Source organism: Neoarius graeffei, chromosome 1, assembly GCF_027579695.1.
Source record: "Neoarius graeffei isolate fNeoGra1 chromosome 1, fNeoGra1.pri, whole genome shotgun sequence".
NCBI lineage: Eukaryota > Metazoa > Chordata > Actinopteri > Siluriformes > Ariidae > Neoarius > Neoarius graeffei.
Window position 1 is genome coordinate 20442923 of NC_083569.1, and position 144179 is coordinate 20587101.

General features: G+C 42.6%; 1 protein-coding gene and 13 non-coding genes across 14 annotated transcripts; 7 read left to right on the forward strand and 7 right to left on the reverse strand.

Moving 5' to 3' along the window:
* Window positions 1-12445: 12445 nt before the first annotated feature.
* Window positions 12446-14540, reverse strand: LOC132886880 (uncharacterized). The gene is made up of 2 exons (XM_060922069.1): window positions 14333-14540; window positions 12446-14058 (listed from the first exon to the last, which is right to left on the reverse strand). The coding sequence occupies exons 1-2, from the start codon at window positions 14523-14525 to the stop codon at window positions 12572-12574; spliced, it is 1680 nt and encodes a 559-aa protein (XP_060778052.1). The 5' UTR covers window positions 14526-14540; the 3' UTR covers window positions 12446-12571.
* A 25926-nt stretch (window positions 14541-40466) lies between these two features.
* On the forward strand, window positions 40467-40583 carry LOC132896540 (U5 spliceosomal RNA). Its single transcript, XR_009656079.1, has one exon. It is a non-coding gene; the product is annotated as a U5 spliceosomal RNA (small nuclear RNA).
* A 155-nt stretch (window positions 40584-40738) lies between these two features.
* On the forward strand, window positions 40739-40931 carry LOC132897753 (U2 spliceosomal RNA). Its single transcript, XR_009656372.1, has one exon. It is a non-coding gene; the product is annotated as a U2 spliceosomal RNA (small nuclear RNA).
* A 1906-nt stretch (window positions 40932-42837) lies between these two features.
* On the forward strand, window positions 42838-42909 carry trnam-cau (transfer RNA methionine (anticodon CAU)). The gene has a single exon. It is a non-coding gene; the product is annotated as a tRNA-Met (tRNA).
* Window positions 42910-46963: 4054 nt separating this feature from the next.
* On the forward strand, window positions 46964-47036 carry trnav-uac (transfer RNA valine (anticodon UAC)). The gene has a single exon. It is a non-coding gene; the product is annotated as a tRNA-Val (tRNA).
* Window positions 47037-51152: 4116 nt separating this feature from the next.
* On the reverse strand, window positions 51153-51343 carry LOC132897960 (U2 spliceosomal RNA). Its single transcript, XR_009656418.1, has one exon. It is a non-coding gene; the product is annotated as a U2 spliceosomal RNA (small nuclear RNA).
* An 11678-nt stretch (window positions 51344-63021) lies between these two features.
* On the forward strand, window positions 63022-63094 carry trnaf-gaa (transfer RNA phenylalanine (anticodon GAA)). The gene has a single exon. It is a non-coding gene; the product is annotated as a tRNA-Phe (tRNA).
* Window positions 63095-66126: 3032 nt separating this feature from the next.
* On the reverse strand, window positions 66127-66198 carry trnap-ugg (transfer RNA proline (anticodon UGG)). Its single transcript has one exon. It is a non-coding gene; the product is annotated as a tRNA-Pro (tRNA).
* Window positions 66199-88515: 22317 nt separating this feature from the next.
* Window positions 88516-88588, forward strand: trnaf-gaa (transfer RNA phenylalanine (anticodon GAA)). Its single transcript has one exon. It is a non-coding gene; the product is annotated as a tRNA-Phe (tRNA).
* Window positions 88589-96571: 7983 nt separating this feature from the next.
* On the reverse strand, window positions 96572-96653 carry trnas-gcu (transfer RNA serine (anticodon GCU)). Its single transcript has one exon. It is a non-coding gene; the product is annotated as a tRNA-Ser (tRNA).
* Window positions 96654-106691: 10038 nt separating this feature from the next.
* trnas-uga (transfer RNA serine (anticodon UGA)) lies at window positions 106692-106773 on the reverse strand. Its single transcript has one exon. It is a non-coding gene; the product is annotated as a tRNA-Ser (tRNA).
* A 130-nt stretch (window positions 106774-106903) lies between these two features.
* Window positions 106904-106986, reverse strand: trnal-caa (transfer RNA leucine (anticodon CAA)). The gene has a single exon. It is a non-coding gene; the product is annotated as a tRNA-Leu (tRNA).
* A 1022-nt stretch (window positions 106987-108008) lies between these two features.
* On the reverse strand, window positions 108009-108090 carry trnas-uga (transfer RNA serine (anticodon UGA)). The gene has a single exon. It is a non-coding gene; the product is annotated as a tRNA-Ser (tRNA).
* Window positions 108091-126330: 18240 nt separating this feature from the next.
* trnap-agg (transfer RNA proline (anticodon AGG)) lies at window positions 126331-126402 on the forward strand. The gene has a single exon. It is a non-coding gene; the product is annotated as a tRNA-Pro (tRNA).
* The last annotated feature ends 17777 nt before the right edge of the window (window positions 126403-144179 follow it).

Sequence of the window (144179 nt, forward strand, 5' to 3'; positions counted from 1 at the left end):
TACACCCTGGACAAGTCACCAGGTCATCACAGGGCTGACACATAGACACAGACAACCATTCACACTCACATTCACACCTACGGTCAATTTAGAGTCACCAGTTAACCTAACCTGCATGTCTTTGGACTGTGGGGGAAACCAGAGCACCCGGAGGAAACCCACGTGGACACAGGGAGAACATGCAAACTCCACACAGAAAGGCCCTCGCCGGCCACGGGGCTCGAACCCGGACCTTCTTGCTGTGAGGTGACAGCGCTAACCACTACACCACCGTGCCACCCGATGCCGCAAGTCATGTAAGGAATATATATAAAACACTTGAAAAGTGGTTAAAATACTTCACATTACAACATTACTTTTAAAAATATCCTTAGTAGATATTTTATTAGATATCTTTTGTATGACAAAACAAATGAAAAGAATCATTCCATTCTTACTACAGCTGTTTGCATCCCCAACTGTTTCAGAGGAGGCTGGCAGCTGGACTAAGAGCTCACTAGATCTGGCAGATTCAGCAATTATAATTATATTGGCACACTCTACTTTCAGTCACTTTACTGCTTCATGCATCTTATTTTGGCTGAGGAACCCAGTGGTTTTAAACCTTGGCTCAAGCATGGTGGCCGTTGTTATTACACTAGGTGACTCCATTGTAGACAGATTTTCCCTTACACATTGTACCAGGTTATAACCCAGCTGCTTTGCTGCATCATTACCACCTACCATGGCCTTTAATGCTGAATGATGTCGAAAAATATTGTTAAATGTTTATATTAATTACTTTTTACTAATTAATTAACTACATTACTAAATACACACCTTCCTAGCAGGGAGAACACAAGTGGGTTCCAATATGTGCATGAGCTCCCTAAAGCCCACGTCTTCCACCATTCACAATGGCTGAGTGTCTTTAAGAATCATATTAACCTGCAGGGGTTAACACTGTTACCTCAAGCAAGAAGGTTCTGGGTTCAAACCTCACAGCTGATGGGGCCTTTCTGTGTGGAGTTTGCATGTTCTCTCCATGTCTGTGTGGGTTTCCTCTGCGTGCTTCAGTTTCCTCCACAGTTCAAAGACATACAGATTAGGTAAAATACCCAGCCACTGGGGTTGTACAAGCCAGTGCCTACTTAGTGCTGATCCCAAACCTGGATAGATTGGGGATGGTTGTATCAGGAAGGGCATCCGGTGTAAAACCTATTGGCATTTTTTTTCACTCAGGGTACACATTTCTGTTCCAAAATGGTAATTTTTTGAAAGTTTAGTTTTCAGATTTTATTCAGTGTATTTTGTTTCCACATATCTTAATATTACAGTGTGAAAATTTCATGAGGTATCCTCATCTGATTCAGAAGATATGGCCTGTTGATCAAGACCACTGTTTCAGTGAATTGGTGGGGGCTACGGAGACTACACCAGTGTATATTTTTTTCCACAGAATAAAAAAAGAAAGATTTAAAGGTATAACTAGATATATTTTATTGGAAATATTATGAAATACAATTTGTATGGCAATGAGCACAGAATCAAATGTATTTTCTAATGAAGAAACGCCTAACGAAGAATTGGGGGCTACAGAGACTACATTTCTCAATTAAACCACTACTCAGTGCAATTCCTTCAAGTCTGTAATGACTAAAGGCATTTTTATACCTTTACTTCTCATGGTAATTATAAAAACATGATGGGAAATTCTTTAACCCTGATTAAACCCAGAGTTTAGAGAGGGCTACGGAGACTACACTGCTTTTTCCATTATCCCAGTGAACATTTTCAATGAACGCTGAAAGGTGTCGGTGCCTTACAGTCAACAATTTTTTTCTGTGCATTATTCCTACATATATAGAGACTGAAACAACCAAAATGGATACCATTAAAAGAATCAGTGATTGAATTTTTGGGTTCCTTTTTGAGAACACTGACGTGATTTGGCATAACGACGGACACATTATTAAAGAACTGCAAAATTTTTGCCAGGTGATAAATGACTCCTTTATATGCATATATTAAATTAAGCAGAGATACTACATTATCATTTCATATCAATCGTATAGCACAAAATGCACTAGAAATGTGGGATTCTGTATGATGTTATATAGTTCAATGTACAGTGGAACAGTATAACATGCCAAAACAGCCCTAAAATGGACCAAAAAGGCATAAAAAACTGAAAGAATCAACATGGAAACAAAATTTAAAAAGTGTTCTTTGTGGTGATCCGATGACACTAATGTAAAAATATAAGTTTAATACAAGAAACTTGACATATCTTTTTTTTTTTAAAATACACCTGCATAACATCTTATTTCTCCAAATGTGTACCCTGAGTGAAAAAATGCCGTATGCCAAATTAAATGTGTGGAACAGATCCGCTGTGTCGACCCTTAATGGGAGCAGGTGAAAGAAGATGATTAACCAAGACCTCATCTATCATTGGTTTTCTGGAATCTATAACACAAAGATGATATCTTTCAGTTAAACAGAGTTTGATTTTGATGACACACTTGAAACAGAAAAAAGATTCTTACTTTTGCTTGTGCCTGGTCTGTTGGCAGGCGGCTCATTCTCATGAAAAGCTCTATAATGCCTCAGCACTGATGATGTCTCATCTCATTATCTCTAGCCGCTTTATCCTGTTCTACAGGGTCGCAGGCAAGCTGGAGCCTATCCCAGCTGACTACGGGCGAAAGGCGGGGTACACCCTGGACAAGTCGCCAGATCATCACAGGGCTGACACATAGACACAGACAACCATTCACACTCACATTCACACCTACGGTCAATTTAGAGTCACTAGTTAACCTAACCTGCATGTCTTTGGACTGTGGGGGAAACCGGAGCACCCGGAGGAAACCCACGCAGACACGGGGAGAACATGCAAACTCCGCACAGAAAGGCCCTCGCCGGCCACGGGGCTCGAACCCAGGACCTTCTTGCTGTGAAGCGACAGCGCTAACCACTACACCACCGTGCCGCCTACCTTCAACCATGAATATGCAATATGAATATAATTGTGCATGATGATGATAAAATCTTCTAATAAAATATAACCATAAGACCTTATTGGGAGGAACCATTTCAAAATGTTCCCACATCGGTGAATATTTCCTCTTGTGCACAGGATCCATTTTAGAATAAAGACAAGAAAAGAAATAAAGAAAAAAATGTTTTTAAAGTGTGTGTGTGTGGGGGGGGGGGGGGGGGTGAGAACATTACCACTACTACAGTCAGTGCACTAATATTATTTGATAACACAATCACTATTACTTAATAATACAAACTGCAAATGTTGGTTTGATATACAGTATAACATTTTCCAAAAAAAGTTTGAAAGAAAAGAAATATTCTCTCCGATATTCTCTCCAACCCACAAAGTGGCGGCTCTTTTGCCCGCTTTTATCCGGGAATCGACTCTCAGGGTGAAACTCTGACGGGAACCAAACAAACCGAGGCCTCGTTTTTCATTGGTTACGTAGTTTTCTTCCATATGAGCCACGCCTCAAGGCGGGGCTTCATTTGCCACGCCCCCTTATACTCGGCACGCGCTTCAGAGCCTTGGCTTCAGACGGCCATCACTATCGACCAATAATAGCTGATTACTGTCTGTCTGTATTTTGTCTCATCTCATCTCATTATCTCCAGCCGCTTTATCCTTCTACAGGGTCGCAGGCAAGCTGGAGCCTATCCCAGCTGACTACGGGCGAAAGGCAGGGTACACCCTGGACAAGTCGCCAGGTCATCACAGGGCTGACAGACACAAACAAGCATTCACACTCACATTCACACCTACGGTCAATTTAGAGTCACCAGTTAACCTAACCTGCATGTCTTTGGACTGTGGGGGAAACCGGAGCACCCGGAGGAAACCCACGCGGACACGGGGAGAACATGCAAACTCCGCACAGAAAGAACCTCGCCGGCCATGGGGCTCGAACCCAGGACCTTCTTGCTGTGAGGCGACAGCGCTAACCACTACACCACCGTGCCGCCTCTGTATTTTGTCACAGCATTAAATCATAATGTATTTTGTGTGTGCGAGCAGTTTAAGGACAGTTCCCCCATTTCCCCCCGATGAAGCGATCAGCCAGGATGTGTTTCTATCTGACACTTAAAGACATTGATTTGAATTAAAAAGTCTGCAAAGGGAATAAATCTGAATTAATAGTACAGATCTTTGCACAGATAACGAGAAAAGGTGTCATGAAATAAACTTGAAACTTGAATTCAGTTACAGGTGTTTACATTTTTCCTAAACCTTTGTTTGTTAAAATTGCATTTTATATACTCTATGTTAATATATTTTTTTAAACCTTTATTCGTCACATGCACACTTCAAGCACAGTGAAATTCATCCTCTGCATTTAACCCATCTGAAGCAGTGAACACACACCCAGTGAGCAGCCCAGAGCGCACAAGGAGCAGTCAGGGGTTTGGTACCTTGCTCAAGGGCACCCCACGTCAACCTAACTGCATGTCTTTGGATTGTGGGGGAAACCAGAGCACCCAGACAGAGGGAGAACATGCAAACTCCACACAGAAAGGCCCTCGCCAGCCATGAACCCAAAACCTTCTTGCTGTGAGGTGACCGTGCTAACCACTACACCACCCAAAAGAGCAGACATGCAACGAGGGTGGGATTTGAACCTAAGCATGCAGAGCACAATGGATTAGTAGTCCATCACCTTAACCTCTCAGCCACATTTATGTGTGTGTTTATTTATTTTGTATGATGCAATGATCTTTGGTGTGTTAACTCTGTCAACATCAAAACTCAGACTCATTAAAATATTTGTTGGAACATTATTGCTGTATATTTATTTAATAAGCCTGTTAAGAAAATGTGAAAACTACATATTCACAAATAAATCCATCTAAAATGCTCATCTGAAGTCTGACTGAAAATGAAATTATAATTATTTAAAACCAATTGCGGGTGGCACAGTGGTGTAGTGGTTAGTGCTGTCGCCTCACAGCAAGAAGGTCCGCGTTCGAGCCCCATGGCCGACGAGGGCTTTTCTGTGCGGAGTTTGCATGTTGTTCACGTGAGTTTCCTCCGGGTGCTCTGGTTTCCCCCAAAGACATGCAGGTTAGGTTAACTGGTGACTCTAAATTGACCGTAGGTCTGTGTCTATGTGTCAGCCCTGTGATGACCTGGCGACTTGTCCAGGGTGTACCCCGCCTTTCGCCCGTAGTCAGCTGGGATAGGCTCCAGCTTGCCTGCGACCCTGTAGAACAGGATAAAGTGGCTAGAGATGATGAGATGAGATGAAACCAATTGCAGTAAATTTTGTGCTCCTTTTCCTGATCAGAGGCTAATTATAGGATTGGATCAAAACACAGTAAATGAATTATTACATAATGCTGGTTTGGGCCATAAACCTGTGTTTTGTACAAATCTTTTATTTCACTCCTTTTGAAGAAAAGTCCAACTTTATTCACGGATAATAATCCACGAACCACAACAACATGCATTTGAAACCAATCGCAGTAAATTCTGTGCTGCTTTTCCTGATGGTAGAATAATTATTGGACTCGGACTGATGGGTTCGGAACCAAACAAAACCGCTTCCTCATAAAGCAACGCGGTGGAACAGAAAGACTTCACCGGACAATCAGGCAGCACTTTCCTCATGAATATTCATGATTTCCCCGCCTACCTCACGAAAATTGAAAGATGCATTCAGAATTTGGAATGTTTGTGTTTAAATCTTTAGAATTTTTCCGCCCAGAAAAACATTCATTTGTAGAAGCGGCGAGATCAGGATCCCACCAGCGACTCTGACACAGCGGTTATTCCCACAGCACCGCTGGGTTTATTCCCGCACCGGCAGGAATGAACTTCAGGAGCGAAGCGCCTCAGCCCGGGTGGAGCGGACTGACTGAGCCCTGGAACGGTGAGGTTTCTCAGTTTCAGTGCTTTAAACACCTCATTATTACAAAAAGGGTCAAAAATAGCAGTGAACAGGCGGAAACGCTCTCAGGAATAGAGTTCACAGCGTTCAGACGGTTTTTGCTCAAAGCGACCTGTTCCTTATTGTTTGGCGAATTGGTTTATATCCATGATAATGAGCCTAAAGTTAGCGGCTAGTCAGAAAAGTTGGATCCAGTTGCTAAGCTAATTAGCTGTTAGCATTAGCACATTACTGTGTGAGTATTAAAGCTAACGGATACAAACACTGCAGATAAATTCAAAAAGAAAATGAACTGAGTAAATTAGCCTAAGGAACCTAAATGAAAGAAGGACAGTGAGGGATGAAAATAAAAAGAGGATGTTATTGTTCTAGTTTGGTCAGTAGTTATTTTCATTTCCCTCAGGCTAAACACAAATGACAGTGTCGATCATCTCCACACATCACACCCACTTGCACAAATTGACAGAATGGGCATGATTGTCTGTTTTAACTACATGATTTTACTTTAAATTTAGTCCAAGTATATTGATAATTACTCTGAAATCAGGGTTGGTCATATTTCGCGATCAATGGCTCATTTTCCTTTAGGGCCCGAGAAGCGGAGGTGCAGGCTGAGGGCCTGAGGTTCTGCAGCTCCAGTGGCACATGCATCTTTGGCTCAGGCCTCATACTTGTGAAAAATCAAAAACGTGCATAGTGCATGGGTTTGGGTGTGACTGAGGAGCTCCATATCACCCTCAATGCAGGCAATGGGCTGATGTCTGAGTGTGTTTATTTCTGTCATTGCCACAGAATTTGTTCGATCTCCATGGTTTTTGGTGGGGACATTATCATCACCATGACAGACATATTTCACACTGGCTTATATTTGCTCCACTCAACAGGAAGTCAGCTGTTTTGAAAGTTTTGCATTAAAAACAAAAATTCGTACAGTATGTACTCTTTCAAACTCCTTGGATTCCCTTGAAATTTGGCTGGTATAAACTCCAAATACGTGAAAATAAATTGCGAAGGTATAGTGAATATGGCATGGTTTTAAAAAAAAAAAAGCTCATTGAGTGTGACGAAAGGGTGAAAAATTAAACTACGCTCAAATTACGTTTTGTGTTTCCTGTGTACTACAAAGTTCACAGTTTCCGAAACGATGTCCATTTAACTCATGAAGCACTAGTTTTGCTGTGAGGCAGGCAAATATCTTTCACAAAGAGGATAGACCTTGATGGGCGAAGCTAAAAAACATATAGGAACTTGGAAAGTGTAACACTCCTGACACGTGTCACTTCCTCATTGTGTACTGAGAAAAAGCACATCCAACAACATATCCTGGTACAGACTGCATGTCCTTCAGGTAAACTACATAGCCAAGTCCCCAGAATGCAAAGCGCATGCACAGTAGGGCAATAAGTAATTTTACTGTCATACTCCTGACAGTTTTGAAGTGCTTTAAAAAGCTTTCAGCCCACCGCCACTGTGTTAACGACATAAATTGTGAGAAGAAAAAATATAGAATTGAGAAAACGGTCACAGGTTTAGTATTTAGGCTAATTTTCAAGCAACAATGATGCTGTACTTGGTAAAAAAAAAGACAAATTAGTCAAATTTGTTCCAAGTCAACACATTCAGTGCCAGCTGGTGTAACAACAAGGTTATCAACAACATCTGCAAAACACCTGTCACTCTAAGGCCCTGTCCACACGGCAACGGATTCAGGTGACTCTGATACAATTGCTTATCGTTTAGGCCTGGCATCCACACGGCACCGGCGTTTTGGGTGCCCAAAACGCAATCTTTTTGAGAACGGGTTCCAGAGTGGAAAGATCTGGCAACGTTGCCGTTGCGAAGTCGTCTGGATGAGTAGAATGGATTTGTTTACGATGACGTCACAACCACATGACCGTCAGTGCTTCACGCCGGGTAGAAGTGTAACGAACTCGATGCGAGTTGTCAACAAATCCTATAACTTGGTTCATGAAACGCGCTTACAAAATATTTTCACTGTGAATATTTATTGTGTAATGGTGCAAAGTGAGAGAGAGAGAGAGAGAGACTCTGCCCTTAGGGCAGAGTCAATCCCGCCAGCAAAAATAGGTAAAAAAAGGGGGGAACTCACCTCTTCAGATGTGGGTTTAAGTCCTACAATACATTCCTCAAAAAGGGCGTAAAAGAGCAAATTAATCCATCAACATGTATCATTCAATTTATTCCGGACCATTAAAGACGCCGCCTTCCGCGTAGAATCATACGTCATCCTCGCCGCCATATTGGACAGGTCAAAGCGGAGAATAAAGATTCATGTGCTCATAGGCGGTCTTTCCATTAGGCAAAGTCGGGCAATTGCCCTGAGCCTCGTCCAATCAGGGGCCTCGTCGTCGCGTTACGGTATTCCTGTTTTCCTGCATGCTATACATCATAATTTACTATGTAATAATTCATTGTGATTATACATATTTTCCACTCAACATGAACCACATTTGCTACGAAAATAATAAAAGCAATAAAGCATGATTCACGTGTAATCCTACAGCTAGATTCACAAGCAAAACTACCAGTATGTGACGTGATGTCACAGCTATCTGGCTTCGCTCTTTCTCAGAGCCGTAGTGTCTGAAGTAACCTAGGCAACAACGCGAACGGGCTGAAGACATGCACCAGCACCATCTAGCTCTAGCTGCAGAGCCCTCGTACAATGTTTTGTTAAAGTAAAATCAGAATGAAACGATTTCTAAGTGGCATTGAGAAAAGGAAGAGGAAAAAGGATAGCGAACAGTTTGTTGAAAAGCTACCGAAATTAACAACCTTCTTCCACACAAGTTCTTCCACCACCCATGAGACTGATAGATGGGCACATCGACAGCAGCGCACATAGACAGACAGGCAGACACACACACTCTCCTCTACTGACACACACACAGCTTATATTCAGTGATCTTTATTGGGGTTTTTTCAATCATTTCCATGTGTTCACAATAAATATTGTTCGTCAGTACGTATGATTCATCATCTCATTATTATTATTACAGATGCATGGGTTGGGGTTGAGGGGGGCCTCCAAATTGTCCTTTGCCCAGAGTCTCAGATTTCCTAAAACTGCCCCTGCATGTGCTGCATTTAACTGTACCAACAGGTTTACCGTCCAAACGAGATCATATAGGATTACCTTTCACAGGTGAGAAACAACAAATTAATTCCATCAACGTGTAGCATTCAATTTATTCCGGACCATTAAAGACGCCGCCTTCCGCGTAGAATCATACGTCATCCTCGCCGCCATATTGGATAGGTCAAAGCGGAGAATAAAGATTAGCTGCGTTTAACTGTACCAACAGGTTTGCCGTCCAAACGAGATCACATGGGATTACCTTTCACAGGTGAGACTGGAAAAATACTTTTCATTGTATTTGGTCATTATAATGTAATTTTACGAACAGATTTTCCTGACTTTGTGGCATCTTAGGTCACTCAGCACCCCATTAACATCCAAATGACTCGAAAATGGTCTGAATCATTTGTGCATCGTTTGTGCACGTTTGTGCAGGCAAAATGAGCATTTGTGCACAAACCGTCTTTAAGATATTTCACTTTTAAGAGGTTGTGACCTTAGGTCACTCAGCACCCCATTAACATCCAAATGACTCGAAAATGGTCTGAATCGTTTGTGCATCGTTTGTGCACATTTGTGCAGGCAAAATTAACGTTTGTGCACAAACCGTTTTGATGTTATTTAACTTTTAATTTTTTGAAAGTAGGTCACGCAGCACCCCATTAACATCCAAATGACTCGAAAATGGTCTGAATCATTTGTGCATCGTTTGGGCACGTTTGTGCAGGGAGGACTTGTCAAGGCATTCACGACCTTCCCTGATCTGAAGTCCTACATCAATCAGTGCTTTGGAGTGCTGCAGGGAAAAGAGTCCAACACACTTCCCCCATGTTACATTAGAGTGGATGTTGCCCACTGTGTGAAATTGATCAGCCGATGAGAGTGCCTCCGCAAAAAGAGTAACCGTGTGAGGGAGTTCTACTTGAGGGCTATGGGCCAGCTCGTCCAGATCACATCTCTTGATGAGGCTAGACAGCTGATTAGTCAAATTGCTGTTGTTGCACTCAGTGAATCTGAGGGAATGGATGAGCAAGGTATGCCTGTCAGTTCAGAAACCTGTAAGCTGGCCATCAAAGATCTCATTGCCAAAGGTTCATCGGCTGAGGAGAAGGAGACCAAGGATCCAATGGCAAGTGGAGAGGATGAGAAGATGAGTCAAATGAAGGAGTGCCAAACTGATGCTCAGAGGTGGGCATCGGAAATATGTGAGGAAAGCCGGTGTTTGGCATCGAGTGATGGTGACCGGGACAACTTGCACTTTCTCCCTGACCTTGTTCCTCACCTGATCCGAATGGCAGCTTATCTGCCACTTTGGACTGCAGTCATGGTTCCACACTTTAAAAGTGTCCACATAACAGCCAGTTCAGCAAATGTTGAGGCTGAATTTAAAAACTTGAAGAAAGGCCTCTTCAAGCATGACAACAAGCCTCTTCGTGTGGACCGCTTTGTGCGACGCCATCTGGATCACATTGAAGGTCAGATGAAGTTGTCTTCGGCCAACATGAAGATAGAGCTGTCAGATGAGGACTCTGAGGAGACGGAAGAGCAGGAGGAACCAGTGGAGAACTGGAGAGGTCTGGTTGCCTCAACAAAAAAAAGAACATCATACTTAACACCATGTCCTGAATGGCAACATATGGATCTCACCACGAAACAAAAGAAAACACAAATTGGGCTTTTGAGAAATGGCAACCACTTTGCCAGTCATGCAGTTAACACTGGAAAGGCACAGCTGTCTGTGGTCAACACTTGTGCTTTTGACTCCTTTTTACAGTGCCTCTGCTGTGCCTACTGTGACAGTCCAAGATTCAGCAGATATGTACAGGGGACCAATCACCCTGTACTGGATCTTGTTGAAGATGTTCTCTCATGATTCACTGAAGTCTGGGGCACACCAAATTAATGCAGCATGTAATGTGTCTCGAATCGTAACAGACACAATGAAAGATGTTGACACGCTGACCTTCACCACTAGCTGCTCTTCTCCTACCTGCCCGCGCAATGATTCAAGGAGCTTACCACTTGTTCCTGTGAATTTCAAAACTTTGGGCAGAAGGGATCTCCAGGCAGCAATTGAAGATGGCCTCCATCTCCACCCCGTAGAGTGCCATCAGCCAGTCGATAATGATGAAGCCGACTCCTCATCTGATGTGCAAAGGTGTGATGGTGTGGTCACACACACCTATGCCAGTGGAGAAATCCTTTTTGTGGAGTTGGGAACAACGCAGCACATTATGCTAAATCAATTCCCAGTAAACATCATGCTGCAACAGGATCAGTTCACACTCAGGGGCATTGTTGCTTTTCAGCCAGGGACAAGAAAAAAAGGTCTTGGACATTATGTGACCTAAAGTCACCAACCTCTTAAAAGTGAAATATCTTAAAGACGGTTTGTGCACAAACGCTCATTTTGCCTGCACAAACGATGCACAAACGATTCAGACCATTTTCGAGTCATTTGGATGTTAATGGGGTGCTGAGTGACCTAAAGTCACCAACCTCTTAACCAGAGCTGTCTCTGTGCTATGATGAGATCTAAATCCTGACTGATACATTTCATGGATGTTATTCCTATGTAAATATAAGCATAACTGCTGTAACACAGCTTTTTCAAGGATCTTGGAGATAAAGGGGAGGTTTGATATTGGCCGATAATTGGACAGCTGACAGGGATCAAGGTCAGGGTTTTTTTTTTTAATCAGGGGTTTGATAACTGCTAGTTTAAAGGATTTGGGTACATAGTCAATCGTAAGAGAAGAATTTATTATTTTTAGAAGCGGTTCAATTACTTCAGGTATTATCTATTTGAATAGACATGTACGGTAGGTAAAGGATCTAGTACACAAGTTGAGGCTTTTGATGCCAAGATTAATGAAAGTAATTCAGTTTCTTTTAGGAGAGTAAAACATTCTAATTGATGATCTGATACAGTTATATTGTTAACTACAGGGTCACTTACATTGTCTGACCTTAAATTAGTAGTTTGATTTTTTTTGTCAGATGTTCTCAATTTTGTCATAGAAGTCCCAGAGAGGGGCCATTTGGCCTTTTTACCTAGAAAACCCACAAGAGGGCCAATTGGCCCCAAGTCCACCCTGTGGACACTCATTTTGTTATGGAAATATTGTGGACACTCATTTTGTTATGGAAATGTGGCTGTTAGTGGCACACGGCCGGAGCCACTTGAACTTGTGTGGGGGAGGGGACACACCTTACAGCTTAGGAGGTTCTTTTGAGAGCAAGCTTTAGTTCTGAGATGGATAAATACCTCAGTGAACATAGCCATAAAGACACTGGACTGAGCTGTATGCAGTGGAAAGGATCAACAGGAAGGAAGGGATCAACACACTGACATTTATTCTTAAAAAAAAACAAAAAAACCAAAACATATTTACAAAGAATGAAAAAGCAACTTTTTTCCCAGTTTTGGTGTGGAGGGTTGTTGCAGAAGTAATTGTTATTTTTGTGTGCTAAAAATAGTAAAAAAAAAAAAAAGAAACCCAAGCATATTTACAAAGAATGAAAAACCATGCATTATGAGTGAAATACATTAGAGCAGTCACTCACAATCCTGGCACTGCCATTGCTCCTTTCGGCATTTCCCACATGTATATCGGTAGCAGTCAACACAGCGTACAGTTGCATGATTGTCCTTACATTTAATTTTAGCCTGACACTTGGCTCTTTTTCCTAGTTGTGGTGTGGAGGGTTGTTGCCGAAATAATTGTTCCTTTTGGGCCTTTTTCATACCCACGTGGGAGTGAGCCAACTCTCTTGCAAGCTCCAGCAAGAAATCCACCCGTCTCTCCTGCCTCCCGGTGCATAATTGATAGAGCACATGTGCATTCAGTGCTGCCATATCTATCATGTTATAGAACACTGCTACTGGCCAGCGCCGTGTTCCTGCGCAGACAGTGTACTCCCGCACCATCTGGTCCATGACATCGACGCCGCACTTTGTTGTGTTGTAGAGTGTGATGGTGTTAGGCTTCTTTTTGGTGGTATCCTGTGTCTGAATCATGCTGTGCATGCTGCTGAGAACATATACAGTCTTCTTCCGCTTGGGCGCATACACCGTCAGTGTGGCACCAGTGGTTGAAAATACTTGGGTGGTAAATTCATTGCGGTGCATCTGTCTAGTTGACAGTGGAATTTCTTGGCGAATCTTGTTGACTGTGCCGAGGATGGTTGTATTCCGGCTAAGTAGTCGTTTTGCAAGTGACAGTGATGTAAAGAAATTGTCCGTGGTAACATTTCTGCCCTTGTCCAGGAATGGTTCCATCAGCCTCATGACTACACTCTCAGACACTCTCTCCCCACGAGGCCGAGTGGGGTCCTTGCCAAGACATGGGAGGATGTTGCAGACGTATTTGGTTTTCAAGTCACACGCCACCCAAAACTTGATCCCAAACTTGTCTGGTTTAGATGCAATGTACTGTAGGAAACAGCAGCGAGTCTTGGACGGGAAAAGTTGTTCGTCGATGGTGATGTGTCGACCAGGGATGTAGGATGTGATGCAGTTGGTGACAAACAATCCCCATATGTTCGAAATTGCAGCAAACTTATCGGTCTGTGCTCGCTCGCTGCGGGTGTCTCTGTCATCAAAGCGCAGGTGATGCATGATGTTTTGGAAACGCCCTCGGGACATGGTTTCGATGATCTGTGGGCTTCCCAGGTTTTTCGACCAGCAGTCACGCAGTGATGGCACCCTGATGATTCCCCGCATAATGGTGATGGAAATAAATGCCATTAGTTCAGGGAGGCCCATGAACCAATCCACATGCTCCGTTTGCTTTGCATGTTGAACTGTACATTCTTGAATGATACCAAGCATGTCCAGAGTGATCAAACACAGGAAGCTCTGAAGACGACTTGTGATTGACCTCCTGGCCTTAGCTGTTGGCTCTCCATCTGCGTTGTATGGCAATGGCGGGGTGAAATGTGGACCCGTTCCCACCTGTTCTTCATGCCATACTGTGCCGTCTTTCGCAGTCTCTGTCACATCAGTCCCCAGCCGAGCTCTCTTTTTTGGTTGGGGAGCAGTCTCTTCATATGTAGTGTGAAAAAAATGTAATTATGAGCAATGGGAAAGTCAAATGATATCACAAATGCAAGCATAGAAGCTAATAATAATAATCCCAGAACATCTCAAATAGGTTGGCTAAGGTGCAGACACCTCAGGAGAAGTAGAATCAAACAAAACTGACGGCAGTCTGCACTCAGAAACAAAATGGAGGCTCTATTCACATGGTGCTATATTTTCCAACTTCCTCACTGAAATGAAATGTAAAATAGGAAATAATATGAAATGAAATCTTACCTGAAGACGACTGAGACAGCTCGGAGTCTGAATCCACCTGAAGGTTGATGTCTTCTCCATCCGAGTCGCAAGGGTTTGCTCCATCCAGGATCATTTCCAATGCCTGTTGAATGTTGAATCTCTGCATCTTCGTTCCTTGGAGAGGAGCTTCTTTCACCACAAAATTCTTGAGGGAACTGAAGCGATAGTGCATGTGCACTGAGGTATTTATCCATCAAACAATTGTCTGGTTGCAGTCACATGAGTCGTTATGGTCACATGGGACATTCACATGTTCACATTTTAGAATAGAATGTGTTTTTATTCCTCATTCTCATTCCTCATTCTAACAGTCTCATTACCATAACAAAATGAGTGATTAGTGTATTAGGGAAAAGCGGTCGGGCCAAATGGCCCCTATGTGGGTCTTCTAGGTAGACAGAAAAATGCTGGGACTTCTGGTGTTAAAAGTGAAATATCTTAAAGACGGTTTGTGCACAAACGCTCATTTTGCCTGCACAAACGATGCACAAACGATTCAGACCATTTTCGAGTCATTTGGATGTTAATGGGTTGCTGCGTGACCTAATTTCAAAAAATTAAGTTAAATTACATAAAAACGGTTTGTGCACAAACATTAGTTTTGCCTGCACAAACGATGCACAAACGATTCAGACCATTTTCGAGTCATTTGGATGTTAATGGGGTGCTGAGTGACCTAAGGACACAACCTCTTAAAAGTGAAATATCTTAAAGACGGTTTGTGCACAAAGGCTCATTTTGCCTGCACAAACGTGCACAAACGATGCACAAACAATTCAGACCATTTTCGAGTCATTTGGATGTTAATGGGGTGCTGCGTGACCTACTTTCAAAAAATTAAAAGTTAAATAACATCAAAACGGTTTGTGCACAAACGTTAATTTTGCCTGCACAAACGTGCACAAACGATGCACAAACGATTCAGACCATTTTCGAGTCATTTGGATGTTAATGGGGTGCTGAGTGACCTAAGGACACAACCTCTTAAAAGTGAAATATCTTAAAGACGGTTTGTGCACAAACGCTCATTTTGCCTGCACAATCGTGCACAAACGATGCACAAACGAATGAAAAGGTTTTTATTCAAAATTTCAACATATGGGGTGCCAACTTCACACAGGTGGCTGGCGAGGGTCTTTCTGTGCGGAGTTTGCATGTTCTCCCCGTGTCCGCGTGGGTTTCCTCCGGGTGCTCCGGTTTCCCCCACAGTCCAAAGACATGCAGGTTAGGTTAACTGGTGACTCTAAGGCTACGTTTACACTAGACCGTATCTGTCTCGTTTTCTTCGCGGATGCACTGTCCGTTTACATTAACCCCCCTGAAAAAGCGGGGAAACGGGAATCCGCCAGCGTCCACGTATTCAATCCAGATCGTGTCTGGTCCGGTGCTGTGTAAACATTGAGAATACGCGAATACGCTGTGCTGAGCTCTAGCTGGCGTCTCATTGGACAACGTCACTGTGACATCCACCTTCCTGATTCGCTGGCGTTGGTCATGTGACGCGACTGCTGAAAAACGGCGCAGACTTCCGCCTTGTATCACCTTTCATTAAAGAGTATAAAAGTATGAAAATACTGCAAATACTGATGCAAATACTGCCCATTGTGTAGTTATGATTGTCTTTAGGCTTTCCATCCTTCCACTTGCAAGTAGTAAGTGATATGCGCTGGGATCACACACACAGCGGCTCAGTCCCGAATCGTGGCTTGTTCACTTCACTCGCGCGCTCTGTGAGCTGCGCAGGGCCGGAGTGCACACCCTCCAGAGGGCACTCGCTGTTCAGGGCGGAGTGATTTGGAGCGCAGGATGCCTGCGGAGCCGAGCGTATCCGCGTATTGGTGTTGCTGTGTGCACGGCTAACGGTTTTAGTGTAAACGCGAATCGTTTTAAGAACGTTAATCTGATGATCCGCTGATTCGACGTAATGTAAACGTAGCCTAAATTGACCGTGAGTGTGAATGGTTGTCTGTGTCTATGTGTCAGCCCTGTGATGACCTGGCGACTTGTCCAGGGTGTACCCCGCCTTTCGCCCGTAGTCAGCTGGGATAGGCTCCAGCTTGCCTGCAACCCTGTAGAAGGATAAAGCGGCTAGAGATAATGAGATGAATTTTAAGGCTTCATGTTTATTTTGGAACAATAATTAGAACAATTTTTACAATAGAACTGCAGTCCTGTGTTTTTTGCACCTTCGGATGTGTGTGTGTGTGGGGGGCCCAATATAATGGTAGGGGAAACACTGCATTTTTTACAAAAATGAGCCTTTGTTTTTTTTTAATTGGCCATATCTCAAATGAGGACATAATGGCAGTCAATCAATTTGCTTGAGATGCAACATGAAATCAGATGCGAACTCAGAAGGGTCTTCATTGTCAGGACACGGTTCCTTTGAGATCCATTAAATTTGGTATGAGCATGTCTCATCATTCTGGAAATTTATGTACCCTCACTCCAAAAAGGGGTACTGGTTTATTGACCACTGTCCGAAACACTCTTTTTCTCAGCAGCCACAAATCATAACCACTTGGTACCAAATTTCAGCTTGGGGTTCTATACTGTTTTCAGCTCTGTCCCACGTCAACTTCCTTTTTACCGATTGAGTGTATTTACAAAGCATGTAGCGTGGATTTACAAAATTTTCATAACACTTTAATCAGCAACTACAAATCACAACTGCTTGATATTTGGTACTGAGCTTCAGCTTGGAGTTCTATACCATGTATGCCATTTTCACATCTGTCGCATGTCAACTTCCTGTTTACCAACTTAATGTATTTATAAAATGTATAGCATGGATTTTGACGCTATTTCAAGAAGCAAAATGCTTTTTCAAAATTACAGTTTACCAGGATGCTATTTGAAATACTTGGGTTAAACACTGCCCTTTACTTATTTGTTTCAGGGTTAATTATTTGTTGAAGTCAACATTCATAATAAGTGTCCTATTCCTTCAATTGCTTGCATTCTGATATAAGTGGGAGCGGGGGGATACGTAAGTAACTCACAGTTGATCTTGTTAACATTGGATGGAGTGACTCTGCCCAACAGGAAGTCATCCATTTTGGAATTTGTGTATTTTTCACATATTTTTTAGTCTTTTTTGACCTCCTTTAGAGTTCATTGGATTTCCTTGAAACTTGGTTGGAATAAACTTCACACATATGTAATGATGAATTGCAAAGGAATAGTTGAGATCTCAAACAAAGACACAGTAGTGGTAGATTGATTTGCATGAGGTGCCAATCCAAAAGAAGTAGACGACATTGCTTGGTTTGATCAGCCTCAAATTGTGAGCATTTTCACTTGGAACATGTAGCAGTGTTCAAATGTATCATGTTTCACAATTACTATTTTACATTTTGCATGTTCATATGTCTTGTAAATATTTTTGCCTCCTAAATTCACTGGGACAGCAGTGCTGACAATGTTTTCCTGCCTTGAAATCTACCTTGTTGGCACTTTTGCCCACTGTGAGCAAGTTAGATTTAATGATGATTTGAAAGACTGTTGGACCTGCTGGAGCAATTTTCCCTCAACCTTCACAAAGTGGATTTAAATGTAGTGGAACCAGGGTTCCCCCTGGCACTCATCATGTTCCTCACTGACGAACATAGTCCATCAGTGATGAAGAGAATATCACTAGCAGTCATCACTGTGATGAATGTATTCATCATCATTATCGTATTTCATCTTTTCTAGAAATCTCTCTACAAATCCCTCCGTTTGCTGAAATCCAACCCCAGTGAAGAGACGGCGGGAAGCCAGAGTGTAAACAATGAGCACGTGCTTGTGACCAATAAAAATCGACAACACATAATGGCCAAATAAGCTCCAAGCTTTTGACCAATCGCAGTGCGTCTTTATCGGTCTGGTGTGGTGATGTAATTATCTCTGCGTGAACCAAACGAAGGCACAGTCTAATCTGAGAAAGTTTTTTGTGTGGGCTTCTGCAAGCACTGAAGAATATTTAAGGACTGAAACAGCCATGAGGGAGGCACACTCGGAGCCCCTGCCATCCCCTAGCACATTGGACAGTGTCAGTAATAGAGGAGTCAAAAAATGCCAAAGTGAAATTGCTGTCAGCCGCAGCAAGGAGCTACTGGAAGGAGCTACATTTTGCGGCGGCATGGCATGTTGAGTTCCCCTGGGCTAACATATGATGAAAAAATGCCTGTGTTCAGCTTGTAAATCGACAGAAAATTTTAATTCTTTCACTGTTGGTTGTTCCAAGAGTCTTCTTGATGCTGTTCAATTGTAAATCAAGTTTTCTGTTGAAGTAAAAGCTAAGAGTCCTAATACCGCTTCTGAATAATTCCATGCTAAAATAATGTGAAGTAAGCACAAACTAAAGAGGTTTATTTTAGCTTGATGGTGCACAGGGTGCCCAAAATCAAGTCTTTCTTATTAGAGGCTGGAGTGGAGCCCAAATGTTATATGTAATGGAGAGGCCTGTACAAATATTTGAACTGTGTCAGTTTGGTTGGTATAAACCTGTATTAAGTCTACTTTGATAAGTTGGTAAGAATATTTATTTGACTTTATTTTTCAAGGAAAAAAAGTGGAGAATTTATTTTTTCCAGAACCCAAGGGGAACCCTGCATAACTTTGGGAAGGGGAATTTAAAGGCAGAGGAATGTCTATAGACCCTTTTCAGTCACGTGACCTTCGTAAACGCGACCGCCATTTTGGACATGTAGTGGACTTTGGCTCGAATCAGTTTGAATGCGAGGAAGGCGACAAACGAAAAACATAAAAGAAAAAGGAGCGAGATGCAGAAAACACCTTCACTATCCAGCGACACAGGGCATTTACAGGGCGAGCAGAGGGAGAGGTATTTGCAAAAATTGAGGTTAGCAGGCTTAGAGAACGACGTTTACCTGCTTCCACCAGGACTGTTCACTGACGTACGGAAGTACACGAAGCCCTCGTCTTTACCTGACTTCGGGCCACATGATCTGTATACCTATGTCATTAAAAACCCATCGCCATACACATACACGCCAACGTCCGAGGTTCCGGAGCGCACTCCGGCTTGCTCCAGGAGTGCTCCGGCCGAGGTTCCGGAGCGCGCTCCGGCTTGCTCCAGGAGTGCTCCGGCCAAGGTTCCGGAGCACACTCCGGCTTGCTCCAGGAGTGCTCTGGCCGAGGTTACGGAGCGCGCTCCGGCTTGCTCCGGAGCAAGCCGGAGCGCGCTGCTTAATTTGAGGGCAACCTCGGCCGGAGTGTGTTCCGGAACCTCGGCCGGAGCACTCCGGGAGCAAGCCGGCGCGCGCTGCTTAATTTGAGGGCAACCTCGGCCGGAGCACTCCGGGAGCAAGCTGGCGCGCGCTGTTTAATTTGAGGGAGAGCAAGCCGGCGCACGCTCCGGAACCTCGGACGTTGGCTCTGGCAGCTATTTACACTGGATCCGGTGTAAATAGCTGCTGGATCATAATTACAGTAAACTAGTAAATACAGTAAAGAAAAACTTGAGACTGAAAGGTTTTAACAGTCATCCAAATGACTGAACGTAAACATTGCTACAGTAACATACCAGCTACTTGCTGACATTAGCTAGTCAACAATAGCTACTACAGAAGAACAGAGAGGTTACAATGGGTTATTTTAGCCTATTTGGTTACACACTCGCCGCCACAGAATGTTAACAGCAATGTAATGCCTTTTCTGGCTAATTTTATTCGTCTTACCTCCAACAAAGTGGTCACTACACAAGCGTTGGTATGCCGAGGGCTGCCAATCTGTTAATGGCCGCTATCCATCTTCTCCGTCGGGATCCGATAAAATGATAAACCTTGCCTTGTTTGTTGATGGTTACTACATCCAGGTGCACAACAATATAGTGGCATGATGGAAGTCTTGCTGAAAGTAAAAACTTTCTTTGCTGCCGTTCCTCAATGTTGGCTGTGGTAAACTACTGGTAGTACACGTCCAAAATGGCGGCCGCGTTTGTCGTGACGTCACGTGAAAAGGGTCCATAGCAAGATTTGGCACAAGGTCTGTTGTGGCACATGGTTAGCTCAAGATTCTCGGTGACCTATTCAAGCTTCAGCAAACATTTTCCCCGCAGGACTGATGGCCTTTTGTCAACTTTGAATTTTCACATGGCACATGAAGCACGGCACTACCTTTTCACATCGACTATTGTGCCGCATTTTTGCCTGGAGTGTGGCACTGTATCTTTTGCTTTTAGCAAAGCTCAAAAGTGGAGCTCAAAACTGGAGCAGATAAGATGTCATGAGTTTCAGCTTGGAACAATCAGTTTTAGAACTTGCAAATGTGGAAGCAAGGTGGTGCATGTTGCATGTTTCGCAGCTACGGTTTTCTATTTTCCACTTTTATAATTGTTATAAATAGTCATTTTTGCCTCCTAAAATTGTTGTGACAGCAGTGCTGACAGGCTGGTTTTGCCCCCTTTACATCCAGTTTTAGGAAGTTAGATTTTACTGCGGTTGAAAGACTGTTGTACTTGCAAGGATGTGTATTGTAGAAATGTTAATGTGGACAGAAATAAACCATTCAGCGAATGGTTTAAGAGAGATTCTAATTTCTCTAACTTAATGTTAGTTTGTGTGATAGTTTGTTAGAAAAGTCCAAGAGTTTACTTCAAGTTTATTAAAAGTTAAATAGTTACTCTGAGAAGGAATATCAGCAAAGCTAAGGTTAGCTGGCCGGCTAGTTAGCATGGTTAATGTCACTAAATTATTGCTTTTCAGTGTTCAGGGTTTTTTGTGTTTTTTATTGGGTTGCAAAACAGTGAATAGACACTCTGGGAAACAACAAACGTGTTAAAACAGATAAAATGTTTCAACAACATGTGTTGTTCCACTCTTGGACTTTTCTAACAAACTATCACACAAACTAACATTAAGTTAGAGAAATTAGAATCTCTCTTAAACCATTCGCTGAATGGCTTATTTCTGTCCACATTAACATTTCTACAATACACATCCTTGCAAGTACAACAGTCTTTCAACCGCAGTAAAATCTAACTTCCTTGTAACTTCCCAGTAAAATCTAACTACACCAATGAGTTGCTCATTGGTGTAGTTCAGCAAACTGCTGTACAACTAATAGGAGAGAAAACTGTATAAATACACTTGGTGTAAAGGATGTTTCGAGTGAGGATTTCCTGCTGGACAAAACAGACGCTCCATTATAAAAAGAAAGGTTTCTGATTCATTTGACGAGATGTGCATCACTGTCTTTTTATGTCCCTGTATACAGGAAAGACGTTTCCTTCCAGCGAGCTTTACAACAGCACAGGGGAGAGAGAGAAAGAAGATGAAGACCTCAAGCCTCATCAGCATGAGGAAGATGCTGATGGGTGTGAGGTGTTTTTAAGGACCCTATCACCTTTAGGGAACAGGATTGAATCCCCTTTGATGGCCCCCTCCCCTTTATGGACCCCTACAAGGACCCCATCCCCCTTACGGAACCAGTCCCCATTTGGGACACTGTCCCCCTTATGGAACCTGTCCCCTTATGGGAACCGGACCCCATCTCCTTCAAGGACCCTGACCCCTTTGAGGCATCCAACCCCTGGCTGTACCCTGACCCCTTTGAGGACCCCAACCCCTAGCTGTACCCCGAACCCTGACTGTACCTTGAACCCTTTGAGAACCCTGACCCCTGACTGTACTCTGAACCCTTTGAGGACCCGACCCCCGGCTGTACACTGGACCCTTTGAGGACCCTAACCCCCAGCTGTACCCCAACCCCTGACTGGAACCCGGCCCCTTGCTGTACCCTGAACCCTTTAAGGACTCCAACCCCTGGCTGGAGCCCGACCCCCTGCTGTATCCTGAACCCTTTGGGGACCCTGAACCCTTTGGGGACCTCGACCCCTGGTTGGAACCCGACCCTCTGCTGTTCCTGGACCCCTTTGGGGATCCCGACCCCCTGCTGTATCCCGACCCCCTGCTGTATCCCAACCCCTTGCTGTATGCGGACCCCTTTGAGGAGCCCGGCCCCCTGCTGTATCCCGACCCCTTTGAGGACCCCAACCCCCCACTGTACCCCGACCCCTGTATGGATCCCATCTCCTTTGAGGACCCCGGCCCCTTTGATGACCCTGTTCCCTTCAAGGATCCATCTATGATCCCTGTAGACTGTATTCCTGTCCCTCACCAGGGGATAAGGAGGAGGAGGGACGATGAAGATGACAGTGAAGAAGCCACTCCTCATAGAAGGCAGCGTTTGAATCCCAATGAAGAGCCTGAGGTTATAGCACTTACAGCAATTATTAAAAAAAGTTTGTAAGTTTCTATTTCTATTTCTTGTTAAAAATGCAGGTGTTTTACTGTAGGATGTTATGGATTTATGCTTTAGTATAATGAATATAAATTCATAGTAATCAAATTAATACATGATATTCTTTAAGTATCATATATTTTCTATATTCATGTAAATATGTGAATATATTAGGTTGTTAAGGTTAATAAAATTTTATGAAAGTTAATACGTTTAAAATTAAGGAATAACACATGACCGACAACTGATGCAAAATTATTCTACAAAAGTTGTGCACACCCCTACCACCCTTCAGTCTAGTGTGTGTTATTTCACTTATACCACAGCAATTTGACAAGGACAGCAATGTTGACTGTATTAACGATACATTGCACGTTTTATCAATGGCTTTCTGAAACGTAAAAGAAACTCTCATTCAAACTGAAACTCTGTTTAGAAGTGTTAAATTTATGTCACAGCAATGATTGTTAGAATGATTTTGTTCAACAAACATCCATTTATTAATAGTCTCAGATTATGTCCACCATTTATATCTGCCCTGTTTATGAGCTGTTGCTGTAGAAATAATATTCGAACGAGCATGTTAATATTAACCTATTATTACAGCTAGAACTACCTGTGATAAATTATACTAAAATAATGCAAACCTTTATCCAATCGGATTCGAGTATTCACTGGAAAAGTATAAATCGTATAAAGTGTAATAATATAAATGTATAGGTTATGATTAGCCTAGTAAACTAGACCCACCCGCCTAGCGGCCAAAAATATTTTTGCCTACGAGTGGGTCTAGCCTCGCACCATATCAACAAAACACCCCGGGCATCAAATCGTGCCCGCCAATCACAACGCAAGGTTTTTGTTTGGATTCTTTGGGCGGGCTTTTGCAGGAGTGACGACAAGGCTGTGCGACGCTGGAGAAAGCACAACAGGAAAGATGGCTACGGCTAGTGAACAGCGCTCGTTTGACTCTGCTTTGGAATCAGTTTTAGAAGAATTAGACTTGGAGTTTTTGTTGAAACATGAGCAAGAAGAGGCTCTCCGCTCATTCCTTTTCAAGAAGGACGTTTTCGCTGTTTTGCCGACCAGCTATGGCAAAAGTCTGATCTACCAGCTGGCTCCGCTGGTAGCCAAAAGGATGGGGCTAGTTCGTGCAGTACGAAGAATTAATAAACAGCTTTGAAACATTACTTTTTGATTGTTTCTTATTTTCCCGTTATTTTAAATTTAAGGGAAATTATTTCACCAAACACCACTAAATAAAAACTCTCAAAAACAGTTTAAGCAAACCCTTGAAAAACACTTGAAAAAAAATGAGTGTATGTTAAGTATGTGGTACAGACTCCAAACTTGTGGTCATTATCTCCAAACTTCTTCATATCTAGAACCTGTTTATTAATTAATACGCATTTTGAAAATTTATTTATTTCAAGGCCTCCCCCACTGCTTTCTGTCGCTCTGACTACGTCACAGTCACTGTTGTGCTGATTGGTCAGAGCGTTGGCCTATACGCACAGAGACAGTTTGAAAGACAACGGGTTGTTCCTACCCACACCCTTCGGAAATGTCTACGACCGAGACCAGACTAAATATTCACATTTAGTCTGGCTTGCTAGGTTATGATAGGATTTTTAAAAATCTTTTTGTTGAACACTCTTTTCTCAAGTGTCTTTTCTTATACAGTAACACACAATAAGCTTTTCTCACTGGTTTCATTACATTATATTACAGGCATTTATCCAGAGCGATGTACAGCAGGACCCTGACATACCACATGATATAAGACACAGCAGTGGGCAGCCTGGGGAGCAGCTGGGGGTCAAGTGCCTTGCTCAAGGGCACTTCAGCCATTCCTACTGGTCCAGGGAATCAAACTAGTGACCTTTTGGTCCCAAAGCTGCTTCTCTAATCTTCAGTCCAGAGGAAAATTTGGTTTCTCATTTGTATCCCTTCTGTTGCTCAGGAGACAAAATGCTGATTCTCTTTTAAGGATCATTTAAGTATTACTTTTGTCACAGTTCTTTTTCCTAATTTTGCCTTAGGAGAAATAAAAGAAGCAAAAGATGAGACATAGCAATGAGACAAGTAGGAGTCACAAAAGAGATATTAGGGTTTTTAATTTTGGGGGGGGGGTTTTTTCACCTTTATTGGATAGGACAGTGTAGAGACAGGATCGGGAAATGACCTCAGGTCGGAATCGAACCCAGGTCCCCAGTATAGCGCCTTAGTTGACTGAGCCACATCTAAGACTATTTTATTAGTTGACTAATTTCAACTTTCGTGAGAAATAACACGAACGTCTGCATCATGCAGGATTTGCGGGCGGGAGCGGGACAAAATATGGCAGGCGCGGGCGGGACTGAAAATCATAATTCTTTGCGGGAGCGGGACTGCACAATGCGGGAGCGGGACTGAAAATTCTGTCCCGCGCAGACCTCTAATCTGAGTATTGTTTAAGCCTTTGTTGAGATCTCTTTTGTAAATCAAAAAAGGACTAAACTGAGATGACTAGAATGAGAATGGTTCAAGATTGTGTAGAGACCTCTTTTACAAAACTGACGGAGCCTAATCTGAGACTCACCAAATAGATCTGAAATGAGAATTGTGTGAGTTTACAGAGAGAGCTCTCTGGTGGATCAGCCTGAGTAAAGTATGAGATGTATAAATTGGTCAACACTGAGCATTATTTAAAACATTGTTGAGAACTCATTTGTAGATTAAAAGGAGTCTACAATGTGATAACTTAACTCTTTTGCTCCAGAGACAAACCTGAGAAGCAGGAGACAAAAGCAATAATCTCATTTTAATATCACTATGATCTCATTATTGTATAGGAGAAACAATTGAGAAAGAGAAGAGATCTCATTTTAAAATTTCCTTTCCTCTGGGAGGCCATGGCTTCCCTCAGCATAAAATAAACTTTATAACTGAAAGTCTGTCTATAAATGTTTGTCTGCTAACAAAAATGTCACATTTAATGATTATCTGTGAAACAAAGTCATTCTGATAATTACAGTGGAGAAGAAATTCTCCTTCAGCTGAAACCTTGTGGTCAGGAGGAATTCTACTGGTTTCTCCTCACAAGCAAATACACTCCAGCCAACAGTCTGAACCTGTTAAATATATAGAATCTGGTGCTGTCATGCTAAATAAATTAAATAAATAACAGGTGAATCTCAAGGTGCAGTTTTGCTGTTTAGAGGTCAGAGTTCATTTCCTCAAGTGAGTGCAGCAAATTGTCCAGTTTATTAGTTTACAGGTGAAACTTACAAATGAATACACCATGAGGAAGAAACGGAGTTCAGGATGGTTTAAATAACCAGTTTCCACTTCCCTTCTGCAACATTTCCTAATTTACCAAAATGTTTTGTATATCTAGATTTTGTTGTTGTTGTACAACTGATATCAAAGGCCAGACTTTTGCTGTAAATTAACAGCCAAACCTTTTACATGAACAAATTAACAGCAAACTGTTTGCTTTTATTATATTGCCATGAAATATGTGATGTTACTTTCCATTAAAGATAATTGTACAGTGTAATTTATGGTAAAATGCAGGCAGCTGTGGTTAAATTATTTCCTACAATCAAATGAATTCCCTCTATGGGTAAGGAGGGACGAACAGCAATTGTTACCTCGCCATTCACAAAACCAAAATACAACTCAATTTTGTGCAATGGCACAGGGAAAAACTGTAAACCAATACCTCTAATCAATACGAAATTACCTGTATCAGATGGCAAAACAGACTGACAAATAAAGCTTTCTGATGCCCCTGTGTCACGAAGAATTTTTACAGGAACATGAGAAGAGCCACCAACCAGTGAAACAAACCCCTCCATAACAAATGGCACATAATCTGCTAGACTAGATGTAACCAACTCAGATGCATCACACTACACAGCTACTGTGTGATCAACTGGCGTTGTACACTGAGCACTGATACACATTTTCACTGGAACATTTTTGGAGTTACCCTTTGATCGTACAGCAGGAGTAGAGGAAGCACAGAGGCCAACTTTGCCTCTGTCATTCTTTATTTTATCCAATAGAACGGGGCAATTTGCCTTCCAGTGGTTTTTACCAAAACAATAATTGCAATCTTTTTTAGGATCAAACCCAAAAGGTTTGAAATGCACGGAATTGGTGTTGGAATTAACAGAAGTATTCGTGCTACCACTGCCAGGACGACGGTCCTTGCAAGTGTCAAAACCCAAACTAGAAACACGCGATGGAATTTTGTGAGTGAGCAAGAAATTATCGGCAAGGACAGCAGCATCAGATGGTGTCTTAACCTTCTGTTCGTTAAGATAAGTGGCTACACGATCAGGCAGTGTGTTTTTAAACTGCTCCAATACCAAAAGGTCACAAAGCTTTTCAAAAGTATTAACGCTTTCGGCTGTAAGCCAACGTTGGAAGTAACTGGTTAAATCCCTGACCCATTCTGCATACGTTTGCTTGACAGTTTTTTCCATGAACGAAAACGCTGTCTGTACGCTTCAGGAATCAACTCATAACACTTTAACACAGCCGCTTTCACAGTTTTGTGCACCTTTCGTTCCGAAGAAGGTAGAGCCACAAATGCCTGCTGTCCGTGACCAATTAAAGATGTCTGTAACAATAAAGTTTTCTCCTCATCACTCCAGTGCTGCTCAAATGCAATATTTTCAAACAATGAGAAAAAGACATCTGGGTCCCGCTCGTTAAACTTAGGCAGGAACTTTACCATATTGGCCAAGCTGTTGGAAGTTGGTGTAGAGCTGCCGAGGTTCCCCTCAGCTGCCAGCTGGAATTTAGCGGCTCAAACTCGCGTTGCTGCTCTGCATTTTTGAGTTTATGCATCTCCAACTCGCGTTCCCTGTCCTTTTCTTGCATTTCTAATTTGCTGCATTTTCGGTTTGTGTTGCAATTTTAACAACTCCACTTGCTGCTCATATGACAGCGAGGTCACTGTCTGTGAGTGCGCAGCTGGCAAAGTTGGCTTCGCATCAAGGCCCAATTCCACTTTCTGCCCGCGGTCCCTCCCGCCCCTCGGCAGGCAACACCTGCTTCTTAGGGCGTATTCACACCTATGTTGTTTGGTCCGGACCAAACGAACCAAATTTCCCTTGGTCCGGACCTTTTGGGTTGGTCTGAATACAAACCACCGAACTCTGGTCCAGACCAAACAAGCAGACCAAGACCGAGCTGCAAGGTTGGACTCGGTCCGGACCAAAGGAACCCTGGTGCGGACCTTTTGGAGGTGTGAAATCAGACCGGACCTAATCTGACAGTTTTGCTTTTTTGTACCTTGGGAGCTTCCGTCGTTTGTCGAGCATTATGGGAAACAGAGTCTTGACACTCCACCGCAAAGTGCAAACACTGTTTCGGTTGTCAAGGGAACCTTACAACAGCCGTTCAGTCATTCAGACCAGTGGTAGGCTAGACTACAGAGTACAAAAAATGAGTAGGGGGCAAACGTGGGCCGAAGAAGAAACGCGTACCCTTGTAGATATATGGGCAGATGTCCACATATCTGAGCTTTTGGAGAGAACACACAAAAATGCCGACGTGTTTGCTGTATTCAGTGAGAAAATGAAGGAGAAGGGGTTCACGCGCTCCCCAGAACAATGTCGGCTAAAAGTGAAGAAACTCCGTTAGACCTACATTAAAATCAAGGACATTCTTTCAAAAAGTGGCGGTACTAGCGACGCAAAAAAAGAAATTCATCTATTACGATGGATAAGGCGAATATCCCGACACATACCTCCTCTGTCTTGCGTGAAGAGCCAGAACTGTCACAACATGATGTGCGCTCATCAGCGCTATCCTCCGTAGCCACCTTGCCCTTTGAAGTCGTCGTTGATAAATTACTTGTACAACAGCATAGTAATCGCACAATTGTGAAAACTGGAAAAAACATATAGCTCTGATGACATTAAAAAGAATAACAGCACGGAAAGCCTACATGACTACTTTTGAACTTAACACTTTGTGCACGTGTCGTCTCTGACCAATAGCTGAACGACCTCAGGGCGCGTGGCTTTGTTGACAGATTTTGGTCCGCTTACTAAAATGTACAGTGTGAAAGCGAACCGCACCAAAATGAAAAAAAAAAACATTTGGTTCAGACCAAAGCAAGTGAACTATCGAACTATCCTGGTCTGAATACACCCTTAATCAACATCCCCTGAATAAAAAAAAATAAGTCCTCTTTTAATGCGGTCTTCGGCAACGCTATATCAATTTCATAGTGGTCAGCAACACTATATAATTGATCCTTGGTGAGCATGAGGAACAATGCCTCCGAAGGAGCTTTAAAAAACGCTTCAAGATTACTCATCCTGCTACAACAAATCCAAGCCACCAATACAATATTCAAACTGGCCACAAATAGGCACCAGCGCGTGCCACCGAACAAATACTAACCATGGCTCAAACAAACAAAACACTTCCTCAAACAATTACCAAACAAATCCGATAACCAAACACAATCAAATCCAAATTATTTTGGTAAAGTGGAATGCCACTCGCGCTACGAGACAGCAGCGGAGATTCCCCCTAAACATTCACCCCCCACTAAACTGACCTGTCTTCACACTGGGCCCCAGAGCAAGGATCATTTACTCACCAATACCATTGGACCCATACTGTCCCGACAGATGCCAATTCAGCTGGATTTCCCAGGCAGTGCCCTCACCCAAGCTTCAGTGACACAGCAGCCTAAACCCAACGCAGCGCGTTCTGATTGGGGAAAATGCAGCTCCGCGATCTGCCACCCCGCAGCGCAAGCACAAACACACTGCCACTCCAAACAATCAAAATAATAGGCCAAAAGGCTCCAAATTTCCAAAACAATATTCCAAAAAGTATTATCAAAATGAGGAAGTTTACCAAAACAACTACAATATTTAACCCCGAACCTTCCAAACGATGTGAAACTCCCCACAAACAAACACAGGAAGTTTACATTACCAAAACGCCAAAATCCAATTCACTATCAAAGGTTTGGACGAGCCCCCATATGTCGTGCCTACTTGGCTCAAAATAAGCACAACATAAAGGGAGTCCACACCGTTGTTCGGGTTAAATAGTATTTTCGTTAAACCTAATTAAGAAATAAGAAATAATAAGCATTTAGAGGAAAATAATAAAGCGCTGGTTGGCCCATGCAGGGCCTCCATGGCACAAAGCAAGAGTTACCCAAACCAAAAGCCCCGATAGCCAACTCGCGAACACTGAATGGCCATGTATTTGAACTATCCTGGCTGTCTAGACCAGGTGTTACAGTAGACCCGGACAAGTTCAAGTTCAATACATGCGGAAGGAGTGAGCACTCTCAGCAAGGCAAAGCCGGGCGTGACAGTATGTGCTCTAATTGCCATACCAGTGAGCCTGGCACTTTGGACAGGTTAGCCATAGAGATTCTCTGAAGAAAGCAAAAGTAACATGAACCTGCTTTCCTCCACACATCTCATGCAACCATCTCAAACGTTGAGCAGGATCATGCAGACATGAAAAGTCAAAACTTTGAAAGATATAATGAAATTCTAGTAGCACATAAGCACTTTTGTGTGGGTCGTCTGGCTTTGTCTGGTATGAGTTTCGCTTCGCTTGTGAGAGATCCAAGGTTGAAATCCTGGATAAGCCCAGGGTTGACCTTAAATTGTTCACCTGTTAGAAAAAAAAATTAAAGGAATGCTGGCTGCATCGTTCTTAAAGTGCTGGTCTCATGAAAATTGCATCATAAAATCTCTGGCTTTCTGTGTGTGATATGCTCAAATAGGCTGCAAAGTTATAGGGCCTGTAGTGCAATGGATAATGTGTCTGACTACGGATCAGAAGATTCTAGGTTTGACTCCCGGCTGGCTCGAAAATTTTAAAGGGTGGCACGGTGGTGTAGTGGTTCGCACTGTTGCCTCACAGCGAGAAGGTTCTGGGTTCAGTGGTTGGTGGGGGCCTTTCTGTGTGGATCATGTTCTCCCCATGTCTACGTGGGTTTCCTCGAGGTGCTCTGGTTTCCCCCACAGTCCAAAGACATGCAGTTAGGTTAACGTGGGGTGGCCTTGGGCTGAAGTGCCCTTGAGCAAGGTACCTAACCCCTGACTGCTCCCCGGGTGCTCTGGTGTGGCTGCCCACTGCTCCGGGCGTGTTTGCGTGTGTTCACTGCTTCAGATGGGTTAAATGCAGAGGATGAATTTCACTGTGCTTGAAGTGTGCATGTGACAAATAAAGGTTTCTTCTTCTAAGTTAGCGTATAAATAAAAAATTGGTTCAAAAATAAATTTTTGCATATGAATTCTGCTCCAAAAATCACTAAAAGCTTGTCTGCCATTATTAGATCGCAGCGATTTACAGGTTAGCGGTGCTGCATGCGTGACGTCATGTGCACCAATGCCTTTTTTTGTGTCCACATGGACTCTATACTATTCTCTGCAGTGGCGTCCATTCTTGAAACCAATTCTTTTGAAAGAGACAAAAAGGCTCTTCAAATTCATCCTCAATCTTTGGTTGGTTGTCTGAGGATGATTTAGAACCTATAGCCACGGAGAAAGAGGGGGACAAATATACAAGCCAAGTTGCTCGTGAAGAAGAAGAGCAACAGGGGGGCAGCCAAGATGGTGTCAGTGTAATATGTGATTTGTGGAGCTCTGCAACATGATGAACAAAACCTAATGTGCTGAATTGCTAAATATGCTTAAGGGCTGATTAGAATGAACCTAATTGATAAACTAAATAGCGACTACAAGGACCTCGCGCAGAAACAATTTTTTAATCCTTGTTTTCTTTCATTTAATTCACTGTTATCCAGCTAGCGCCTTGAGTTAACCATTCAGTGAACCTGTGAACTAAAGGAGAAGTGAACATAACACTATACAAACTAAACCAACAGGAGTTGGTAAGCATACTTGCTATTTTTTCAGGTTATCCATCAATATGGAAACAGAGGATGATAGCTGCGCTGTAATGCATTTCTATGCCAGAAAGTCTCTGAGTGAAAAGTTTGAACCAGATGCTTTACAAGATGGAATGGAACAGTGTTTGGTGCCACTACCAGAAACTCCGAAACCACGACCAGCCAAAAAGTCAAAGACACGTGCCAGTGACGAGGATTATAAAGAGGCTGTGCCCATCTTGCTTTTGCTAAAAATAATGGAAAGAATTGAAAAGATGCAAGAAGAATCTCTCAAATGGCTGCAGTCACTTGAGGCAATGGTTAAAGATAATACAAATTCCATTAAAAGTGTCACCGACGTCCTTGATTCTATGGGGAAACAGGTAGAAGACGTGACAAATAAAGTCATCGCCTTACAAAGTAAAGTCCACATCTTAGAAAAAGAGAACAGTGTCCTCAGAAACAATAGAGTGACCAGGATGCCTATAAAAGAAGATGGAATCTACGAGTGTCTGGCATTCCGGAGCAAGCAGGTGAGAATGTGAAGACTATCATCGTTGACATTTTCAAACACGTCTCCCTGGACATCGTGGACCAGCTGGCTTACTCAGTGGACATTGCTCACAGATTAGGTCCCTGCTCTGCTGAGGTGCGCTCCAGCCGTTGCATCATAGTTCAATTCCTGTCATGAGCACACAGGGACATTGGCAGTGGCATTTCCAAAACCCAAGGGTAGTCCTGAGATCACTGAAATATGCACAACTCACAGCAAACCCAAGGAAGTGTGCAATTTGGTGGGTGGAAGTACAGTATCTGGGCTTTCACTTGGGTCATGGGCAGGTGCGTCCCTAAATTGATAAGAGTGCAGCGATTGTGGCCTGCCCAAGACTCAAGACCAAAAAGGGGGTGAGGCAGTTCCTGGGGCTGGCTGGCTATTACAGGAGGTTTTTCCTAGTTTTTTGGAGGTTACCAGCCTGCTGACTGAGCTCACTAAAAAGGGAGCACTAGAGCTCAGCGAGTGAACAGAGCAACTGTGCAATGGTGGACGGAGCCATGCAAACAGGCTTTTTCACAAATTGAAATATTGTTTCTCCAAGACCCTCGGTGTAAACATAAATACACAAACAAAACAAGCATTAATTTAAAAAAAAAGCACACACATACAATACCACACAAACAGAAATAGTGCAAATTGTATTAGTGCAAATGGTAATAGTAACAGTGCAAAATGGCTAAGGATATGGGAGTATCTGCAATATGCAAATCATGATCCATTTACAGGATGAGTCATGAGCAGATGTTGAGGTGAGGAAGTGTCATAAAGTGACAAGTGCTTTATTACTTGACAATACTACAGATGAATTGGAGTAACAGACTGAGTTATTTGGAGATAAGGGAGAGAGAGAGAGAATTCAGCATCCTGACAGCATGGTATATAAAGCTGCTCGCCAGTCTGGTGGAGCTAGCTTGGAGGCTCTGGTACCTTTTTCCAGAAGGCAGGGGACTGAAGAAGGTGTGTGAAGGGTTGTACGTGGCTGCCTGCATCACTGTCCCAGTCTGTAATGTCAAAACAGTTCTGAAGTGCAGAAGTAGCACCTCTGGCTGCACATGCATCTCTTTCAGAACTGATTTGGTCACTTTCACCCTTGGCCTGTCTGCTGGCTTTAGCATAACTGTGATGTGGTCAGAGATTCCGAGGTGAGGGACGGGGGCAGCCTTGTATGCTCCTTTGGTGTTAGTGAAATCAATGTCCAGTGTATTATTTCCTCTTGTCGGGAAATCAACATGTTTGTGTAGCTTGGGTAAAACAGACTTTGGATTGGCAGAGTTAAAATCCCCAGCAAGAATAAGAAATCTATCTGGGTGGGCTGGCTCTTGCTCACTGATAGCTTGGTACAGTTCACTTAGTGCTGCCTCTCTGTTGCTGTTATTAGTGCTGGGTGGAATGTATACAGTTACTAACAAAATAGCTGTAAATTCCATCAGCAGGTAAAAAGTTCAGCACTTCATGATCATAAACTCCACCAGAGCTGAACAGTGTTTAGAAACCACTATCATATCCCGACACTGAGCATTGCTTGGTCTTACCTCCCACTCCCCAGGCTCCGTCAGCTATGTGGCACATTAGCCAGTCTAGCTGTATGGCGGAGTCCGGGATGATGTTATTTTGCCATGTTTCTGTGAAAATACAAACGCATTTTCTCATGTCGCACTGGGTGGCTCTCAGAAGGTGTACATGGTCCATCTTATTGTCTATGGAATGAACATTGGCGAATATGATGGATGGTACTGCCGGTCTATTCGGATGAGCTGCTAGCCTCGCCCGTGTCCCTCTGCACTTTCCCCTTTCCTGCTTCCTCTCACAATGCCTGCAGTGCCCCCTCTCCTGATAGGAAACAGTACTTGAAGTCAGTGATGTTGTGATCTGGCAGAGTCGGCTGAGGCTCTAGAGATTTTGTTCTTGTGCTGCTTGTCAAGCTGTGTTCACTTGTTCTGCCAATATTCACCAGAAACTGGCGACTGTATTTGTGTCTTAACATATACAAACATGTAGACATAGATGAAGAAACATTTCAAAACACCATGTTATTGGGTTTGCGAGGGGCTGCTGCATCCGTACATGCCGCCATCTTGAAACCATCTAATAACCATTAGATAAACCAACTTTTTTTTTGAGTGTGTTGCAGGTATTAAATTCTGAGTTTGTTTATTTTTACAGAATACAATTAAGTTGGTCAGTAAAATTATTGAAAGTCTCTTCTTTGTCCTTTTGTCAGTTAAATAAAGGTTCACATGAATTAACACATCACAGATATTTGTGTTAATTGCTTTTTGGAAAATATCTAAACTTTTCTGGAAATGGGGTTAGTATTAGTCCATATGGAGATTATAACTAGGGGGCGTGTCACTCTGTGTAATCATCTGACAAGGCTGTTCCTGATTCGCTGAGTGAATCTACAGCGCTGGGCTCATTCAGTTTGCTCAAAGCCTCATTTTATATCATTGTTTGTTTTTCTTTTCTTCTTCTTTATGATGGTGCTGTTGTACTTGGCTTCACAAAAGTCCAAAATAGTAATCTTTAAAACATTTGTTAACCAAAATAAGACAATGTAGAAGCCAAAAAATGAAATATTATACTGATTTTTTTTTTCTTTGAAAGACAGGAGGGCTTAGTCCTGCTAGTCCACAAGCTGCCGCTGGTGATTATACAGTTGAAGATTAGTGGGGAAAAAATTCTCCTCGTCTTTCTCTAAATCTTCAACTGTCCAGTTTCAGTGAGTCTATTGCCATTGTTTCCTCAGATTCCGGTTCTTGGCTGACAGGACTGGAACTTGATGTGGTCTTCTGCTGTTGTAGCTCATCCAACTTAATGTTCGATGTGTTGTGCATTTTGAGATGGTTTTCTGCTCCCCATGATTGTAAAATTTGGTTATTTGAATTGTCAGAGTCTAACACTTTGGCAGCTTGTGTAATTTCTAACAGCTGGAATACAGATATCAGATTTCTGTATGTTGTATATATCAGATACTCACTGTGAATGTCTGAAATTCCTCGTGGTGTTTGCTATTCAGTGGGGCATAGTGGTGTTTTCTCTGTTTCAGATTAGGTCAGGAAAAAGTGCAGACATTCTCTTTTCATTTAATGTTTTGGTTTATGATTGTGCTGTTACTCACCTGAAAGCTTTTAGTACCAGCAGCTTGTTTCATTTCCCAATATATAACCAGAAAAAAATAGATATATGGTGTTTGTTCTAATTAATGTCTATTATGACCCTGTAAATATTGTTGAAATCATGTATGTTGTTTGACATGTCACCTGATATCAACAGCAAATATGCTCTGAGTAATGTAAAAACCCTGCCCCAATATGGTGGTGTGACTAACTGCCTCCTAAAGACATTTTACAGGGCCATGATACGTCATTAATTCTCTGTATATACTGAAATACTGCATGAATGGATGTAGATATAACATGTCTGCATAACTCTAAATAATTTACATTTAAATCAGGTAATGTGGTTTCTTCACTGGTGTGGATGTTCATGCAGTGTTGGTTCACCCTTACACCCTTACACACACACGAAGACAAAACATAAACATCGCAACACTATAAGACATTCCCACAAATGTTTTCATTCTGACGAAGTGACTGAGCGAATAAACTGACATGTGAACAACTCTCACGTGTTCCCTTGTCTGTGTTCGAGCTGTTGATTCGTCTACCTCGGGCCCGAGGGAAAGGCATTCACGAAGGAATCCAGGGTCTCTTTCTGGGCGAACCCAACAGTAGTGGACCCTGAGTGACGACTCTGTGCAGCTAGCAGACATTCGGTTTAGCCTGTTCGTCTGCTCCCTGGCCTTGGCTCTGGATTGTCAGAAATTAACTAGGCCTGTTCTGAGACTATGACCTATGCTGCAGAAAATGAGAGCAGCACCTTCCCGAGTGGGATGGATACCGTCCCGCCCTAACAGGCCAGCAGTGCCCTCAAAATTAGCCCAATTATCTATAAAGCCCACACTGTTTTCAGAGCACCACCTGGACAGCCAGCAGTTCAGCGACCATAACCTGCTGTAAGCTACATTGCCACGCCACATTGGGATGGGGCCAGAGCATACTACAGCATCGGACATCGCCTTCGCTAATTTAAACACCTCTACAAAGTTACTCTTAGTAACCTCAGACTGACGAAGGCGTATATCATTAGCTCCTGCATGGATAACTATCTTTGAGAACCTGTGCTTGCCTAGGACCCTAAGATTACCTGCTATGTCCGGCGCCCTGGCTCCCGGTATACACCTGACTAAAGCTGCTGGTGCCCCTAAAGGCTGAGCTAATTTCACGTGCCGTATGATAGAGTCCCCTATAACCAGAGCTCTTTCAGGTTTCTCAGTGGGTGCATCACTAAGGAGAGCAAACCTGTTCGACACGTGACGCGGAGTGGAGTGGTGCTCCCGTGGGCGAGCCTCAGCGGTAGCTTTGGCTCTACGCTTATGCTGCCGAGCCATCGCCCATTCGCCCCACTGTAAGGGCTCTAATGCCGGAGTTGGGGGATTGCTAACTCCACCTAGGGCGTCCAGACTTTCCCTAACAGAAACTACACTGTTCTCATGCTCACTAACCTGCTCTAAAGCCTGGACACGCGCTTCTAGCACTGTAATCTTCTCCGTCAGAGAGCTAACTAATCTGCACTTATCACAAGTAAAGCTAATAGAGCTATCGCTAGTGACGGAGGAAGAATGACTGAACATCCTGCACTCAGCACACTGAACAGGCTGAAGGTGTGCCATGATGAAAAGATTCATGTACCTTAAATGAAGATCTGTTGATATTAAAGCAGATCAGATGTGGATGGCCTCCGCTTGTGGTCTTTACACAGGAGGAGAGAAAAAGAAAGCTCATGTGGATGAAATGCCGAAAGGAGAAGAGAGAGGTTGTTGAGAGAGTTTAATGTGTTTCCAGGCAGTATTTGATGGAAGATGGATATGATGTGTTAATAGTAGCTGAAGATACAGTATTAATTGAACAGCGTACATTTTGATCATGTTGTGAGAGAATCTCTTTCAGAGTCTATAAATACAGAAAAAGTTTTGTGTAGCTTCCAGTAGTCTGAATGACCATGCTGCTCCACAATGTGAGTGGTAAGATGGCAGTCAGATGGTTTCACTCCAAACAGCGCTCTAAACATGATTTAGCGAGGCTAGTGGAGCTCGTGGCCACATTGCTTCTAAATTGTTGTTAACAACCCTAAAGATGCCGAGTGTCAAGCATTTGGGTGTAAAATAAACCTGATCACTGATCATTTTATGTGACATGCTTTTGTTTTTATTCACGGAGAAATGAGATCTTTGTAGACGGCAAGAATCACACTGCGATGACAACAGGATTGTTTACTAGTATCTGTGTCAGTACTGAACATGTGTTATCGAGCTGAGTAGATTTAAGAAGAAGAAGAAGCCTTTATTTGTTACACGTACACTCAAGCACAGAGTGAAGCACACAGTGAAATTTCTCCTGTGCATTTAACCCATCTGAAGCAGTGAACACACACAAGTGAGCATTGAGAACACAAACATACCCACAGCAGTGGCCAGCTATGCTACAGCACCCAAAGAGCAGTTGGGGGTAAGGGTGAAACGTTAAAAAAATGTTAGGAACATGTAACGTCACCTTGTTAACATGCATACCAAGTTTCAAATCTGGATCATGAATAGTTTTAGATATATGGTCCAGAAACGAACATTGCTCTGAGAAACTAAGTCAAAATCAATTTTTTATGTAAAAATTTGAAAAATACTTTTTTCAAAAATCCAAAAGGCACCAGTTCACATGTTGCTTGATGTGTCTGACTACACTATAACACTGGCCACTAGGCGGTGTGTCTCATCTCATCATCTCTAGCCACTTTATCCTTCTACAGGGTCACAGGCAAGCTGGAGCCTATCCCAGCTGACTACGGGCGAAAGGCGGGGTACACCCTGGACAAGTCACCAGGTCATCACAGGGCTGACACATAGACACAGACAACCATTCACACTCACGGTCAATCTAGAGTCACCAGTTAACCTAACCTGCATGTCTTTGGACTGTGGGGGAAACCGGAGCACCCAGCAGAAACAGAGAGAACATGCAAACTCCGCACAGAAAGGCCCTCGCCAGCCACGGGGCTCGAACCCGGATCTTCTTGCTGTGACACGACAGCACTAACCACTACACCACCGTGCCGCCTAGGCAGTGTGTATGACTGGTAATTACTGACACTGGCTACTAGGCGGGGGCAGCACAGTGGTGTAGTGGTTAGCGCTGTCACCTCACAGCAACAAGGTCCTGGCTTTGAGCCCAGCGGCCGACGCGGGCCTTTCTGTGTGGAGTTTGCATGCTGTCCTCATGTCTGCCTGGGTTTCCTTTGGGTGCTCTGGTTTCCCCCACAGTCCAAAGGCATGCAGGTTAGGTTAATTGGTGGCTCTAAATTGACCATAGGTGTGAATGGTTGTTTGTGTCTATGTGTGAGCCCTGCAATGACCTGGTGACTTGTCCAGGGTGTACCCCGCCTCTCACCCATAGTCAGCTGGGATAGACTCCAGCTTGCCTGCGACCCTGTAGAACAGGATAAAGTGGCTAGAGATAATGAGATGAGATGAGATCTCAGCAATTGTGAAATCGAATTTGTAAATAAAATCACTGCCCTGACTCTACTCATCAGGCCAGAGCTATTCTCTTTCTGTGTCTGTTTTGAACAACATAAGGAAACAGTAATGTAACTATAATGGTAAAGAAATAAAACAAAAGAGGCTGGCTATGATATAAGAAAATTCTACAACCCAGAAACAGATGGGAGCTCTGCTTTTAGGCAGTGCCTCAATCTATATACAGAGGCTCCAACTCTCCCGCCGTGGGCGGGAGATCTCCCGCTTTAGGGAACATTTAGAAAATCCTCCCGACCTCCCGCTGACAACATAAAAATCTCCCACCCGCCCTTACTACACATGATTAATTAAAAAAATATATAACTTGATACGTTTATGTTGACGAAAATTAATAGTTGACTTTCTGCTTTTCGTGTGTCTGACATTGTATGGATGGACTCAAGTGTGTACCCCGTGGTATATGCCAATTCCCCGGTCAGTGCACTGATCGGTGTAACGGGGGGATTGGAGTGAATGCCGGAGGCATGCGCATGCAGATCAAGCGTGCATATGAATGGAGCGAAATTTGGATAACCCTATATCTGACAAGGTTAGATCACCAGACCAGACGTTAGATTCTAACGAACTTGTCTGACTTTTTTTGTCTGATTTTTACTAACTTAGACTTAGAAATAGAATATTATTAGAAGAACATCATCAGAGGGTCTACCATTGGCAATTTATAATAGTCATATTTGACATTAACATTGACTTTAGGCATATTAAAATTTGGTCTATAGTCACTGGATTTATCTAGATCTGTTACTATTAATAAGATTTAATTGACACGAAATGTGGTGAATCATTCATATACATATGCTCAAGGGCACTTCAGCCCAAAGCCACCCCATGTTAACCCAACTACATGTCTTTGAACTGTGGGGTTAACCAGAGCTGACACAGGGAGAACATGCAAACTCCACACAGAAAGGCCCCCACCAGCCGCTGGGCTCAAACCCAGAACCTTCTTGCTGTGAGGCAACAGTGTGAACCACTACATCCCCCTGCTGCCCAAGTTAATACATTTTTAAAGTCTCCCCGTCAGGAAATTGAACCCCTGTCTTTTGCGTGACAGGCAGAGATACTGTCCACTATACTAACGAGGATGACACAATAACCCTCATTTATCAATCTAACGTAGAAACCAGAGCAGATCAAAGTGTAGAAATCACCGTATGACAGGGTTCACGTGTGATTCATGAAACATTTGTATCTTGCCAATCACAGCATAAGAATGATTGGGCATTGATAAATGTGGGTGAAAACCAATGTCATTTAAATATCACAATCCTAAATATTATCGGTTTAGAGGCCTTGCTCCTTGACTTTACGACATGGAGAGGTGTAATATGGTCAAGAAGAGAAACTTATCTGCCCTCAGAATAGAAGCTTTAACATCACAAATCCAATGGAATAAATTATTTCTATTTGGCAGCCTGAATAGTAGCATCACAGGAAGGCAGGAAAATGTGGTATGGAAAGCACTTACTGCTGTGGTCAACAGCGTTCCTGTCAATAATCAAACTCCAGCTGATGTTTTCATATTTAATTTATAGGCCTACATCCATGATATTGGACAGATCACACAGCACTCAACTGTTCCTTTTCAAAATTCAACACCCCCACACCCCACTTGCTTATCTATCTTTCTTTCTTTCAAAAAAGTTCGTTGGTCAGACATTTCTCTGCCTGTGTGCAATCGCTAGCAAAGCTGTAAAGGTGTAAGAGATTGGCCCAGGCCACCTTACCCTATACCAGCTTTCTGCACCTCCAATCCAGTGTCACTAACCTGATCCAGTGTTAAGTGTAGATCAGGTTTCTCTTCATTGACGCATAAATCTTTTGCCTTTTACTAAAGATTTCTGTGGAGGCTGTGCTCTGACGGAGCTGAACATTTTTGGTCAACAAATGTTAGAACTATTGATCTTTTTGCGTTGAAGCACTCGCCTCTCTCACACACCCCACAAGCCGATGTGTCTCTTCAAAATGATCCAGCTGCTGGTGGCGGAGTCTGTGTTTACCTTTCTGGATTTTAATATTTGGAAGTGGTATATTTAAAGCTATTGACTGCAGTAAATTATCACTTCTCAGCCTTTTGGTTAAGATCAAGTGTAGTAGGTGTTCTTATCAATTTAATATCTGATATGTTCTCTAAACAAGGATGTTATATCAAGCAATTTTTTTTTTAGAATGGTTGGTTGGAATAGGGGCTTGTTCTTTTGGCTACAGCCATCAACATGATGTTATAGTACCTCCAGGAATGGTACCTTTGTTCAAAAAAAGTTTTTTTTCTTTATTTAACACACTCTTTTTAAATGAAATTGATGAATAGGTTTTTTAGAGTAGTGAGTTAAAATAGGAATTTGGTTCTTTTATTCAATATGCTCATGTGGTATTATAGTAGATTTAGGAATAGTTACCTTATTTTAGAAAAGAAAGAAAAAAATCTTTATTTTGCCTGCCCTAACTTTTTCCCTATTTTCTGGTTTTCTCCATGCTCAACAACACAGGTGTAGAATTGGGTGTGGGTGGTATGGGCATGTCCCTACCAATATTTCTGATTGAAGAAAAAAATCCCGCCCCGTGCGCGGGACACAAAGGGTTACTGTAGGTTTCCACTGGGTGAAACACCATGCCCAATTCACTCATGAATATTCACTCTGGGGGCGTGGTCACGAAAACAGCAAGCCCATGTCAATTAGCAAGTGCGGTTGCAGTGCAGTGAGCGGCTGCTCGCGAGCAAACTGTCCTTGAGGAATGTAGCGTTAGATTAGCTTGTAAAATGAATCAGTTAACAACAGTTCGGATTCAGTGTGTAAAAACGACAACAGATGAATATGACTGTTTTCTAAGTTTGTGTAGCATGTAAATAACAATCCGACTTGATATCTACAACAACTGAAGTGCATTAAGGTCACAAAGACATTATTAAATCATATCAGATTGTGCTAATATTGCACCGAGTCTTGTTTGTGAAGTGCCTGCAAACTTTAGCAGCCCGCTAACCCTGAATTTGAAGCGCTTCAGTTAAGACCTGCAGAGCCCTGACCAAGTTCCTGTAACATGACACATGTAAACAACAACAACAACAACCCGATGGTGATGTGGACATTGTTCGCGGCCCAGACACCTTTTAATCAAATCAAACATTTTCATGGAATCAGCAAAACAGCCTCCGCCATCTTGATCAGAAATGTTTGGTTCCTCCGCCTCTCTTTTGAAAACTTTTTTAAGCGTGTTCTGAATTGAAGAAACACATTTTACACAGGCGGCACGGTGGTGTAGTGGTTAGCGCTGTCGCCTCACAGCAAGAAGGTTCGAGCCCCGGGGCTGGCGAGGGCCTTTCTGTGTGGAGTTTGCATGTTCTCCCCGTGTCCGTGTGGGTTTCCTCCGGGTGCTCCGGTTTCCCCCACAGTCCAAAGACATGCAGGTTAGGTTAACTGGTGACTCTAAATTGACCGTAGGTGTGAGTGTGAATGGTTGTCTGTGTCTATGTGTCAGCCCTGTGATGAACTGGTGACTTGTCCAGGGTGTACCCCGCCTTTCGCCCGTAGTCAGCTGGGATAGGCTCCAGCTTGCCTGCGAACCTGTAGAAGGATAAAGCGGCTAGAGATGATGAGATGAGATGAGACATTTTACACAATTTCCCTTGACCAGAACACTATGTGTGCTTCAGCAGAACCCTGTCCCTCTCTCCCCCCTGTGCTCTGGGCTCAAGGACACAACAGAAGGGCAATAATATAACAACAACCAATCAGAATTCAGATACATTCTGTTGCCAAGTAAAATTATAACCTTACAACATATCAAAAAAGTTCTCGAGCGCTCGTGCTATTTTACTGTGAGACCAATCACTATACACATAGTGTATAGTGAATGGTCTAACGGTAAAATAGCACGAGCTATTTTACCGTGAGACCAATATTATGGTCTACCCATAATACTGAAATGTCATTACGTTGACTTTGGTGCAGACCCAGCAAATTATTTCAAACTGAGCAAACACAAAAGAAGTTTCTATCGTGGAGATGAGAGACGGCCGAGGAACGAGCCTAGCTATTTTTGAGTGGCTGCCCTTTTTTGTCTTATCACGGCAGATCCCCAGTGACCTAATGGATAAGGCCCTGGCCTCCTAAGCCAGGGACTGTGGGTTCGCGTCCCACCTGGGGTGTGAGGTCAGCAGAGTGGCGCAGTGGGAGCGTGCTGGGCCCATAACCCAGAGGCCGATGGATCGAAACCATCCTCTGCTAGTTGGTGGTCCTTTTACTCCAACGTTTTCCAGAACACAGCTTTTGTAGGCTCCAGACCCACAGAAAGTGAGAGGTCAGCAGCGGGAGCATGCCGGGCTCAGAGGTCGATGGATCGAAACCATCTTCTGCCGAGTCTGCCAAATTTTACTCCAATGTTTTCTGTGACCCAGTGATTGTGTGTTCGAGACCCCTGTGGGGTGTGCAGAGTGGCGCACCGGAAGCGCGCTGGGCCCAGAGCCCAGACGCCGACACAGTCCGCTGCTCTTTCTAGCCACTTTTCTTCCCAAAATTCCCAGCAGAGGCAATAAACGTCATCTATCTGTCTTACTAGAAATTTGGTTGCTGGCCTCGAAAATTGTCCATCAGGAGGCCTGATTTTCAGTGCTCTGTCACTAGTTTGCCATTGGTCAGTGCTTTGTATCACACAGACAGGCACATGGGCATTATGGGAGTGAAATAAGGCCCACCGCATCTACCAATTGTTGTCACAGTATGTTACCCATGTGTACGACTCACAGATCAGAGCTCTTTGGGCAGCAAAGATCCTGGTCAGTGAATCAGGAAAAATCAGAGTGATTTCATGGTTTTCTAACTTTTTTCCACATGTTCTTCTTAAGCACAAGACATAAAACGTAATTAATCAAGTGCCCTGAATTGTCCACGTACAGTCGTTCATTTTCTGTACCCATGAGCTATCTCAGGGGTAACCCAGACACAATCACACCTCTGGGCTATTCAGAGTTTTCGCTTGACCTTCTCTAGGTCTAGGGACTGGGGCAGGAACCCGGAGCACCCGGTGCAAATCCTCACAGGCACGAAGAGAGTGTGCATGCTCCAGGCTTAAAGGCTGCCGGTCACCCACTAGGCTCAAGCCCAGACCCTGCTCGGTGTGAGTTGACACTGCTAACCACCGCAACATTATGCGGCCTATGTAAATTCAGTACAAAGCTGTGCTTTCCAGTGTAAAATCGCTTGGCTACGACTGGCAGTGTACATGCTTCCAAAGAAAAGTCTACTTACTTAAGTCGGGGTAAAATGCCTTGTGAGCAATTTGTGACTGGAATGAGGACGTGCTGACATTAAAGTCGGACATTGCAAACGTTTGACTTTGGTGCAGACCCAGCAAATGGTATTTCAAACTGAGCAAACACAAAAGAAGTTTCTGTCGCGGAGATGAGAGATGGCCATGGAACGAGCCTAGCTATTTTTGAGTGGCTGCCCTTTTTCACCCTGTCGCGGCAGAGCCCCGGTGGCCTAATGGATAAGGCACTGGTCTCCTAAGCCAGGGACTGTGGGTTTGAGTCCCATCTGGGGGTGTGAAGTCAGCAGAGTGGCACAGCGGGAGCATGCTGGGCCCAGAGGCCGATGGATCGAAGCCATCCTCTGCTAGCTGGTGGTATTTTTGCTCCAACGTGTTCCAGAAGACAGCTATTGCAGGCGAGGAGTGGGCAAGGAGATGTTGTGATTATTTAACAGATTGTCAGCTACACAAGAAATCCTGCCTCAGCCAGCCCCAGGATGTTTGTGTGCCACCACCAGCCTTCCATCCCCTGCCCCTGGCCCAGTGGTTTGAGGAAGTGCATGCTAAGGATGGTTTCGGCCATGGACCTCCACTGTGCGTTTGGATGTGTTCCACTTCATGAGGCGGTTCGCTGACGGTCTCACCACAGAACACCATCCACTGTATGGTACGTTCTGTTCTAAATTGTCAAGCATAATTTTTGAGTGGGACAAGCAGGATATCTGTCATCTGAAGGAGGCCAAGCAGGCAGAGCTGAAGAAGAAACACCCTGGCTATGAGCCAACAGATGCTCAGGTGTTGGCAACCATCAGCACAAGTGAGCTAGCGAGGCACTGCCACAGGACAACCTGGGGGATAGAAGAGACCCGTGCACTCATCAAAAGTCTGCTTGACTCCATGTGGCAGCTGGTGGACAGCACTGGACTGCACCTCATCAATCACAAGAGCGTGCCTCGAGTGTGGGAGACACAGCAGAAACACCTTGCCTGCATCCAGGATCCACCAGGAGTGCAACTGTACACCAACACTGGGTCAGGGGTGGAGAAAGGGGACAAGACACTTGATACTATTTTTTCCTCTTTTTCTCTTCTTTTCCCCCTTCTTTCCCCCCTTTTCTTCTTTTTCTTTTTTCTTTTCTTCCCCATTTCTTACAGTCCATTATGCCCCTCGCCTGGCCGGGAAGGCAGCTATGCCAGCCACTATACCACCAACGCTGCAGGCCTACCCTGGGGACACATGCCTAAGTGCCATTGCTTCTGTATTTGAGGCCCAGGCAACAGCTAATCAGCCCAAGAGCTGTGGTTTCTGTATTGTAGTGATTATTGAGTTAGTCTAACAGGCGAAAGGTCTCCTGTTTGAAACCGGGCAGAAACAGCAGTGGGTTGGTTTATTTATTCATTCATTTTTTGAGCGACTGCTGAGCTGTGATCTCTGCTCTGACCGTGCCAACTACGGAAGCAAGTGTTTGCTTTTCACCAGCCAAGGTATGGACACATTTGCTGAACAAATCTTACACAGTGACTCTCCAGTTCTCTGTTTGTGGACAAACATACACCTGTCGCTTGTTGCCAACGAAAGGAAAACACGCAGGAGCCTGTGTTGTTCATGGCTTCATGGGTCGAACGTGCGCAGGGGCAAACTGATGTCATTCAAACCTGCAAACAACTACTTACGGTACGTTGCTCGTGGAAAGCGGAAGAAACAGTCCTCAGTCACCTCCTTGGCCCGTCCAAACAAGACATCTGATTTCTTCCCGTGATGTTGTTGCAGCGCTTTTCGATGCTGAACCTCGTCACACTCGACCACCAGCTCATCTCTACAATGCCAAGGCCATGCCCCTATTCTCGTGACAATTGTTTAAGTGTGACCCGCATTCTTCTTGAGGCCCAGGCAAGAGTTAACACACGTGGTTTCCGTATTGTATTGGTTAACACGTTCGCTTAACACAAGAGCGGTCCGCGATTTGAAACCAGGTGGAAACGGTGCTTGTTTTCTTGAACTTGGCAGCGAACAAATGTCGAGCAGCCATCTCTGCTCTGTATGTGCCTTTTGGAACAATCCCAAACCGAGACGCCGAAAAAGCTTCGCGTGTTTTCTGCTGTGCAGTGGTTTCCCCTTGCACCTAACAAGCGAATAGACGCTCTTGAGAAACCTGGCAGAGCCATGCTTTGCCTTTTGAGCTCTGCTTTCGTTAACGTCCAGTTATCGCCTTGCTAAAATCAGGTACTCTCGAAACAGCCAGAAAGACAGACCCTTGACGTGACCGGATTGCTTTCTGTGGATTAGTGGTTGTCATGTTCTCCTACGTGCAGACAACCGTAGGGACAAAACCTCGTTTGAACGGTTTCCCTGCCTCTCTGGTTTTCTGTCAAGGTCCGTGACGGCTGCTTTAAAAACAAAATCGAGCATTAAATCTACATTTCTGTGGACTGTGGAAGCATGGACATTGCAATTGGTCACAAGGAGGTGGTGTTCTCAAATACCACTTGGTTGTTCATTTACGGAGTGAGGTCAGGTTAACAGGGCTGCACACGGCATCAGAACGCTGCAAATTGGCATTGACTCTGGAATGCTTCATCATGTCTCAACGAGTATTTGCCGGCCAACATTCAGACACATTTGCTCATTAACTCTCAAAGCGTGACTGTGCAGTTCTCCATTTGTGGAAAATAGGCAAAGTAGCTTGCTGCCAAAAAAAGACGCCCACGTTTTCGCAAACCGATGCTATTCGACTACTTGCAACGCGAGCGGAAAGAAGAAGGAGCAGCCCTCGGTTACCTCCTCGGCAAGGCAGTGACAAGCAACCGATCCATTCCTGCTGTTTCCTTGCCATGCTCTCTGCCTTTCATCAGAGCAATGAAGCGTTAAAGGGCATGTGTTGACTGGGAATCTAACCCAGGTCAACTGCTTGGAAGGCAGCTATGCTAGCCACTATACCACCAACGCTGCAAGCCTACCCTGGGGACACATGCCTAAGTGCCATTGCTTCTGTATTTGAGGCCCAGGCAACAGCTGATCAGTCCAAGAGCTGAGGTTTCTGTAGTGTAGCGGTTATCACGTTCGTCTTACACATGAAAGGTCCCTGGTTCGAAACCGGGCAGAAACAGCACCGGGTTGGTTTATTTATTTATTTTTTGAACTCAGCAGTGAGTGACTGCTGAGCTGTGATCTCTGCTCTGTCCGTGCCAACTACGGAAGCAAGTATTTGCTTTTGACCAGCCAAGGTATGGACACATTTGCTGAACAAATCTTAAACAGTGACTCTACAGTTCTCTGTTTGTGGACAAATATACACCTGTCGCTTGTTGCCAACGAAAGGAAAACACGCGGGAGCCCGTGTTCTTCACCGCTTCATGGGTCGAACGTACGCAGGGGCAAACTGATGTCATTCAAACCTGCAAACAAGTACTTACGTTGTTAGTGGAAAGACCAGTCCTCAGTCCCCTCCTTGGCCCCTCCAAATGAGGCATTTGATTTCTTCCCGTGATGTTGTTGCAGCGCTTTTCGATGCTGAACTTTGTCACACTCGACCACCAGCTCATCTCTACGATGCCAAGGCCGTGCCCCTATTCTCGTGACAATTGTTTAAGTGTGACCCGCGTTCTTCTTGAGGCCCAGGCAAGAGCTAACACACGCGTGGTTTCCGTATTGTATTGGTTACCACATTCGCTTAACACGAGAGCGGTCCGTGATCCAAAACCGGGCGGAAACGGTGCTGGTTTTCTTGAACTTGGCAGCGAACAAATGTCGAGCTGCCATCTCTGCTCCGTCTGCACCTTTTGGAACAATCCCAAACCGAGACGCTGAAAAAGCTTCGCCTGTTTTCTGCTGTGCAGTGGTTTCCCCTTGGACCTAACAAGCGAATAGACGCTCCTGAGAAACCTGGCAGAGCCATGCTTTGCCTTTTGAGCTCTGCTTTCGTTAACGTCCAGTTCTCGCCTTGCTAAGATCAGGTACTCTCGAAACAGCCAGAAAGACAGACCCTTAACGTGACCGGATTGCTTTCTGTGGATTAGTGGTTGTCATGTTCTCCTACATGCAGACGACCATCGGGACAAAACCTCGTTTGAACGGTTTCCCTGCCTCTCTGGTTTTCCGTCAAGGTCAGTGACGGCTGCTTTAAAAACAAAATCGGGCATTATCTACCTGTCTGTTGACTGTGGAAGCATGGACATTGCAATTCGTCACGGGGAGGTGGTGTTCTCAAATACCACTTGGTTGCTCGTTTACAGAGTGAGGTCAGGTCAACAGGGCTGCACACGGCATCAGAACGCTGCAAATTTGCATTGACACTAAATATCACTTGAACAGCCTTGAAGGACACACCCCTTAGGAGGCATGCTTTGGTTTTAGTTTTGTTGCAGAATAAATAAAAAAAATCGTTAAAAACGTGCTCCAATTTGCAAAACAGACGAAGCCAGAAATGCCCACTAACTTTTAAGCATTTCGCATATGATGTCACTTCTTTGAACAAACAGTAACTTACCAGGAACGTGTTCGTGTAATGGTGGACTCAAAGAGCCAAACTTTACCAAATAAACAGAACATGTTCCTGGTCTCGTATTAAAATACATTTTAGACAGTAAACTATTAAACATGCCTAGTTTTATCAGGTATAATTCCCAGGGGTAATATAATTTTCAGAAGACTGGCACTTTAACGGAAACAAAGGGTTTGGGACGTGACAGCTTGCTTGACCAAAAGGAGCATATAGTTGAGACAGTCTGTGCATGTAAGCTCAGAAGCCACAAACAAAGGCTTCACAGGTTCCACTGAGATTTGAACTCAGATCACTAGAGTCAAAGTCCCAAGTGCTAACCATTACACCATGGAAGCAAGACATAGCCAGAGGGTTGTTTTCACTGTCAAACCTTTGAATGATGTAATGAAATCCCAGCAGCACATGAACACATGGGCGGCACGGTGGTGTAGTGGTTAGCACTGTCGCCTCACAGCAAGAAGGTCCTGGGTTCAAGCCCCGGGGCCGGCGAGGGCCTTTCTGTGTGGAGTTTGCATGTTCTCCCCATGTCCGCGTGGGTTTCCTCCGGGTGCTCCGGTTTCCCCCACAGTCCAAAGACATGCAGGTTAGGTTAACTGGTGACTCTAAATTGACCGTAGGTGTGAGTGTGAATGGTTGTCTGTGTCTATGTGTCAGCCCTGTGATGACCTGGCGACTTGTCCAGGGTGTACCCCGCCTTTCGCCCATAGTCAGCTGGGATAGGCTCCAGCTTGCCTGCGACCCTGTAGAAGGATAAAGCGGCTAGAGATAATGAGATGAGATGAGATGAGACATGAACACATGATTGAAGGTTTTACCTGAAATCGTCAACCTGTTGGAAAAAAAATTCTCGGAACCCTGACTGCTGTCTACATGGTTAATCATTCTTTGTTGTTTGTATTAATTTCTAGTTTTGTAATTTATCAATCAGTGTCAACAGGCAATTGACATTGTAACCACATGATAATCCAAGTCAAACGTCACATCGTTCCACGAACTAAAACTTTATATTTTTACATCTAAAAACATAAAATACCTACTGATATTGTAATATGTGGCAGATATTCTCAACAAACTGAAAAAAAAATACAAATTTATCTGAAAAGGCATGCTAGCTGAAGCTTCCATTTTCACCCACGTGCAGGCAAAACTCCCGACAAGCATTCACTTAACGCAAACCATGAGCATAAAACCCATGGCCCGTTAATACACTGTAAAAAATAGAATTATGCTTTGTTCAAGTAATTCCATATTCACAATTGAATGGACAAGAAAATATGAATAATTATTAATGAACAGAAAAATCCACATCAAACTGATAGGGTGTACCTCAATGATGTGTAAATATACAATCGTGAATAATCTGAATTGAAAATACATAATTGCCACAGGTGTTTATTCAGCGCATGCTCGACCAAGACATGGGGTTTCCTCTTCCAAATGCAAGGGCTCGGCAATGTGGTTCTCTCTCCAGGCAAAGGTCATGTTATCATGGCTCAGGTGGATAAGGCGCCATACCATGAATCCGGGGACCTGGGTTCAATTCTGACCTGAGGTCATTTCCTGATCCATCTCTCTCTTTCCTGCTCATTTCCTGTCTCTACACTGCCCTATCCAAATAAAGGTGCAAAAAAAAAAAATTGTGATAACCTCCATTGCCTTTTTGTAGTACTGTGAATGCCACTGTTCAGCAAAAAGAGAAATTTATGTTGGCAGAATGAGGAATTGAAAATTGACTTAATTAAGAATTCTTAATAAAGATAACAGTGTTATCATAGTTTGGATTATCATGGGCACATCATTGGCAAAACATAAAATTCTTAATGCAGACGGTTGCCTTGAAATTTCAAGTATTCTCAACTATTCTTTTTTTACAGTGTAACCTGCGATAGCAAATATCAGAAGTGGGATTCAAACCTACACTTCCAGAAAAAAACTGCAACCTAAACACAGCACTTTACACCACTCAAAATCTAGGTTATACTTAACCAGGTTAGTGACACTGTATTGGAGGTGCAGAAAGCTGGTATAGGGTAAGGTGGCCTGGGCCAATCTCTTACACCTTTACAGCTTTATTAGCCATTGCACACAGGCAGAGAAATGTCTGACCAATGAGCATGTTTGATGGAAAGAAAGAAAGAAAGAAAGAAGTGGTTGGGGTGTTTTGTGATCTGTAGCCTCGGTCACAACCGGCCTTACGTGCTCCTACGGCCGGTCTACGTGCAAAAAACGCAAGAAACGCACAGAGGGCGCGCGTGTGACGTGCTGATTTTCGAGCCGTAGACTGGCCGCAGACCGGCCCCAGAGGTTCTTTGTCATGTCAAACAAACTCTACGGGCGCTTACGTTTTTTTCAGGTTGCAAGACAAACTTACGGCCAACGCGCGTCTTTCTCCATGAACAAAAAAAAAAATGCAGTGATTTTGGGAAATGCCAAACAATCGTATGGCCGGTTGTGACCTAGGGGAGAGAATTACTGCAGACTAACGGTCCAGTAGCTTGTTGAACATGGAGAAAACCAGGAAATGGGGAAAAGGTCAACCCAGCAAAGAAAGAACTTTTTTCTTTACTTATTTTTTTAACAAGACAATTTTTAGATCTACTACAATGTCATGTGAACAGATAGAATAGAAAAAGCTCTATTCCCACTCATTACTTTAGAAAACTCATTTATTATTTTTATTTAAAGAATATATCAAATAAGAAATCTGTTTCTTTGTATTTAGAACAAGGCACTATTCCTGGAAATACTATAAAACCAGGTTGATGAGTGGAGCAGAAGAAGCAAACCCCAACTCCAGCTCTTTGGTCTAAAAATCTATTTAATATAACATTTTCAGTTAAATAACATATCAGATATTAAAGTGATAAAAACAAACACTATGCTTCATCTAAAACAAACGGCAGAGAAACGACGACTTACTACTGTCAATGGCTTTAAATATACCACTTCCAAATATTAAAATCCAGAAAGGTAAACACAGCTAGACTCCACCCCCAACAGCTGGATCCTTTTGAACAGAGACATCGCTTTGGGCTTTGGGCGTGTGTGTGGTTTCCATGCAAAAAGTTCGATATTTCTAACATTTGACCACCAAAAATGTGCAGCTCTACCAGAGCAAAGCCTGCAAAAATAAGCTGAACTCATTAACATTCCTCTCCCCGGAAATCTGTAATCTATAGATTGAGGCACTGCCTAAAAGCGGAGCTCCATCTGTTTCTGGGCTGTAGAATTTTCTTATATCATAGCCAGACTCTCTTGTTTTATTTCTTTACCGTTATAGTTACTATACTGTTTCCTTATGTTGTACAAAACAGACACAAAGAGAATAGCTCTGGCCTGATGAGTAGAGTCAAGGGCACTGATTTTATTTACAAATTTGATTTCACCATTGCTGAGACAAGAATGCAAAAAAAAAAAAAAACATATTGGAAAAATAATATCATATTAAAAACTAAATATAATACAATGAATCCGCTGCCCGGTACGAAACCCCGGGATAAAACCCCAGTGGGATTAGAACCTCCCAGGAACGGACTCCTCATCCGAATGCAGTGCATGGAGCTCCGGGGATTTGAGCTTTGACTTTGAAAAGATGATTGAGGTTTTGTTAAGAAAAAGAAGTGCAATTGAGGAAATATTTAAAACACTCAGCATCGGCATTATCAGCATACTAATATTAAGAAATTGTGTTATGAAACTAGAAAGACCATTAAAGAGTTTTCTAGAGTTATAGTTTGTTTGTAAAAGATGAAAATATTGTTTTAGAAGTGTGCACGTTTTGCACGAACCAGTGGAAACTCAGGCATGGTTCCAGAGAGCAACGAGCAGGCCAGGAAGGGCAGTTTGGGGGGGCTTGCCGTAGTTAGTTGGACAAACCCTGATACACAGTAGGGGAGTTAGCTCAAGTGATAGAGTGCTTGCTTCGCATGTAAGAAGTAGTGGAATCAATGCCCACGTTCTCCAAAACAGCATCTACCATGTTGCTTGCATTTTAGAGAGAAAAACTTTCTTGTCATCTTGCAAATCATCTGAATCATCTGCACTTTCAGCCAAGTCAAGATCAAATTTCTTTCGCCACATTCAAAGCAGCACATCTGTGAAAACAGCCACTATTTGGATTAAACCCACAACCTTGGCTCTTTTTGCAACAATGACCAAATCAACTACCTGCACACTACTTTTCTGCTGATATGCTCCTCTGATGAGCTCCGAAGGTGAGCTATCACAGATTCCTTTCAGTTTGCTTGGCTTTATTTCTTGAATTGCCCACTTACCTCAGTATCTCCATATCACATTTTTCAAAAGGGTTGTCATATTTACACCATCCCCTATGAAATTCTAATTCTCACTCGTGTGCAAAGTCAGCTGAGACAGCTTTTACAAGCTGAAAATATGATGCTTACCTGCTTGTATTCTTAAACCTGCTGGTGAAAAGCAAGCTGCTGTCCTGAAAAGGCACTTTTCACCACCTTCCACCCAACTGGGCTCATTGAACAATGAAGCAACAAATGCTTCCTGAGGCATGCCCCAAAAGTGTGAGAAGCATGCCATGTGAGGAGATTGGGTTGTTTTAGTGGCAAAACTCTTGAAGATCACCAACTGGTATTCATGCAAATGGGAGTGAGAATACACTCCCCCAGAATAAAATCCGCTTCTGGGCAATCGCTCACTTGAAAATAAACAAACAACCAATGGAAACTCAGGCATGGTTCCAGAGAGCAACGAGTAGGCCAGGAAGGGCAGCTTGGGGGGCTTGCGGTAGTTATGTACACAGAAAAATCAAAAGTGTTAGATTTCCAGTGTTGGTGCTGTTTGTTAAAAATACAGTGTCAATTCAACACTTGTTTAGTCTAATTCAACTACATGAGAGTTAGTTGCTCAAAAGAGTTGGTGTTAATCCGGGGAGTTAAATCTAAGCAACTCCGTTAAGTGTTGATTTTAAAATCAACACTTACCGTAACAGAGTTGCTCCCAGCATTCCAACACATCTGTGACATGTTTGCCTAAAGAGCGAGACGACTCCGAGCAAGGACAGCGGACGACAGCTTTCTCTTCACTTCCTTCGACTGTACCGAGTGTCTTTGTGTAAGTAAATCAAAGGTATTATGTCTATTTAATAATACTTTCTATGCAGTAGCATTTTATATGTGCCGAAAATAAGTAGCAGGGAGTCCTGGCTGCAGCTAACATTGTGACTAGGCAAGTTCCATTTTAAGGTTAGCATGATTGTTATATGTTATTTTTTGATGGGTGCATTAATGTTCCTTTTGCACAAGAGTGTCGATGAATATACATAGTTTGCTTGATGTAAGTATACACGTTTGGATAATGTGGTATATATGTACAACTGCACATTTTTTGTGAGGGGTTTAAGCTAGCTAAAGTGATGTAGCACACGCACCAGGCGTCGCGTTGGTGAACATTCTCTGTCGGAAAAATCAATTGGGAAAAAAGAAAGAGCTATGGTCTAGTCTTGATGAATGACGTTGTTGGCTTTACATGGCAAAATGTCATGGCAGCTGAGTGTCAAGCTATGGAGTAGAGAGCCGGGGCTGGACCGGGGGGGTTGAGCTCCTGCTTGCCAAGGGGCAGCTACTGAAAGCCGGGCAAGCTCTGAGAGCCGGGTGGCATGTTGCTGCTGGAGGAATACACACACACACACACACACACACTAGGCCACCACACCAGCCACACCAAGTCCTTCTCAATCTAACCTTAGCTGGAGCTAACACTGGAGTCACACACACCCTCAGCTGCTGCCATAATAATAAACGTCTTAAATGCGAAATGAGCTTATTTAACTTAACAAGTTACACAGTGTGTAGCTATCTATGCATATAAACAATAACGTCGCTATCATGGTTATGCCTTTACTCGTGAGTAATGCTAAAAATCAAAACAAATACTCCGACGGTCGAACTCAGGCGATTAAAGCCAGGCAAAAATTTTCCTGTCTCTACACATCCATGGTGAACATACTGTAAATTATGGCACAGTGTGGATGTACGGTACTCTCTTCTTTTTTTCTTCATAGTTAATCACGTTGGCGAAGGTGAGATTTGGAGAAACACAGAAGTATGTCAAAGTGGCTGAGACTGAAGATGGCTATAATGACTTCAACACATTTCTTCAGAAAGGTTGGCATCATTTTTCATGCAGCCCAGAATGTTTGTGTTAATTGACTACTTGCTATAATACCTGTTGAATGTATGTGATATTTACATGTCTTATATTGTGGAGTTGTGTTTACGATAGCTAATGGTAATGCCCTGTGTAGAAATCAAAAAGTACTTTTAGAAGTTGACCTAAAATGTTGAAAAACAAGCTTAGCAAATTTCTGGTAATGCTCTTATTGTAATTTTTCATTGCTCTAAATCTAATATTTTTATCAGTCATTCAAAAGCTAGATCTTCCACTTGAGACTGAGCTGCACTTGACAGATGAATCAGGGACAGAAGTCGATGCAGATGTGTTTGAGGAGCTTTTGCAAGCAGGGAACCTTACTGTTAGGGTGACAACTGAAAAGTCAACAGGTGAGACTCAGCCTTGTTAGGGAGGGAGTGGATCATCAATAATGAATATTGTGGAGAACTACTTATTTTTTCATTTTGTGTATACATTTTTTTAACCGTTTACGGTTGTGCTTCAACATGATCTATCGTATACTTCGTTGGAATCAACCATGTCAGACAACTCATCTGTGTCAGTGTCAGGAGACTCCTTGCCAGAATCCTCTGATTCATCAGATGCAACAGTGATTGTTCAGACAAACGGAGGGAAGAGAACCCATGCTGAACGAGAATTGGCAAAAGAGGTATGCAGCTTTTGTAACAAATGATATTAGTTAGCAAATATCAGACACAAAGATATTGTGCAGTTAAACTGTGGTTTTGTTGTTGGACGTAATGATGATGATGAATAATTGCTAACTTTCTGATTCTTTATCTTTCAGATGGTGAGAGATGCTCTCCAGGCTAAACCGGGTGGACAGATTATTTTTGACGAATATGATAAAATGAAAACATTGACGGATAGCACAAGGAGACAGTTGGGAAACCTTCTTGTGGCCAACATGGTTGAAATTCATGCGTAAAACTTAAATGTCCATATTTCTACTTTACTTAATATAGAAATTATTTTAAAAAGAGCACACTCATTTTATGACATTGCATATTAGGAAAGCAATTTATTACTTCATTTTTTCTAGAAGCGATTTGCTCCTCCTACTCAAGCGAGTAGGACGCTTCTTTGCTCCTGCTTTCTTAATCTTTATTTCTATACTTTACTTTCTCATTGAATTTCCACTTTTTTTTCTTCTCTTTTCTTCATCTTTATAAGCTTTTAAATTTAATTTTAATTTCCACTTTTTTTTTTTAAAATGCCAGGAAGCAAAAAATCCTGCAGAAAATGCATGGAATTAGAACAGAGGATTTCTATTCTGGAATCAAAGATTAATGCTCTGCCAAAAACGGACGAATTAAAAGCGATATCTCAGGAAAGGAGTACAGAAACAGTGGCTGAGAATGCAGAGATTGCGCTCCGACAGACTGAGGACATTGCAGACCAAGTGGAAGAATTCATAACTCAAGCTGTACAAAATGTGAGTACTGAAAACTGGCAAATGATGGGTGCTAAGCCTAAAAACAAAAACAGAAGAGTAATTACTTCAACACCAGCTCATTCTACAAATTACAATAGGATCTACAATCCTATGGAAAATCCACAGCCCATAAAGCTTCAGAACAAATTTGAATGCCTCAGGGATGTGGAAGAGGATTTGTCAAGTGGACAAACACATAGTAAAAAGAGATCGCACCAAGATCGAAGAGCTGTGAGAAGAGGCAAAAAGCAGCTCGTAACACCACCTGATCCCACAACCCTTGTTCTTGGTGATTCCACTGTAAGACAATTAAAAGGTTATGAGATGATTATTTGTTGTCTTCCAAATGCATCCATCTCTGACACCAAAGACAGCATTTTGAAACTCATGTCCGAGCATAAAACGATTAAGCGTATCGTTGTACATGTGGGAGCAAACGATGTTTTCAGAGAACAGCTGTTTGTCCAAGATGATTTCAGAAAACTTTTTTCTGAGCTCTACAAGACTGGAATTCAATCTTTTATCAGTGGCCCACTCCCATCGAGAGGAAGTTTTGCTTTTTCTCGACTCTTCAGTCTTAACACCTGGCTTGGAAAAACTTGTTCTTCATTTGGTATGAATTTCATAGACAATTTTAATCTTTTTTGGAATCGCAAAGAATTCTACAAGCCAAATAGCACTGAACTCAGCTGGATTGGAGCCAAAGTCTTAGCAGACCACTACAAACTTGCAATCTTTTCTCAGCCAGCACCGAGGAAAACAGTTGATAAGATGTCGCAGACTGACATAGTTACAAAGCCTAAACAATCATCTTTGCAAGTCGTCATCAAGGACACACAAACATCTGACTTGCAGGCCTCCCAACATTCAAGGACAGACGACTCCACTTCTCCTCGGATGGATTTCCCAAATAGCATGAAAAAACTGCTTCCTATGGCTACACTCTCTTTTTCCAGTCCAAATTTGTCGCGACAAGCAGGGTACCCAGTTCATCAAAATTGTGTTCGTCCAGGATTTTCAGCTGGCTACAAATCTTTTTCACCATCCAAAAGATACATGTCATCTCCAGTCCTTTCACCCTCAAACCAAATGGAACATTTAGAAAGTCTTGTTTGATGTACTCTGGGTCCCTGCAAATGGATGTAGAAAAAAGCAGGGATCCGATGTTGACACTATTCCTGTGTTGATAAGAAACAGAAAACATAGAGCACATTTAACCCTGGGGGTGAACCAATCTAATCTCCTTCCTGTTTTAAAACAGCATCAGAGTGCACAACCAAATATTACTGTAAAACTAGCCCTTCTGAATATTAGATCACTTTTAAACAAGTCATTTTTAATTAATGATCTTATTTGTAAACACAATCTTGATTTTTTGCTTCTAACTGAAACCTGGCTGGATCAAGCAAATAGTGCTACCACCCTTATCGAAGCAGCTCCCCCAAATTTTAATTTTTTGAATGTTACCCGACAAGGGAAAGGTGGAGGGATCGCAAATATATTCAAAGTCTCTTTTCAATGTAAACAATCCTCACTTGGTGATTTTATGTCCTTTGAACACTTATGTGCACTTGTTACATGCTCTCCTAACATATTATTATTAACTATTTACAGGCCTCCGAGACATTCAGCCAAAGTCTTTCTTGAAGAGTTTGGTGAATTGTTATCAGTCATTTGCTTAGAGTTTGATTGTCTTATTATATCTGGGGATTTTAACTTACATGTAGATAATACTGATAACATTTATGCCAAAGAACTATTTGCAATTATTGATAACTTTAACCTAGTACAACATGTACAGGGACCAACCCACTCTCGTGGTCATACTCTTGACCTCGTCATCACAAAGGGTCTTACTTTTTCTTATACTGTTGTTGACCTGGCCTTATCTGATCATTTCTGTGTTTTCTTTGAAGTTTCTATGTCTCCTCACATTCAGACTAGCTCAACAACTATAGGCAGGAGAGTCATAAATGACAACACGTGCTCTTTTTAAGCAAGCTCTCTCTCAGAACTCAACCAAAATGTCAGACTCTGTAGATGATTTACTGGAATTTTTTAATTTAAATATGACCCAAATTATGGATGATATTGCTCCATTCAAAATCAAAAGAATCAATGATAAGCAGAAAGCACCATGGAAGCAGTACCCGGCTGTTAAACTGCTAAAGAGAGAATGTAGAAAGACTGAAAGAAAATGGCGCAAATCTAAACTTCACATCCATTATCAAATCCATAAAGAGATGCTTTGTAATTATAATTATGAAATTCGTAAAGCAAGACAGTCTTTCTTCTCCAATACCATCAGCAGGAATATGAACAATGCCCGTGTGCTATTTTCAACAGTAGAGAAGCTAACTAATCCCCCACCACAATTAGCACCTGAACTTCTCTCAGTTAATAAATGCAATGAGTTTGCATCCTTCTTCAAAGGTAAAATTGATAAAATACGGCAGAATATTTCTCATAATATATCTCAGTTGCAAAAAATTGAAAAACTGCAATCACCAATGACACAGATAGATAACTTTAACACAATGTCAGAATTTTGTTTAATTGATTATGAGACTCTTGAAAAAACTGTACAAAATCTCAGTTCCTCAACATCTGAACTGGACATTCTGCCCACCAACTTTTTTAAGTCTGTTCTTCATCTTATAATTACAGATGTGCTTCAAATTATAAATACATCCTTGGAGACTGGTGTTGTTCCTGTGTCCCTAAAAAAAGCTGTTGTAAAGCCCCTTCTTAAAAAAAATAATCTGGATCCTTCAGTGTTAAATAATTACAGGCCAATATCAAATCTACCATTTATCGGGAAAATCCTGGAAAAAATTGTCTTCAATCAATTAACTGCCTTCTTGATATCAAACAGCTGTTTTGATAATTTTCAGTCAGGATTTCGTGCCAATCATAGCACTGAAACAGCGCTGATTAAAGTTATAAATGACATACGTCTTAATACTGATGCAGGCAAAACATCGGTCCTGGTATTACTGGACCTCAGTGCAGCTTTTGATACTGTTGATCACAACATACTGCTATATCGACTTGAACACTGGGTTGGATTGACTGGTAAAGTTATCAATTGGTTAAAATCATACTTAAAAGATAGAAGCTTCTTTGTTACCCTGGGAAATTGTTCCTCAACGTCAATGCCCTTGACCTGTGGTGTCCCCCAGGGGTCGATTCTTGGACCATTACTTTTCAACCTTTATATGCTCCCACTTGGGCAAATTATCAATAAAAATTCAATTTTGTATCACTGCTATGCAGATGATACCCAAATTTATTTTGCTCTATCACCAAATGATTATGCCCCCCTTGAATGTCTCTACCAGTGTATCAATCAAATCAATAGCTGGATGTCACAAAATTTTCTTCAGCTGAACACAGATAAAACAGAAATAATTCTATTTGGAAAAAAAGATGAAAAACTCAGGATTACCACTATTCTTGACACAAAAGGGATTAAAAGTAAAGAAATGGTTAAAAATCTTGGTGTTTTCATTGACAGCGAGCTAAACTTTGACAGTCACATGAAAGCAATCACTAAAACGGCATTTTATCACCTAAAAAACATTTCCAAACTAAGAGGACTTATGTCAAAACATGATCTGGAAAAACTAATACATGCCTTCATCTCTAGTAGGGTTGATTACTGCAATGGCCTTTTCACAGGCCTGCCAAAAAAGACCATCAAACGACTTCAGCTGGTTCAAAATGCAGCGGCTAGGGTTCTTACACGAACAAAAAGAACAGAGCACATTACTCCAATTCTAAGGTCCCTTCACTGGCTTCCAGTAAGCTACAGAATTGACTTTAAAGCATTGCTGCTGGTGTACAAATCTCTAAATGGTACAGGGCCCAATTACCTCTCTGATATGTTGCAGCGGCCTAACCCAATCAGATCTACCAGATCGCAACAGAAAAATTTACTATTAAAACCAGTTGTTAAAACAAAGTGTGGTGAAGCAGCTTTTAGCTACTATGCAGTACAGCTATGGAACCAACTGCCAGAGGACATCAAAAATGCTCCTGCTGTTGGCAGCTTCAAATCTAGGTTAAAGACCAAGCTGTTTTCAGATGCTTTCTGTTAAATAATTAATATTTTTACATTTTTTATAATCTTTTTCTCTGCATGTTTTAAATTTATTTTAACTTTATTCTATTTTATTCTGCTAGGTTTTTTTTTCCCTTTCTCTTTCTTTTTCTCCTTTTTCTTTTTGGCATTTTAATATTTTATTTCTACTATTGTTTAATTCTTATTATTTTCTTTTAATTCTTTTAATTCTTTTAATTAATTATTTTAGAATAAAGATAAAATTATTTTATGTAATTTTATTTCTCTATTGTTTACTGTTTTTACTTCTGTAAAGCACATTGAACTGCCATTGTGTATGAAATGTGCTATATAAATAAACTTGCCTTGCCTTGCCTATGATAGAAATAGATATTAAATGGCTAAAACATTATAAAAAAAACTAACAATTTGAGAGAGACTAAAACTCACTGAAGCTAACAATAGTAAAAATTTGTATCTTTTAAACTGAAGGAAATGTAGTAGTAATGTCATGTTTATGTTTCAGGAGGAGCCCACCTGTCTCTGTGTGAAGTAAATATGCTTTGGGCATCATCTCTCTATTTCCCAGCCTCAGAGATCCATACTCAGCCAATGGATATGTAAGTTTGTAAATGAAAAGCTTGTACGTCAATTTTTGTAGTAGTAATATGTTCTGAACTTATGCTACAATTTATTGTTTTTAATATTACAGCAGTGGCGGCTCCTGAATTTTTTTTCAGGGGGGGCAATTTTCCCCCGTTATGTCTACACGGACCGTAAATGTCCACAGGACTGAAGTAAATTGACCTAGGTCGCAAATCAATTGGCCGAACTTGTTTTTGTCTGGTAAATTCAGATATCAATATAGACAATATCTCTTCTCTCCACTAGGTGGCAACACTAAACAAGTTAAAGGTGGCAAACTAAGGTAGCCTAGTAAACTAGACCCACCCGCCTAGCGGCCAAAAATATTTTTGCCTATGAGTGGCAAATATTCACATTTAGCCTGGCTTGCCAGGCTAAAACTAAGGAAGATTCATTGTGAAGCCTTCAAAGCAAAACATCTGGCATCACAATCAATTAATATTACGTTACTAATTTATTTTCTCATATTATTCCAGTATTCTATAATAAGTAGACACAAATTCTTAATTATAAACATATTCTAATTTCTTCAATTCTAAAGAATGCAATTAAAGTGGCAGGATATAAATCCAAAACAAGTGTTTATTTAAGTTTTGAAAAAGATGAAGAAAAGCATAACCATCAAACAAACATGTGCAGCTTAATGTGTTTTTTTTATATGGAATTGCACCATTTTAACAACAAATAATTCTAAATAAATTCTGCAGTTTTTTCCCCAAGAATTCCTCCAGAAAGCCATGCCTTAAAAGGAAATTTAAAGTATTACAAGCATGTCAATGAACACAAAAGGCTTTAGTTATTTAGCTATATACACACACAAGGTTACACAAGGTTTTGTAGTCAGTGCAACTTGGCTTAACAAGTTGGAAAAAAGGTAAGGTGCTGCTGGCTCCAATGAACACATACTGTACAATATATAAAAACTGAAAATATGCTTAATTTACACCAAGTCAGAGAGAACTTGAGGCTACTGAAATATTCCAAGCATGGCAATGTTAAACTGCCATTGGTAAAACAAAAACATGGCAATGTTAAACTGCCATTGGTAACACACACACACACACACACACAACTTTTGCCTAGTAAATTCAAATATCAGATATCACTGTACCGTCTGCTGTGCTACTTCCAGGGTGGAAGAGAGCGCAAGGGTAGCAAAAAAGAGCACTGACTACATCACAGCCAGCTAGCCAAGTTTTCCGGTGGCACCAGTTCTTGTTAAAACCTCTTGAGTAGGTCTTCTCCCCCTTCGTAGACACTTGCTTGATGTTTAAATTCGGTCTAGGAGGTCCTAGCTGTTTGATTGCCGTTTTCTCCTCATTGGTACGACGACTAAAGGGAACTTCTTTCAGAGACGCTATCGTATTGTTGCACTCAACACTCGCCGCCATCTTCATAGAATGTTCACACATTTCCCGCGCAAGTTGCGTTTTCCAGCCCAAAATTATGTTCAAAACCCGCCAAAATGCACTAAAAACCAATCTGGCAACACTTGCGCGGCGCAACAGGCGTATGACGTAAGCACGGTGCTTCTGCGAGCACATGAAACCCAATAGAAAATGCATTGGGAGCAGGATTTTCGAAAAAAACGTACGTACCATTAGTGTCAATGGGAGATTTTGGGGCAAATCTGAACCTGACAGAAATCGCCCCAAAAGGGCGTGGCTACACCAGGCACGACCTTAGCCTGATTGGACAATGACATTACTGTTGCCGTGGTAGTAGGAGTAGATTAAAAAAAAAAAAATCTCCCTCCCTGTTTGGGAGTGCGTCGCCCAAATCGCCCCTATTAACGAGCCGCCAGGGTATTACAGGAACACTTCTATAACCCACAGAGTGGATCCAGCTATCAAAACCTCTCTCTCTCGCTGTCTCTGTGTGTCCACTTATAAGGGAGATCATTACCCACTTGGCACTGTGGATAACAGTGAAATAATCAAGACTGCATGATTGGGGGGTAACAGTGAAATGAGCGAGCACAGAGAACACATTTACCTCATTATTTAGCTTATTATTTGCTCATTCTTTCATGTGAACTTTTGTTCATTTAATTAAAAACACGCTTGGAATAAAACAAATTGCCAACAACATAAAAGAGTTTCATTAATCAATTACCACATTACATATGTCATACTTCCAGATGATACTATATATTATTTTAATCACTTTATATTTCATTAGATTTTGGTTAAAAAGGAACATCATGTGACCTTACTGATTGGATTTAGCAACTACTCATGTTTATATCGGTGACGTGACTGCTCAGATGGTGGCATGATCTTGCCGAAATAGCTCAGTAGGGAGAGCGTTAGACTGAAGATCTAAAGGTCCCTGGTTCAATCCCGGGTTTCGGCATTGAGGACTGTGGTGTGTGTTTATTTAAGCCTTTGACCAAGGGTCTGTTTAATTTTTTTTTTTTTGCCAGGTTGCTGTCAGTATATGCCAGTAATTTGGTGGTGAAAACAACTTGCCCTCTGTTCCATGGTGTGATGGTTAGCACTGTGGACTTTGACTCTAGAGATGTGAGCTCAAATATCTGTAGAGCCTTTGTTTGCAGCTTGTAATATAGACTGCAAAAAATGATCTCTTGTTGAGAGAAAATATCTTTAATATGGGTAAATTTATCTATTATTTCTTATTAGAAGTTTAGTAGAACTCAAGATTATTTAGCTTACTTTGAGACATTTTTACTAATTTCAAGCCTTAAATTTTCTTATTCTTTTGGCAGATAATTTTGCTCATTTTAAGCATTCAATTCTAGAAAGAAGCAAAATTATCTGCCAATAGAATAAGAAAATTTAAGGCTTGAAATTAGTAAAAATGTCTCAAAGTAAGCTAAATAATCTTCTATTTGAGTTCTAGTAAACTTCTAATAAGAAATAATAGATAAATTCACCCATATTAAAGATATTTTCTCTCAACAAGAGATCATTTTTTGCAGTGTACACAGATTGTCTCAACTACAGGGCCCTTTTGGTCAAGCAAGCTGTCATGTCCCAAACCCTTTGTTTCCGTTAAAGTGTTCGTCTTATGAAAATTACATTACCCCTGGAAATTATACCTTATAAAACTAGACATGTTAAATAGTTTACTGCCTCAAATGTATCTTAATACAAGACCGGGAACATGTTCTGTTTAGTTGGTAAAGTTTGGCTCTTTGAATCCGCCATTACACCATTACACGAATGCGTTCCTGATAAGTTACTGTTCATTCAAAGAAGTGATGTCATATGCAAAACGCTTGAAAGTTCGTGGCATTTCCGGCTTCATCTGCTTTACAAAGTGTAGCACATTTTAAACTTTTTTTAAAATTCTGCAACAAAGCTAAAACCAAAGCATGCCTCCTAAGGGGTGTGTCCTTCAAGGCTGTTCAGGTGTAGCCGATTAAAAAAGAAGAATTTTGATCCATTGTAGCCCAAAGTCAGCAGGACACTTGCGGAATGAATGGGTTTGATTTGTACCAACCAAGAGAGGTAACTTCAAGCCGACAGGACGGTTTGGTGTCTGCTCCATACATTTTGTAAAAGATACATTTGTGAGGCAGATTCACATTGAAGGATTTGAGCGATGTCTGTCTGGTATGCGGAGCAGTTCCTACGATCTGGAAACAAAAGTCAGAAGTGCCATCCCAAAGAGCTCACCGCACAGCAAGTGTTAAGCTTGCGTTTAGCCTGTTGCTTGAATTTATAAGTTGTCCATTGGCTCGCTAGACCCATTTTACTGGGGCACATGCCCCAATATATATCTGCTGTGATCCAGTAAAATTTCCTGATCACATTTCAGAAATAGTAATGTATTTGGCACTGCAGAATCAGTTACTGCAATTAATTTTTTTATTAGAACCCCAATGCTGTAGTTGAAGGAGATGGTGTAAAGGCTGTTTGTGTTTGATGCAGTATTTGAAGAAGGAGGAGCTGCTATTTGTACAACAGTAGACACAGATGCTCCAGCTGTTTTGGCTATAGCACACTTGAGTGAAATACCAAAAGGAGAAGAGAGAGGTTGTTGAGAGAGTTTATTGTGTTTCCAGGCAGTATTTGACAAAAGATGGATATGATGTGTTAATAGTAGCTGAAGGTACAGTATTAATTGAACAGTGTACATTTTGATCATGTTGTGAGAGAATCTCTTTCAGAGCCTATAAATACAGAAAAAAACCCAATGAGTTAGTTGAAAGAAATAGCAGGATGGCATGTCTATTTATTTTATATAGAAATCATGCTTTTAGATACAATATAACGTCGCACCTGTTTCAGTGGACAAAAAGGCAACGACAAGATTCAGAAATACACAGGGAAGTTTATCACAGAGTGATAAATTATAAATTAATCTTGCAATGGCCTTTTCCTTCACACCAATTCCATGATTATTGTAGGGACTTTACCTTAAAATTTCAAACAGGCTCAATTCACCTTAAAATCAGCTCTCTGTAAAGGGACACCGCAAGAAGGTCATAGGGTTTGGAATTTTGGGGAAAAAATATTTTATGGTTGCAGAGATACGATGATTTTAGTAAAAAATAAATAACGGTAATTGCACCCCCCACTTCACATTGTAGCACAAAACAGAAAGGGTCTACATGGTCCTAATTGGTTCTGTTAGAACCAGAAAAGGTTGGTAGTTTTATGAGCAACTTAGTTTTGGAGGTGAATCCGAACAAATTCCTGCCTGTTGTGCGCCACCTGCTCCTGCAGCTCCAGCACTGTAAAGTGAGAGTAAGTGACTATTTACTGCCATTATTGAGCTTTCTGCCGAGCAAGTGAGCTTACAAAGATGACAATTACAAAGAGACACTGCTGTATCATAACTGTGAAAGTTGAACACCAAATCAGGAAAAAAATAGCAAACTATGATTTGTACCATGTATTAACTTCCTGGGTTCCAGAAAACAGCTGGCGCAGTTGTTGCTCTTCTTCTTTATGAGTGACTTGGCTTGTGTATTCGTCCGCCTCTTTCTCTGTGGCTATAGGTTCTAAATCATTCTCAGACAACTAACCAAAGACTGAGGATGGATTTGAAGAGCTTTCGTGTCTTTTTCAAAAGACTCGGTATCAAGAACACACACCACTGGAGAGAATAGGATAGAGTCCGTGTGGAAACAAAAGAACGGACTGGCGCAAATGATGTCGTACGTGCAGCACCACTGACCTGTAAATCGCTGTGATCTAATAATGGCGGACAAGCTTTTAGTGATTTTTGGAACAGAATTCAGACGCAAAAATCTTCTTTTATTTATCCACCAACTTTACAGTGTATTTGAGCACATCACACACAGAAAACCAGGGATTTGTTGATGTAACTTTCATTAAACTCGTGCTTTTAGAATGATGCAGCTAAGTGAAATCCATGTCCCCAGCAGTTCAGATCGACCATTTAAGGTAAAACCTGGGCTCATCCGGGATTTGAACCCGGGACCTCTCGCACCCAAAGCGGGAATCATACCCCTAGACCAACGAGCCAAACAACCCACAAAAAGTTGTGTCTATGCTGCTGGAATTGCATTATATCCTTCAAAGGTTAATCTTCAAAAAAGATTTTTGCATCTGAATTCTGTTCCAAAAATCACTAAAAGCTTGTCCGCCATTATTAGATTGCAGCGATTTACAGGTCGGCGGCGCTGCATGCGTGACGTTATTTGCGCCAGAACCTTCTTTCATTTCCACACAGACTCTACACTATTCTCTGCAGTGGTGTGGGTTCTTGATACCGATTCTTTTGAAAAAGACACGAAAGCTCTTCAGATTTGTCCTCAATCTTTGGTTAGTTATCTGAGGATGATTTAGAACAGGGGTTATCAAACTCCGGCCCGCGGGCCGACTCCGGCCCGTCACCCCCCTTTGACCGGCCCCCCAGCCCCTCTGCCCCCCACCACTTGAACCGGCCCTATGAGGCAATCCCCAAAAGTGGTCATGGCCTGTTTTTTTAAATTGCTTTTTGGCAAATAATAACAACATGTCTGCAGCTTGTATTTTGTTGATTTTACCAATTAAAATTGATATTTAGTTATAAAATGAACTATTCATATTTTCCGAATTTTCGTCATATGCTCGCGATCAAGCAGTGACAGGCAGCGCACGCGCAGAGAACTGTCAGTGTTCAGGACAGCAAAATGGCTAGCGGTAAGTGAAAGTTGACAGAGAGTGCAGAGTTTTTAAAGAACAGTGGACCACCGATTATTTTTTCGTTCAGTGTAAGGACCGTGCAGTTTGTCTTGTATGTAAAGAAAGTGTGTCGGTTTTCAAAGAATATGATCTGTGTCGTCACTACGAAACCCGCCACAAACAGTATGCTAGTTTGCGAGGGCAAACAAGAGAAGACAGGATTCGGAGGATGAAATGCGGACTGGCTGCACAACAGAATGCATTCCTTCGCCAAACCCAGATCAACCAGGCTGCTGTACGAGCTAGCTATAAGGTAGCTCACCTACTAGCTACCCATGGAAAGCCGTTTACTGATGGGGACTTTGTTAAAGTATGCATGCTTGCTGTGGCCGAGGAGGTGTGTCCCGACAAGAAGGATGCGCTCAACGCGGTGAGTCTCTCCGCACCTACTATGACCAGGCGAACCGAAGATTTGGTGGACAACGTGCATGACCAGCTGAATGAGAGAGCATCAGAATTCAAGGTTTTTGCTTTGGCCATGGATGAGAGCAATGACGTGCAGGACACAGCACAACTGCTGTGATCTATTGATCTATTGCTCATATTATTATAATTTCACTGTTTTTTTAATGTATTTATTTTATAGGCCTATTTATTTGACCTTTATTAAGTGCTGCACACAATTATTATGAATATTATTAATAATATCAACAGGCCTACCTACAATTTATAATTTTCCACTCACCTTTGCCAGTGTCAATCACCTCAACTAGGCAGATGTTTCTTACCTTGACAGCTTTGATGTTATTTTTATTAGAAAATAAATAAATGGAATATCTGTGGTATTTCAAATTAAAACAAAGTGTGAAGACTCAATTACTACTTTTGCAAACCACTAGTAAAGATAAACAAATATGTGCCAGGAATCAAGTGTTGATATAGTAGTGTGGATATAGTAGTGGGGATGGCTGTGCCAGGCTAGTAATCTCTACTACACAATGAGGCCTGCTGGTGGTCATATTTGTCTGGGTCATACAATTCTGTTATATAGCTGACCCGACCCCAGCCCCCCATCACAGTCAGGAATGACAATGTGGCCCCCAGAGAAAAAAGTTTGGTGACCCCTGCTCTAGGGCAAGACTTGAGTGTCTCATGACTAAAACAAATAGCTGAAATATTGTGACTATTTTCTCTTTGCATGTGCAAAAGTTCTGAAGATTCCTGACACAAGAAGGACACTGTATAAAATACAGCAGCGTATTGATGCCGCACCAGAAAAAAATAAAAATAAAATCAGTATCACATCATACTGTGAAAAATTTATTATCACAATATATCTTTCATGCTATAACAATATATTTTCACGTTATTACATGAAACATTTTACATTATAACGTGATAATTTATATTGTTAAAACGTGAAACTTTTCACATTATAACGTGATAACTTTAAACTCATTTGTGAACCAAGGGTTTGAATGAAGTGTGTGGAGAATAAACTGGGTAATATGGCTCATTAACATGGTTTAATCAAGTTCTATTTCATGCATGGGCTGAACTGTAGTAAAGTTGGAAATATAATCACAGATTCAAACTTCCCAGACCAATAACTCTGAAAGATGTAACCAGAAAACTGTTTGACATATCAAGTTTGATATTCAATTATAACTATACAATAATGCTATAAAGTGAAAGCGCTGGTTCCCTGCTGTCCCCCAGGCACCCAGCAGAGTCACACCATAATAATGCCATGGTGTTGTTTCTGGCGCATGGTATGCGGTGTCAAAGAAAGAATAAATACATATTTGTAACTGTGATGTGTATCTCTTTTTTGGTGTCAATGTGACAAGACAATGCAGCAGTTTATTGACACGAAATACACTACACTGCACAATTTGATGGTTCATATGCTATAACATTATTATTCTAGTCAGGCTGATTTTGTGTCCTTGTAAATATTTTGCTCATACACTCATCAGGAGCTCCACTTTTAGGCAGTGCCTAAATATCTATATTATTCTATTTGGGAACACGATGATTTCTGCTTGCACCGGTGCAATCACAGTTTCACTTTTGTGCTACATAATTATACTATATGAACTTTGCTGAATAAAATCAGAGGAAATTAATATTTATTTGAGGAAAATCATTGAAATAACTTGGCACAATGCACATACTCATTCATACATGTGGCGAATTGTATCAATGCAGCAAACAAATTAGTTTTTTTTTCTTCCACTAGTTTGCTTTTTGTGTTGTTGATATAATTGTGTTTATTTAATATTTTCTATAATAATAATAATAATAATAATAATAATAATAATAATAATAATAATCGATATGTGTAGTGATGTTGGTGATTCTACACTGTGTAAGAGTGAAGTTGTTGAATATCTTTGTCATAAATCTTTTCGGTGTTGCACTTTGTACACAGTCCCTGAGCACTCATCTCACAGCCAGCAAATTTACTGCAAACAGCAAACATTCTAGCAAACCTGTGGCAAAAAATAGAATTAGGGATCAAGTGTTTGCCGTAAGTTTTCCACAAAGTTAGCCACAAGTACACCAGAGGTTTGCCACAAAATTAATTTGCATGTGAAAATACGACCTTGCCACAAGTTTGTGGCAACATTGCCAAAGGTTCACCACAACTGTCTACCAGAAACCTGATTTAAAAAAAAAATCCTGATGTAATTATTGAATAATAATTGGTTTTAAAATTAAATTATTTGCACTGCATAGTTGTGACGATTAGCTGTTCCTGCTTCCAGTTTGCATTTGCTTACAATGTGCTAAAATCAGGTCCCATATGTGAGGCTGAATGTAAAGCCAGGATTATTCAGTAAGAATCATCAATCAGTCAATAACATTGGTGACACTGTCATGTGATGCTGTGGGGCGGAGCTTCAGGAACCTTTATGATCTTAATATATCAGAGCACAGAAAGAATATTCTCATTCAGCTGAGACCATTCGTCATGTTCACTGTTATATTCATGTGTCTGTGGCTCTCACTCGGTGAGTTAACATTTTTCTGTGACTTCAGAAATATTAAGTGTTGAATTAGTGATTAATTAGTCTGTGTGGTGTTAAAAAGAGCAGAATGGGGGTCTGACTTATGTAGTTCTGGCTTGATTATGTAAAGGTTAAAAACATTATATTCTCCTTTCTATGACAGGTGACTCCATGGCAGAGTCAATAGAGCCACTTTTGACTAATGAAGTTGTTCATGAAGGTGGTGATGTTACTCTGTCCTGCAAATATGAAACAAGCTATACAGGAGACACCCTGCAATGGTACAGACAATATCCAAAATCTAAACCTGAGTTCCTTCTTTATGTTCTTCAAAGTGGAGATCTAAGTCCCAACCGTCCCCCAAGAATGTCTGCTAAAGTTGAAGGAAATAACCAAGTGTATCTGCTCATCTCCTCTGCTGCTGTATCAGACTCTGCACTATACTACTGCGCTCTGCCGCCCACAGTGACAGGAAATCCAACTGCACTGTACAAAAACTTTCACACAGTTTTGTTTATATTGTAGGCAGTTCTGCTGAAGATTTTGAGAAATTTTTGGCAGGAATCTCTCTTTCTCTCTGAAGATTTATAAAGGGATCATATTGTTGCCACATGTTACATTATTAGAAGGCAGAATTCATTCTTTGGTAACCATTATATGCTGGTCAGGGTCGGGGTGATTATGGAGCCTGTACTGGAATCTCCTGGGCATAATGTGGGAATAAACCCTGAATGGAATGTGAGTCCTTCGCAGAGCGCCATGTACAAACCATTTCACACACTCATTCACACCTAGGGGCATTTTATCCCAGCAAATTTCCTACAGTCTTGTTTATTTTGGAGGTGGGAAGAAACTGAAGAACCCATGTGGAGTGAACATGTAAAACTGCACATGCGTCACAGTGCTGCCAGTAAAACAAATACTCATCAAATTATCACATTTTACACATTGTCTGCTTAAAATGTGTGGTGGTGTGCTGTTATGTCATTTTTTTATCATAAAGAAATCTTTGTACCCTCATGGTACAATTCCATATTCCTCAATAGCCAGTGCATTAAAGACAAGGCTTGGCTCAATCCTCATCCCAGAATTCCACAATGACTGTGGACCCATGAGTCTCTCTGTCCTGACTGGAGTAATTACACTGTTGGATTGTCCTGAGGAAGGGCATGTCATTATCTGAGTGTATTAAATCCATATATATAATACTGAAACTGTATATTGTGGGAATCAGAATATTTTGACTCTTTTCTACATTGTAGAACAATACTGAAGACATCAGAACTATGAAATAACACATGGCACATGATGATGCTTTGCACACTATTGGTATTATCTTAACCAGCTTCATGAGGGAGTCAGTTAACAGGTGTTGCCTCGTCAAAAGTTAATTAGTGGAATTCCTTGCCTTCTTAATGTGTTTGATATCAAACAGTAAATTGCAAATAATAAAAATACAGTAAGTAGCTCTATTTGACACTGGTAGTAATCCATATTATGTCAGGAACTTCTCACCTAAGTAAAGAGAAACGACAGTCCATCATGACTTCATGACAAGAAGTGTCTTTTAATGAATTAAAAAAAACTTTGAATTAGGTGTGTCCAAAAATTTGACTTGTACTGTATTTTTTTCCGAAAGCTCATAACTATTTTGTCTTTCTGTAATGTATACACTGTATGTATAGTAAACATTGATGAATGTATAAAGGTTTTTCTCCTTGGTGAACACTAGATGGCGCAGTCAGTTATCTTATTGTGGGCAAAGTACTGAGAACCACACAACCCTGCTCACATCCTCCAGAGATGTTCAGTTCTTTGATGAAGAACACGACTTTTCACAATAAAACCTCTGTGACAGAGTATACCTGCTCTTCTATCATACACACTGCATATATATTATCTGAACCCCTGCTCTGGTTACTCTTAGTAGCTCAGTTTAGTTCAGAGACACCATTCTGATAAAACAACATAACTGTCCACGGATGACTAAACTGTGAAATAAACCTTAACTATTCTCTTCCACTTAGCAGCTCTAACATTAAGCTGCCTGCTGCTGCACATATGACACATGGAGAAAGTAAGACACCAAACAAATTAGCATTCAAAGTGAATATCAGTTCATTTAATACAAAAATCACACACACACATGTACCACTCCCTTCCAAAGCCTAATGGCTTGCTGGCATCTTTGAAAGACCAGCAGTGAAACACCTCAGAAAACGTTTGTTATGCAAAAACAAATAAAATCGAGGTTTTATGTTTATTTTCTCTCCAATATATTCTCTGCTAGGGCTGAGGCCCCTAATGTAGAGGCACCACTAAAACACATAGTTAAAATATTCAATTATGTACTTATTAGAGTATATTTTTCTCTCCCTCCATCCATTTTCTATACTGCATTTCCATTGTGGGTCGTCGGTGAGCTGGAGCCAATCCTAGCTGACTATGATGGAGAAGCCGGGTACACCCTGGACAAGTCACCAGTCTATCGCAGGCTTAACACAGAGAGACAGACAGACATTCACACATATGAGCAATATAGAGAAGCCAGTTGACCTCTTCCTTTGGACTGTGGGAGGAAACTGGAGCATGCAGAGGAAACCCACGCAGGCACAAGAAGAACATGCAAACTCCACACAGAAAGACCCCCGATTGACTGGTATGTTCAAACCAGGAACCTGCTTGCTGTGAGGCGACAGTGATACTGCACCTCTGTGCCACCCGAGTGTAGTTTATACATTAAAATGACTGTAATTATGTAAAAACATTAATTCCCTCCTTTCAGTATGTGTTTGCTTAAATGTGCTCAGGACAGGTTCCCCATGTGAGGCTGGATGTAGATAATATCACTATAGCCTTCTTTCATCTCAGAAATATTGCTCAGATAAGAAATATAATACCTCTTCATGATGCAGTAAACCTAGTTCATGCTTTTGTTACCTCCAGGTTGGATTATCGTGATGCCTTACTGTCTGAATGATCTAACAGGTGCATCAACAAGCTCCAGCGACAGATATGACCATATCACCCCTATCTTATCCACACTGCATTGGCTCCCAATCAAATTTCACACTGATTATAAACCATTACTTTTTAATTATAAAGCACTAAATGTGCTTTGTCTCGCACCACAGTACCTGAATGAATTCCTGGTCCTTTATAACTTGCCACACTGACTTAGATCAGAAGGTGCAGGCTATCTGTTGGTAGCTCAAATAGTTAAGGCGACAGCAGAGGAACAGCCTTCTTTTACAAATCCCCACAGTTATGGAACAGCCGTACAAGTAGTGTTCGGGTCTCAGACACAGTCTCAGTGTTTAAGTCTTGGCTGAAAATATATTTGTTTAGTCAAGCCTTTTGTTAACAGCTTTTTATTACATAAAGTAGCAGATCTGGAGGGTTCTTGGGCAGAGAGTGTTTTGATAAGTGTTTGAAAGAGTGTTTTGAAGTGCCCTTGAGCAAGGCACCTAACCCCCAACTGCTCCACAGGCTGCTCTGGGTATGCTGTATGTCGATCTTTGAAATGCCTGTAATGTAATGTAATGTGATGATTGGGTGCTGTCCACCCCTTACACATACACTCAGGTTTGTTGACAGTAGAGTGGCCTGATGTACACTTTATGCACCATGGTGCCCTCAAGTCTCTGGTATGTTCTGACTTTTCCTTTTAGTTATGCCCTCATACAGTATTTAATCTTGCTGGAGTCCCCACTTGCAATCAGCACACAATGTTCACTGTTCGTAACCATTAAATGACAATGAGCAAACCAAATATCTCTCTCTCATGCTACACATGCCACTCCTGAGACACCAGTGATGCTGACCTGATGCGTTACTTCTCGCTGGAGTTCTCATCACTTCACTCCTGTGGAGGATGACCCCTTATGGACAGCCTAAAGATCCACTTAGAAGATAGCTTTGGAGAATTAATACAAACAGTTTTGCTATGATGGCTCAGGACTGCAGTTGCCATGAACAATTTTACATTCAAGTCTCAATCAGTAAGCAGTTGATAACTTCAACAAAATAGACTTCATGCCAAAGCTACAGTGAATTTCCTGGTTACCCAGTTGCCCCTTTTCACTATATAGGACACAGTTGTAGAAGTGAGGTATTTATAGTCACACTGACTGTTATCACCCAAATGAGGATGGGTTCCTTCAAGGTTTCTTCCTTTTGTCGTCTCAGGAGTTGTCACTGTCACCTCAGGTTTGCTCAGTCGGCATAAATTTATATCTGGCATTTATATAGTTCTGTAAAGTTGCTTTGCGACAATGTCTATTGTTAAAAGTGCTATACAAATAAAATTGAATTGAATGTAAAGCCAGGATGCTGCAGCAACTCAACAATCTGTCAACACTGTAATGCCGCTTTTCCACTACAAACGCGGCTGAGCCGTGCCGTGCCGAGTCGAGCTGAGTCGAGCTGAGCGGGGCTGTTGGAGTTGCATTTCGACTACAACCGCGCTGAACCGTGCTGGCTGGAAGTGGGTGGACACATTGGGTGGAGTTAGCGAAAGTGGGTGGACGTCACGTGATGTCGTTAAGCAGCGCAAACAGTGACATCAGTGACAGTGGCGGAACAAGTCAGAGCCGGGCCGGGGGCGGGGCAAATGACCGGGCACTTTATTAAAGCTTATCATAACATCGTTTTAGGCTACAAAATGTCCGCAACTGCGGTGTTTACCAATTTCAACACTACCGGGTGCAACTATGTTATTTAGTACATCAAGTCCTTCAAACGAACATGTAACTCAGAAACAAAAAACATTAGGATACTGTACATGGCTCATAATAAAACATCAATAGCCTATACTGCGCACATTATTTGAAGGGCATACGAATGAGCGCTCAGAGGTTGCAACGCTGACAGGAAGAGTCAGAAATAAAAGGAGGGCGGTGCAAACCTCACTGAATGCACTGTGTTTACCAATTTCAACACTACGGGGTGCAACTATGTTATTTTGTACATTAAGTCCTTCAAACGAACATGTAACTCAGAAACAAAAAAACATTAGGTGACATACTGTACATGGCTCATAATAAAACATCAATAGCCTACTGCGCGCATTATTTGAAGGGCATACGACGAGCCTTGCGCTCCGCGAACTCGTCCACGATGCTCTGTATGTCACTGATTCAGTGATCTTTTAAGCGGTAGTCTCACGACCCGAATAGTAAACAATAAACATGGAGGACATGGAGTCGTTAGTGTTGCTGGTCTTGGTGCTGTGGCTTGTTGTCACCGACAACGCCAACAGATACTGGCAAGAGCGTATAGATGAGGCGAGGCGCATAAGGCTTCAGAAATTCTCGTAATTCGTAATTCTTCTTCTTCCGGGTTTGCGGTGTTTACAGATCCCAGCGCGCTCGCGGGGCGTGTGTGGGCATGTGAGGACACTCCTCCTCACCAATCAGTGCACAGGGGAGTGTCTGCTCATGCCCCCAGCCTCAGTCGGCACGGTTTGGCTCGCTTCAGCCCCACTCCAAAACGGTGCGAGTTTTAGGGGCTAAGCAGGGCTGAAACGAGCTGAGTCGTGCCGGTTTTTGGTAGTCGAAACGCGAGCCGTGTCGGGCTGAAGTGAGCTGAAGCGAGCTGAAGTGAGCTGAAAAAGGGTAGTGGAAAAGGGCCATAAGTGACACTGTCATGTGATGTTGTGGGGGCGGAGCTTCATGATGCTTCTTGAACCTTTATGATGTTTCCATATTAGCTTACAGAAAGTCCTCAGAATATTTTAATTCAGCTGAGACCATTCATCATGTTCACTGTTATATTAATGTGTCTGTGGCTTTCACTTGGTGAGTTTTGATTAGATTTTTTAAATTTTATTTCAAAAATTATGTGTTGAATTAATGATTAATTAGTCTGTGTGGTGTTAAGAAACAGCAGAATGTGGGTCTGACTTGTGTAGTTCTGGCTTGATTATGTAAAGGTTAAAAACATTATGTTCTCTATGACAGGTGACTCCATGGCAGATTCAATAGAGCCACTTTTCACTCATATAGTTGTACATGAAGGTGATGATGTCACTCTGTCCTGCAGCTACACAAAATTCACTGATCCAGTAACCAACTTGCACTGGTACAGACAGCATCCAAAATCTACACCTGAGTTCCTTCTTTATATTTTTCCAAGTGGAACTCTAAGTCTCAACCTTCCTCCAAGAATGTCTGCTAAAGTTGATGAAAATAATAAACAAGTGGATCTGCTCATCTCCTCTGCTGCTGTATCAGACTCTGCACTATACTACTGCGCTCTGCGGCCCACAGTGACAGGAAATCCAACTGCACTGTACAAAAACTTTCACACAGTTTTGTTTATACTGTCGGCAGTTCTGCTGATGAGTTTGAGAAATTTTTGATGATAATCTCACTTTCTCTCTGAATATTTATAAAGCGATTATATTGATGCCACATGTTGTATAATAGTATCATAAAACAGTAAAACAGTTTTATTATACTGAAGACAAATGAAGTCATAGGTGCCAACAGTAGGGAAATTTTTCTCTAGCCAGTATTATGTAATGGCTTTTTTACTTGCGGCCAACACTATCATTTGGAGGAAAGTGTCATCTTTACTTTATCCATCAGCAATATCCAAGATAGAGAGATATGAAAGTTGTACTGATATTAAAACCCCAATATTTTTTTAAATGGTTGTTGCCATTTCCTTCCAGAAAGTCTGAATATAGGAACAAGACCAGAAAACATGAGCACTGAACCTTTTTCCTGATTCAGTTTTTACTTTTCACAACTGTCCTACAATGTACAAATTTTTGTCAAGAATAATATACCATCAATAGTTGTAAAGAAAAAAAATACAGCTCACACAGAAACACAGTGATTAGAAAAATATGTGAAACCTGTGGAATTCCACGAATTGTTCACAAGTATAAACAAACACAGTGGCCCCCATTTACCAGTCTAGCACAGAAACCAGATATAAGTGTAGAAATCAGAATATAACAGTGTTCATGTCTGATTTGTGAAACATTCCTGTCTTGCCAATCACGGCATAAGAATGATAAACGTGGTGTTTGAAAACCATCATCATTTAAATATCACACCCCTAAATATTATTGGTTTAGAGTCTGTGCCCAAGACTTGGAATCATGGAGAGGCATAATACGTTTAAGAAGAAACATTTCTACACCCTCCAAATAGAAGCACAAATGTCCATTTGAACAAATTATTTCTATTTGGCAGCCAGAAAAGTAGCATCATAGAAAGTCATGTATGCAGTATTGAAATCACTGCTGTGGTCAACAGCATTGCCATCAACAGTTGAAATCCAGCTGTTTCATTATTTAAATTATATATCCATGAGATATATAGCCTATATTCTGTCCATAATAATACGGATATAATAGCTTATATCACAAATCTTTAAATGTGGGTGAAGAAACAATTGTCAGATCTCAAAAATGCCACAAAAATCACACAGTTGTGGAGTTTCATATTTCCTCATTTTCATGATGTTTCAGGCAGCAGTGGTGTTCAACCTTCAGTGAGATAAATTGGTCTGGAGCCACCCACAGAGCCAAGCAACCACGAGCTGTGAGAGAGAGCATGTGCCTGGTCAGCTTCATTTCATTTGTTAATATACATCAATTCCTGCATTTCACATCTGCAACACATTCCAAGAAAAGTTGGAACGGGGAAATTTAGGGCTAGTGATGAGGTAAAACAATTAAATAATGATGTAATTTGAAACAGATGATGCCAACAGGTGATTGTAATCATGATTTGGTACAAAATTGATATCCAGGAAAGGCCTAGTCTTTAAGGAGCAAAGGTGGGCCGTGGATCTCCAGTTTGCCAACAAATGTGTGAGAAAATTATTGAAATGCTGAAAAACAAATGCTCCTCAAAGAAAGAAAGGAAGGGATTTTAATATTTCACCCTCTACATTGTATAATATCATTAAGTGATTCAAGGAATATGGAGGAGTTTCAGTGCACAAGCCTCAGCTGAACACCTGTGATCTCTGATATCTCAGACGGCACTGCATCAAAAACCATCATTCAGTAACCACATGAGCTCAGGATTACTTTGGCAAATCTTTGTCAAGCTCTACAATATGGAGTTACACCCACAAATGCCTGCTAAAACTTTACTGTGCAAAAAAGAAACCTGATGTTGACTATGTCCAGATGTGCTGTTGACTTCTCTGGGCTTGGAGGTATCTGGGATGGACCATCTCACAGTGGAAAAGTTTATTGTGGCCAGACAAATCAGTATTCCAGGTCTTTTTTTGTCAGAAATGGACACTGTGGGCTTTGGACCAAAACTGAAAAGGACCATCCAGACAGTTACCAGCAACAAATCTGAAAGACAGGGTTTGTCATGGTATGGGGTTGTGTCAGTGCCCTTGGTAACACACGTCTGTGATGGCAGCATTAATTCAGAAAAGTACACTGAGGTTTTTGGAGCAACATATGCTGCCTTCAAGATGACACAGTAACTTTTTTCAAACATGGTTCAGCTGTTAGCAAATGACCATAATGGCAGTTGGACATTCATCTTTCATACTAAAACCTCAGCTGGAGTCGTTACTGAACCTATTTGTCACAGTAGTTGTGTTAACACCATTTTGCAATGTTAAGAACTATTTTCAGGAGTAAAAAAAAAACAACAACAATGACCACTTAAACCATACAATAATTATAATTCTTTGTTCATGGACCAATAAAGTAAAACAAAACTGGAAAGAGGGTTATATTTTTGTATAAATGTTAAATCTTGAGACACAGCCCAGGCCTCTAACTCCAAAAGATCTGTTTAAGAGGTGAAGTTGGATGCAGTGAGTTGATCAGCAACAGTGGGATTGTTCTGTGTTGTATTGGTGATTTAGTTCACTGTGACTGATCCTGTGAAGTGATGATCTGTACAAAGTTATGCTCCAACAGCAGAACTTCCTGGGTGTGGCCTTCTAGAAATGTGTTCCCTCATGTGTAAAGTTCAGCACATACAGCAAGCACTATTATACAGGATCCTCACAGAGCTGTGTTCAGAAATGGCTCAACTATACAACTTCCTGTACATAGTGAGATACATCCCACTGATTCTCACTGTCACTACAGGTAATTAACTTTCATCAGATAATTAACTATATTCCTTAATACCCATGTTTTAAGTTCAAATTCTTTCAACGATTGTTTTGTGTTTGTTTACAAAAATACTTTACAGATTTATTTCTTTATGTTCCTCTTTACAACAGGCAGTTTCGCTGATAAAATCTGGCCGACAGATGAAGATGCCATTGTCAGGAAAGAAACAGACACTGTTACTTTGAAATGTTCATATGAATCAAGCAGCAATTACATTTTGCTTTACTGGTACAAACAATATCCGAACAGCGCACCACAGTATTTACTGTATAAAGGCGCAAGGTTAAGATCAAGTTTTGAGAGCACTCCTACTGATCGTCGATTAGAGTCAAAAACAACCAGAGACTCCACTGAACTTAGCATCAGAGGTCTAAAGCTCTCAGATTCTGCGCTCTATCACTGTGCTCTTAGAGATGTAGCACAGTAATACAGAGTCAATGAAAGGCTTTACAAAAACATAAACATGTTACACAGGAAGTTTCTAAAACCTCATCAAAGATACTCTACCAAATTGTTATCAGTTAACCATACACACACACACACACACACACACAAAGGTTGTGGTAACATCTGCAGCTAAAAGTAAAAGCAAATTAAAATAAAGAGGGTTTAAATGTGGTGCAACTTTCAACAAGGACACATTTATCACAGTAAATTCACAAACTGACATTTTTCAAAAATGTTTTACTGACATTACCAGAGTCATTGTGTCAGGTGTTGTTGGTGTGAACTACTCTGAATTAAAGATACTGAACTTTCCTGACTAGCTTTCCCCCAATACACAGTGCTCAATTTTAATCAATTAATTCAGTCATTCATTATGCATGTCCATAAAAATTCATGTTATTTTGCTGGATGGGAGCTCAGGCAGTGGCCTTTTACAAAGATGAAATGGATGAATAAGAAAATGGCAGCAGTGCATGCATACAATCATTCAGATAGAAAGGAACCTGAAAAAGAAATCTCTAAGCCAACTCTTGCTCTTGACTTTCCCCACAATATAATTATCACCCCTCCTGTAGATGTGTTGACTGCATGCATTTGTTTGTGTTTTCAGTCTGTGAATTGTGTAAGTTGTAATTGCAGTTGTGTGTGTGCCTTACACACTTCCACCTTCCCTGAGTCAGTTAATCCTTTCCTTTACAAACTTGAGTCCCTCGGTCTCTCATCCCGATACATGTTTCCACACAAATCTACGTTTTTCAAAAATGTGCTGCTAGTAAAATGATGGGCAGACAATAATTTGTGAATTAATTTAATATATTTCTGCCCACTAAGATTTGTTTTGCTCGTTGACAAAAATTATAGTGTATTTTAGCAATATAAAGGATGTAGCAGTTCAATATATACTCTCAAAATAAATATTCAGTTGGATGCTTTTGAGCACTGCTGGTCCTCTCCAAGTTGCTCTGGACCTATAAACACACATGCTTTGTTCACAAACCAATTTTATTCAGAATATTAATAGATTTTAACTCAAATTAATAAACAAATGAATAAATAAACAACCATAGAATGCAAGTCAATGAAAGTAAATAAAAAACAATAAAAGTCTCTGTCATACAGGACCAGGGTGAGCCACTATTAAGCTGGCTCCCCCCTGACCTCAAGAATGCGCATAGCTGCTACTTCAGGACCCAGCAGAGATCCTCACCCTTTGCCCACTGCTCCATCCTTGTAGTTTTTCTTTTTTTTTTTCTTTTTTTTTTTTTTAGGGACAGATACAAAGACATAGATATCTGGAACAGTTATCTGATGTATGCATCACAGTATTTGTAGCCAAAGCTAATTCACAACACTTGTCCCTAGTTGGGCTTTTAATTAAACAAAACAAAAAAAGAGAAAATGAATATTTAAAATCTATGAGAAAAAATATATATACATAAAAATAAAATAAAATAAAATAAGAAATAATGGTCATAATAATAACAAAATTAAAAATAACAATAACAATAGTAAAAATAAAAAGACAAATAGCAAGCTAAGTATCTAAACTAGTAATTCAAACTAAATATGAGAGCAGGATTGCTGCTGAACTAGCCATTGTTTTGTTTGTTTTTTGAAAGAGAGAAGTGTAGCTATGGATTTTAAACTGTCTGGTAGAGAATTCCATAATTGTGTTCCTTTTATTGAAAAAGAGGTTTGTGCAAATGAAGTTCTACGGAATGGAACAGTGCAATTGCCTTTTGACATTGCTCGGGTGGTGGATCTAGTACCACTTTGCAGTCTTGTTATTGACTCACAGAGCAGTTGAGGAGCAGTATTATTGAGGCATTTAAAAACCAATTTAACTGTGTATAATGAAATAAAATTAGTAAAACTGAGAATCTTATATTTGTTTAAAATTTGGCAATGATGATGCCTTATTCTTTTCTTGTCTAAAACTTTGAGGGTTTGGTTATAGAGGCATTCTATGCATTTTATTGTTGTCTGGTGAGCCTGAGACCATGTGGTCAAACCGTAAGATATATGTGAGAAAATCATAGAATTCATAAAAACAAAGGCACAATTTAGAGTTAAGCAATTTCTTATCATCTTAAAACATCCTAGATTTGCCTTAATAGTCTTACACATTTTCTTTACATGACTTTTAAAGTTCAACTGATAATCCATGATTATACCCAGATATTTCACTTCGGGGACTTGCTCAATGGGCTCACCGTTAATTCTTATATCCAGGGTGTTTATTGGTTGTTTCTTTATAGAGAAACACACAGAATTTGTCTTTTTAATGTTTAGGGTTAAACAGGATGAAGCCAGCCAAAATGCTATTTTATGCAAGGTAGTATTTAGTTTCTCAGTCACAAGAGTACAGGTCTTACCAGATGCATATACCACTGTGTCATCTGCATACATCTGTAGACCTATATCTGGGCACACATCTGGTAAGTCATTGATATAAAGACTGAACAGTATAGGCCCTAAGACAGTACCTTGAGGGATCCCCGTTTCAATTTTAAGAAAATTAGAACTCACATCATTAATAGTAACACATTGCTCCCGGCCCTTTAAGTATGACTCAAACCAAGACAATGACTTTTTAGAGAAATTGAACTTAATTAGTTTTGAAATTCAAATATTGTGATTGACTGTATCAAACGCTTTTTTTAAATCTAGGAATACTGCACCGACCACATGCCCTTTGTCAAGTGATTGTTTTATTTTTTCAGTTAAATAACAAGTGGCGGATTCTGTAGAGTAGTTACATCTGAATCCGAATTGCAAAGGATGCAAATAGTGATTTGACTCAAGGTAGCGCATTAGTTGTTCTGAAACAATCTTCTCCAGGACTTTAGAAAAAACTGGAAGAAGACTAATGGGTCTATAATTAGATATAATTCCAGCATCTCCAGATTTAAAGAGTGGTATTACTTGAGCAGTTTTCCACCCATCTTGTCCAGTTTTAATAGAGATATTAATGAGATGGGTGAGGGGTTGGACTAGGATGCTGCTGTATTTCTTGAGAAAAGCTGTGTCTAAATTATAGATGTCTTTTGAGTATGTGGTGTTTAGGTCATTTATAGCTTTTAAAACAGCAGTATGACTGACCTCTTTAAGGTGAAATGAATTCTCTTGGTCATCGATTAATGCTGTTTGGACAGCATTATTCTTACAGGGGAAACCTGAGGCAAGGTTCTTGACAGATTCTATAAAGAAATTATTAAATTCGTTTGAGACTTGTGTACTATCAGAGATGACATTTTCTCCAAGTTTGAGTTTAAATTGATTTTGGGTGTTGTTACCCTCTGGATTTAATAGACTATTTAGTTGCTTCCAGATAAGCTTGCCATTCCCTTTGGCCTCTGATAAAACATGGATGTAGTAATTTGATTTGGACATTCTAAGCTGTTTAACCACCTGGTTACGCAGACTTTTATATAATTTTGAATCAGTGTCACTACGAGTTTTAATAAACATTTTCAGAGTATAATCTCGCTTTTTCATCAGTTTTCGGATATCATCAGTTATCCATGGTAACTGAAATTTTTTGTGGGATTGTTTTGTCTTTTTCGTGAACTTGTCAATAATGCATACAATAGCAGATGTTAGATGATCACAGCAAGCATTTACTTGATCAAGTTGTAGGAGGTCATCCCAATTAACACCCTTTAATTCGTTCTCAAATGCAGTCATTGTTTTATGAGGAATCTTAAATCTATAGAATTTTTTGTTTTGATTTATAAACTTTGCCAATCGTTTTTTTGTGAGTTTTCTTGCAGCTAGTGTCAAATTATGATCTGACAAACCAGTGACTAAATTATAGGTTTTTATGATTCTGTCAGGCTTATTTGTAAACATTAAGTCTATTAGTGTTTGGCTGCTCTTGGTAATGCGTGTGGGGTTTTTAATCTGCTGGCTGAAATCATGTTTAAATGAGAGATCTTTAAAAAGTTTTCTACCGCGTTTGTCTAACCAATTTATATTAAAGTCCCCGAATACCAGTATTTCACTGTTATGTTTAAAGTTTTTAAACAGTGCGTCTAAGTTCGCACAAAGCTTTGTAGTACACGCAGAAGGAGGGCTGTATACCACCATTATATTAAATTGCATGTTTTGCGACAATGTGACATTAATACATAGACATTCAATATCAGCCGTCAGGGAGACTTCTTTTGCATTGAGCAAGTCCTTAACATATATAAGAACACCCCCTCCCCTCCCGAAAGTTCGGTCTCTTCTAAAACATTTATATCCCGGAACATTGATTATACTGGTTAAAATTTTATCATGCAGCCATGTTTCACTAATACATAGAAAATCAATATTAGACTCGTACAGTAGCATTCTGATCTCATCACACTTAGGAACCAGACTTCGGATGTTTAGATGACCCCCCAAAATACCTTTAGGTTTTACCGTAGGGTCCCACACTACTTTGGCGTGATTAACAGTTTGAAAGAATAAAGTCCGTCTCTGCTTTGTCTGTGCTTGTGTTTGAAGTGATCTTACTTTAGTGGGGACAGTTGTTCCACGCCAGCCGGCACGGTCAATTGAACAATCCAAGGCGCCTGTCGGTTCTTGTTTATTTCCAAGCTCTGCAGCCTCCACCAACCTTTCAACCATGCAGGATGGATTCACTGATCATGCTGTTAAACTCTCCACGCCATGATGTAGATTCGGATCGCCGTAGCAGGCTCCGTCCTCGTTAGTCAAACGCGTTAGGAAACCTGCGGGTACTCCAGGTAGCGTGGGGGTGATCAGAGCCATAACATCCATAGTAGGAAATTCCGCCGGTTGGCGAGGGAGGCCCGCCACGTTGTCAGCAGGTGTATCCACAGGGCCTGGGCCTGGATTGAGTTGCACGTCTCCAGCAAGCAAGATCAGGAAGAGAAGGTATGCTTTCCAATGCGATTTATTTGTTCTTATGCGCTTAGAGTAGTGGACTGCCGTGCACAGACGGCGCCTTGGACCAAGGATTAAAAATGAGCGATAAATGGCGAGTTGCCCATATCCAAAATTGTTCAGATGGAGTTTGTCCGGGATAAAACCCAGTGTTTGGACATTTCTTACGAGTTTTGGTGGGGATCTAGATGTTGATGATCCAAACAGACCCGTAGAGACGAGAAATGCCGCCACAGCACAGATAAACAGCAGTAGGCCTAACGTTGGCAGGTGATTCAGGTGCCATTGTTTGTTTGCGTGCCGTCTCTGATGTTGTAGTTGTTTTTGTTCAACATGCACACAGGCACTACGTTTTCTAACATATTGCAGCAATGCACGTATTGTCATAAAAAGCTTATTAAAATTATATTTAAAATGCGTAGAAATATGAGTAAATCCGATAAAAAGTGCACCGATTGCAGCAAGCACGGAGCCCAACCAACCGTGCGTGTGCGTGCGCGCCATGTTGGCTAGTTGGCTAGTTGGTATATAGGGTGAGGGATATAGATGACTCTGTCTTCTTGTCTTTTTTAACTTGTAATTTTCTCACCCTCATGCTTTTTCCATGTACATCTCATGGAGTTCTTGTCCCGAGTTTCCTAGTGCTATGTAACCAGGAACTTACAGATATTTACAGCATTATAAGAATCCTTTAGAGCTTTAATTGAAGTATTTTTGTTGGTGTCAAAGGCTCGATGATAGAGACTTATGTGTAACATGTTTTGAAGAAACTTCTCCTTCCTCAGCAGCAAGAACTCACAAGCACCACTCCTCTCAGGTCCCAATATTTTTAGATCAGAACCTGAGACGGAATCTTTCTCCCTTCAGGTCTGTCAAAGGCCCCAATGAGGATTGAAGGAGGAAATAAGAAACACAAATAAATAAAACACCCAGTTTCTTTCTCTCTCTCTGTGCAACCTTCACTCGATCCAGCAAACTTCACACACAAAATGCATCACACCTCTTAAGGGCTAATGGCTTGGTGGCATCTTTCATAATATTACAAAGAGCAGCAGCTGGTTTGTTCCTCAGTGAAATAACAGGCTTCATTTTTACAAAATCAATAAGTCAATCACATTGTAATAATAATAATAACTTGTCATACTAAATTATTTGTCATGATTTATACTTATTTACAGCAATTTCAGATCAGGCCAAATCTCCTAATGCAGCAAAACCACTGATAAAACAAATATAACAGGGAATTTAAACATTTAATAATGTATTAATTAGATTATATTTTTACAGATTAGAATGATTGATTTTTCATAATTCCATGAATTCTGCTGACAGTCGGAGTTGAAGACAGGTTCCCCATGTGAGGCTGAATGTAAAGCCAGGATGCTTCAGTAAGAATCAACAATCTGTCAGTAACAATGGTGACACTGTCATGTGGTGCTGTGGGCTGGAGCTTCATGAACCTTTATGATGTGAACATATCATAGTACAGAAAGAATACTTTCACTCAGCTGAGACCATTCATCATGTTCACTGTTATATTCATGTGTCTGTGGCTTTCACTCGGTGAGTTAACTTTGACTTTTCATGATTGCAGAAATATTAAGTGTTGAATTAGTGATTTATTCATCTGTGTGGTGGGAAGAAAAATGAGAATGTGCATGTTCTCTTCTCTATGACAGGTGACTCCATGGCAGCTTCAATAAAGCCACTTTTCACACATACAGTTATAGATGAAGGCAGTGATGTTACTCTGTCCTGCAACTACGAAACAAGTGGTACAGGAAACTAACTGCACTGGTACAGACAAAATCTAAACTGGAGTTCCTTCTTTTTATATCCCAAAGTGGACATAAAAGTGACTCAATCCCACCACGTCTCTCTGCTGAAGTGGATTAAAAGAATAACCAAGTGGATCTGCTCATCTCCTCTGCTGCTGTATCAGACTCTGCACTATACTACTGTGCTCTGCAGCCCACAGTGACAGGAAATCCAACTGCACTGTACAAAAACTTTCACACAGTTATATTATACTGAAGGCTGATCAACTCCTAAGGTTACACAATTCCGGATGATATAATATCAATGATATAATCAGTTAAAAATAAATAAATGGATGGTTTGAGAGGTCAGTAAAAATATACACTCACCTGCCAGTGTAATCAGAACTTGTTCTTGATTTGAAGATTCCTGTTCTTGGCTGCAGGAGTGGAACCAAGTGTGGTCTTCTGCTGTTGATTGCTGAGCTGCTTTTCTGCTCACTGTGGTTGTAAAGAGGTGCTATGAGTCGCTATATCCTTGCTAAAAGCACTAAACAAGTTTTCAATAAGTTCATATACATCCCACTTTCTAAAGTCAAGATCCTGCAGTGTCTGAATTTTACAATGATATTTGTGTGTTAGCTTTTTGTAATCCACAGTGATTTTACACAGTGAGGTGTGTTTTAGTGAAATGAAGTCATTATTGAGAATTTCTGATATATATTAGCCTGGTGGATACACAGTACAACTAGGAACAGATATTACACAGAATATAATCTTGTACCTTTTATATATTTACTTAAAAATTAGAAAATTGTCATGCTTGTGTGCAATCTACTTTCAGTGTTTCTTCTTTTTATAATAAACTGTTTATTGGTGAATTATTCTGAAATGCTTCAATATGTCTCAAGGCTTGTAAAAATATTTCTGCGAACAAAGACTAAACAATGGGAGAAAATCTTTCAGCAACATTGGTAACAGCCGAACATTGGCACCAGTTACCAGTTCTGTTCATACGAACTTTCATTTCTGAGAGGATCCATAAGCAAAACTCTTCTTTAACATAATGAGAGCATGAAAACTGATTCCATCATTGTCTTGATTGTTGGATTTTAAGTCATCCTTTTAATGTACATCTTATGTTTAATGACAGTTTTTCAATGAAAAATACTGTTTCACAAAAATGTTCAGTGATTCCTTGATGACTTCTGTTGAACGCGAGTTTGGATATTTGGGGTTTATATTCTTTTTTCAGTTTTTTTTTACACAATCTGTTTTTTTATTATACCAACACAAAAGCTATACAGTACAACAAAACAAAGACAACAGTGCACAAACAATGAACGCAAGATGTGCAATGAACCAAATGAATAGGTAGATTTTCAAAAGTGCAAATTAAATCATTATGTGATTCATACAGTATCAGTGATTTCTATCATTTTTTCTATTACCATCTTCTACACCGCAAAACAATACTGGAGACACCAAAACTTAAAAAAAAACATATGGAATACACACACAACTATGTGACATACAAAAAAGTTAAAAAAAAATTCCCACAGGAATGACAGACTGCAGAAGAAACAAGGGGATACAAAAATTAGAACAACAGGGACAATAGAAAGAAAAGAGCAATGACAAAGCCTACACAATACCTACACAACAATCGCAATAGAAAAGAACAGTAAAAGATAGTGCAAAAACCCCATCATCCCACCAGCCACCAGCGAAGCAGGCAGGGGCCCAATACATACACAGCAACCACCGATGGGTCACATCACCGCCCCCAGGACCCCAGACAGACCAAACACAGGGCAGCAAACGGGAGAGTAGAGCCGACACCAGTGCGCAGCTTTGTCCTCGACCTGTACTGCAACGACCTCATGCCATCTCTCCTGCACATCTAACATTGTGTGTGTGTGTGAGAGACAAAGATTTTGATCATATAATCAAAATCTCTCTATTCTTTATTCAGTTTTTTATTTCACAATCTATTTTATACACTACACACAGATCAAAACCTCTCTCTCTCTCTCTCTCTGTGCATGTGTGCACTTATAAGGGAGATCATTACCCACTTGGCACTGTGGATAACAGTTGAAATAATCAAGACTGCATGATTGGGGGGTAACAGTGAAATGAGCGAGCACAGAGAACACATTTACCTCATTATTTAGCTTATTATTTGCTCATTCTTTCATGTGAACATTTGTTCATTTAATTAAAAACATGCTTGGAATAAAACAAATTGCCAACAACATAAAAGAGTTTCATTAATCAATTACCACATTACATATGTAATGCTTCCAGATCATACTATCTATTATTTTAAACACTTTATATTTCATTAGATTTTGGTTCAAAAGGAACACCATGTGACCTTACCGATTGGATTTAGCAACTACTCATGTTTATATCGGTGACGTGACTGCTCAGATGGTGGCATGCTCTTGCTGAAATAGCTCAGTAGGGAGAGCGTTAGACTGAAGATCTAAAGGTCCCTGGTTCAATCCTGGGGTTCGGCACTGAGGGGTGTGTTCATCTAAGTCTTTGACACTTAAGGGGTGTGTCGTTCAAGTGTAGCTGATGGAAAAAAGCAGAATTTTGATCCATTGTAGCCCAAAGTCAGCAGGCCACTTGCAGAATGAATGGGTTTGATTTGTACCAACCAGTGGCGGTTCTAGACCAAAATTACTAGGGGGGCCGAGGTGGGGCCAGTGTTTTTTCAAGGGGGCACATATGGACAAAACATGGCAATATTTAAGCGTTCAAAATGTTTTGTTTAGTTTATCTCTCATCATCTCTAGCCGCTTTATCCTTCTACAGGGTCGCAGGCAAGCTGGAGCCTATCCCAGCTGACTACAGGCGACAGGCGGGGTACACGCTGGACAAGTCGCCAGGTCATCACAGGGCTGACATATAGACACAGACAACCATTCACACTCACGGTCAATTTAGAGTCACCAGTTAACCTAACCTGCATGTCTTTGGACTGTGGGGGAAACCGGAGCACCCGGAGGAAACCCACGCAGACATGGCGAGAACATGCAAACTCCACACAGAAAGGCCCTCGCCGGCCCCGGGGCTCGAACCCAGGACCTTCTTGCTGTGAGGCGACAGCGCTAACCACTACACCACCGTGCCACCCGCTGTTTAGTTTATTTAAAACCAAAACAAAATACATTAGGCATAAATACAATGAGAAACATTCTGTCTCAATAGCCTAAACATAAAATAAATTGTGTTCAATAAATCTTAAAACCATGTTTCTCTTTTTTGTAAAATAAGGTTTCTATTTTTGCATACAATGAATCTTTTCTTCAGATGTGGCTGCACTGGAGTGTCGTCCAAGCACTTGCTGATATCTGGAGAAAGATGAATACAGTAAATATGAGAGTGCTACTGAGAACAACATTTATCATTATTCATTTATTAATTTATTATTATATCTATTATTTTTATTTTATATTTATTAATTATTATTCAGACTTCACACTTTCAGGGTAGGCTATATGAATTGTAGGCCAACACTGCTCACACACATGCATTTGTTCAACATCACAAACCTGATGGTGCTGTACTTGATATGCATGGTGAATCTGGTTGTCCCAATGACTCGTTGGGTTGTCCCTCATTCTGTCCTTCAATCTGATCCTGAATGTCTTCATCCTCACTCTCAGATTGCCTTTCAGATGCCTCACTTTCCACCTCTCCAACCACCACCTCTGGCTCTCTCTCCACCTCTGGCTCTCTCTCCTCTTTCATAATCTTCATCTTCCTTACTCTCTCTATGTTGCTTTTTGCCAACAGTGGCAAAAAAGGACATAATGTCCTTCTTGCTTCTTTTCATGATGATAGCCTACAGTAGGCCTATACTAAAAAGTAAACGGAGAGGAATGTAGCCTCTACATATCACAAGGCCATTCGAGTTTTACAAGAAGGTTAAACACTGTCGGTTATTTTACTCATTTCCCAAAAATATTAAGTTAGGCTACTTATCGCTGTGCAACGCACTTTTAAGAAAGAGCAATAAAACGGATTTATTATTGTAGTGAACAACAACAGTAAAACACGGATATGTGCAAACACTGATGTTACAAAATTGAATAATTTTCCTTACCTTCGCTTCTTTGCAGTAGCCTAGTTCTTGCAGGGCTGCAGCTGTTATCTCTCACGTCCGAAGTTTACAATTCGTGCTGCTGCTGATCTTTCTGCTGCAGGTAACAGTGTGCGTGTAGTGCTTTAAGGAGTCCGTGTAGAACACTCCGTCATGTCAGTTCCGATCTTCGAGCCAGCGCATGTCGAAATTAATAAAGCTTATTATCTGTTCAGCACAGGGGCCACAACAGGGGCCAGGAGCAATTTTACAGGGGCACTGGCCTCCCCTGGCCCCCGTTTAAAACCGCCTATGGTACCAACAAAGAGAGGTAACTTCAAGCCGACAGGACAGTTTGGTGTCTGCTCCATAAAGATAAATTTGTGAGGCAGATTCACATAGAAGGATTTGATTGATGTCTGGTATGCGGAGCAGTTCCTACGATCTGGAAACAAAAGTCAGTAACGCCATCCCAAAGAGCTCACCGCACAGGAAGGGTCAAGCTTGCGTTTAACCTGTTGCTTGAATTTATGAGTTGTCCATCGGCATCGCCAGACCCATTTTACTGGGGCACATGCCCCAATACATACCTGCTGTGATCCAGTAAAATTTCCTGATCACATTTCAGAAACAGTAATGTATTTGGCACTGCAGAATAACCGTACACTGTAAAAAATTGCAGCCTCATTTAGTTATGTCCACTTACTACCTCTCTTTAACACAAAGAGCTCTGACAAGTTTTGGATTTTGAACTCAACTTTATGAGTTTTAGAAAGTAAAACTTATTGCTATCCATTGTGTTGACTATTTGAGAATTTCGCAGATTTGTATGTGTTGACTGAACTTGGGTTTGTAAGTCATCAGTTGGAAAAAAGGAGAGGAAAAATAAGGTGGGAATGGGGGATGGGAGCTACAGGAAAAAACAACTGTTTGCAGTGTCTTTAAGGCAACATTGAAGAATTGGAATACATTGCAGATAAGTAATATTTCAAATTCTATCCAAAATATACACATTTTGCAGTAAACAAGAAGGGACTTCTTCCACCGGCGGAAGAAGACTATTTCCCTAACAATGGCCTGTTAAAATAAGCGGAGCAATACAACACTGTCTGTACTGAGTGCAACTGGAAAACCGGATTGTCGAGAGACTCGTGAGTTTTTCATGCAGCATCAGTGCCATGTGAGTTTAATAATCTTTAATTCACTATTTTTCCATTAACTGTCGGTGCAGTAATGTAATAACAGTAACTAGGTTGTGTTTTTTAATAGCAGGGAAAAGCTAAATTCGTGCCTTTGATTATAAGCTAATGGCTTGGTGGCATCTTTCATAATATTACCAAGAGCAGCAGCTGGTTTGTTCCTCACCTCAGGCTTCATTATTAGATTAGGGATAAAATTAGCTCATGTTTTAAGTCGTTCAAATTCTGTAAAGCTGCTTTGCGACAATGTTTATTGTTAAAAGCGCTATACAAATAAACTTGATTTGATTTGATTATTACTAGTAATAATAGCTTTTATACTAAATTATTTATCATGACTTATTCACAGCAATTTCTGAGAAGGCTAAAGTCCCTAATGCAGCAAAACCACTTATAAAACAAATGCAACATGAAATTTAAAGATTTAATGATTTATTTATTCAATTACGGTATATTTTTACAGACCAGAATGATTGATTTTTCATAATTATATGAATTCTGCTGACAGCTGGAGTTGAAGACAGGTTCCCCATGTGAGGCTGAATGTAAAGCCAGGATGCTTCAGTAAGAATCAACAATCTGTCAGTAACAATGGTGACACTGTCATGTGGTGCTGTGGGCTGGAGCTTCATGAACCTTTATGATGTGAACATATCATAGTACAGAAAGAATACTTTCACTCAGCTGAGACCATTCATCATGTTCACTGTTATATTCATGTGTCTGTGGCTTTCACTCAGTGAGTTAACTTTGACTTTTCGTTATTGCAGAAATATTCAGCATTGAATTAGTGATTTATTCATCTGTGTGGTGGGAAGAAAAATCAGAATGTATGTGCATGTTCTCTTCTTTATGACAGGTGACTCCATGGCAGCTTCAATCAAGCCACTTTTTACTCATACAATTATAGATGAAGGCAGTGATGTTACTTTGTCCTGCAACTACAAAGCAAGTGGTAAAGGAAACTACCTGCACTGGTACAGACAATATCCAAAATCTAAACCTGACTTCCTTCTTTATATATCACAAAGTGGATATTAAAGTGACTCAATCCCACCATGTCTCTCTGCTGAAGTTGATGAAAAGAATAACCAAGTGGATCTGCTCATCTCCTCTGCTGCTGTATCAGACTCTGCACTATACTACTATGCTCTGCAGCCCACAGTGACAGGAAATCCAACTGCACTGTACAAAAACTTTCACACAGTTATGTTATACTGAAGGCTGATCACTTGTCAAAGTTACATAATTCCAGAAGTTATAATATCAATGATATAATGAGTTAAAATAAATAAATGGGGCGTTAGATCAGTCAATAAAATCTATATTCAGTGTGTCTTGGCTTGGGGCGGCACGGTGGTGTAGTGGTTAGCGCTGTTGCCTCCCAGCAAGAAGGTCTGTGTTCGAGCCCCGTAGCTGGCAAGGGCCTTTCTGTGCGGAGTTTGCATGTTCTCCTTGTGTCCGCATGGGTTTCCTCCAGGTGCTCCGGTTTCCCCCACAGTCCAACGACATGCAGGTTAGGTTAACTGATAACTCTAAATTGACCGTAGGTGTGAGTGTGAATGGTTGTCTGTGTCTATGTGTCAGCCCTGTGATGACCTGGCGACTTGTCCAGGGTGTACCCTGTCTTTCGCCCGTAGTCAGCTGGGATAGGCTCCAGCTTACCTGCGACCCTGTAGAACAGGATAAAGCGGCTAGAAATAATGAGATGAGGTGTCTTGGCTCTGTCTCTTGCTCCAGATCTATGTTCACACTCAGGATCACACTTTTTGGTTGCTAAGTACAATGATTTCGTAGATTTTTGTTATTGTTGTCAATGGCTTCATAATATATTCAAAACACACACACACACACAAATACTTTCAAGATTCATAATGGCCATTTTAGTCTTGCCTTGCCTGACCATAGTTTTCATTGATATCGCTGTTTAAAGATCGTGATGGCCAAATGAGACTTCGAAGCGCATATCAAGAATAAGGGGGCAGATGAAGCCCCGCTTTGAGGCTTTGTATCGTTGAGCAGAAAACCACATGACCCATGATAAACAAGGCCTCGGTTGTGATTCACTAAAAGGTTCATTACTCAGACTCTCATTCAGCAGACTTCACTAGCGACCTACTGCTAAGAGAAATGTACAGCATGTTTAATTTCTACCTCGCGTCAATGTTCTGCCACTTTACATTATTCTTTGCATGTCCAGTAATTTGCACAATGTTCCATTTTAAAATAACTTATGTCATCAGATTTTTTTTGCTTGTTTGTTTTACTTATTTGCCCGTATGTTATTTGATGTTGACCCTCTGTCTCTCTCTTACACACACACACACTTTTGGCCCTTTTCCACTACCCTTTTTCAGCTCGCTTCAGCTCACTTCAGCCCGACACGGCTCGCGTTTCGACTACCAAAAACCAGCACGACTCAGCTCGTTTCAGCCCTGCTTAGCCCCTAAAACTCGCACCGTTTTGGAGTGGGGCTGAAGCGAGCCAAACCGTGCCGAGTGAGGCTAGGGGCGTGAGCAGACACTCCCCTGTGCACTGATTGGTGAGGAGGAGTGTCCTCACATGCCCACACACGCCCCGCGAGCGCGCTGGGATCTGTAAACACCGCAAACCCGGAAGAATAATAATTACGAATTACGAGAATTTCTGAAGCCTTATGCGCCTCGCCTCATCTATACGCTCTTGCCAGTATCTGTTGGCGTTGTCGGTGACAACAAGCCACAGCACCAAGACCAGCAACACTAACGACTCCATGTCCTCCATGTTTATTGTTTACTATTCGGGTCGTGAGACTACCACTTAAAAGATCACTGAATCAGTGACATACAGAGCATCGTGGACGAGTTCGCGGAGTGCAAGGCTCGTCGTATACCCTTCAAATAATGCGCGCAGTAGGCTATTGATGTTTTATTATGAGCCATGTACAGTATGTCACCTAATGTTTTTTTGTTTCTGAGTTACATGTTCGTTTGAAGGACTTAATGTACAAAATAACATAGTTGCAACCCGTAGTGTTGAAATTGGTAAACACAGTGCATTCAGTGAGGTTTGCACCGCCCTCCTTTTATTTCTGACTCTTCCTGTCACCGTTGCAACCTCTGAGCGCTCATTCGTATGCCCTTCAAATAATGTGCGCAGTATAGGCTATTGATGTTTTATTATGAGCCATGTACAGTATCCTAATGTTTTTTGTTTCTGAGTTACATGTTCGTTTGAAGGACTTGATGTACTAAATAACATAGTTGCACCCGGTAGTGTTGAAATTGGTAAACACCGCAGTTGCGGACATTTTGTAGCCTAAAATGATGTTATGATAAGCTTTAATAAAGGGCCCGGTCATTTGCCCCGCCCCCGGCCCGGCTCTGACTTGTTCCGCCACTGTCACTGATGTCACTGTTTGCGCTGCTTAACGACATCACGTGACGTCCACCCACTTTCGCTAACTCCACCCAATGTGTCCACCCACTTCCAGCCAGCACGGTTCAGCGCGGTTGTAGTCGAAATGCAACTCCAACAGCCCCGCTCAGCTCGACTCAGCTCGACTCGGCACGGCACGGCTCAGCCGCGTTTGTAGTGGAAAAGCGGCATTAGTCTCTTTCTATGGATTTATGATCAGTATAATTTTGTCTGCACAATAAAAAGGTGTAGATAAACATAAAGGGAGTAAGCTTTGTGTTCAGTGCTTGTGTGATGGGACTGTGAGTGTTACTGCAGCCGTGCAGTGCACAGAGTAACTTTTAGGGGAACCTTTATTGATTTTTGTTGAGGAACAGATTTATTTTCACTGTGTTTGGATTGAGGTGATTCCTTTTCTTCGAAATTCCCTCCCCAGCCTCACGTGGTTCCCTCACGTGGTTTTCTTCTGAACGATCCATGCCTCGAGGCAGGGCTTCATCTGCCACACCCCCTTATACTCGACACGCGCTTCGGAGCCTCGGCTTCAGACGGCCATCACTATCGACCAATAATTGCTGATTATTGTCTGTCTGTGTTTTGTCACAGCATTAAATCATAATGTATTTTGTGTGTGTGAGCAGTTTAAGGACAGTTCCCCTAGCCTGGCTAACGCGACTTCAAAGCTCTCCGAGCATTTGGTCTGGCCAAGCTATTAAGCCAAACCGTTTCCCAGAGCCCGTGGTTGACCCGCCTCCCTGAAATGCCTCAGTTTGCTACTGATCGAAGCCAGAAAAGGCTGTGACTAAGCTTAAACCAATCACATCACTCTTTCCTCTGACGTATGCGACGCAACGGGGCTAACTGGTCGATTAAACTCTTACCGAAGCCGGTCGGGAGCAAGGCAAAAACGTCCTTTCTTTCAATAAATACCTCCAGGGCTGCTCTTTGCTCCGTTTTCAATGAGAACTTCCCGTTGAATGCTTTCAATACAGCATCTTCCCCTGTGTTAAAGGCTTGCCGCTGCTCCATGTTCGTGATGTGAATGAAGCACTTCTGGCATAGATTATGTAAACAATCTATGGCTTCTGGTCGCAGTTCTACTACGTCACTGCCTTGAACACGCCTCTACCCAGGGCCGTTGGAGATGCTCAAAGTTGATTGGTTCCCGATTTTTCGGGAGCTTGGAAATGCTGTAGATAGCCTGCCTGGCCAGACTAAGCTCGGAACAGGCCCTCGTGTTGCGTCACGCTTAGGATGGGCGGGCCCAGGCTACAGTTCCCCCATTTCCCCCTGATGAAGTGATCAGCCAGGATGTGTTTCTATCTGACACTTAAAGACATTGATTTGAATTAAAAAGTCTGCAAAGGGAATAAATCTGAATTAATAGTACAGATCTTTGCACAGATAACGAGAAAAGGTGTCATGAATTAAGTTACAGGTGTTTACATTTTTCCTAAACCTTTGTTTGTTAAAATTGCATTTTATATACTCTATGTTAATATTTATTTTTAAACCTTTATTTGTCATATGCACACTTCAAGCACAGTGAAATTCATTCTCTGCATTTAACCCATCTGAAGCAGTGAACACATGCGTACACACCCAGTGAGCAGCACCTTGCTCAAGGCCGCCCCACATCAACCCAACTGCATGTCTTTGGATTGTGGGGGAAACTGGAGCACCCGGAGGAAACCCACACAGACACAACATGAAAACTCCACACAGAAAGGCCCTCGCCAGCCGCTGGGTTCAACCCAGAACCTTCTTGCTGTGAGGCGACCGTGCTAACCACTACACCACCTAAAAGAACAGACATGCGATGAGGGTGGGACTCGAACCCACGCATACAGAGCACAATGGATTAGCAGTCCATCACCTTAACCTCTCGGCCACCTCACCCACATTTATGTGTGTGTTTATCTATTTTGTATGATGCAATGATCTTTGGACTTTGACAGAGTGAGTAATTCTGTCAAAGTCAAAACTCAGACTCATTAAAATATTTGTTGGAACATTGTTGCTGTATATTTATTTAATAAGCCTGTTATGAAAATGTGAAAACTACATATTCAAAAATAAATCCGTCTAAAATGCTCATCTGAAGTCTGACTGAAAATGAAATTATAATCATTTGAAACCAATCACAGTAAATTTTGTGCTCCTTTTCCTGATCAGAGGCTAATTATAGGTGGTGTGTGTGTGTGTGTGTGTGGGGGGGGGGGTGTTAAGAATTTTGACTTTTCCATGTTTTACCCCCCTAGAAATATGGAGATGGTCCATCTATGTGGGAAAATGTAAAATTGTATTAAATTGAACCTTGCTAACCCCCCTGTACATACCCTCTGAAAGTTTCCATTCATGACAAAATACATTACAGTGCTGTTTGATATTAGAATGCTGCTTTTTTTAATGTGTTTTAAAGTTATCGATGAATGTGAACCTCTTCAGGTATGCCACTAGGTACGACTACAACATTTTCAGTGCAGATGATCATTATTTTAAGGTAATAAGCTTGGTGGTAAGTAACCTTACATTCAAGTAAATTAAACATATGGTAATTCTGCTCTTTTTCAGCAAGTTTTAAAGTTATTGATGAATGTCACACTCTTCAGTAATACCTCAAATATGAACTATTTTTAAGCACAGAGGATCATTACTTAAGGTTACTAATTTAGTTTTAAGAACCAGTATGCACAAATGATTCATATCTGAATTATATCTCCCAGTGTATAAATAGTCATTATTTGTATTCTTGCAGGTAAATAATGGCTTCTGTTGCAACACGGTCAAAAGCTAAGAAGATACGAGGTGTAGTAGAGTACATAGAGCAGGCTGAGTTCCCTTCTGGGATGCTTCCAACAGGGAAGGACATCATTCAGAATATGCTCGATCTGCTGCGGCCGAAGCGTGCTGGTCAAGCACAGAGATCCAGGGATGCTGCTGCTCAGTTGCTGGCAGAACTTGTTCAAGAGCACTGGTTATTTTGTAACTTATACACCATCCACACCAGACATATAAAGAAGCATCTCTTGAAACTTTATGGAGAATTTGTTACTCTGATTAAAACCCGTAAACAGAGACAAAGTGAGGGTTTCTAACAACTCTTTTTGTGAGAAATAAATGTTATTACTGTGATTTTTGATGTTATGTTTGAGTTATTTCCGTTAAGGAATGCTTATATTAGTGAAAAAGGCAGTTTTTGACTATTTGGAGGGGTTATTAACTTCAGAGGGTATGTACAGGGGGGTTAGCATTTTTCAGTTGGCCAAATATTGGTATTTCCATAGATAGATCATCTCCATATTTTGGAGGGGGTAGAAAAAAATTTTTGGTCTAACACCCCTTATAGGATTGGATCAAAACACAGTAAATGAATTATTACATAATGCTGGTTTGGGACATAAACCTGTGTTTTGTACAAATCTTTTATTTCACTCAGAGGCGCTCTTACAATAGAGGCGAAGTAGGCAATTGCCTTGGGCCCCTACAACTTTCCCATTCGGCAGGGGCCCCAGACCAGCTGCCCCTTCCCGAATCAGCTGGGGATTTGGGGGCCTTTGGACAGCGATCCATTCCTAAGCCATTGTGTTTGTAAATTGTAATTTTGTATGTTTAAATCGGAAACAAAGACAAAAAACTAAAATACAAAGGAATGAAGTATTTGTACACCCCCCCGTTTGTGTTGAAATGGACTATTCCATGCAATGATCGCGCGAGTCCGAGAACATTGCGCGACGAACGTGAACTGAACCTGAGTGAGTGAATTCAGGGAACTTCTAATAGAGACTGTGCTGAATTGTTTTGAACTTGTGATCAGCGAAATGAAGCGCCACTTTCCAAGTGGTGCTACGAAAAGGAGGAAGCGGGATGAGGCGAAATCAAAGAATGATGCGCTTCCCAAGCTTACAACTTTCTTTAACCCTTGTAATGTGTTCGTGTTTTTGTTACACAGGGAGTGCTCCCGGGTCTGGTGGACCCATTGCACTTTAGGACTTTAACATCACCATATATTCAAACCTTTTTTGTTAAAATACTCAGCAACTGTTTCATTCATGCAATTTGCAAGTAGTATTAAGAACATATGTCTTATTTATTCCCCTTTACCTTTATTAATTTACATTTTTAAAAGACAATGCCACTCGTTTTTGTTATTTTTTTTTATTAAAATGGAAGAAAATAAGGAAATGCATCATATAACAACCATAACTGGGTAATGATCCAAAATGTATAAATCAAACAAGTTCTTCCAACAGTTATTTATTTGAGATTCAACAGAAATTTAACCTATGCATGTCAGTTTACACAACATCTCTCTGAACAGCACTTGAATGCAAACAGATCCAGAACAGATTAGGACACACATGAGGGGCAGATTTTCACTGTATGTGTATTGCAGATATACTTCTGACACTTGGTGCATGTATATTGGGTTTTTCTATCCATCTGGGGTCCACACACTGCACAGCGCTTCCTTTTGTTGACAGTCACAATCTTGCAAACCTGTGTGGGAACAGCACTGCACTGGTGGTTCCCACCAAGGGCCCATCTCTCTTTATCTCTCTCTCTCTCTCTCTCTCACAGTCAGTCACTCACAAACACACACATATGCACACTCACAGAGAGAGAGAGAGAGGGCCAAAGACGAGAATAGGGAAATGAGAGGGGCACAAGAGCTATGATTTCCATACTTTCAATAGCCCGGGTCCAGTAGACCCGAACACCCTCTATGTAATACAAATGTGAAGGGGGTGGAAGCAAGGGGGGGTCAATGATTTTTTTGTCTGATTCATGTTCCTTGCACAAAATGAGCCAAAGCCAGTGAATCTCAGTGTGAAAAAACAATTCTTTATGTATTTTTTTTAAAGATGAAAACGGGTCCCACAGACCCGAACACGTTACAAGGGTTAATGTGTCAACAGCGTCGGTTGACTCGGATGCTGTAGCGGAGCAGGAGGAGCTGCTGCTGATTCAGGAGGGGAGCGAGCGGCATCAAGCTCCAACACAGCAGACGAGCAGCAGACTAATCATTCTGAAAAAAACATAGCGGAGGTGGTGAGCGCGTGTCCCGTTTCTGTTGACCACCACGAAGAAAATGACTCTCTCATTCATTCACTCACTCACCCTCTCTCTGTCTCACACACACAGAACACTCTCTCTCTCACACTGTCTCATTCTCTCTCACTCACTGACACATACAGTCACATGGATATGGAGTTGCTTAGAGCCAAATGCCACCTCATCTCTCCTCAGTCCACACTTCTTACCTCCCCTCACTCACCCTCTCACACACACACACTCTCACAAACACTAACTCACACACACACTCTCACACATACACACACACACTCTCACACATACACACACACACACACTCTCACAAACACTAACTCACTCACACACACACACACAACTATGTACATAGTTTTATTTATAGAATGTTTGAAATCTTCTGATCTTTAAAAAAAAAATAAACAGTGCTGGTTTTCCTGGCATTTTGGCAAAGACAGATGTTATCTGAAATCTTATTCTCTGTTGGGTTCCATCATGACTATTAGTTTGTGTAGTGCTACACTTTTTGTGTTCTCTGCTTTCCATCTTCATTTTGGAGTAAAGAAGTGTATACAGGGTTTAAAGGGGAATGTTTTTTTTCTCCTCTCCAACCTTTACTTCCCTATAGATTAGCTTTACCTGCCTATCCACCATGCAGTCGGTACATTTTTTTTTGTTTCGGATCGGATGATGGGGGCCCCATACATACCTTCGCCTGGGGCCCCCAATTTGCTAAATCCGCCACTGATTTCGCTCCTTTTGAAGAAAAGTCCAACTTTATTTACGGATAATAATCCACGAACCACAACAACATGCATTTGAAACCAATCGCAGTAAATTCTGTGCTGCTTTTCCTGATGGTAGAATAATTATTGGACTCGGACTGATGGGTTCGGAACCAAACAAAACCGCTTCCTCATAAAGTAACGCGGTGGAACAGAAAGACTTCACCGGCCAATCAGGCGGCACTTTCCTAATGAATATTCATGAAGTCCCCGCCCACCTCGCTGAAATTGAAAGGTGTTTGTGTTTAAATTAGTGCTGTCAAGCGATTAAAATATTTAATCGCGATTAATGTCGCGACTGTCATAGTTAACTCGCGATTAATCGCAATTTAATCGCACATTTTTGTCACATGAAAAACCATGTAATTCTCTTATCAGCATAAAAAAGTGAATGGGCTTGCTCACCGTTCGAACTACGGGGGTACTCGGGGGATCCGAGATCCCCTGAAACAGACATGAGATCCCTTGAAAACATGATTTGGGAAATGTTGGGGGTCTCTAAAATATTGGCAAAATGATGTTTATTGACATAGCAATCGTGTGTAACGGGAAGCATTTGCATATCCGAAGTGAGCGCGCGATGGAGATCCGCGCTCTGAGACAAGCGCAAGCACCCCCCCAAGGGAAAAAAAGGGACCCCCCCGAAAATATCGGCATAGTTCGAACACTGGTTGTACCAATGTGTTTTTTTTTTTTTAATTGCAGAGCATAACACATCTTGTCTCAGCCACTGCAAAGTGGGGCTGGAGCCGCCAATGGGAAAACGAAACCTAAGCCGAGCACCATGGCTCTTCGGGGGAGGGCAGAGGACTCTGGCTGTGCGGGGCGTGGCATTACAGTCTAGCTGCTATCGTTTTTCTAAGCAAAGTCTCTGTTCCAAGTTCCTGGCAGTTTCAAAAGCTTATGAAAAACCTACATCATGTCATAGAGCGTTAATCTCGCGATAAAAAAATTATCGCCGTTAAAATTGAGTCAAGTTAACGCGTTAATAACGCAACATTTTTGACAGCACTAGTTTAAATGTTTGGAAATCCCCACAAAACGCTCATTTGTAGAAGCGGCGAGATCAGGATCCCAGCAGCGACTCTGACACAGCGGTTATTCCTGCAGCACCACTGGGTTTATTCCTGCAGCACCACTGGGTTTATTCCCGCACCGGCAGCAATGAACTCTCAGTTTTCCTTTTCACTTCAACAACAAGCGCTTTAAACACCTCATTATTACAAAAAGGGTCAAAAATAGCAGTGAACAGGCGGAAATGCTCTCAGGAATAGAGTTAACGCTCATTTGTGAGTGGGACAGGCAAAGTGCAGCCAGGTACTCTTTCTTTATTTTACAGACAAGCGTACTTGATTGGGACAGGCAAAGTGCAGCCAGGTACTCTTTCTTTCTTTTACAAGCAAGCGAACGTGAGTGGGACAGGCAAAGTGCAGCCAGGTACTCTTTCTTTCTTTTACAGACAAGCGAATGTGAGTGGGACAGGCAAAGTGCAGCGAGGTACTCTTTCTTTTACAGGCATGCGAACGTGAGTGGGACAGGCAAAGTGCAGCCAGGTACTCTTTCTTTCTTTTACAGGCAAGCAAACGTGAGTGGGACAGGCAAAGTGCCGCCAGGTACTCTTTCTTTCTTTTACAGGCAAGCGAACGTGAGTGGGACAGGCAAAGTGCCGCCAGTTACTCTTTCTTTCTTTTACAGGCAAGCGAACATGAGTGGGACAGGCAAACTGCAGCCAGGTACTCTTTCTTTGTTTTTCAGGCAAGCGAACGTGAGTGGGACAGGCAAAGTGCAGCGAGGTACTCTTTCTTTCTTTTACAGGCAAGCGAACGTGAGTGGGACAGGCAAAGTGCAGCCAGGTACTCTTTCTTTCTTTTACAGACAAGCGAATGTGAGTGGGACAGGCAAAGTGCAGCGAGGTACTCTTTCTTTTACAGGCATGTGAACGTGAGTGGGACAGGCAAAGTGCAGCGAGGTACTCTTTCTTTCTTTTACAGGCAAGCGAACGTGAGTGGGACAGGCAAAGTGCAGCCAGGTACTCTTTTTCTTTTACAGACAAGCGAATGTGAGTGGGACAGGCAAAGTGCAGCGAGGTACTCTTTCTTTTACAGGCATGCGAACGTGAGTGGGACAGGCAAAGTGCAGCCAGGTACTCTTTCTTTCTTTTACAGGCAAGCAAACGTGAGTGGGACAGGCAAAGTGCCGCCAGGTACTCTTTCTTTCTTTTACAGGCAAGCGAACGTGAGTGGGACAGGCAAAGTGCTGCCGGTTACTCTTTCTTTCTTTTACAGGCAAGCGAACGTGAGTGGGACAGGCAAACTGCAGCCAGGTACTCTTTCTTTGTTTTACAGGCAAGCGAACGTGAGTGGGACAGGCAAAGTGCAGCGAGGTACTCTTTCTTTCTTTTACAGGCAAGCGAACGTGAGTGGGACAGGCAAACTGCAGCCAGGTACTCTTTCTTTCTTTTACAGGCAAGCGAACATGAGTGGGACAGGCAAACTGCAGCCAGGTACTCTTTCTTTCTTTTACAGGCAAGAGAACGTGAATGGGACAGGCAAAGTGCAGCGAGGTACTCTTTCTTTTACAGGCAAGGGAACGTGAGCCGGACAGGCAAAGTGCAGCCAGGTACTCTTTCTTTGTTTTACAGGCAAACGAACGTGAGTGGGACAGGCAAAGTGCAGCCAGGCACTCTTTCTTTGTTTTACTGGCAAGCGAACGTGAGTGGGACAGGCAAACTGCAGCCAGGTACTCTTTCTTTCTTTTACAGGCAAGAGAACGTGAGTGGGACAGGCAAAGTGTCGCCAGGTACTCTTTCTTTTACAGGCAAGCAAACGTGAGTGGGACAGGCAAAGTGCAGCCAGGTACTCTTTCTTTGTTTTACAGGCAAGCGAACGTGAGTGGGACAGGCAAAGTGCAGCCAGGTACTCTTTCTTTGTTTTACTGGCAAGCAAACGTGAGTGGGACAGGCAAAGTGCAGCCAGGTACTCTTTCTTTGTTTTACTGGCAAGCAAACGTGAGTGGGACAGGCAAAGTGCCACCAGGTACTCTTTCTTTCTTTTACCAGAGATGCCTACTAGTACGGATTGGCCGTATTTTGTACGGAAAAGTTACGTAAATACGATGTTACGGCAAACAGTGTTATTCTGTATGGAATTATTATAAAGTCTTAAATTCCAGTGAGTTGTTTTTAAATGTCCAAGCGACTTTTTCAATCCTTGCGCGATTCACGGCTAGGCTATTTATTTTTCCGACAACCGCACATGCTGTGTGTGACATGCGTAGTTTCCGCACATTTGTTCGCGCTATTTTCGATACGGTAGAATGGCCGTGCATGACTGGGTGTAAAAAGGGCAATGGATACGCGCACTGCAAACTGTGTAGAACTGACATTAACATCACTCATGGTGGTTGCGATGACTGCACGCGGCATGTCAACTACAAAAAAAACATATGGAGTATGCTGAAATGGCGAGTCAGGCGGAAAGTAAATCTGGGGGTATCCAGCAGTTTTTTACGAAATCTGTGGATGAAAAGACACGGAACGTGACACGTGCTGAAGCAGTGATGGTTGACCTATGCTTGGAGTTGAACTTGCCAATTAGTGCCATGAAATGTGAGTTAAACTTATTCAATTTCTTTTTACATGTACAGTGGTGCTTGAAAGTTTGTGAACCCTTTAGAATTTTCTATATTTCTGCATAAATATGACCTAAAACAACATCAGATTTTCACACAAGTCCTAAATGTAGATAAAGAGAACCCAGTTAAACAAATGAGACAAAAATATTATACTTGGTCATTTATTTATTGAGGAAAATGATCCAATATTACATATCTGTGAGTGGCAAAAGTATGTGAACCTTTGCTTTCAGTATCTGGTGTGACCCCCTTGTGCAGCAATAACTGCAACTAAACGTTTCCGGTAACTGTTGATCAGTCCTGCACACCGGCTTGGAGGAATTTTGGCCCATGGGATGTTGGTGGGTTTCCTCACATGAACTGCTCGCTTCAGGTCCTTCCACAACATCTCGATTGGATTAAGGTCAGGACTTTGACTTGGCTATTCCAAAACATTAACTTTTTATTCTTCTTTAACCATTCTTTGGTAGAACGACTTGTGTGCTTAGGGTCATTGTCTTGCTGCATGACCCACCTTCTCTTGAGATTCAGTTCATGGACAGATGAACTTTAGAATTCGCTGGTATAATTCAGAATTCATTGTTCCATCAATGATGGCAAGCCGTCCTGGCCCAGATAGAGCAAAATAGGCCCAAATCATGATACTACCACCACCAGGTTTCACAGATGGGATAAGGTTCTTATGCTGGAATGCAGTGTTTTCCTTTCTCCTAACATAACGCTTTTCATTTAAACCAAAAAGTTCTATTTTGGTCTCATCCGTCCACAAAACATTTTTCCAAAAGCCTTCTGGCTTGTCCACGTGATCTTTAGCAAACTGCAGATGAGCAGCAATGTTCTGTTTGGAGAGCAGTGGCTTTCTCCTTGCAACCCTGCCATGCAAACCATTGTTGTTCAGTGTTCTCCTGATGGTGGATTCATGAACATTAACATTAGCCAATGTGAGAGAGGCCTTCAGTTGCTTAGAAGTTACCCTGGGGTCCTTTGTAACCTCGCCGACTATTACACGCCTTGCTCTTGGAGTGATCTTTGTTGGTCGACCACTCCTGGGGAGGGTAACAATGGTCTTGAATTTCCTCCATTTGTACACAATCTGTCTGACTGTGGATTGGTGGAGTCCAAACTCTTTAGAGATGGTTTTGTAACCTTTTCCAGCCTGATGAGCATCATCAACACTCTTTCTGAGGTCCTCAGAAATCTCCTTTGTTCGTGCCATGATACACTTCCACAAACATGTGCTGTGAAGATCAGACTTTGATAGATCCCTGTTCTTTAAATAAAACAAGGTGCTCACTCACACCTGACTGTCATCCCATTGATTGAAAATACCTGACTCTAATTTCACCTACAAATTAACTACTAATCCTAGAGGTTCACATACTTTTGCCACTCACAGATATATAATATTGGATCATTTTCCTCAATGAATAAATGACCAAGTATAATATTTTTATCTCATTCGTTTAACTGGGTTCTCTTTATCTACTTTTAGGACTTGTGTGAAAATCTGATGTTTTAGGTCATATTTATGCAGAAATATAGAAAATTCTAAAGGGTTCACAAACTTCCAAGCACCACTGTATGATTTATGTTCACTGAAATATCAAACACTGGCTGTACTTCTTTAGTTCAAAGTCTTTTCTGTGTTGCAAGTGCAAATGTACATGTAGTATGATCAAAAACAGAATTTTATGATTAGTGCTGTTGGGATTGTGACAAAAAATTGATCATTCCACTGTTTTAAATACAATTATAAATGTCATTTTATTCAATGTCTCTTCTGAAGCATTATGCTGAAGTATTTATATATTGGGACATTAAGATAACAATGTCGGACTCTCTTTGGCATGAAATGAGATTTTTTTATTTTTTATTTTATTAGAATCCGTTAACAGGTACAACATTTTGCCAGGCAATATAATATATAATACTTTTGATGAGTTACATTCAATACCAATGATTGGTAGTCAACCGTAATGTCTGCAAACAGGGAACACAATTGTATTTATAAAAATATGATATTGTATACTTGAGAAATTTGTTGAGTGGAAATTCAGTTGAGATGGCTGCTCGCGTTTTGTTTATTCAATTCACACAAAACAGTTATTTTTAATAATATAAATGTTAAACATATTGGTGTATATATACCTCTTTATAATGGAAATGCGCATAAATTAATGTGACTGAAAGTCACTCCAAAATACTGAAATATGTTTTCAAGAATACTGAAATTCAAAATTTGTGGTAGGCATCTCTGTTTTACAGGCAAGCAAACGTGAGCAGGACAGGCAAAGTGCAGCCAGGTAGTCTTTCTTTCTGCTCCTTAGTCCGCTCTGGCACACACCACAGTGCCCATCAGCAAACCGCCGCCCCGTTTCAGGCCGAGAGCACAGGGGCCCTGGCGAAACCCATCCGCCGCCAGCTGGACCGATACAGGCAACACTCGACGGGCCCCAAATTTCACACCGCACGTAGCCAGCAGGATTCGATCCTGCGCGGGGAAACCCCAACGGATTTCAAGTCCGTTGCCTTCACCACTCGGCCATGACTACTGGAGGTGCCTAAATTCAAGTGCGACAAAAAATTGCTTTGAGCAACTTTTTTTTTTCCTTTTGCAAAGGCACACCAGCCGAAGCCTCCATTTTCACGCCACGCGGCCTATCAACAACCCGCTGCAGCAAATGTCAGAAGTGGGATTCGAACCCACACCTCCAGAGGAGACTGCAACTTGAACGCAGCGCCTTAGACCGCTCGGCCACCCTGACCCGCCACACCTAGCGCGAATCCGGCGTGGAACATGCTGAGGTCTCATGCTGCTCTCACGCGTGGGCCATGCGCTTGGCTCACTATTGCAATACTCTGGGCAGTGCTTTTACAAGTTTGCAGAAAACACGGACTTTCCGGCAAACGTTTTACGGCCGTGCTTTGACTCGACCTGTCCGGGAGAGGAGCCCTTTCCGTTTAGGACAGATACCTGGACTTGGAACCGCTCCCTCTTTTGCCAGGCAAGCTCGGGTAAAAGCCGCCACAGAACAAGGCTCCGGCTGCCTTTCAACAAACCCGATTTCAGATGGCGTCGGCAGCACACTCAAAGCAGCGTGGGAGACGTCGAGGACATTGCTTTAAGCAGGTGGCCACGACTGCACACGGGGCCTCGGGACAGCGTGGACGAATTATCAGGAGACGCTTCGGTGCACTTCGTTTCAAAACGCATACGCTTCAGGGAGGCAAAATCCTCAGGTTGGACGTGAACGAGTCTACGGCCTAGCCTCGTTGATTCACTGGACGTGCAACCGTCTGTGGGCAGCGCTGCTAAATAAAGCCAGGGTTGTAAAATGAAACCCTAGAATGGACTGCAATGACCAGTTTTCACCCATCGTACGGCAAACGGAATCTCAAACTTACTCGTAAGCATGCTATATTGCGTAGGGAAACCTCAAGGCATCCGTTTCAGTACCTTAAGATGCAAAACTGGATTTCAGCGTGCTATCAGTACACCATCCCGAACATTAGTAAGCAGGACTTAACAGACCTCAGGATCAAGATAGAAGAACGCTTCTTCACTGGACACCGCTAGCCAGACGCGTCGTTGACCACGCCCAGGTCTTGAGCCGGCCACGTGAGTTGGCAATGCACTTGAGTCACTGCTCAAATGCCTATATTCGGTGATCAAAGGAAGACGGCCGCCCTGTTTCAGGCCGAGAGCACAGGGGCCCTGGCGAAACCCGTCCGCCGCCAGCCGGACCGATACGGGCAACACTCGACAGGCCCCAAATTTCACACCGCACATAGCCAGCAGGATTCGAACCTGCACGGGGAAACCCCAACAGATTTCAAGTCCGTCACCTTCACCACTCGGCCATGACTACTGGAGGCACCTAAGTTCAAGTGCGACAAAAAATTGCTTTGAGCAAATCTTTTTTCCTTTTGCAAAGGCACACCAGCCAAAGCCTTTGTTTTCACGCCATGCATGGGCCACGAGGCCCATCAACAACCCGCTGCAGCAAATGTCAGAAGTGGGATTCGAACCCACGCCTCCAGAGGAGACTGCAACTTGAACCTTAGACCGCTCGGCCACCCTGACCCACCACACCTAGCGCGAATCCGGCATGGAACATGCTGAGGTCTCATGCTGCTCTCACGCGTGGGCCATGCGCTTGGCTCACTATTGCAATACTCTGGGCAGTGCTTTTACAAGTTTGCAGAAAACACGGACTTTCCGGCAAACGTTTTACGGCCGTGCTTTGACTCGACCTGTCCGGGAGAGGAGCCCTTTCCGTTTAGGACAGATACCTGGACTTGGAACCGCTCCCTCTTTTGCCAGGCAAGCTCGGGTAAAAGCCGCCACAGAACAAGGCTCCGGCTGCCTTTCAACAAACCCGATTTCAGATGGCGTCGGCAGCACACTCAAAGCAGCGTCGAGCATTTCTCTTTCCTGGTACAAACAATATCTGAACAGCGCACCACAGTTTTTACTGTATAAAGGTGCAAGGTCAGGCACAGGTTATGATAGCACTCCTACTGATCATCGATTAGAGTCAAAAACAACCAGAGACTCCACTGAACTTACTATCAGAGGTCTAAAGCTCTCAGATTCTGCGCTCTATCACTGTGCTCTTGAAGTAGCACAGTAATATAGAGTCAATGAAAGGCTGTACAAAAACATACAAATGGTATTTATGAAGCTTCTAAAACCACAGATCAAAGATATTCCCTTTACCAACTCATCAGTTAACCACAGACACAAACAACACTCGTGGTAGCACATGCACCTGGAGGAAATAGAACAGAATAATAATGAGGGATTAACACAACAACTCCACATTAATCACAGTGAATTCACAAACCTACATGTTTCATTCTCCAAAATATTTTAATGACACTTCTAGATCCATTGTGTCAGGTTTTGCTGGTTTGCACTGGAATAAAACGAATGAACTCTTTCCTGGGTTTCCTCATAACCTACTGTCATCAATTTTTATTTGTTCATTCATTCACTCATTCATTTGCTCATGTGTTTATTATGCATGTAGGTATATATGTACGAACAGATGTGACTTTGATCATACAGATACAAAAAAATAATGAAAAGGAAAAATAAGAAAATTCCCAGTGGAATTTGCTTTTCCTTTTTCCATCGCAAGATTTGATTGCACTGAACTTTGATGAATATGGGTCATGTATATCATGTAAACAAAATTATGTGATTAATGGATGATGACTCTAAACTTTCATCAAGCACTATTTTTTTTTTCAATTTATTCTGTGATTCAAACTTTCAAACGTGCATTTAGGTGGATTGGTCACAATAAATTTCCTATACTGTCCACTTTATTAGGAACACCTGCACATTCTTGCAATTATCTCATCAGCTGATTATGTGCCAGCAGCATAATACAAAAAACAATCATACAGATACAGGGCAAGAGCTTCAGGTAATGCTCACATCAAACATCAAAATGAAGAAAAAGTGCAATCTCTGTGATTTTGATAATGGCATGGTTGTTGGTACCAGAAAGACTGGTTTGAGTATCTCAGAAACTGCTGATCTTCTGGATTTTCACACACACTAGTCTCTATGGACCCTTTTCATGTGACGTCACGACAAACGCAGCCGCCATTTTGGACATGTACTACCAGTAGTTTACCACAGCCAACATTGAGGAACGGCAGCAAAGAAAGTGTTTATTTTCAGCAAGACTTCCATCATGCCACTATATTGTTGTGCACCTGGATGTAGTAACCATCAACAAACAAGGCAAGGTTTATCATTTTATCGGATCCCGACGGAGAAGATGGATAGCGGCCATTAACAGATTGGCAGCACTCAGCATACCAGCGCTTGTGTAGTGACCACTTTGTTGGAGGTAAGACGAATAAAATTAGCCAGAAAAGGCATTACATTGCTGTTAACATTCTGTGGCGGCGAGTGTGTAACCAAATAGGCTAAAATAACCCATTGTAACCTCTTTGTTCTTCTGTAGTAGCTATTAGCTAACGACATTAGCTAGCGTTGTGTTCCTTTGCTGTTGGTAGACTGTAGGACAGATCAGAGGCAGTGTCCTACAAACAGCGCTTAATTTGAGGGGGAGCAAGCCGGAGCGCGCTCCGGAACCTCGGGCGTTGGCTCCGGCAGCTATTTACACTGGATCCAGTGATCCGACACCTCTCTTGACTATGTAACAAAAAAAAAAAAACGATTGTCTTTAGGCTTGCCATCCTTCCACTTGCGAGTGGTAAGTGATCTGCGCTGGGATCACACACACAGCGGCTCAGTCCCGAATCGTGGCTCGTGCACTTCACTCGCGTGCTGTGTGAGCTGCGCAGGGCCGGAGTGCGCACCCTCCAGAGGGCACTCGCTGTTCAGGGCGGAGTGATTTGGAGCGCAGGATGCCTGCGGAGCCGAGCATATCCGTGTATTGGTGTTGCTGTGTGCAGACGAATCGTGTATTGGTGTTGCTGTGTGCACACTAATCGCTTTTAAAAACGTTAATCTGATGATCCGCTGATACGGTCTAATGTAAACACGGGCTAAGTGTTCAAAACAAGAGGAACATGTATTTGTCTCTTAAATCCAGGCCGTTCCCTGTAATCTCTAACAACGGTTGGAGAAAGTTATGGCAAATAGCCAGTGCACAAACCGTAGAAGGTAAACTGTACACAGCGCCAGGGCAGTGTGATGGTATGTCTACTTTTAGATTGTGTTAGCTTATCAATGAACACACTCGTCACTCGACGAGTTTCACGTCTTTACGACGGATACTTAAATGTGTGTTAGGTATTATTGTTGCAGTCTAAGCAGTCATTGTAGCAGCTAGATGAGCGAGAACCGAAAGGGTCTGTGCCATAAACCGTTATTTCTGTATGGCGTTGCTAATGTGTCGTTACTGTTGTTATTTCTCCCTCTGCTCGCCCTGTAAATGCCCTACGTCGCTGGATAGCGAAGGTGTTTTCTGCATCTCGCTCCTTTTTCTTGTATATTCTCCGTTTGTCGCCTTCCTCGCATTTAAACCAATTCGAGCCAAAGTCCGCTACATGTCCAAAATGGTGGTCGCGTTTACGAAGGTCACGTGACTGAAAAGGGTCTATAGATTACACAGGATGGTGAGAAAAACAAACAAACAAAAAAATTGAGTGAGTGACAATTCTCTGCATAGGAACTGTTAGGCCGCCACTCTAATTGTGTTTAGTTAATCTTTTCTGTAATAATAATAATAATGTAAGTCTCTGATGTTAGTGAAATACTGAAGTGCTGCAGGCAGGAGATGATGTTAACACAGACTTTATTTCTCACTTTGGGCTCCTTTTCAGCTTTACTAATCTCATTCACTCACTCACACACTCATACACACGTGCTCTGGTCAAGAGAGATCCCCTCTCTTCACTCTCTCCCTCCTTTCTATCCTATGATGTTAACACAGACTTTATTTCTCACTTTGTCCATGGTTAAAAACATTATCCAGGTAAAACTGAATTTAATTGTATTTTATTGTCATTAAATTGTATGAGCCAACATACAGAGAGAAGGTGAAGTGGGTCAGAGGACTACAGTAGAAGCAACAATCCATGGAGGAAACCAAAAGAGATGATTTTTGACCCCAGTAGGACTCACAGTCCCACGCTGATCAATCTGTGCTCTTCTGCGAGTGTGATCATGGAGACAGTCTTGGGGTGCACATGACAGAGGATCTTATCTGTGCCAGAAAATCCCAACAGTGTCTCACTTTTCTGCAGAGACAGGAGAGCAAACCTCACCCCTCCGAGCTTCAGTACATTTAGGGTAACCGTAGACAACATCCTGTGCAGCTCTGTGAGTATCTTCTCTGAAAATTGCATTCTGTCTCAAAGCACAAGCCCCTAGAACACATAATGGGACCCATCATCAGAGTTTCTCTTACCTCAACTGAGGATCTTTACCAGAAAATATGAATTTTAAAAAAGCTACCGACTTTAAGCATGTTCCCTCCCATCCTGCTAACAGAATATTTAATAATCTGCTCATCTACATGAGCTAGAAAGCTTTCCAGAAAGGTCCACAAAAAATACTTCTTATTCCCAGCATCCATTTTTATCTTTGCAAAATGGGGCAAAGTGATAGGGATGACTGTAAATAAATAAATAAATAAATAAATAAAAACCTTGGTGTGTTAAAGTCTTTCCCCTTTCTCCACAAGATGGCACAGTCAGTTATCTTATTGTGGGCCAAGTACTGGGGTGTGTGTATTAGGACCCCCCCAGAGATATAGACTTCTGTCATTATATAAATAATACTTTACACAATTATATAGGCTCGATCTGTTCTTCAGTCATACATACATAGTACATTTATATTCACCGATCAGCCATAACATTAACACCACTGGCAGGTGAAGTGAATTACATTGATTATCTCGTTACAATGGCGCCTGTCAAGAAGTGGGAAATATTAGGCAACAAGTGAACAGTCAGTTCTCGAAGCATTATTGCCAACTTAGTGACTTTTTTAAATAAAAAAAAGTGACTAGCGACAAATCTTGTGAGTTTTTGGACAAATCTTAGCTACTTTCGAAAGACGATATCTTTGTCTCCAGAGGATTAAAAGGTTTATTAACTACAGGGCAGATGAGGCCGAATCATCCCTGACTGAAAGCAAAACATCCTTCTTGTGGTTGGTTTCCCAGGCAGACAGAGGCTGTGCACTGTGTGAGAGAAAAAATAAGGAAAACACCTTGTCTCTTCAAACTTTCTTGAGTAATCATTTTATATGGAAATATAGTAACTATCACTGCACAGTTGTTTTCTTTAAAATTATGTGCATGCTGATTTTGTCAGATGACACTGAGGTTATAAAATAGGAATTTTCTCAGTGCAGAGCAGCAGCGTGAAAATGGCTTGGATGTGACTGCTGGTGAACATGTCGTCTTAATGGGCCATGTTTTAGTCACGATTTCATACTTGTTCCATTGCCTGATAACAGAAACAGGAAAAAAATGTAAATGAGAACAGCTTTATTGGAAATTAGGCTGTATTAAAATCATGTCGGTCGCCAGCTATGCGGTCACTGAGGTCCAGACCTCAGTAATTTTTTTAGAACTAAAGAAAAAAAGTTTGAACCAAAAGACAACTGGATAAAAAAGTGAACTTCCATGATAAGATGGCTGCATGCTGTCCAAGCATGTCTTCTCGGCAGCCATCATCCCCTGGTCCCCTTGAAGTCTTTTTTTTGTGCATGGATGGAGACTTGAGTGCAAAGTGTTTTGTGGAAATTGCACACCAAAGACACCATCAGATCCTCAGTCTCATCCACAGTAATTTCACTGATTTCCAAATTGTCCATATGGAGCCATTCTCACCAGCAGAAAGTGGTCTTCAGGTGATGAGCAATCATAAGCAGCATTTGCTCATCTTCTATGCACAGGACCACCTGACGATGTGCATTGATGGAGACTTGGGTGCAAAGCGTTTTGCAGAAATTGCACATGAAAGACACCTTTAGGTCCTCAGTCATCTCACTGATTTTCAAAGTGTCCATCTGGGGCCATTTTCACCAGCAGAAAGTGGTCTTCACATGATGAGAAATCATGAGCAGCACTTGCTCATCTTCTGGTGTCAGTGTTCTCAATATGCCCTCTTTTGTCTGGATCACTTAGCCTAGTTGATTCACTGGATGTACAACCATCTATGGGCAGCACTGCTAAATAAAGCCAGTCTTGTAAAATGAAACCCTAGAATGGACTGCAATGACCAGTTTTCACCCATCGTATGGCAAAGGGAATCTCAAACCTACTCGTAAGCATGCTAAATTGCGTAGGGAAACATCAAGGCATCCGTTTCAGTACCTTAAGATGCAAAACTGGATTTCAGCGTGGTATCAGTACACCATCCCGAACATTAGTAAGCAGGACTTAACAGACCTCAGGATCAAGATAGAAGAACGCTTCTCCACTGGATACCGCTAGCCGAACACTGCTCCTAGTCCACTCGGCCAGACACCAAAGCGAGACACATCGTTGACCACACCCAGGTCTTGAGCTGACCACGTGAGTTGGCAATGCACTTGGGTCAGAAAGTGACGGACAGGTCGAGTCAAAGCACTGTCTCAGACGATGACAGAGGAGTCAGTGGACTGCAATGACACTGAATCCGGCGTAGAACATGCTGAGGTCTCATGTTGCTCTCGCGCATGGGCCATGCGCTTGGCTAACTATTGCAATACTCTGGGCAGTGCTTTTACAAGTTTGCAGAAAAGACAGACTTTTCTGCAAACGTTTTACAACAGTGCTTTGACTCGACCTGTCCATGAGAGAAGCCCTTTCCGGTTAGGACAGATGCCTCTTTCTACAGGCGAAACCGATCCACCACCAGCCAGACCAATACGGACAGTACTCTACAGGCCCCAAATTTCACACCACATGTAGCCTGCAGGAATCAAACCTGTGCAAGGAAACCCCAACAGATTTCAATTCCATTGCCTTCACCACTCAGCCATGACTACTGAAATTCAAGTGCGACAAAAAATTACTTTGGGCACTTTTTTTTTTTGCAAAGGCACACCAGTTAAAGCCTCCATTTTCACACCAAGCACAGGCCACCAGTGATGGGAATAACGGTGTTAGAAATAAACGGCGTTACTAACGGCGTTACTTTTTTTAGTAACAAGTAATCTAACTAATTACTTTTTACATCGTTATAACGCCGTTCCCGTTACTTACAATAAAATACTATGCGTTACTTTATTAAAGCTGTTCTCATCTGGCACGCTGCTCATTCAGCCTTTCTTTCCTCTGCTTTAGTGTGGGGTGGGGAGATGTGAGACAATGACATAGTAAGCCAATCAGAGTAGATTTGGACAACATACGTAGGTAGGCTCCGCCTACTGCACTACTGTGCACACTTTCAATCAGAAGACACAGCGATGGCGAGCGGTGAGCCCAGCACTGCGTTTTCACATTGGAAATACAGCCATTACTTTTCATTACTTGAAATAAAAGGCAAAAATGTCTACGTGCAATGCACATTATGTCAAGGAACAAAGCGTTTGTCCTCATCAGTGGCCAGTAATCTCTCATCTCATTATCTCTAGCCGCTTTATCCTTCTACAGGGTCGCAGGCAAGCTGGAGCTTATCCCAGCTGACTACAGGCAAAAGGCAGGGTACACCCTGGACAAGTCGCCAGGTCATCACAGGGCTGACACATAGACACAGACAACCATTCACACTCACGGTCAATTTAGAGTCACCAGTTAACCTAACCTGCATGTCTTTGGACTGTGGGGGAAACCAGAGCACCCCCACACAGGCAGAACATGCAAACTCCACACAGAAAGGCCCTCACCAGCCACGGGGCTCAAACCTAGACCTTCTTGCTGTGAGGTGACAGTGCTAACCACTACACCACCGTGCCACCCCAGTGGCCAGTAATTAGTAACATAATTTTAATAACTACAAAAATATATATTAAATTTGATAGATGTCTTATCTCACATTGTCCCACAAAAATATTAATATAGTGTAGATAACGTTACTAATTGGTTCTGTTAAGTGTCCATTTCAGTCATTAAACACATTTAACATTCACTTTTATTATGATTACACTAATTGAATTTGATTTTTTTTTTTGGGGGGGGGGGTAACACAAAATGTAACGGAATAATTACTTTCCCTGGTAATTAGTTACTTTTATGACAAAGTAACTCCGTTACTAACTCAGTTACTTTTTGGGAAAAGTAACTATAACTAATTACTTTTTGAAAGTAACATGCCCAACACTGCAGGCCACAAGGCCTGTCAACAGCCCACTGCAGCAAGTGTCAGAAATGGGATTCAAACCCACACCCCCAGAGAGGGCCGCAACTTGAACGCAGCACCTTAGACCTCTCGACCACCCTGACTTGCCACGCCTAGTGCGAATCTGGCATAGAACATGCTGAGGTCTCATGTTGCTCTCGCATGTGGGCCATGCGCTTGGCTAACTATTGCAATACTCTGGGCAGTGCTTTTACAAGTTTGCAGAAAAGACGGACTTTTCTGCAAACATTTTACGACAGTGCTTTGGCTCAACCTGTCCGGGAGAGAAGCCCTTTCCGTTTTGGACAGATACTTGGATTTGGAACCGCTCCCTCTTTTGCCAGACAAGCTCGGGTAAAAGCCACCACAAACCAAGGTTTTGGCTGCCTTTCGGCAAACCAAATTTCAGATGGAGTCGGCAGCACATTCAAAGCAGCGTGGGAGATGTTGAGTGGACGTCAAGGACATCACTTTAACCAGGTGGCCACGACTGCACACGGGGCCTCGTGACAGCATGGACAAATGTCAGGAGATGCTTCGCTGCACTTCGTTTCAAAACGCATACTCTTCAGGGAGGTAAAATCAGGTTGGATGTGAACGAGTCTACGACCTAGCCTACTTGATTCACTGGATGTACAACCGTCTAAGGGTAGCACTGCTAAATAAAGCCAGCGCTGTAAAATGAAACCCTACAGTGGACTGCAATGACCAGTTTTCACCCATGGCAAAGAGAATCTCAAACTTACTCGTAAGCATGCTGAATTGTGTAGGGAATCATCAAGGCATCCGTTTCAGTACCTTAAGATGCAAAACTGGATTTCAGTGTGGTATCAGTACACCATCCCAAACATCAGTAAGCAGGACTTAACAGACCTCAGGATCAAGATAGTTGATCGCTTCCCCACTGGATACCACTAGCCGAACACTGCTCCGTAGTCCGCTGAGCCAGACACCAAAGCGAGACGCATCATTGACCGCATGCAGGTCTTGTGCTGACCACGTTAGTTGGCGATGCACTTGGGTCACTGCTCAAATACCTATGTGTGGTGATCAAAAGAAGACCACCGCCCTGCTTCACACCAAGAGCACAGGGGCCCTGGTGAAACCAGGGGCCAGACCTAGGATAGCACTTGACAGGCCTCAAACATCATGCCACATATAGCCAGCAGGATTTGAACCTTGTGGGGGGAAGCCCTAATGGATTTCCAGTCCATCACCTTCACCACTCAGCCATGACTAACAGAGAGGCATGTGCAATAAAAAAACCATTTGCAGCCCTTACTTTCACAAAGACACGTCAGCCGAAGCCTCCGTTTTCACCCACGTTCGCTGCTTGCGCCAAGCACGGGCCACAAGGCCCGTCGACAACCCGCTGCAACAAATGTCAAATAAGGCTGCTGCTTACGCCACCCTGACGTGCCATGGCTAGCCTGAACCCAGCACACTGAGTTTCTGACAATGGGCTTGCTGAAATAGCTCAGTAGGGAGTGCATTAGACTAAAGGTCCCTGGTTCAATCCCAGGTTTCAGCACTGAGGAGTGTGGGTTATGTATATCAAAGGCTGTGTTTGTTTTTTTTGCCTGGGGAATGTCAGTATATGCCGGTAATTTGGTGCTGAAAACAATCCTACAGCTACGTTTTGGTCCCATGGTGTAATGGTTAGCACTCTGAACTTTGATTCCAGTAATGTGAGTTCAACTCTCAGTGGAACTTCTGAAGCCTTTGTTTGCAGCATCTGAGCTAACATGCCCAGATTGTTTCAACTGCATGCTCCCTTTGGTCGATCACGAGTTCTACTCATGATCGGGTCATACCAAAGACCATCATAAAAATGGTACCTACTGCTGTCTGGCAAGGCACATTGCAATACAGATGTGAGTGGGGAGACAAACTTTTGCGGTTCCCAGAGGACTAGCCCCCCCACTGTAACCTGAGCTATGTAATAGGCGGGAGGCCGAGGGCTACGGAGATCGGTGCTGCCCTTTGTGCCGCATGGTATGGGAAGGACTTTGATTTACAGGTCAGTGGTGCTGCACAGGTGGTCATTTGCACCAATGCCTTCTTTTGTGTCCACACGGACTCTATACTATTATCTGCATTGGTGTGCATTCTTGATCCGCGTGAGTGGAGCCCCATAGAGATAGAGTGTGGATGGATAAAGAAACTCATCAAGTTGTTTTCTGATAGTTTCGGTCCCGTCCGTGCCTGCCACCATACCAGTGTTATAGAAATTACCAGTCATACACACCGCCTAGGGCAGCACGGTGGTGTAGTGGTTAGCGCTGTCGCCTCACAGCAAGAAGGTCCGCGTTCGAGCCCCGTGGCCGGCAAGGGCCTTTCTGTGCGGAGTTTGCATGTTGTCTGTGTGGGTTTCCTCTGGGTGCTCTGGTTTCCCCCACAGTCCAAAGACATGCAGGTTAGGTTAACTGGTGACTCTAAATTGACCGTGAGTGTGAATGGTTGTCTGTGTCTATGTGTCAGCCCTGTGATGACCTGGCGACTTGTCCAGGGTGTACCCCGCCTTTTGCCCGTAGTCAGCTGGAATAGGCTCCAGCTTGCCTGCGACCCTGTAGAAGGATAAAGCGGCTAGAGGAGATGAGAAGAGATGAGATGAGACACACCGCCTAGTGGCCAGTGTTAGTAATTACCAGTCATACACACTGCCAAGTGGCCAGTGTTATAATAGTAATTGCCAGTCATGCACACCACCTCGTGGCCTGTTAGTCTGGAGGATAAAAATGGTATTATAACCCCCTGCACATCTAGGGGTAAAAGCTGCAAACCATGTTTTTTAGTTAAAATGGTTCCTAAGAGACAGAAATATGGTGGTTGGCATCTTTGGAAATGTCTCTGACTATCCCTTGGCAGCCATTTTGAAACTGACTATTGGACAATCTTAAATACCTAAATGTATGGACTCCTGGAGCAATCTACACCATAAAAGTTGTGGTTAAACCTAAGTTTTTTGTTCAATAGATGTTCTGGTATCTACCAACAAGGATTTTATCTGGTGGCCCTCTTGGAATTCAATATGGCTGCCAGAAATGTAATAAAAACATGTAATTTTACCTTCCAGGAAGATACAAACATGATCTTAGTGTCAAAAATTATGTCTTTGATAGTTAGAAATAATGTGGTTATATTAAATAACATCCACACTTATCATTAATGAAGCATATCCAATATAAAATAATGCTAAATTCAAAAAAAAAAATATATATATATATATATATATATATATATATATATTAGTGCTGTCAAAAATGTCGCGTTATTAACGCGTTAACTTGACTCAATTTTAACGGCAATAATTTTTTTATCACGAGATTAACGCTCTGTGACATGATGCCACGCCCCGCACAGCCAGAGTCCTCTGCCCTCCCCGGAACAGCCACGGTGCTCGGCTTACGATAGGTTTCGTTTTCCCATCAGCGGCTCCAGCCCCACTTTGCAGTGGCTGTGACAAGACGTGTTATGCTCTGCAATAAAAAAAAAACATTGGTACAACCAGTGTTTGAACTACGCCGACATTTTCAGGGGGGTCCCTTATTTTCCCTTGGGGTGCTTGCGCTTGTCTCAGAGCGCGGATCTCCATCGTGCGCTCACTTCGGATATGCAAATGCTTCCCGTTACACACGATTGCTATGTCAATAAACATCATTTTGCCAATATTTTAGAGACCCCCCAACATTTCCCAAATCATGTTTTCAAGGGATCTCATGTCTGTTTCAGGGGATCTCGGATCCCCCGAGTACCCCCGTAGTTCGAACGGTGAGCAAGCCCATTCACTTTTTTATGCTGATAAGAGAATTACAATGGTTTTTCATGTGACAAAAATGTGCGATTAAATTGCGATTAATCGCGAGTTAACTATGACAGTCGCGACATTAATCGCGATTAAATATTTTAATCGCTTGACAGCACTAATATATATATCACATTTGGTCCACCATTCACTTCAAGCATACTGAAAAAAAAAAAACTACAAATAGAATGTTTTAAAATACTTCAAAAGTCATGGAAAAGCAGAAAAAATATAATAAATTAACAACTTTAAATAAACAAAATAACAAGTGTAAGCCATAGTTCATAACTGCCTACAGGTTGACCATCGAAGCATTATGGGTATCAAAGAAATTTCACTCCATTACCTGCAATAGATATTGTTTTTTATGAGTGTACAACATATGTTATGTTGTCCAGTCAGAGACCTGCTTTTATTCACTTAAAAATATGATACTTCAAACATTTTGTTTTGTTTTTTCTTGGAAGAACTGGAAAAAGCAGCCAATAAGGTCACTTGTTCCAGAGGCAGCAATCTAGAAGATCCTAGAAGGTGCGGCAGTGTACCTGAAAACAGAGAAAATCAGTAGCTTTATTCAACATGAAAGTAGTTTTCCTCTGCCAATTAAACATTGATGTGTTTTGTAACATGATGCATGTTCTTAAGACACGTATTTTTTAGTATGTTACCTCGTTTGTTGACAGTTTCGGCGAACACTTCCACCTTCTTCAAAACAGTCACCAGATGTCGAGTGGTGACGTGCCTTATCAGCTGATGTTACTCTATGGAGGCGTGAACGTCCCTCCCAATTTGACAGGTAGTCCACGCCTCCTGCTGTCAGGTCGCTGCCCCAGGACTGTGCTCCAGGTGTGTGACAGTGCGTATGCTCCCTCATCCCGGTTCATCGTCCTCTGCGCCCGCTTTCGTATCTCCACTGCCTCTAAAATCCAACGCTGATATCTATTCTCTTCAGCGCGAATGACTCTGGCCTCTTCCCAATTCATAATATGATTTTGTCAGCTGATAAGGCACGTCACCACTCGACATCTGGTGACTGTTTTGAAGAAGGCGGAAGTGTTCGCCGAAACTGTCAACAAACGAGGTAACATACTAAAAAATACGTGTCTTAAGAAACGAACTTAAAGAATAGTTATAATAATCAGACATAATGAATTTTCACTACATATGATGCATATTATTTATAAAATGGGAGACAAGGTACAGATGTGATGTTGTACAAGACAGCTTTACAAGACAGTGTAAACTAGACAGATTGCCTGCTTGCCAGTTTTTAACACAGCCTGGATGAAGACACCTTGGAGCTGGAACAAAGACAAGAACACGTGAATTTGGTGAAGACATATATTTTATATAAAGTAGTAGGTCTCTATAGGAATGGAGCTAACGGATCCAAAGCTACATTAAGTATGAGTTTTTCCACTTATTTCTAAGTCTCACATTTTTAAAAACTGTACATTGAGACACTACTATTTGTGTTGTGGATCCCTTGTTTTTTAGTCAGTCATGGAACCCTTATTCAGCTCCAAGAAGAGAAAAAGAGGAAGGGATATTGACTTCCAGAAGTGCTTCATATGTTTACAAGACTGTGGAAGGAACAAGAATGACAAAACTTTATGTCAAGCAAGTGAATCAGGAATGATGACTTTAAAGACCAAAGCTGAAGAACGCATAAGATATAAAGACGAGGTATATTTTGAGTTTTTTGAATATTTACAAAAGCACATGGATCTGGACCCCAATAGCATCAAGTGGCATAAAACATGCTATTCTCAATTCACAAATGCAACAGAAATAACAAGACTGAAAAAGAGGTTTGAAGCAACAAGGTCAAAACCCATGGTGAATGTGAATGGTCCTCCAACTGCATAAACAATCGTGACCCTGAGGATGAGTAGGGTATCTAGCTAAGAACATGCTCTTGGGTCAGTGATAATTGAGACCCCGTCCACACGTAGCTGGGTATCTGCTAAATCGAAGATATTTTTCTACGTTTTGGCCTGTCATCCACATGAAAACACATCAAAAATGAATATTTAAAAAAAACTCTGGGCAAAGTGAAGATTTTTGAAAACTCCGTGTATGCCTTTTCGTGTAGACAGAGATAACCGGAGTTTTGCGTTTTAGAACGTCACAATCTGCGCCAAAAAAATGACAAATCTGCCCTGACGTCAAACGCGTGCGACCTTTGTTTACTGCAGAAGCCAGATTAAGCATGAACAAAGAGTAATGGATCGGAGTAGTGCCTTGAAAGCATTAATTATTGTGCAGGTGCTATTTACATGTTTAATTTTAGAAGCCCAACTACTGCTCCAAGAGCACAGGCGACGGACAACATTGCGGTCGGTGATTTACCCCATCTTAACCACTCCACGTAGGCATGTTCCTCGCCGAAATCGTCAACGCTGCTTTTGGATCAGACCAGGACGCACTGCCAGCTGGTGGGAAAACTTTGAGATGGAAGTCGTACTCCCAGGGGAATGGCGTGACAATTTCCGTATGTCCCGGTCCTCACTCCTGTCGCTGTCGGAGTTATTACATCTTTATATCAAGGGGCAGTCCACTGTCATGTGATCACCCGTCAGTGTCATCAAAAAAGTTGCGTGCACGCTTTACTATTTAGCTGACGAGGGCAGATTACGGAAGAAAGCTAATGCTTTTGGTTTGTCAAGACAGGTTGTCTCAAACATTGTCAGGCAGGTGTGTAGAGCTATAACAGTGCACTTGGGACCCCAGTTCATACAACTGCCAACAACTGAAAGTGCAGTGCATTCACTAGTGGAAAAATTTGAACAGATCCATGGCCTCCCTCAGTGCATGGGTGCAGTGGATGGGACCCATGTTGGGATAAAGCAGCCTTCAGCAAATTCCACTGATTACCTGAACAGAAAGGGTAATTTTACCTTAAATATCCAGGCAACATATGACTATAAATACTGCTTTATGGATGTGGTAGTGAAATGGCCAGGAAGCGTCCATGACACCCGTGTTTTTTCCAACTCAACCATCAATGACTTTCTCAAAAATGGAAAAATCCCTCCTTGTACAAAACAAATTGTTGACAATGAAGCACCCATTCCAGTTTACATTTTGGGTGATCCCGCATACCCATTACTGCCATATCTAATGAAGGAATATGCTAATGGAGGAAGCACTGTTCAGGAGCAGTATTTTGGACTATCTTTGTGCAGGGCACGCATGGTAATAGAATGTGCCTTTGGGAGGCTAAAGGCTCGTTTTGGAGCTTTGAGGAGAGCCATGGATATAAATCTACATGACCTGCCCTTTGCTATTTATGCATGTTTTGTGCTGCACAATTATTGCGAGGCCTCTAAAGACACAATAGATGACAACTATGTTACTGAAGCCATTCACCATAGTAGCTAGGCTCAGTATGGCCAATGGTATTTTTTGGGGCTGTAGTTAGATGCGACCAATCTGCTCATTGTCATTGGCCATACTGAGCCTAGCTACATTGCTAACAGGAGTGACAGCACGTCTGACTGTGTCTGACTGACTGGGAGGTCGCGCAAAGCTCGGAGAGGTACGGAGCAGCTCGTCTCAATTCAGATAAGAGCAGATTTCATTATGGAAGTACGGTGGACTGTTCCTTTAAATTCAGCTCATGTAACCAACTGTAAACACTTCATATTTATCACAAGAACATGTGATAAACATTTAACGCAAGAAATTATGAAATATGATCAATACTCATCACTGAAAAGAGCTTGAGTGTAAGAAAACCCTGTGAGCCCTGTGTCAGCAGTTGTGCTGGAATGAGCTGCATCTTGTGTGTTACCTGCATTCCGCTGTGTTCCTCTGACAGGAGGTGAGCTGTTTGGGAATGACTGAAAAGCTTGATTGGGATGTGCTGATTGTGTATATGGTGTGTGTGACATGTGCCCTCTTGCTTCGTATGGCATGTAGTGTGATGGCTGAGGGGGTGGAGGCTGCATGACTTGTCTAAGGACACTAAAACTTTCTGACACGGTTTTAGTCAACATGTTAAGAGTTTCTAAAGGTCCACCAATCTCTTCTTCACACGCTGGTCCTCTTCCACTGCATTAAGCCACTGGGTCTCCGTGGGCAGCTTTCTCCTCATTCGGCTGTGCCGATGTCCATTCAATTTTTCCTTTAAAGAAGAAAATAAAAAAAGTTCATATTTGAATGGTTATTTCAGTGCAACTATAGCGTCCAGATGGCATCTGCATGACGTAAACTTCTACATACTGTTAAGCAAAACTGCAAATACTGTACCTGCAACAAGTGTCTTCTTTCCTTCACTGAGGATGTCGCACTGCTCTCCTGCTTGGTATCTGAAGTAGTATCGGATGGCTCCACGGTGGATGAGGAGGACACAGTAGGCGAAGGAACAGGGAGGCTGTCATTCAAATCACTTGTTTCTATGCCAGACGGCATGGTTGTGGTCGCGGGGGAACCACCCCATATCTGTTCGCATAATTCGAAATAGAGAAGAACGACTCTGCCAAACCCGCTCCTGCGTCCGTTGTCAACAGCCAACCGATATTTACCCCTCACAGCCTTGATTTTCGTGGTCAGGATACTCCGCGTTAGCTCGCCCCTTTCATGAGGGAAGTCGTTAGAACTCTCCGCAGGATACTGCTCCAAAAACAGGGTCAATATGTCCACATATTTGCTTTGACAAGATTCCCAATGAATGTTTTCTTGCGTCTTTTGAAGTTTATACTCCAAAATTTTGTTTAAAAGCAATTCTGTCTCTGAGTCTGTCCAGACGAACGAGCTTGGCGCCATGTTTTATGTTTAGGCGGAAGTGACGCCAACAGAGGGCTATTCTGATGTGATTAGGGGGTAGAATTTGGGGAAATAATGCCATCTACAGGTTTGGAATGCTTATGAATGTGATTGAAAACGCAGATGTTCGGTTATGTGTGGAAGGGATTTTTTTCGAAGACGAGGTGGTGTGGATGAAACATTTTTATAAACGGAGGGGGGGAAAATGTTCGGTTTTAAAAATACCCGGCTACGTGTGTACATGGCCTAAGTGTTAGCCGTAAAAAATGTACATTACTGAAGCTGTTTAAAAGCAAATATTAGTGTTATTAATCTTCAGCCCTGTTAATATTGAAGACATTGCTATGATGTTCTCAATAAACATTTCATACTTTGCAGAAATAAATGTTCTTGTATGTTCCTTAATTCTTAATTGTTGTCTATACTGTTGATGTCACCAGTAAATTTATTAGCTGTTGAAACGTGTTTAAACAGCAAAATTCGTTATCTCTTTAAAAACTTAATTTCATAATATCGTTATTCAGCAGCCATATTGGAATACTAACATGGCTGACATTTCATGAAAATGTAAAAACTGTACAATGTTGTCCTCTGTATAAGAAGGATTGTGCTTTGCAACATATCAATTGTTCTTCATTGCTCCCAAGATCTTCTCATTCTCATTATCTCTAGCCGCTTTATCCTGTTCTACAGGGTCGCAGGCAAGCTGGAGTCTATCCCAGCTGACTACGGGCGAAAGGCGGGGTACACCCTGGACAAGTCGCCAGGTCATCACAGGGCTGACACATAGACACAGACAACTATTCACACTCACATTCACACCTACGGTCAATTTAGAGTCACCAGTTAACCTAACCTACATGTCTTTGGACTGTGGGGGAAACCAGAGCATCCAGAGGAAACCCATGCAGACACGCGGAGAACATGCAAACTCCACACAGAAAGGTCCTCACCGGCCACGGGGCTCGAACCTGGACCTTCCACCAGCCCGTTCTTTTGTTTCCACATGGACCCTATCTTATTCTCTGCAGTGGCGTGCGTTCTTGATACCGAGTCTTTTGAAAAAGACATGAAAGCTCTTCAAATTCTTCCTCAATCATTGGCTTTTTGTTTGAGGATGATATCAAACCTTTTGCCATGGAGAAAGAAACGGACGGACTTTTTTTTTTCCTAGATAGCATTTGTTAAATAGTTTGGCTCATTGGTCTCAGGGTATGACTCTCACTTTGGGTGTGAGAGGTCCTGGGTTAAACTCCCGGATGAGCCCAGGGTTTACCTTAAATGGTCGATCTGGACTTGGGTATCAGGGATTTCACTTGGCTGCATCATTCTTAAAGTGCTAGGCTAATGAAAGTTGCATCAGAAAATCCCTGGCTTGCTGTGTGTGATGTGCTCAAATACACTGTAAAGTTGGCAGATAAATGAAAAATTGGTTTGAAAAATGTCTTTTTGCATCTGAATTCTATTCCAAAAATCACTAAAAGCTCGTCCGCCATTATTAGTTCGCAGCAATTTAGAGGTCAGCGGCGCTGCACGCATGACATCATTTGCACCAGTCTGTTCTTTTGTTTCCACATGGACTGTATCCTATTCTCTGCAGTGGCGTGCGTTCTTAATACTGAGTCTTTTGAAAAAGACACGAAAGCTCTTCAAATTCGTCCTCAATCGTTGGCTTTTTGTATGAGGATGATATCAAACCTTTTGTCAAGGAGAAAGAAGCGGATGGATTTTTTTATTATTATTTATTTATTTATTTATTTAATAGTTTGGCTCGTTGGTCTAGGGGTATGATTCTCGCTTAGGGTGCGAGAGATCCCGGGTTCAACTCCCGGACGAGCCCAGATTTTACCTTAAATGGTCAATCTGGACTGGGGTAACAGGGATTTCACTTGGCTGAATTGTTCTTAAAGTGCTCATCTAATGAAAGTTACATCAGAAAATGTAATGTGTGTGATGTTCTCAAATACACTGTAAAGTGGCCGGATAAATAAAAAAAATGGTTTGAAAAATGTTTTTTTGCATCTGAATTCTGTTCCAAAAATCACTAAAAGCTCGGCTGCCATTATTAGATCACAGCGATTTACAGGTCGGTGGCGCTGCACGTGTGACATCATTTGCACCAGTCTGTTCTTTTGTTTCCACACGGACTCTATCCTATTCTCTGCAGTGGTGTGCGTTCTTGATACCGAGTCTTTTGAAAAAGACATGAAAGCTCTTCAAATTCGTCCTCAATCGTTGTTTTTTTGTTTGAGGATGATTTTGAACCTATAGCCATGGAGAAAGAGGTGGACTGATTTTTTTTTATTATTATTTATATATTTTTAAATAATTTTATGGGCTGTTTGGCTCGTTGGTCTTGGGCAGGGGTGGGCAAAGTCCGGCCTCCGGGCTGTATACAGCCCGCGAGACTATTTGATCTGGCCTGCAAGATGATTTCATAATTACTCACATACACACACACAATATATATATATATATATATATATATATATATATATATATTATGTGCCAAGACCATGCTGATTATTATTATTATTATTATTATACATTGATTGAGAGTGTTCAAAGGGACATGCCATACTCTTTTCAATTAATTTATATTATTCTCTGAGGTGCTTTTGTAAAGTTTGTGATATTGTTTTTATTGAAAAAGCACCTTGGTTCTTTTGCCTCATGCTGTTTTATCATGGGATGTAAACACTCATCTCATCTCATCTCATCTCATCTCATCTCATTATCTCTAGCCGCTTTATCCTTCTACAGGGTCGCAGGCAAGCTGGAGCCTATCCCAGCTGACTACGGGCGAAAGGCGGGGTACACCCTGGACAAGTCGCCAGGTCATCACAGGGCTGGATGTAAACACTCCAGGCTGATTATGCAGCTGCAGCTTGAACTCTCAAAATATGTAAATAGCTTCACTCTGATTGGCTAATATCCAACTCTGCCATCCACGCACAAAGGGGTTCTGTTAGCCAATCACAGTGGATATATTTACATATTTAAATTGAAAGGCACACCCCCAAAATCAGCCTGTTTCATTCTGTCTGTCATGTGATGCTGTGGGGCGGAGCTTCATCAACCTGCATGATGTTAACAATATTGGAGACACAAATAATAGTTTCATTCAGCTGAGACCGTTCATCATGTTCACTGTTATATTCATGGGTCTGTGGCTTTCACTAGGTGAGTTATCCATTTATTTATTTTTGTGTTATTTCAGACATATTAAGTGTAGAATGAGTGATTAATTAGTCTGTGTGGTGGGGAGAAAAATCAGAATGTGGGTCTGACATGTAGTTCTGGTTTGATGGTGTAAAGGTTAAACACATTATGTTCTCTTCTCTATGACAGGTGACTCCATGGCAGAGTCAATAAAGCCACTTTTCACTCAGACAGTGAGAGATGAAGGCAGTGATGTTACTCTGTCCTGCAGCTATGACTCAAGTGGTACAGGAAACTACTTGCACTGGTACAGACAATATCCAAAATCTAAACCTGAGTTCCTTCTTTATATTCATCAAAGTGGAACTCTAAGTCCCAACATTCCTCCAAGAATGTCTGCTGAAGTTGATGAAAAGAAGAAAGAAGTGGATCTGCTCATCTCCTCTGCTGCTGTATCAGACTCTGCACTATACTACTGCGCTCTGCAGCCCACAGTGACAGGAAATCCAACTGCACTGTACAAAAACTTTCACACAGTTTTGTTGTATTGTTGGTTGTTCTGCTGATGATTTTAAGAAATTGACATGCACTTTTGTGGGAATCTTTCTCTCTCAAAATTTATGAAGAGTTTATATTACTGGCACATATTCCATTATTAGTAAACAGTTTTCATTTTTTGGTTACCACTGTATGCTGGTCAGTGTTGTCATGAACACAAAGCCTGTCCTGGGGCTCCCAGCTGTGAGGTGGGAATTCACCCTGGATGGACTGTCAGCCCTTCGTAGAGCACCATGCGCAAACCCTTTCACACACTCATTCACACCTTCAGGCAATTTCTCCAAGCAAACTTCCTACTGCAAGGTTTTGTTTTTTAAACCCACACCGACACGGAGTAAACATGTAAAACTGCACACAAATTGACAGCAACCTGACCTCAGCATCCAACTGAGAACCCTGAAGCTGTGATGCAGCAATGCTGCCCACTGGGTCACTGTTATCATCCATTAATCCATCCATCATCTGTCGCCACTTATCCTATACAGGGTCGCAGGCAAGCTGGAGCCTATCCCATCTGACTATGGGTGAGAGACGGGGTACACCCTCCTCTCTCCTACATATACTCAGCTCTCACTTCCCCACTTCACAAAGTATTGTCTAATACCCCATGTCCAACTTTACCGAGCTGTTTGTTTTCCACCTGATTTCCAGTGTACGACCCGTGTTTACATTTATCCTCGACCTTGTCTTTTGCTTGCTCTCTGTTGCATTGTTTGCTGATTGACTGACCCTCGCTCGTTTCCGGATTATGATTCCTGCTCTACTATTTGGCTCAGGGCACCATACAAGCAAGAACTCCCACTGGATGGATAAACCTCACACACTTTGGCACTTCGGAGTTTACCCATGTAATTTACCACTGCAGTGTGTGTGATTTAAAGTTTTGTCACATTAATTTATATGGCATGGACTTTGATTTGTTTGTTTTAAATATTAAAGCTTTACAGAGGAAACCAATGACTGGCCTGCACTCCACATCTTGTTATTCACGTATCAGCTAATATAAACACTACAAACCAATTACTTGTATTTTCACCAAATGAATAGAACTGGCCTATTTATTAATGCATTGTTTGTTTCGCACAGTCTTCAGTATGAAGCATGAAGCAAAGACTAAAAATCATTTTTAAAAGTATGAATGATCAAGCAATTAAGTAAATTTATGGAAAGAGAATTTTGCATTTTTAACCCCCAGATAGATCAGAAAGTATGTCATGAATATTTTATTTTAGTTGTTGATGTTTACAATTGTATTCAACAACTCTTCCCTTAGGGCGGCACGGTGGTGTAGTGGTTAGCGCTGTCGCCTCACAGCAAGAAGGTCCGGGTTCGAGCCCCGGGGCCGGCGAGGGCCTTTCTGTGTGGAGTTTGCATGTTCTCCCCGTGTCTGTGTGGGTTTCCTCCGGGTGCTCCAGTTTCCCCCACAGTCCAAAGACATGCAGGTTAGGTTAACTGGTGACTCTAAATTGACCGTAGGTGTGAATGGTTGTCTGTGTCTATGTGTCAGCCCTGTGATGACCTGGTGACTTGTCCAGGGTGTACCCTGCCTTTCGCCCATAGTCAGCTGGGATAGGCTCCAGCTTGCCTGCGACCCTGTAGAACAGGATAAAGCGGCTAGAGATAATGAGATGAGAATTTCTCTTTGCCTGTGATCGTCTGTTCATACCTCACCCAACATTTTGCTTGTTTCCCATTCTTGAGATTGCCTGTTGATTTGGATTGTTTGTCTGTGTGTTTACCTGATTGTCACTCTGTTTTTAATAAATACTTCTGCACTTGCATCCGTCTCTCACCGCTCCCTGACAGAATACTTCATCAAACAGTGGCTGCAGCAGAAGGGTTCCAGTACACCATGCCACACCACTTCTGGAATTTTGTATCTCAGCCTCTAGCCTTGTTTTCTGGCAGTGTACCGGCGTATACACTCAACACCCTACGATGGAGAGTATCACCCATGTGGCTTCAGCATACAGTGTGGCACCTATTATGCAGACCTTGAAGAACCCAAGCCTCCAGAACCTGTCTGGGTAACATGCATGATTTCCTGGCTGACTGGATGAGCACACCTCATGTGATTACAGTACCCGTGCCTTCGGAGCTCACATGATTTTCAGGTCACACTCTGGTTCATTTATGAGTCCCTAGAGAAGGAGAACCCCCATAATTTTTTGGGGGAGGGGGCTAGTCCATCTGAGGCTGATGTTCTAGAGCGCCTCCTAAAGGCTGTCAGTCCAGAACCAATCCCACAGCCCGTTCCACAGTCAATTTGTAACTGATTATAGAATATATCTCATGGCAAAGCTGGGGATTTTTCCAAGTTGTAATATTTGTGCTGTAGTTTATAGCAACACAAATTCGTAATTTATTAAAGCCACAGACATGTAAATAAAGGCTTGTGTATTATAAGCTGAAGCAGAGTCATGGTAAATATGAATAAATATGAGTGGGTGGAGCTACATGTGGAGACATCAGAGACAATCTCAAATACACAACACTGGCATTTATTTCTAAAACTAGAGGTCTGAACTAAACACTCATAACAACAATGTTACTCTTCTTCTTGCTTTTCCTCACTCATGCTGACATTGGTAAGTCAGATACATTATACAAGAAATGTTTAATTATTTAACAAACAAAAAGAACAATGTTTTAATAACAGTTTATTAATAATAAATGGTCATGATATTATGTTAATGTATTTCTAGCAGAAGCTGCTGACAACAGCATTAAACCAGAACAAACCACTATATCTGGAACTGAAGGCAGCAACATCACACTGTCCTGCACATATACTGGAGTAGTTAACAGTCTCCACTGGTACCAACAAAAATCTGGATCAAGACCAGAGTTTCTGCTGTTGATTGTTGAAAGCGGTGGACAGGTCACAAACGCTCAACCACCTCATCCACGAGTGTCCATCAAACTTGATAAAGCGAGTAAGAAAGTGGATCTGCTCATCTCCTCTGCTGCAGTGACAGACTCTGCACTGTACTACTGCGCTCTGGAGCCCACAGTGACAGGAAACCCAACTACACTGTACAAAAAGCACTACACATGACTGGAGCAGAGTTGTGCTTTTCTCACACGATGGAGCTCTTTACATGTTTACCTCTGCAGGCTCAACCCTCAGTCTATGATGTCAGTTTGCTTTTGTAGATAAACCATCATTTGTGTATTAATCTGCTGAAGTTTATTTCTAAATTAGACCTAAACATCATTCTTACCAATCGGATATTATAATATTGAAGGTTTTTTTTCAGTTATTTACTAGAAGAGATTTGTTAAAAAAGACCATCACATTTCCTGTTAAACAGCTATTGAGTTTGGAGCACAATAATGAAAGCTTATTTCAGCACACTGGAATATCCTAGATCGAGGAAGTAAAAGAAGCTAAAACTTATTTAATTTTCTCTTCTATGAAAATGTTACGTGCCTTTTTCCTGTATGACAGTGAAATTAGTGAGCAAGAGAGAGAGAGAGAGAAAGAGAGACAGACAGACAGCTGTAGTGTTTATACAGAGCACACTGTTAATCAGATCCAAATCATGATGCAAAAGGCAGAATCAAAAAATAGGCAAAGGTCAAGCGAGGCACAAACAGAACATCAGAGACAACGTCAAAAGGCAAAGTCCGGACAAAGTTAAAACCAGAATCAGCAGAACAATAACAAAAGGCTTAAAGGACCCATGGCATGGTGGTTTGTTGATGGTTTAAACGGGCTCGTGGAGGTTTCCGGATGTTATATCTGCAGCCTTTCTCGAAATGAACCCTCTGCACGTAGATATAGCCTCCTGGGAGAAAGCCCCATTTCAGCCCTTTTCCCAGTGCGTCGTTTTGCTAATGAGAAGCATGGAGGCGGGGAAGGGTAGAGGGTGGGGGCGGGTCTTATCATTAATATTCATGACATGTAAACGTGTTACCTCTGATTGGCTAATAGCACTGTGACGCTACCTCCAGTGGGTCAGAACAAGCGGATGTGGGTGTCTTACTATGGCGAGAGAGAAGGAACAAACCGCGAAGGGAAAAATACCGCGCGCTGACGTCATTAAGGTGCGACGCGAGGAAATAAAATAAATTCAACAAATGTTTGGGTTTTTACTGAACAAACAAACAAATAAAATGAACGAGTGACTTAAAAAAAAGAATGTGGGTGTCTGTAAAAACTGTTTTGATTGGCTATTATAACAGAGCATGCTGCATGCTTTTTGGTTTTGTAGCGCAGAGTACCTGGCTAACTGCAGGAAGCGGTTAGCTGCACAGCTAATGTAGCCATTGCAAGGCTAACGTGGCACCGATTTTAAAACACGGCAAAACGACTTAACAGTTATACACTTACTTGTTCGGTGTTTGTGGTTGATACGGCAGGGATGCTTGGTACGGACCCAGGCTTCAGTGACAGTTGATGTGCAAAACCTGCCCTGTACTGTCCCAAGTTGTGGAAACATTCATCAGGAAAATGCTTCCGACAAACATACACCGTCTTAGGTAGACTCGACGGCATATTATTGGAGTAAATAAAATTAAGCCACTGCGTCTTCAGGGGCTCTCCCGTCAGCAGTAAAAACAGACTCCTTTCTGTGTTGTCACATCCATGTATAGTGCAATTTCCATGTTTCGCTCACTTAGGTGGTGCCATGTTTGAGCTGGGCGGGCAATCCATACAGTGGGTGGGAATCCAGAGGGGGGGCATGGGGATCATCTCCCTTGCTGACGTAGTAAAGGGAAGAGCCTATCAACGCGCCATTTTGATGCGCCATTCTCAAATGTTGACAAAGGGCGGGCATAGTTTGGTTTACACATTATGACATTTCTAGCCACTGGGGTGACTTAAGAAGGTCAGAGGAACTCATTTTAACGTTAAAAAACCACAGAAAGTGAAAATTTCATGCCATGGGACCTTTAAAATCAGACACAAAGGACTGAGCATACACTTCACAGTGAACTGTGAGAGTTGAAGTCCATAAACAGTGAGCTGTGGTGATTGTGAACAAGTGCAAATGATGAGCACTCAGGAGACTGGGAGCAGTGATGTGCAGGGTGGGTGTTGGAGTCTGTTGTGGCCATATTTGAAAGCTGCTGTGAATTCTGGGAAGCGGGGGTTTGCGTGCAAGCAGGTGTACAAGAGAGAGAGCATGGAGAAATGTATTTCAGTGAAGCTGGCTTCTGAAACTTCTTTTCAGAATTCCCAATAAAAACCACAAAATTCAATTTAAATTAAGTTCATTTCCTGTGGAAGAAAGAATAGTGTTGTCTTACAACCTTTTTTTTTGTCATGAAACTATCTTTTGATGTAGGTATTTGGTATATGCCTGACTCTCACCCAGTGTTCCCATAACTGGCTCCAGATCCACTGTGACCCTATTCATTTTTGTTGTTGTCTATGTTGTATACACACAAAGTAAGTCAGATTATGTTGCCAAACTCATCTCATCTCATTATCTCAAGCCGCTTTATCCTTCTACAGGGTCGCAGGCAAGCTGGAGCCTAGCCCAGCTGACTACGGGCGAAAGGCGGGGTACACCCTGGACAAGTCGCCAGGTCATCACAGGGCTGACACATAGACACAGACAACCATTCACACTCACATTCACACCTACGGTCAATTTAGAGTCACCAGTTAACCTAACCTGCATGTCTTTGGACTGTGGGGGAAACCGGAGCACCCGGAGGAAACCCACGCGGACACGGGGAGAACATGCAAACTCCACACAGAAAGGCCCTCGCCGGCCCCGGGGCTCGAACCCAGGACCTTCCTGCTGTGAGGCGACAGCACTAACCACTACACCACCGTGCCGCCCCTGTTGCCAAACTATTTTAATAAAGCTTTATTTATGAAGATTACTCAGCCAAGTTTCCATCCTGAAGAAATAAACCTTCCTTATTTCATATGAATAAAAAAGGAAAGAAATTAATCTAGCCAAAACTAAAAACCTGGCAGGAATGTTTTGATTTAAATGTATGTAATTCGCAGGGCGTGTCCCTGTATGTATGATTTTACTGCAAATCAAGCTCAGGCAAAGGCCTTTTCAAAACACTCCATCGAGACTTTCTCATACGATCATGTAAATACAGCAGATAAAATGGATGAAGAAGAAAACTGTCAGTGGCGTTTGCTTTCTTTTGTTTTTTAATCAGATTTGACTATATGCTATTCGATGAAGTATAAGTAAGGACATTGTTTCATTTATTTAATTTAAATAATAATTCTGTGGGCAGCACGGTGGTGTAGTGGTTAGCACTGTCGCCTCACAGCAAGAAGGTCCGGGTTCGAGCCCCGTGGCCGACGAGGGCCTTTCTGTGCAGAGTTTGCATGTTCTCCCCGTGTCTGTGTGGGTTTCCTCTGGGTGCTCCGGTTTCCCCCACAGTCCAAAGACATGCAGGTTAGGTTAACTGGTGACTCTAAATTGACCGTAGGTGTGAATGTGAGTGTGAATGGTTGTCTGTGTCTATGTGTCATCCCTGTGATGACCTGGCGACTTGTCCAGGGTGTACCCTGCCTTTCGCCCGTAGTCAGCTGGGATAGGCTCCAGCTTGCCTGCGACCCTGTAGAACAGGATAAAGCGGCTACAGATAATGAGATGAGATGAATAATTCTGTGATTAGGGATGGTTCAATCTTTTTTGAACGAGCACTCTTAGCTTTACTGGCAACATATTTGCATCAGCAAGCATTTGCTTGGCTGCAGATTCTGCAGAAATGTCTTTATTCTTTTTTGTTGGTGGATGTAAAAAAAGAGAGCTGAGAGAGGAGGGGCAGAGCAACAGCAACACTAACTGAGAGAAGAAACTGGTAAAGATTCTCCTTTCCTCTTCATGTTTGGATGTTAATTATCCATTAATTTGTTAATTTTCTGCACTTTGTGGCTATGGTACAAGAGAACAAAGATGACAATTATGTTGCTAAAAACAATAACATAGACTTATCTAATGATCTGGGGTGGGTTTCCTGATAACGTTGCACTTTAGAGATCAAGAGCAAATTTAAAGACGTTCTTAAGCAACGAACGTTGTCTCTGTACGTGGTTTTCCTGAACTCACTCATAAGAAGGAATCTTAAGCGCAACTTTGCTTAGAGTGACTTTGCAATGTGCATCCTCACTATAAGCATTAGTAACTGCTAAAGGTATTTGTACTGTAGTTGCTAAATCCAGTCGATGAGGTCACATGATATTTGTTTTTAATCAAAAACCAATGAAATATAAAGTGTCAAAATATGTTAATATATTGCGTTGTCATTAAGTATTACATATATAATGTGGGAATAAATCATTGAAACTTTTTTACATTTTGGACAATAACTTGTTTTTTTATTCCAAACATTTTTTTTTTTATTAAATGAGCAAATGTTCACACAAAATTATGAACCAATAAGTTAAATACAACCCCGATTCCAAAGCATACAAGAGCCAAGGATGGAGATACTATCCACTCAGAAATGTATTTAAAAATAAAGGTTCTGTGTATGTCCTTTAACCCCTGACTGCTCCCTGGGCACTTGCTGATAACACGACAGTGTTGAGCCTCATCAGCAAAATGATGAGTTTACATACAGAGAGAAGATGAGCACTTTGAGGACTCATGTACAACCCCGATTCCAAAAAAGTTGGGACAAAGTACAAATTGTAAATAAAAACGGAATGCAATGATGTGGAAGTTTCAAAATTCCATATTTTATTCAGAATAGGTACTATTCTGTCTAGTTCTGAATAGTCATAGATGACATATCAAATGTTTAAACTGAGAAAATGTATCATTTAAAGAGAAAAATTAGGTGATTTTAAATTTCATGACAACACATCTCAAAAAAGTTGGGACAAGGCCATGTTTACCACTGTGAGACATCCCCTTTTCTCTTTACAACAGTCTGTAAACGTCTGGGGACTGAGGAGACAAGTTGCTCAAGTTTAGGGATAGTATAAAAAATGGGTGTCCGGTGATGGACAGGGTAAAGGACTGTATAAGAGGGACACTGGCTCAGGTATACAGCAAGCTACACAGGCTGTCCGGTTAGAACAGGAATTAATGGATGTCCACTCATGAGAAACAGTGTAAACCGTGGTTTTACTAGAAAACAGAATAAAATACAAATACAACAAGACATGAGCAATAATATACACACAAGCAATAATGTAAATAATAACAGTGATATAAATACAAATACACATCGCATTAAATATATATTAACGCAAATGAATAATAATTATATACAATGTAATACAAATGTAAAACACACAAATGAATACTATATAAGTAAAACAATATAAAGCCCAATGAATGCTACTTACACCCCATAATAAATAACACAACACACTAGATACTGACTATATACATGATATGTACACAATATGTACAATGTGTACAACGTACACGGAGGATGAGGATAGCTGCCTACAGCAGCTATCATTACCAAGGTGCGTGGTGCAACTGCTTACAGCGAGTCACACCCGCATGAAGACACAGAGTGTGTCGGCTGAATGAAGGGGAGCGTGGCTCCTTTAAGCGCTGCCCCGCGCTGTATTGCGCATAGAAGGTTAGAATATGTGGCGCGGTTATGAACTGTACATACCACCACTACACTCCCAACACGGCAATGGCTAATAATGAAATGTGCTCCCGTAACAGACCGCGGTCGAGAAGACAAGCGCTATCATTACATGGCTACTGAACAGAACAGAACAAACACGTAAGAAAATAGACAGACACAGGATGAGAGAAAAAGAGCAGAAATACTCGCTAGCCTTACCGCCACATGTAACAGTTACAGATAGCGAGTACACACATAACACAGTAGCTACGCAACAATAAACAACTTACATTCAAGGACGCACGGAATGCTCACACAGCACAAATGATGGACGTTGGATCCTGACACGTCCGCGATAGAAAGATAGAAAGCAAGAAAGAAATGAAACAGAGAGAGAAAGAGAGAAACGGATCCAAATATTCACTGATGAGAAGCAGGTGTTGCATGGAGTCCCCGTCTGATGTGTGCCATGTTTTCCTCGATGTTTGTGCGCATCTTATATAGTCCACGCAGCACAGTGTGATGGACAGTGGCGCCAGGGTGTCTGAAGTTGGCGTGTTGTAAGATGCCCTGTCCACGCGCACAGCGTGTGCACAAACAACGGGTGATTGGTCAGTCCACGTGCACAGCACATGCACAACAACAGGGAGGAGGTCGGTTGCCCTGACAACTAACAAGTTGGGAGCCACTATGTCTGACAAGGGTGCCTGTTTACTACTTTTAAAGGTCAAAATAATTAAGACCTGGCACCGCAATTCTGAACAGCCGCCCCCAACTTTGTAGAACAAAGTTGTGTCCATGATGTCAGGCAGAGGTGTCCTGAGGGAGTGAAGGGAGTCTCACCAGGCGTGAGACTGGGCGTGTGTAGGTCCGGTCCTTGACCTGCACCTGTGCAGTACGTACCCTGCCATCTGCTCCAGGGATGACAGCAGTGACCTTGCCCACAGGCCACAGGGCACGTGGGAGCTGAGGGTCAAGCAGGATGGGGTGCAGAGTCTCCTCCTCAACCGTGTCACACCTGCGCAGACGACCTCCGACCCGGATCAGCTGTGTCTCAGCGTCGTACTCCGGGGACAATGTGAGGATCCTGCTGTCAGTGGAGACTGGCTTCCCCGCTGAGAGCAGGGTGAGGTCTTCGGGGAAGGAGTCACTCTGTGCCTTCCTGAGGAGTGCCAGTTCCGCTTGCCTGTAGTCCTCAGCTGTGATGGCGGATGTGGCCGCCCCGTGACGCGCTCTGACTGTGGCCTCCAGCAGCTCTGGATATTGACTGAAGGTCCCTGCATCAGGCAACGCAGGGTCAGAGGTCACGGTGATGTGGCCGCAGAACTGGGACTTCCGCAGCTCGGTGGCGTCAGCAGCGATAGTGGGTGAGGGGCCTGGACCAGTCGGCCATGCGGTCTCGTCCTGCCACAGGAAGGGAGGTCCGCGACTCCAGCGATGCTCCTGGACGAGCTGTGACAGAGTCAGCCCCCTGGTGATATCATCAGCTGGGTTGTCTGATGAGTGGACGTATCGCCAAGTGCTGTCCTCCGTCAGCTCCTGGATGTCCACGATCCTGGTCCTGACGAACACCTTGTAGCGGCAGGACTGGGACTGAAGCCAATCTAGGACTGTGGATGAATCAGTCAAGTAGATGATGCTGGTGATGGGCAGGGACAGTTCCTTTTGCAGGACAGAGCCCAACTGGGCACCTGTATGAGCGGCGCAGAGTTCCAGTCGGGGGATGGACTGCTGTCTGACAGGGGCCACCCGGGATCTGGCTGCCAAGAAGGCCACTTGGATGTCGCCAGACTCGTCCACTGTTCACAGGTAGGCCACAGATCCATACGCGCTCTCTGATGCGTCTGAGAACACGTGAATGGTCTGTGTTGTGGGCCGTGTCCCTGGTCTGGTGTAGCATCATGGCAGGGTGATGAAGGGGAGGTGCTGGAGTTCACTCTCCCAGGCACGCCAGGACCGTAGAATGTCCTCTGGAAGCTGTGGATCATCCCAGTCCCTCTTCTTGTCCCACAGGCGCTGGACAAGAATCTTGGCCCGAGTGGTGTATGGGATGAGCAATCCTAGAGGGTCATACTGACGTGCAAGGACCCGGTAGATGCTCCGCATGGTGGGCTCAGCATGGTCTGTGGAGCGAAGACGGTAGCTGAGACTGTCTGACATGCAGTGCCACAACAGGCCAAGAGCCCGTTCCTGGGGGTCAGCTGTGTCATGGGAGAGCCAGAGTTCACAGCTCTCGGACCGCATGTCAGGTGGCATGTGCCGAATGAGTGGTGGCACGTTGGTGGCCCACTGGCGTAGCTCGAACCCGCCAGAGGGGAGAAGATGCTGCAAGTTACTGATCAGCTGCCTGGCTTCTAATGTGGAGGGGAAACTTTGCAGCAGATTGTCCACATAGAAGCAGTGCTCGATGGAGTACCGGGTGTCTTCTGTGCTGCTGTGATCCAGGACGTGCTTCTGGAGGGCGAACGTGGCGCAGCAGGGACTGCACGTTGTGCCGAACGGCAGCACTTGCCATTCGTAGACAGTCGGGGCACTGCTACGGTCCAGGTCTCTCCAGATGAAGCGGAGGAAGGGCTTGTCCTCAGGTAGGAGACGGACTTGGTGGAACATCCCCTTTATGTCACTTGACACTGCTACCGGGTGTTGCCTGAAGCGGAGTAGCACACCCAGCAGAGAGGATCCGAGTGTGGGCCCAGGATGGAGCTGCTCATTCAGGTTGCCACCCTGGTATGTGTAAGAGCAGTTGAACACGATGCGGTCCTTCTCGTTGTGCGTGACCATGTGGTGAGGGATGTACCACGCACTGTCTCCCGCCTGGACCACCTCAGGAGTGATTCTGCTCACATAGCCGGTGTCCACCAGCTTCTTCACCTCACGGCTGTACGACTCGGCCTTGAGGGAGTCTTGTGACAGCCGCTTCTCTGTGCCGCGTAGATGGCCCAGTACAGCCTCAAGCGGTGCGCTGAGCTGTGGGCTCCCTGCTTTCCACAGCAGAGGAGTGGCATATCGCTGAACGCCATCGACTGTCACTCTGATGGTCTTCTCCTCCAGCAACTTGACAGCTGCAGCATCCTGCTTGGACCGGGTGATGATCTTCTCGTTTCGGTACGGTACCACATCCATCTGCCACAGTCTGGTGACGTTCTGCAGCAGCGCCACTGATGGTGACGGTGCACTGATGAACAGGCACGCTGAGGTGGAAGACCGATGCTTGACAGCCTTGGCAGGGCCTTGAAGTGTCCACCCAAGGCGTGTCTTCAGGGCAATGGGTCCACCTGGTGGGCCTATGTGCGCAGGCTCGATGGGGATGAGGAGGTCTGGGTAGTCCGACCCAATGAGGAGCAGCGGACGGGCCTGAGTAAAGGAGTGAAGAGGCAGCCCTCTGAGGTGGCGGTAGGTCTTTTGGAGAGCCTCAACTGGGTGTGAATGAGGGGACAGTCCCAGTTCGGGTGATGTGAAAGCCCGCTGTATTTTGTACCGCTGCTGCGGTTGACTGAGTGATGACACAGAGAAGGACACTGACCTCCCCGGCACCGTTCTGATGTCATGACGGATGGTGCGGAGGGCCAGATTCTCACTCTGTCCTTTGAGGCCAAGCTGCTGCGCTGCTTGGTGGAGGAGCATGGTGCGCTCTGACCCGTCATCGAGGATGGCGTAGGTCTCCATCTTCTTGCCCCCGTGATGAAGGAGCACCTTCACCATCTTCAGCAGCACACAACTACCTCTCCGTGCTGGGTCGAGGTAGTAGGTGGATGGCTGGCTGGTTGAAGACAGTGTCGCAGTCTCCGGCCTGCTTTGTGCATTCACCTCATGCAGTACCTCGAGGTGCAGGCGATTGCACTTCGGGCACCGTGCCTTGAGGTAGCACTGAGCTGCTTGATGGTCGCGTCCACACCTCCAGCACTTCTTCCCGGTCTTGATCCACTGGAGCCTTGGTTCCAGTGACATACTCTTGAACGCAGTGCACTGGTTGAAGTAGTGCTCCGTGCTGTTGCAGAAGGGGCAGTACTTCTTTGGAGGCTCCACCTTGGCGGGTGTGCGTGGAGCTGACTTTGATGGCTGCTGAGCTGACTTGGCTGGGGGGTCTACCAGCAGGACCGTGGTGGAGCGTGTGGCTGCCGGCTGCTTGCCTCTGGTGCTCCGCTGCCGCTCTGCCTGGCTCGCTGTTGCCTTTGGCGGGTCGTTGGTCTCATCCAGCTGCACACCAACCTCGTGCTGTAACCATGCGGCGAAGTCCAGGAGTGTGGGGACAGGCACACGGTCTGGGTCGATGTACCGCCTGAAGGCAGTACACAGCTCGTGAGGCAGCTTGGGCAGCAACCGAGACACATGCGAACCACACCGTAGCTCAAGCTGTTCCTGGGTCCCCATCTTATCCAGCATCCCCACCAAGGACTGCACCTTCAGGGCGAAGTTCCTGAAGCCTCTCTGGTCACCGCTCCTGACAGGGGGCTCAGCCAAGACCTGGTTGATCTGCCTGAGTGCCAGTTTGCGGGGCTGCCCAAAGAGCTTCGTGAGGGCTGCCATCGTATCACTGTAGGGATAGCTACTGTGGCAGTAAGCATCCGCTACCAGGACAGCATCCTCTAGCTTCAGGTGGTCCAGCAGGATCTGATATTTGAAGCGCTCTGTCGCGTCGGGTGGTAGGACGTTGTCGAGCGCCAGCTGCATCCTGTTGAACTGCCGTGGGTCGTCCTCGGTGAACGCTGGGATTCTCATCTTGGGCCCGCGGTAGGTCAGCTCCTGAGGGGGAAGAGATGTCAGTCACTGTGGGACAGGTGACAGCCTGTGATGATCTGGTGCCACTGCCCTCTGACCGGCCGACACCGGTGATGACGTCCGCTGTCTCTGAGCAGACGAAGGGCGCCGTGGGCTGAATGGTGCTGAGTACTGTGGGGTGGCAGGAAAGGGTGAGGATGACCTGAATGAGTGACCCCGTGGCAGATTCATGCTCCTCAGGTGCTCTGTCAGCTCTGCCATCAGTGGTGTTGGCAGATGGGGAGCTCCTCCATGTGGCGGTGTGGACGTCGCTGCCTCAGCTCCTGCGATGTGTGGCCGAGGTAGAGGTGATGACTGCTCTGCCACCGGGGCGCGGCGATGTCCACTGGTTGAGTCAGCAGGGCTGTATGTTCTGTCCTGCTGCAGTGGTGATGATAAGACTGCTGGGGGGGTTCCAGGCGTGACGGCTGGAACCTGGATGTCCCTCGCTGGAGTGCGTGGAGGTGATGCATAGTGCTGTTGCAACAGGTACTGCACATCCTGCTGCAGCTGCCGATTGTCCTCCTGCATCTGCCGATTATCCCGCTGCAGTTGCTGATTGTCCTCCCGTATCTGCTGAAGGGCGAGGAGGATAGCTGCTGACGTGTCCAGGGGAGTCTGCCCAGCAGGGGGAGTGTGTGATGGCTCCCGGGGCCTGCTGTCTCCCACGTGGGAAGAATCATCCTGGGTGTGTGCGCCGTCCTGTGGCAGTCGTCGCTGAGCCTGGGTCACCACGTAGTCATCCAGGTGCCTGGGGTGGTGGGGCTCACGGCGAGGACGGGCACTGCCATCATGAGTGGACATCCTGACTGTGTAGAACGCTGTATCCGGCTCGAAGGACCATATAAAAATGGGTGTCCGGTGATGGACAGGGTAAAGGACTGTATAAGAGGGACACTGGCTCAGGTATACAGCAAGCTACACAGGCTGTCCGGTTAGAACAGGAATTAATGGATGTCCACTCATGAGAAACAGTGTAAACCGTGGTTTTACTAGAAAACAGAATAAAATACAAATACAACAAGACATGAGCAATAATATACACACAAGCAATAATGTAAATAATAACAGTGATATAAATACAAATACACATCGCATTAAATATATATTAACGCAAATGAATAATAATTATATACAATGTAATACAAATGTAAAACACACAAATGAATACTATATAAGTAAAACAATATAAAGCCCAATGAATGCTACTTACACCCCATAATAAATAACACAACACACTAGATACTGACTATATACACGATATGTACACAATATGTACAATGTGTACAACGTACACGGAGGATGAGGATAGCTGCCTACAGCAGCTATCATTACCAAGGTGCGTGGTGCAACTGCTTACAGCGAGTCACACCCGCATGAAGACACAGAGTGTGTCGGCTGAATGAAGGGGAGCGTGGCTCCTTTAAGCGCTGCCCTGCGCTGTATTGCGCATAGAAGGTTAGAATATGTGGCGCGGTTATGAACTGTACATACCACCACTACACTCCCAACACGGCAATGGCTAATAATGAAATGTGCTCCCGTAACAGACCGCGGTCGAGAAGACAAGCGCTATCATTACATGGCTACTGAACAGAACAGAACAAACACGTAAGAAAATAGACAGACACAGGATGAGAGAAAAAGAGCAGAAATACTCGCTAGCCTTACCGCCACATGTAACAGTTACAGATAGCGAGTACACACATAACACAGTAGCTACGCAACAATAAACAACTTACATTCAAGGATGCACGGAATGCTCACACGGCACAAATGATGGACGTTGGATCCTGACACGTCCGCGATAGAAAGATAGAAAGCAAGAAAGAAATGAAACAGAGAGAGAAAGAGAGAAACGGATCCAAATATTCACTGATGAGAAGCAGGTGTTGCATGGAGTCCCCGTTTGATGTGTGCCGTGTTTTCCTCGATGTTTGTGCGCATCTTATATAGTCCACGCAGCACAGTGTGATGGACGGTGGCGCCAGGGTGTCTGAAGTTGGCGTGTTGTAAGATGCCCTGTCCACGCGCACAGCGTGTGCACAAACAACGGGTGATTGGTCAGTCCACGTGCACAGCGCGTGCACAACAACAGGGAGGAGGTCGGTTGCCCTGACAACTAACAAGTTGGGAGCCACTATGTCTGACAAGGGTGCCTGTTTACTACTTTTAAAGGTCAAAATAATTAAGACCTGGCACCGCAATTCTGAACAGATAGGAATGTTAACCCATTCTTGTCTAATGTAGGATTCTAGTTGCTCAACTGTCTTAGGTCTTTTTTGTCGCATATTCCGTTTTATGATGCGCCAAATGTTTTCTATGCGTGAAAGATCTGGACTGCAGGCTGGCCAGTTCAGTACCCAGACCCTTCTTCTACGCAGCCATGATGCTGTAATTGATGCAGTATGTGGTTTGACATTGTCATGTTGGAAAATGCAAGGCCTTCCCTGAAAGAGACGTCGTCCGGATGGGAGCATATGTTGCTCTAGAACCTGGATATACCTTTCAGCATTGATGGTGTCTTTCCAGATGTGTAAGCTGCCCATGCCACACGCACTAATGCAACCCCATACCATCAGAGATGCAGGCTTCTGAACTGAGCGCTGATAACAA

Coding starts and splice junctions, on each gene's coding strand:
- LOC132886880 (XM_060922069.1), bottom strand. CDS start 14,525: ATGCACTATCGCTTCAGTTCCCTCAAGAATTTTGTGGTGAAAGAAGCT. Junction 14,059..14,332: donor GCTGTCTCAGTCGTCTTCAG/GTAAGATTTCAT, acceptor CTACATATGAAG/AGACTGCTCCCCAACCAAAA.